The sequence below is a fragment of the Pinus tabuliformis genome, chromosome 2_2 (assembly GCF_031772625.1).
Source record: "Pinus tabuliformis cultivar Carrire ecotype Pingquan chromosome 2_2, CPIR1, whole genome shotgun sequence".
Lineage (NCBI taxonomy): Eukaryota > Viridiplantae > Streptophyta > Pinopsida > Pinales > Pinaceae > Pinus > Pinus tabuliformis.
The window spans coordinates 243,373,280-243,517,458 of record NC_142300.1 but is presented as its reverse complement, the minus strand read 5'-3'; the positions used below and the strand labels follow the sequence as shown (position 1 = coordinate 243,517,458).

Below are 144,179 nucleotides of genomic sequence, written 5' to 3'. Positions count from 1 at the left end.
AACTCTTTGTTGCATCCAGATCCTTTGGTACCTTGGATTTCCCTTTCTGTGGAGGGACATACATGAGCAATTTCACTACAGAGCGCAATGGTTGGATGTCCTCCTCCACATCTTCTTCTTCTTCTATGGCAGCAATCAGGGTCTGCAAATATTCTTCCTCCTCATTTCTTTCAATCATGACTGCTTTTCCTTTTTCTTCCATTTATAGCTTTCTGTGCCGTGGATTCCTCACGGACATGTGTACTGGTCCCATTGCCTACTTATCCTTCTTTAGCCTCAACATCCATGGTGATTTGATGATTTCTGTCACCACCACAGCACCTTCAGGAACATCTTGTACCATGGGGTTTTGCACGACCTCGTCGGTGGTTCCTTCATCAATTCCCAACCCATCCTTAGTGGTCGTCATCATCTCTACACAGTATTTTTTTCGCTCGCATACTTAGGGGCTTAGTGATTGCTCGGCTTTCAACACTCTATGCTATGCTCAAGGGCTCAATTCTCAAATGACTAAGTGTTTTCCACTAGCCAACCCTTTAAGTTTTATAGCACCTTTTGAATTCAAATTTGATCATTCCCCCCAATTCTAAGCCATTAATGCTTCCTTGGCAGTAGATTCTCCCAAATCTTGCCCATAAATCTCATCTTAAATTCCCTCTGCCCGCTCCATTTGGCGTCAACTCGTACATTTTGTCATGAATAGTGACACCAACGGTCACTTCCCAGCCAACCCGCACGACAACGTAGTCCTCCATGCGCGGTCGGGAACCCTGTGACATTCTTCTCCTACACACACCTCTCAGAGCATGTAGCTTCTAGGTAGAACAATTTATAGTCTCGTGCTCCCTTTCAACAGCCTGGAGCACTAAGACTATCCTTCTTACAGCTAGTCAGGTGGTTGCACCACCTGTGCGGGGCCCCATTCTGTCCCTTTTCATGGTTTGCGGAGAGTCCTTGTTTTCCATTGTGGTGATCGGCACCATGCACTCTACTATTTGCAATGCGCAACCCTGGTTACTAGGTTTGCTGATATGCGGCCCTAGCCATGGTAGCAGACTAACCAATTCTCATCGATAGTCCTCTAATTCATTAGTATGATCGTCTGTATGTTGCCTTTCCATTCTTGTTTTAATGAGGAGACATGCTCCCTTTATTTCATTCTCTAGCCTCTTGATCTTTGTGTCCATTAAAGCGCCTTTCTTCCTTAGCTATACCCGATCCTTTTCAAGTTAGCGAAGTCTAAATTTTCCCTATCGAATTACTTCTTGAAGTCTTATATGTTCTGCTTCGCATAGTTGTGTGATTTCTTCGTCCCGGGCTTCGTGCATTGTCGAATCTACGGGCGCTATTACGTGCGGATTCATCTTTGCATGCTCCTAAGAGATTATGGTCCCTACTTCATTCCGCAACCTTGGAATTTCTCTCATGGTCAGGGTTTTTCACATGGTCCTATAGGCCCATCGAACTGCTGGTACGCACAGGTCCCAGTCAGTGCATCTCACATGGTGGACCCTGAATAGCACTTCACACACCCTATTAAATGCTTCTCTGTGGATAATCTTTGGTGCACTTCGTCTTTCCTGCCACTACTTTTTGTTCCTCTTTTCTATTCTGGGAGTGGTGTGCGTTTGTGTGGGCTACGTTCCATACGTCTAGATGCATCGGGAAAGGTGGGCACACAAGCTGTTTTTCCTCTCATAACCAGTTCTCATGCATAGCTAGGGTTTTCCAAATTGTATAAGCACCCCCCTTCTATATTCGTGCAAATCCCAGAAACTTTGTTGGTGCGTGGCCCACCATCTTGCAAGCGTAGCACGCAGTGCCCATTTCAGAGCGTCAAAACGCTACTGTTCCGACACTTCGTTCTCAAATTTGTTCAGAAATTCATCCGCCACTATCAACCCATCATACATAGTCAGATCCCTTATCTCCGTTGTCATGCAGTGTAGTGATCTTACCATCATGTTGCAATTGAGCGTTGTTACTTCGTGTAGCTGGTTCTACCATCGTTCTATTTCTTCGACCAAATCCAAAGTGTAGGAGCTTTCACACTCCCACGAAATCCTACCATCTACTGTTGGATTCATCCATTCATGTTCTCGTAAATACAATCAAGATCATCATCATTATCATCGTCACACACCTGTTCAGTGTATCACTCTCCTTTGGCAGGATCTAACGGTACTACTACACGTAGTGACTTTTTCACAAAAATCATTTTGTGCTTCTTCATATTTATGACTCTATTCATATCAGTGGCTCAATCTATGCCCAGTAGCATGGGATAGGGATTGCTATTGTTGACAATTTCTATCACTTCGAAATCCTCCAACATGCTCGCACCTTCAATATCCACCGTTACTCCTTGTAATCTTCCCATGGGTAAGATCTTCTGTTGGTTCACCATTCGCAATTGAATAGGAGACCATTGTAGTGTGGGTCTACCCATGCATTCCATGTTTGTTTCGGCAGTACATTCATGTCTAATCCAAGATCTAGAATTACTTAATCCATTTCATACTCTTTGATTTGCGCAGTCAATCTCATTTCCCTTCCTGTTCACAATGCATGCTTTCGTAGTTTCTGGACTACGCGCGATTATCCTAACCCTGTGCACCTAGTGATAAGTTCCTGCAATCCTTTTACAGCCTTGTTGTCATGCAGCAGTTTCATGCATGTCTCTAGAAATGTAGTGAGCATTAAAGGATCCATCCTGGTTCTAGTTGATCCTTACTACCTGAAGTGGAGGCCTCCGTGAAGCTCTTCTTAGCTTCAATGAATGTCTCCTTCGTGCGCTCCAAATAAAATTCAGGTTCCTTTGTAGGAACCTTGTGAACCCACGCACTTTCTTCTAGCTGCTTACCTTTGTCATCTCCGGTTATGATACCACTTCAAAGCACTATGCTTACATTTGGGTCCTCTTCGTGTGACTCAGACCTCATCATTTGTAGGTTCTGAGTTAGGGGAGTCTGGAGTACTCCTTTATTGTGCAACCTCACTATCAATGTAGGGTAGTCATCCATCTCATGATCAAATTGGGTACAGTATAAACATGATGCTCTCATCGGATTCATACAATCGCGGGCACAGTGCCATAGCCCTCCGCAATTGTAACAAATTAGTTGTCTGTGACCCATTCTTGGTCCCATTCCACCTTGACCTCGTCCGCGCCCCTGAAATCCAACACGGGCCATCCCTGCATTTGGATCGACGACTCGCGTTTTGGTCTGCACTCTATAGATAGGGGTTCGATCCATCATCAGCTCATAACTTCTGCAGGTGCGTTCATCATGGCCTAACAACCTAGAGAAATTACAAAACAATTGTTGGGACTTCTATGTATACTTCTGCAATAGGTGACAGTTATCCGTATTGTGTTTTCCTCCTATCTGACAAATCGTGCACCATAATGTAGGTGCCGCACTCAGTCCTGCTTGTGCCTTTGGTCTTAATGGCTTCGCCCCTCCTCCTGCCAAATAATTCGCGAAATCTAGACAGTGGTCGTTTTCATGCCCCAGCCTTTGCATTTTATGCACCATACTTCCTTGTGTGTCTCTGGCGGAGATGTCCTGTCCTATTTCAAAGTCTGCATTTCTAGACACAAATTTTGCAGTTGCACATGGATTTGTTGGACTACCAGACTAGAATCTTGTATAGAGGCCTCGTGCATCTCATTGCAATCTCCAAAGCTTCGGCCTGGGTGGATAGCTTTTGTTGTGATAGCACCATCCTTAAATGCAGTGTTAGTGATGCTACAAACCATGCGTGGTGTTATCCATCCGTCAAGGTCATGTTGGCTTCATGAATCATACTCTTTAGTCTTTGGTCCAGATCCCATGGGGTCTTGCTTAGAAGCATCACAACTTCCTTAAACCCAACAATTAATTGTGTCTCCATTTTGGCCTACTAAACTCCCTCTTCAGTGTGGCCTGGATATCTGCAATCCCTGTGTTTGGATTGTCATTAAAATGCTTAATGTACCATGTTAGTGCGCGATCTTGCAACATGCTTACCAGCGTAGCCTTATTTATATTTTCATCCATGACTCCTTGTGCTTCCCATACCGCCCTTACTATGAACCAAAATTGGTTCGAATCTTCGTTCCCTACTCCTCTGAATACCAGTAGTTTGATCGCGCTCACCATATTGAACTGTGGTGGTGGCAGAGGTGGTGTGGGTGGAGATGGGAGTGATGATGGTGAAACTGGTGGTGGTATAGGTGGGGGTGATATGCATGGAATTCGTTGCCTTATCAGACTGATCATGCTTCTCGGAGAAACTTTTGTGAGCTCCTCCTCGCTCTCCCACGAGGGTGAAATTAAGGGACTAGTTTCTAATTCTTCACTACTTCTGTTTCTGTAGATCTTCCCACTTGTGGTCCCTTGAGGAAGTGATGTTCCGCCTTGTTGTAGCTGACAGTTGTATCTACTGTGAAATCAGTGATAAATCCCCCTATAATTCAATCGAGCCAATGGTCCACAATGCGTGCAATCTTATCTTCTAACGCTTTTAGTCTATGTACTAATTCTGGAATCCACACAATCAGTTTGTCAGGCCTACACCTTCCCTGACTGTCTTCTAGCTTTGTGATCCACTTGTACAGCTTAGCGGGGAAGGATGTAAAGAAAATTTCATGGTTTTCGTATATAAGTAGTGCTCTAACCAGTGCTCCTTTGATACTCACAGATTCCTATTTTCCTGAACCGCGAACTCGTGAATCTTCTTGTCCAACCACCCTTCAATTTCTTTATTTATTGGATTCTAGTGACATGACATCAGATATCCCTTATGCAGATCCCGGTCCCGGAAATGGAACTATTTGTTGGCTTGTTGGGGCCTGGCCTAGGTTTAGAGATGATTTAGCCAAACAAATCCCGGTACTACTGGCCCTTTTGGCAACAGTCCGTCGAACGTGGATTGAGGTCTTACCCGAAGTAGTATGGGAGGGTGATAGAACTAGGTTTCCACACCCTGGAGATGTTTGATGATTTCAAGTGGTTTACAGTTCAACCCTGCGCACATGTTGCTACGCGTGCTTACACGTACCTCGCAGCCTGAGATGCTGTCTTTGCGCAGCCCTACCCAGGGCTCGAACAATGTTATTACCCAAGTCCCTCCTCACAGCCGATATTAGGTGATTAACTGAACTTATTTATATACGTTTAGTTATTCTTAACAATATTCACAATTCAAGGAAGTGTGCGTAGTAAATAAATAGTATAATTGCAAGTAACTTCAAACATGTAATAACTCAGAACAGATACACAGTATTTTGATAAAACTTCTCTTTATTATTTTCTTCCTTCTATTACAGACTTGACGCTACCCTGCGCACTCAGTTGCAGGGGTCCGCGCACTCAGTTGCAGACTCTACTAGGCCTCTGCACACTTGGCTGCAGAGCCTCTTCCTACTACTATGATCCAAGACACTTAGACTCTTGCTCTATGATTCGTTATTGTCTAGACTCCATCCATTATTTCACTTCCTTCGTTACTTTACAACTTAGAGCCTCTCTCTATTTATACAATCCCATGATCCGCGGATCATGGGTAGGATGACACTACATTCAAAACTTAGGGTAGACAACACTATGAATCTAACATACAATTCACGCTCCGTGCCCACAATTCACGGAGTTTTTACAATAATAACAACTCAAAAATTCAGATTTAAGCACCAAAACATGTTGTGGGGGTATTACATGCCCAACATACCCCCTATCATTCACAAGCAAATGGTCAAGTTGAATCTACAAATAAGGTGATTGAAGGAATTCTCACTAAGACTGTGCATCTACATAGAAGAGATTGGGCATAAAGGCTTCAAGCCTTATGGGCTTGTAGAACTACATCGAGGAACACAATGGGGCATGCACCATATGAACTTGTTTATGGGAAAGAAGTCCTATTACCTATAGAGTTTCAAATCAAAACCTTCAAGATGGCAGTCCAATTGGGACTGGATTTATCAGAGGCACAGAAACATAGATTGGAGCAACTCAATGAGCTTGATGAAATCAAGCTAGATGCAGTTCAAAGAACCAGTATAGTCCAATAGCCAAGGGCTAAATGGCATGATAAATATATCAAGGAGAATAAGTTTCAAGCAGGAGATTGGGCACTTTTGTTTGATTCAAAATTCAAATATTTTCAGGGGAAGTTTCAGACTCATTGTCTTGGGCCATATGAGAATAAGTATTTAATAATGAAGCAGTAAGGATAAGGACAGTAGATGAAAGAAAAATAACTCTTCTTATGAATGGTCATTGGTTGAAGATATATCAGAAGCCAACTTCAAGAGAGGAGTTCATTAAGATTTTCCAGAATAACTCTAAAATGAAGCTAGTGAAGAAGAATTCTTCTTCTCCACTAACTTAGCCTTTATTTTTCCATATATATATATATATATATATATATATATATATATATATATATATATATCAATGAGTTTTAAAACCAATCATTGATTGGCATACTTATACAGAAAATATAGGGTGAAAATCAGAGATTTCTGACATCCTATATTTTCCATTTCCTTTATGTAATAAGTAGTGACAAAAAACTACATTCATTTGCAGTTCAGAGTCTACAAATTCATAGTCTCATTCCATCTCAATGTCATAACCCATTTCCATTTCATTTTTACACTCATATTCCATAGGCATACTTCACTTTTCCTTCTTTTCACATTCTGCAGCTACAACTTACTTATCAGCTCCGGCACAATTGTATAGCTCACAAATAAATCATGAATGCAGAAAATTGAAGAATCCAGTTTTGGAGAACAAACATGCTAAAAGGTACCTACGGATCTAGTGTTGTCAAGCAAAAAGGTTAATTTCTAAAGGTAAAATGCAAAATTTATTTCAAACAGCAAGTTAAAAACATAAGGCATGTATAATATGGATACTTGTATGTCTCCTTAACAAGTCATCATTTGATTTGACTGCCACTTCATCATACCACATCTCTGCTACACTCTCCGTACTCTGTACCTAAACAGTCCCTAATAACTCCATCTGTTAACGGTCATGGCTATGATGTGACCAACTTGTCCACATCTCTCCAAACCCTCGCCATCTACTTATTCCACGCAAACCCGTACCTCTTTTTCACCATACTCGTAGTTAGTCCATTTAATAGACTAGGAGAGTAATTCTGAAGGTTAAGAAATTTTTCGAAATAGAAGCCATGGGACTCATTATTAGGACAGAGCTAGTAAGAGAAAAATATATGGAAGGATACCCACAACTCAAGGAAATGTTATAGAAGGCTGGATGGCTCAACTTCATTGAAAAATTTGATAGTTTTCACAAAAAGATCACAAAATATTTTGCTAGATCATTTGATGGTACAGAAGTAGAAATTGGAGACATTAAGTTTGCAGTAACAAAATCCTTCATAACAGAGGCTAGAAAACTTCCAAGACATGGTGAAAGATGGTTCAAAAACAAAGAATTCCACAGTGAATCATGGAAGGTAATCCTTAGGAACCTAGGTATGGATGTCTCAGTGTTTAGAAAAGGAATTCCTATTTCAACACTTAAAAGTAAATGGAGAAGCATGCTTTTGATATTACAGAAATTTATTACCTGTGAGGGGAGATTCAGGTGCATGTATGTCTACCATATACATTTATTGATGAACTTTCTAGAAAATGAAGAAATCAATATTCCTTCTTCCTGCTAAACAATTTAAGAAGGATGGCTTCAAATGTACAAAAGAAAATAGAATTCATAGACACAACCATGTACCATCATGGGTTGGTAAAGATACTAGTTGAGTTTCATTTGAAAAGAATAGGAGATACTTGGGAAAATTTCATGATAAGAAACTATTTCCAAGAGGCACCAGAGTCGCCTGAAGAAGGTAATGTCAGAAGGAGCAAGAGAAAGAAGACTGGTATTACCATTATGTTGTGCTCCTATACCAATAGGTGTTATATTTCATGATTGACTGGTAAAATGCCAAATATGTTCATCCTTTCCATGCTGCAAAGGTTCCATATGTTGAAAAAATAAAAAAATAAAAAAAATGAAAAGAGGGTATGCCCTAAAAGAAAGATCAAAGGGAAAAAAGAATGAATTGGTCAAAAAGAAAGAAAATTAACCCCAAAGAAAAGACCAGGAAAGTGTGCTAGTCCAAAATGCCACTACTATTTTATTTTTGTAAAGAAGTTCATTGTGTGGAATTAGTTAACTCTTGCCACAGTTGATGGATGACCAAACAGCTCAATCTTGGCCAAGTCCATATTTAAATTTCTTGTCTTAGAAATAGAGAATAAAATCTGTCCAAACAGTTCAAGCTTGGCAGATAAGTACTTAGGTAGAGAAGCAAAGGTGCTCAATAGCTAAATCTGAGCCCCTGGAAGAAATAACGACAGACTTAGATAGGATGGAAATTAAAAGAAAAGAAGAGAGTAAGGGTTTTCTCATTTAAATGCACCCAAGGAATAAGGAAGAAAAAAAGTTAGATACAGTAGGTTGGGTAGGCAGTTTTGATGTTGTAGAAGCAGGCTTATGAATAATTTTGTCTTTCAAGAGGTGATTCATCCTATCGCTATCCTAAATACCATGGAAACTATGTGGTGACAGATCAAATGATGCATGTCTAACTTCCCCTTACATTTCTCCCAAATCACTTACTAACCTCCTCCCAAGGATATTGAGATCCGCTCAGTGCTCCTAAAACACTCCATTTCATCAAAAAGACCAAGTGAAACTCTGTTTTTACTTAGGCAAAAGAAGCCACATTTCTTGTGTAAAAATACTTTTCTCCTTTCAGCCTAAGCATCTCGAACATTAGACTTAGTGCTAATTCCTACCTCATTTTCATATTAACACTTTAACTTTATTATGTAAATCCCTATGCTCTTTCCCTTTTCCCCTACTATATTAATATATAAAAACCCCCGAAATATTTAAATATTCCTCGCCTTGGTTGTAATATCAAACATATTATTATATTTTTATGAATTAAAGGTTTATTGTAAACCTTGTAATAACCCTCGCGCGCGACCATGATATTTATTTTAACCTTCGGTTAAATAAATAACCAAATCCACGATCCCAATAACCAAAGGTCATAACCCGCCCAAATTAAAAAATGTTGATTTAATTGATGCGCCCCGCGCCATAGCCTCCGCCATATTCCGTTGACTGCCCACCATCAAATCTGGGCCTGCCCATCCAACGGCCCAGATCAATATCACAACGCCTTCGTGTCCGATGATTAGCACCCAGGGAATTGTGGTTTTCCCGCTGTACCTTGGGACAGGTGGCTGCCTCCCGCATTGCTCGCTGCCCTCCGACCCGATACCACCTTTGCCCAAAAGTAGTGCGGGGTCCAAACCGCTTACCACCCCCCGCTGCTTCCCCACTGACGTCACAACCATGTCAGCATCACGTCACCCCACTACACGACAAAATACTCCGTCATGCTGACATCACTCAACTAAAAAGCGCCAAAAGCCCGCCAAAGTCAATTTTTTGTCAAAAACCCGTGAATGTGTCATTTACGTTTATTTCTATTGGTTGTGTTCATGAGACTGGTCCATGCAAATTATTTCCAAGGCAACACTCGACCATACAGTCCGCCACCAAGCCAAACAGAGTCCACAGTTCGGTCTTCCAGCTCGTCCTGCAACCTGCAATCTGCACAGTGTGCTATAAAACACAGGTATTTACCCGTTTCACCTCCCAAAACCGTGGTTTTTTTAGCTTTCCTCTGCAAAATTTTCTAAAGAAGCCAAATTTGATTTAAATTCACCATACTTACTTTAATAAGTGCACCAAAACCACTGCTCTTTTGCCCATTTTTGCCAAAAAACCCTGCAAATTTCGTTTTCCTCTACAAATTTCACCCAGTGAGCTAAATTCGAATCAACTTTGGTTTTCAATTCCCTGAGAAAAGCCCTAGAACTGTTATTTTACCTATTTTTCTACAAAAACCCAAATTCCAAGTTGAAAAATCACAAAAAATTGAGCAATGGAAGCTCCGATGGCCCTGAACATTGCTCCCCTCAATGCACCTCATAAGGACTTGGAGTGGTTGGCCTTGGCTGATAGGGATTTTCAAATACAAGACTTAACTGGTTACAAAACCCACCTCCAAGCATTCTGTGAAATTAGGAACATTCACATAAGCAAAACTGATCTCTATGGGATATGGGAATCCAATCTGCCTAGGTACTACCTCCCCTTAGTAAATGTATTCCAAGATGTAATCCGCCTGTGTTGTGTCAATTATGAACCTATCAAAAGAGCAATTATGACTCCAACTAGCTTTCATTTTTCATATAACTCCTGAGTCCATAAATGAGATGTTGCACTTCAAACCTACTCAGCCTCTGGCTCCTCTTTCCATGCGATATTTGCTGGAGCAAGGCTCTAAACTATCCACTGCAGAAATAGGCCAGATTCCCAAGTTATTTATGAGACCAGATTGCCAGCCCAGAGAGCCACCTCCTTTTCACCATGTCTGGTTCAATGAAGATGGAAGATTCATTATTGATATGATATCCTATGTCCTGGGATTTAAAACAAGTGAATATGTTGATGAGACTATTTTAGGTTTGTTGTCCGTGTTTATTCCAGGACATCCTCCTATTGTAAAATATGACTTTGCTACTTTCATTGTCAACAAGATCCATGACCAATTCATAAATCTAGACAGAGAAGTAGTCTTTAAGTACACGTCATATATATATCATTTGTTCTTGTACTATCAAACAAACAGTTTTCAGTTTCCCATCAGAAAATTGGATTCTCAAGGAGAAAGAAGGTCTGTGATCTTTTGGACCTCAGTCTTCCATGAAGTCCATAGCTCCCCTTACACTTACTGTGAATTCATTGATTTGTTTATACGTCTGGCCTCCTCTCTGTTGATGAGAACTTCACCTCCCAGACTCTCTGGTGATATGCAGAAAACTTTACAACTCTCCAAAAGCTATAAAATAGGTGACTGGTACTTCTACCAGAATCACACTGAGATCAGGATATATGGTTGTGAGTTGTGCCCTTACAAACTTCCAAAATATTTTCCTATGAGACTATTTTCGCTAGAATATTTTAGGCAATTTATCAATTCAGATTTTACTCATTTTTATGGTGCCAAGAAAAAGCTCAGTTAAAATTAAGAAACCAGTTAGGCCCTTTCATCATTAACAAAAAGGAAGCATGGCAAGATGCTGACAAAATATTGGGTGAACAACTCAAATTAAAGAGGAGCTTTTGGTGGGTTCCCTATGACCCAAATGGCTTTATCACTGAAAGAAAAGTGAAAAACAGGCTATCAGCTTACAAACATTGTAGGATCCCTGAAATAGAGCAATTTGCTAATCAAGATGAGTGGGTAGAGGGCATATTAATTGAAGAACTCATTGAGGAAGAAAATATGGAACAAGAAATGAAAAATCTTGAAAAGACTCTTCACCTAGAATCGTTTGGACAGGTGTCTTTCAAACTGCCTCAACAAACCAAAGTTGACACATTTGCTGCTGGAACTTCTAGACAGCCTACAAAAGAAACCAATACACCAGTTGTAGGGACATCTAAGGGCAAAGAACTGCTGGAGGCAGAGCAGCGCATAATGACAGATCAGCCAACATCATCAAAGGAACGGGGCCAAGGGAAAATTTCTCCTGCCCAGTCCAAGGCACCAGAGATACCAGCATTACAGACTCCTCTAAATGAGGAAAAGGGTAGGAAAAGGGATATAGAAGAGACCACGCTTGTAAGTGGACCAGCAGTGCAACTAGGGGCAAAAAGGCAAAGAATAAATCCTCTACCTGAAGAGGAAATTACTGAGAAAATCATAGAAAGTCCAAGAGGCGAGAGGGCAACCAGCCCACAGACATCCCCTGTGGTAGGAACATCCACCAGCTCTCATAGGCAGGAATTGGAGAAACAGCATAGTGTGGAAATTTCCTCTGCAAGGCCACAAAGCAAGCAAGGTTATGATATCAAAAGAACATTCACAGACATCAAGGCCCAAAATGAGCCAATAAGACTGCAACTTTATGATTAGTTTCTCAAGATGACCCCCACCAAACAACAAAGGTTAGTGTCTGCATATGACATTAAAGAAGGAAAAATGATCTTAAGCCACTTTAAGCCTAAAGTGCAGCAGCCACAGTCAGCAGCTGACTACATAAGAAAAAATCGGGAGGTCCTTGCCAAAGACATTCATCCTATGGACTAGATTGAGTTGCACAAGAAAACTGGAGAGATGGTCTACTCTACATTGGCAGATAAGGCAATGTTAGCTCACAAATTGCAGAACTCATTGAACAACACATCTGCCCAACTAGATTTGGAAAAGGCATCTTCTTTAGCCAAGGACAACAGGATAAAGTCCTTGGAAGAGATTATCATTGATATGGGACATGATCCCAAGGATGCTAAAGGAATAAAAGCATTGATTAATAAGAAGGAAGAGGACATTACTGCCCTCAGGAAACAGTTGAAGCTGCCTATTACCATGCATCCACAAACTATAGAGGTTGTGCAGGAAAAAGTAGAGGAGGACATGATGGATTTGCTGATGAGAATGAATCAAAGACTAAGTGAGACAGAGCAGGAATTGGACAAAGCATTACAGGAAAAGCAGGGAGTGTCAAACTCCCAGCCATCTGAAGTAACTCCAGCGGTTACAACTGCTCCTCCCACAGTTACAACAACAGTGCCTCCCACTGTCCCAGCATCAACAACAGCAGGTACTTCAGCGACAACAACAGCAGCAGGCAGTAGCACTACCATGACCACAGAGGAGTTAATAAAAGCTATGGAGGATTTAAAACTCCAAGTATCATAATTAAAAGAGGCCAAAGAGAAATTGGAAAAGTTAGAAATAAGCTATGACAAATCTAAAATGACTGTGGCAGAAAAGACAAGAGAGGTAAAGGAATTAGAGAATAGGGTAAAAGCATTGGAAAAAGACCTCTCTTTAGATAAGCCTCTGGGAGAAATCAAGGGAATTTTGTGGGCTAACATCAGTGAATCCATTAGTAATGTTTGGAGATCTATTCAAATTATATATGAGCAGATTGACTTGATAGCAGCAGCCCAAGTGGAAATTCAAAGGGCCAGAAATTTATTGGGACATATGCCCGAACAGGCCAACAGGTTAATACAATTTTTGAACACTCAGACCAGTGAAAAATTAGCAGCACTGGACATCAGAGACCGGAAAACCACCATTCTAACAATCAAAAGAGTTTTGACCATGAGAACCCTGATGTAGAATTTGGAGAGGAAGAGCCAAGATATGCAGGTGGAGATAGACTCTTTTATAGAAATATCTGCAGTTTTGCATGAAAGGGGCTTTCCAAGTCTGGTGGGAAACAATGAGAGCCTGTTGAGACAAGCTGAGTACCAGCTCAGGTTGAATAAACATGCTGCTGATCAACTAAATGCATCATCAAGTACTCCACCAGAGAAGACCCTTCCATCTGGCCAGACTCTTTACAACAATTTGGAAAATCTATTTTATATAGAACATGAAGTAAAACATCTTTTTTCAGTCCAGCCTAACTTCTATAGGTACACAGACACATATGAGACTTTGAGAAATCTGCTAAGACATCAGTTACCAGAAGAGTAGTGGTGGCAAAGCATGTTGGAAGTCCTACAGGCGGGTTTCAAACTTTTGTTTTTTCCTAGAATACAACAGATATCATAAAGCAGAGAAAAGGAATGGGTGAGAATCTCACGGGGCTGCAGTCTATCAAATCAAAATTAAATACGCCTGAGGAATGCCAGCCAATAGCGTGGAATATCGGTGGAAACATCCACTGGCCGACTCACTGAGCTCACAGTCAACGCATCTCACCAACTGAGCAACCAACACAACAACATTTAATTCTACATTTATTTCTTTCTGTTCCCAAGATCATTTACTTCTCTTGTAAAGTAGGTAGAAGAAGTTATTAGTAGATATTATCTCTTTGAGATATTTTGTAAACATTTTTGTACAAATACCTCCCCAAGCGAAGTATTATGGGTTGGTGATACATCTCTCAGACTGTGCTGTAACTCTAAAAACTTCTGAATACAAAAGCTGTTGGAATCCATTGTCATTGGACTGTCTGGATGTGGAATTGATAGCAGAGGACTATGTTACAGAATTCCTAAATCATTTTGTGGATCAATAAGTCTCTCTTACTTGTGTTTCCAGTTTCTTTGTTTACTATATCATATATGTTTCATGATCTAAATAACAGGGAAAAAGAATAACCCAGAACTTGCTTAACAGTACTCTGTGTACAATCTCTGCTATTATTTATGTTTTCTTCAGAATTAGCATAAGCAGGAATTATTAATTGCTCATGTTTCCCCTAGTTCTTACGTCTTGAAAATTAGCTAAAGAATTCTTAACTGCTCGCTGGCAATATTCATCCACTTTCCCTCTATCAACATGATGAAGGATTCTTAATTTCCCTTCACCGCCTGACTCCATTCCACCTGATTCCAGCTTAAAAATTGTCCCATGGTTGATTACCTTGCTCTGTAGTACCACCCTCTGTCAAAAAAACCATATCCAGCAGTTCATCCTCATAGACTCCAATAGCCCAATGGACTGAACTTCTCAGATTTACACCCCTGTTCTATTGAATGTCACCATCCAAAAATCAAACAAACCCTTGTACTTCATAACTAGCCTAATATACTCCAAAACAAAGCTAAATCATAAAGAGAGAGCCCTCTTTGGATGCAGATTGGCTAGAAGCTGCTTCTAAAAGATTGGTCTGTGGTTTCCTCGGTCGTATTCCCTTTTCTACAATTTTTGGGGAACAATCTGAGTGATAACATCATTGGCGACTCCACTAGGGACCTGAATGATTGTTTATTATTGCTATCCATTTTCTAAAGCTCTAGATGGAGCCTGAAGTTAGCCAGGTAGCCTTTGAAACTGTTTTTTTTTAATGCAATTACAGGAGTAAATAAAAGCTGCTTCAGTCTATCTCCAGCCTAGTTTTAACCTTTGAACAACTGTCTCAAAGACTTGATTAGTTTTTTTTTTTAATAGATCTTTAGGAAAATTCAAGACCCTCATAGTTGAAAACTTCCTAGAAAGCATATTGTTAAAAGTTGTATTCTTCAAAATATTTCAAGAAAAAACCAAAAATATAGTCAGAAGCTGGCTCCAAAGAAGAAAATATGTTAAACTAGATCAAAGCCAGACCCAAATCCTCAATGTATCTTTGAAAATCCTAATTTGATCCCTAGGAACCTTAGAAGCCGAGATAGTCAAGAAAATTCTGTTGATTTAAACCTTGACACACCTCAGCAGAACCCTATCCAAACTGGGCTTACTGCTGGAAAATCACAAGTCCTTTCTGCCATTACTGCTGCTTCTCCTAGTTCATCGTCAACACTTCAAACTATCTTTTCCACTCCTCCATCCACTGCACATATTTCCACTGTTATCCCTGCTCTTTCAACTGTTACATTTATCTCTGTAAATATGGCAAACCGATATGCTCCCCTGCAGTTGCCTGCAAACCCAAGGGCTATGCCCCAAGATTATTAAAGAAAAATCACCTATTTTGATGGTATTGGCACTTACACAGCTCAACAACACACCAAGAAAATGATGGATTTTTTGAAAACTATGAGATTGATGCTGATGATGTGAGAATGAAGATCATTTTTCAGAGTTTAACTGGTGATGTAAGGACCTGGTTTAGGGCACTCCCTGTAAACACTATTGCTGACCCAGATGCCCTTTACCAAACTTTCTTGAATAGATGGAAAAATAAGAAAGACCCATTACACATCCTATTAGAATATGAAATCTTGAAAAGAGGCCCACAAGAAACTGTTCAAGATTACCGTGCCAGATTTAATAATGTGTACAATGCTATCCCTCAGAATCTTAGACCTCCACCAGACTTGGCCTTGATCAAATTCCTTGATGGATTTGATTTTGACATGGCATATCAGCTTAGGGAGAGAGCTCCTCCAAGCTTAGAAGACATGCAGAGTATAGCTGTCAGTGTAGAGGCCAATCTGATTTCTAAACGAGCTCGAGCTAGAGCTGAAAGGAGAACACCTTTCAAAGAAGAACCTTCTGCATTTGAACAAAAGTTAGATGCAATTATTAAAGGAATGGATAGACTGGGTGATAGAGTAGAAACAATTGAGAGGAAATCTTCTTGGGATGGTCAACCAAGTAACACCAGAAGAAATCCAAACTTCAAGAAAAATCAGAATCCTAATACTGGAAAGGCTGGTCCTGACCAAAACATTAGACCTCCATTCCAGGAGAACTATGTTGAAGCTTCAACTTCTAGTGAGCCAACAGAGGACACTCAAATTAACTTAATGGGTCTAAACAGTGAACAACAAATCTTTTTGACCCAGGATGATCAAGAAGCTCACACTTTAAATCAATTCCAAACCAAATCGGTGGAATCATTTGATTTTAGAGAGGGATATGATGCAACTATCTATGAGGTTCACAAGCAGTACAAGTTGAGGAGTATAACAACAGATGTTCCTGAGCCCAATAAGCATAAAGATGCCAAGAAGCTTAAAAAAGCAAAGGTTAATACCCCCCCCCCCCCCATACAACTCCTTGCTAGAACAGACTTCAACCCAAAAGAACCAACGGTTGAGGACATATTAGATAGCCAACCATCAAACATTCAGCGCTCCACTTCCTTTCCTCCCAAAGAAAATGCAAAGTAACCTCCTGAAATTGAGTTTGACATAAATTCAGCTCATAATAGCACTCTTGATAAAGAAAAAAGCATTGAAAACACAATAGAAAAAGAAAATCTTGCTACCCGAAATGCAAAAGTCCAAATAGAAAAACCTTTCAACCTTGAAACTGAAATAGGCAAGTTAAAAATACCCATTCCACTATTTGAATTTGCTAAACATGATGTCTATAGAGAAAAAATCAGCAGATCACTTCAAATTTCAGAAAACGAAGATGCAGTAAATGTCCTAGATGACCAGCCAGAATTAATTTTTGGCCCTGAAGTAAATGGAAAATCAGTAGATGGAGGAGTTCCTCCCTTTTATGTAAGTCTGAACATTCATGACAAAGTACTTCATAATGCAATGTTTGACTCTGGAGCTTCCCATAATCTAATGCCCAAGTCTGTGATGGAAACGTTGGACCTAGATATCACTAGGCCATACAAAGACTTGTTCTCTTTTGATTCTAGCCAGTTCAGATGTCTAGGCCTAATTAAAGATTTATGTGTATCACTTGTTCAATACGCTACCAAGACAACTTTAATGGATGTAGTGGTAGCTGATATCCCACCAAAATATGGCATGTTATTATCCAGATCTTGGGGTGCAAAGCTCCAGGGATATTTACAGTTGGGCATGTCCTATGCTACCATCTCAGTCTTTAGCCAGCCAAAGAGATTGTACAGGGAAAATTTGATGAAATATGTGGTCAGCAGCCAAGAAAAACCCCAAAACTTTCCTATCTATTCCATGCATTCTGATATGACTCTTTCATTCTATATAATGCTGAAATTTGCCCCCCAACTGATGACAAGGTTTTAGCATCAGCACAAGAAAAAAGCATAAATGAAAAATCTGGTGTTCAGATTCTAGAAATTGCTGAAATAATTGATACTATAGACACACAAGGGAAATCACATGAAACTGAAAATACAAATCTGCCTATTAAGCGAATTTTTAAAACCCCTGATACTAGTTGTAATCAAGAAATCCTATATATTTAGAATTTGATGGATCTGTCAAAAAACTAGGAGCAGGGGCAGGGATTTGGATACATAACATGGAAAATGATCATGCTAAAGGACATGCATACAGGCTGAATTTTAGATGCACAAATAACATGGCTGAATATGAAGCCCTCTTGCTAGGACTCAAATTGATCAAAAGTCTAGGATCAGTTAGGATATCAATTTTAGGAGACTCTCATTTAGTTATTCAACAAATGAATGGAAATTTCCTCACAAATGACCTCAGGTTAAGAGCTTATAGAGGGGTATCAATCGAAATACTCAACACTTTTCTAGAATCACAGCTTACCAAAATTTCAAGGAACCACAATTTGCATGCTCACAGTTCGGCAACATTTGCCAGCACTTGTAAACTGCCATTTGAGCCTAATCATCATTTTACTGCTGAAATTAAACACAGGCCAACTACACCTGACAATGTAAAAAATTGGCAAGTGTTTGGCAATGACACTCAGATCAATAATTTCTTGACTTTAAAGGAAGAATTTTCCAGCACAAATATAGACACAAGCAACATTTGTGAAGATGATCAAATAGACAAAATTGAAACTCACATTTCAGTTGAAACAGCAACTCAAATACTACATCCAACAACATTTACCAGCAAGGAATTACAAGAGTTGAAAGAAATAGACTTTGATGAAACTGTTGAAGGAGAGTCTGAAGTGATTGATTTTAAGGAAAACAATTTACCCACAGGCTTGAATCCCCTAGAAGATATTTTTGACTCTAATGACATCCCAAGGAAACCCAAAATGCAACCTTTAAATGCAGAAATTGAGGACTATAATATAGGAACTGCAAAAAATCCTAAAATGATAAAACTGTCCAAAACTTTGCCTCATGACCAAAAGTTGAAATATATTGAATTATTTAAAGAATTCTAGGATGTTTTTGCATGGAGTTATGGAGATCTCAAGTCCTATAATACTTATATAATTCAGCATACAATACCCCTAAAAGAAAATCAAAAACCTTTCAAACAAAAACTCAGAAGGGTCAATCCTGTGCTCCTTCCTCTCATTGAAAAAGAAGTCAAAAGAATGTACGAATCTGGAATAATTGCACCCATCAGATTTTCGGAATTGGTATCCAATCTAGTGCCCACTAGGAAGAAAACAGGAGAAATTAGACTGTGTGTTGATTTGAGAAATCTGAATAAAGTCTCTTTAAAAGATCACTACCCCTTACCTAAGATGGATCACATTTTACAAAGGGTAGTGGGAGCTTCTAGAATTTCACTGCTAGATGGATTTTCAGGCTTCAACCAGATTTTAGTTCACCCTGATGATCAAGATAAGATTGCTTTTACAACACCTTGGGGAACCTTCAAGTATGTAAAAATGTCATTTGGACTCAAGAATGCAGGGGAAACATTTCAATGAGAAATGGACATAGCCTTTGCAAAAGAGATTCACGATTTCCTGGTCATATATCTAGATGACCTTACTGCATTTTCCAAATCAGATCAGCAGCATTTAGAACATTTAAGACAGGTGTTTTTAATCTACAGAAAATATGGTATATCACTGAATCCAAAGAAATCATTATTTGGCCTAGAAGAGGGCAAACTGTTAGGTCACATAATCTCAAAAGATGGCATTAGAATTGATCCAGATAGAATACAAGCCATTCTGCAAGTTCCTCACCCTAGAAATATTAAAGAACTTCAAGCTTTCCTAGCGAAAATCAATTTTCTAAGATTCATACCCAACTTGGCTGAACTGATAAGATTTCTTAATAACATGCTGAAAAAAGATTCCAAAGTCAAATGGACAATAGAGGCGAAACAAGCCTTTGAAGAAATCAAAATAGCTTTAACCAAAACACCAGTCCTCACAGGCCCGAAATTTGACAGAGAATTTATAATCTTTTCCTTTGCATCAAACATACTATTGCCACTGTTTTGCTACAGAAAGATGATCAAGGATGTGAGAAACCCATAGCTTTTTTCAGCAAAGTGCTTAGAGATGCACCACTAAAATATCAAATCATGGAAAAATAGGCCTATGCACATGTAAAGGCTATTAAGGACTTCAGATTTTATATCTTATACTCTCATGTGACAGCTTATGTACCGAATACTGTGGTCAAAGATATTCTAACTCAAGATGGAATCGAAGGCAAAAGAGGCAAATGGATAGCTAACATTTTGGAATATGACATTGAAATCAAACCAACAAAGCTGATAAAAGGACAAGGATTAGCTAAACTTGTGACTGAAACCAATTTTCAAGCCCTTGACATCAATGAACTGGATAACAAACAGGAGATGGCGTCTCCACAGATCAATCAAGCCTTTTTACAATCACCTTGGTATGTTGATATAATTTATGTATTGTTAAACCTGCAGGCTCCTCCAGGGTTATCTAGAACTAAAAAGAGATTTATGAAAATGAAAGCTTCAAAATTCTGTATTGTAGATAATGTTTTATTTTGGAAAAATCATGAAGGCATTTTGCTGAGTTGCTTAACAAAGGATGAAACTGACAAAGTGCTGAAAGAATTTCATGCAGGGGACTGTGGTGGACATTTGTACTGGAAATCAACTGCTGATAAAATCATAAGTGCTGGATTTCATTGGCCCACCCTATTTTCTGATGTAAAGAAATTTGTAACTTCTTGCCATAAATGTCAAATCTTTGAAGGCAAGAGAGAGCTTGTACCTCTACCCCTCAAACCAATTTCAACTGAAAGACCATTTCAACAATGGGGTTTAGACTTCATTGGGGAAATTCACCCTCCCTCTTCTGGCCAGCATAAATGGATTTTGATTGCCACAGACTACTTCACCAAATGGATAGAAGCCATCCCTTGTAGACAGGTTAATGATGCAATGATCATGCAATTCCTAGAAACCAATATCTTGTCTAGGTTTGGTTGTCCTGAAAAGATTATAATTGACAATGCTGCTGCTTTTAAATCCAAAAGAATGATTAATTTTTGTCACAAATACCATATTACCCTAGGCCACTCCACAACCTATTACCCTAAAGGTAATGGTCTAGCTGAATCATCCAATAAAAGCCTGATCAATATCATTAAGAAAATATTGGAGAAAAACAAGAAGAACTGGCATAAGAAGCTTATCAATGCACTTTGGGTAGACAGATTGACTACAAAGAGATCTATTGGCACAAGCCCCTATGAATTGGTTTATGGCATGGAGGCTATATTCCTTTCATCTTTGGGAAGCCCTGTGATAAAAATTGTTGCAAGAAGTGCAGGCAGAACCCAATGACATTCAAAGAAGAATAAATCAGACTATTCATTTACAGCAAACTAGAGAGGAAGATATCAAAGATCTCAAATTTTACAAGAAAAACTTAAGAAGATATTTGATAAGAGGACAAACGCATAAGATTTCTTCATAGGAGACAAAGTATTGAAATGGGATTCCAGAAGGGAAGATAAAGGAAAACATGGGAAGTTTGACTTTCTATGGAAAGGACCTTTTGATATTCAAGCTGCACAAGGAAACAACACCTACTTTTTGAAAAGCCTGGATGGCACTGAAGCAGAAGATGGGCTAGTCAATGGTCGGATGCTGAAGCATTATTTTGATCCAGTTTGTTGAGATGTTAGGACTTTGACTTGTACATAAGAATTTTTACTTTCTATAGTTTATTATACCGATAATATAGGAAGGAAGATGTAGGAAATTTTGAGAAAAAGTCAAGGAACTGTGCCACCCTTTTGTGTTACCTTTTTGCTTCAAACAAAAGCTGAAGAAGAAGACTTGAGAGCTGTAAATATGAGAAAAAAACATTCAGACAAACTATCCCACAACAGAGCTGCAATTGTTTGAATGAGCTAATGAGAAATGTATATAGGTTGCAAAGGTACAGTTTTGTTTACTTGCAGCAAACAGGAAATTTCATAATGCAACAAGAATTGAATATAAGGCCATCTGACATGATGTTCTTGGCTTTTCAGCAGGAAAAGTCATCCCCAAGTGGAGCCAGTGTTGTGCTCCTATACCAATAGGTGTCATATTTCATGATTGACTAGTAAAATGCCAAATATGTTCATCCTTTCCATGCTGCAAAGGTTCCATATGTTGAAAAAATAAAAAAATAAAAAAATGAAAAGAGGGTATGCCCTAAAAGAAAGATCAAAGGGAAAAAAGAATGAATTGGTCAAAAAGAAAGAAAATGAACCCCAAAGAAAAGACCAGGAAAGTGTGCTAGTCCAAAATGCCACTACTATTCTATTTTTGTAAAGAAGTTCACTGTGTGCAATTAGTTAACTCTTGCCACAGTTGATGGATGACCAAACAGCTCAATCTTGGCCAAGTCCATATTTAAATGTCTTGTCTTAGAAATAAAGAATAAAATTTGTCCAAACAGTTCAAGCTTGGCAGATAAGTAGTTAGGTAGAGAAGCAAAGGTGCTCAACAGCTAAATCTGAGCCCTTGGAAGAAATAAGGACAAACTTAAATAGGATGGCAGTTAAAAGAAAAGAAGAGAGTAAGAGTTTGCTAGTTTAAATGCACCCAAGGAAAAAGGAAGAAAAAATGTTAGATACAGTAGGCTGGGTAGGCAGTTTTGATGTTGCAGAAGCAGGCTTATGAATAATTTTGTCCTTCAAGAGGTGATTCATCCTATCACTATCCTAAATACCATGGAAACTATGTGGTGAGAGATCAAATGATGCATGTCTAGCTTCCCCTCACATTTCTCCCAAATCACTTACTAACCTCCCCCCAAGGATATTGAGATCTACTCAGTGCTCCTAAAACACTCCATTTCATCGAAAAGACTAAGTGAAACTCTGTTTTTACTTAGGCAAAAGAAGCCACATTTCTTGTGTAAAAATAATTTTCTCCTTTCAGCCTAAGCATCTCAAACATTAGACTTAGTGCTAATTCCTACCTCATTTTCATATTAACACTTTAACTTTATTATGTAAATCCCTATGCTCTTTCCCTTTTCCCCTACTATATTAATATATAAAAACCCCCGAAATATTTAAATATTCCCCGCCTTGGTTGTAATATCAACCATATTATTATATTTTTGGGAATTAAAGGTTTATCATAAACCTTGTAATAACCCTCACGCACGACCATGGGATTTATTTTAACGCTCGGTTAAATAAATAACCAAATCCGTGATCCCGATAACCAAAGGTCATAACCCGCCCACATTAAAAAATGTTGATTTAATTGATGAGCCCCACACCGTAGCCTCTCCCATATTCCGTTGACTGCCCGCCATCAGATTTGGGCCCACCCATCCAACGGCCCAGATCAATATCACAACCCCTTCGCGTCCAATGATTAGCGCCCGAGAAATGGTGGTTTTCCCACCGTACCTTGGGACAGGTGGCAGCCTCTCGCATTGCTTGCTGCCCTCCGACCCGATACCACCTTTTCCCAAAAGCGGTGCGGGGCCCAAACCGCTTACCGCCCCCCACTGCTTCCTCGCTGATGTCACAACCACGTCAGCACTACAGCAATGCCACGTCACCCCGCTACATGACAAAATACTCCATCATGCTGACATCACCCAACTAAAAAGCGCCAAAAGCCCGCCAAAGTCAATTTTTTGTCAAAAACCCATGAATGTGTTGTTTTCATTCATTTCTATTGGTTGTTTTCACGAGACTGGTCCATGCAAATTATGTCCAAGGAAATGCTCGACCATACAGTTCGCCACCAAGCCAAGCAGATTCCACAGTTCGGTCTTCCAGCTCATCCCGCAACCTGCAATCTGCACAGTGTGCTGTAAAACACAAGTATTTACCCGTTTCACCTCCCAAAACCGTGTTTTGTTTAGCTTTCCTTTGCAAAATTTTTTGAAGAAGCCAAATTTGAGTTAAATTCACCATACTGCCTTCAATAAGTGCACCAGAACCACTGCTCTTTTGCCCATTTTTGACAAAAAACCCTACAAATTTCTTTTTCCTCCACAAATTTCACCCAGTGAGCTAAATTCGAATCGACTTCGGTCTGCAATTCCCTGAGAAAAGCCCCAGAACTGTTATTTTACCTATTTTTCTACAAAAACCCAAATTCCAAGTTGAAAAATCACAGAAAATTGAGCAATGGAAGCTCCGGTGGCCCTGAACATTGCTCCCATCAATGCACCTCATAAGGACCTGGAGTGGTTGCCCTTGGCTGATAGGGATTTTCAAATACAAGACCTAACTGGTTACAAAAACCACCTCCAAGCATTTTGTGAAATTAGGAACCGTCACCTAAGCAAAATTGATCCCTATGGGATATGGGAATCCAATCTGCCCAGGTACTACCTCCCCTCAGTAAATGTATTCCAAGATGTAATCCGCCTGTGCTGTGCCAATTATGAACCTATCAAAAGAGCAGTTATGACTCCAACTAGAACTGTCCTTTTTCATATAACTCCTAAGTCCATAAATGAGATGTTGCACTTCAAACCTACTCAGCCTCTGGCTCCTCTTTCCATGGGATATTTGCTGGAGCAAGGCTCTAAACTATCCACTGCAGAAATAGGCCGGATTGCCAAGTTATTTATGAGACCAGATTGCCAGCCCAAAGAGCCACCTCCTTTTCACCATGTCTGGTTCAATGAAGATGGAAGATTCATTATTGATATGATATCCTATGTCTTGGGATTTAAAACAAGTGAATACATTGATGAGACCATTTTAGGTTTGTTGTCCATGTTTATTCCAGGACATCCTCCTGTTGTCAAATATGACTTTGCTACTTTCATTGTCAACAAGATCCATGACCAATTCATAAATCTAGACAGAGAAGGAGTCTTTAAGTACACATCATATATATATCATCTATTCTTATACTATCAAACAGACAGTTTTCAGTTTCCCATCAGAAAATTGGATTCTAAAGGAGAAAGGAGGTTTGTGATCTTTTGGACCTCAGTCTTCCATGAAGTCCATAGCTCTCCTTACAATTACTGTGAATTCATTGATTTGTTTATAAATCCGGTCTCCTCTCTGCTGATGAGAACTCCTCCTCCCAGACTCTCTGGTGATATACAGAAAATTTTACAGCTCTCCCAAAGCTATAAAATAGGTGACTGGTACTTCTACCAGAATCACACTGAGATCACGATATATGGTTGTGAGTTGTGCCCTTACAAACTGCCAAAATATGTGCCTATGAGACTGTTTGATCTAGAATATTTCAGGCAATTTATCAATTCAGATTTGACTCATTTTTATGGTGCTAAGAAAAAAGCTCAGCTAAAATTAAGAAACCAGTTAGGCCCTTTCATCATTAACAAAAAGGAAGCATGGCAAGATGCTGACAAAATATTGGGTGAACAACTCAAATTAAAGAGGAGCTTTTGGTGGGTTCCCTATGACCCAAATGGCTTTATCACTGAAAGAAAAGTGAAAAATAGGCTATCAGCTTACAAATATTGTAGGATCCCTGAAATAGAGCAATTTGCTAATCAAGATGAGTGGGTAGATGGCACATTAATTGAAGAACTCACTGAGGAAGAAAAGATGGAACAAGTAATGAAAAATCTTGAAAAGACTCTTCACCTAGACTCTTTTGGACAGGTGTCTTTCAAACTGCCTCAGCAAACCAAAGTTGACACATTTGCTGCTGGAACTTCTAGACAGCCTACAAAAGAAAGCACTACATCAGCTGTAGGGACATCTAAGGGCAAAGAAGTGTTGGATGCAAAGCAGCACATAATGACAGATCAGCCAGCATCATCAAAGGAATAGGGCCAAAAGAAAATTCCTCCTGCCCAGACCAAGGCACCAAAGATACCAGCATTACAGACTCCTCTAAATGAGGAAAAGGGCAGGAAAAGGGTTAGAGAAGAGACCACACTTGTAAGTGGACCAGCAGAGCAACCAGGGGAAAAAAGGAAAAGAATAAGTCCTCTACCTGAAGAGGAAATTATTGAGGAAATCATAGAAAGTCCAAGAGGCGAGAGGGCAACTAGCCCACAAACATCCCCAGTGGTAGGAACATCCACCAGATCTCATAGGCAGGAATTGGAGAAACAACATAGTGTGGAAATTTCCTCCACAAGGCCACAAAGAAAGCAAGGTTATGATATCAAAAGAACATTCATGGACATCAATTCCCAGAATGAGCCAATAAGACTGTAACTTTATGATCAGTTTCTCAAGATGACCCCCACCAAACAGCAAAGGTTAATGTCTGCATATGACATTAAAGAAGGAAAAATGATCTTAAGCCAATTTAGGCCTAAAGTGCAGCAGCCACAGTCAACTGCTGACTACATAAGAACAAATCTGGAGGTCCTTGCCAAAGACATTCATCCTATGGACCAGATTGAGTTGCACAAGAAAACTGGAGAGATGGTCTACTCTACATTGGCAGATAAGGCAATGTTAGCTCACAAATTGCAGAACTCATTGAACAACACATCTGCCCAACTAGATTTGGAAAAGGCATCTTCTTTAGCCAAGGAAAACAGGATAAAGTCCTTGGAAGAGATTATCATTAAGCTAGGACATGATCCCAAGGATTCTAAAGGAATAAAAGCATTGATTAAGAAGAAGGAATATGCCATTGCTGCCCTCAGGAAACAGTTGAAGCTGCCTATTACCATGCATCCACAAACTACAGAGGTTGTGCAGGAAAAAGTAGAGGAGGACATGATGGATTTGCTGATGAGAATGAATCAAAGACTAAGTGAGATAGAGCAGGAATTGGAGAAAACATTATAGGAAAAGCAGGGAGTGTCAACCTCCCAGCCATCTGAAGTAACTCCAGTGGTTACAACTGCTCCTCCCACAGTTGCAACAGCAGTGCCTCCCATTGTCCGAGCATCAACAGCAGCAGGTACTTCAGCGACAACAATAGCAGCAGGCAACAACACTACCATGACCACAGAGGAGTTAATAAAAGCTATGGAGGATCTAAAACTCCAAGTATCAGAATTAAAAGAGGCCAAAGAGAAATTGGCAAATTTAGAAATAATTTATAACAAATCTAAAATGACTGTGGCAGAAAATATAAGAGAGGTAAAGGCATTAGAGAATAGGGTAAAAGCATTGGAAAAATACCTCTCTTTAGATAAGCCTCTGGGAGAAATCAAGGGCATTTTGTGGGCTAACATTAGTGAATCCATTAGTAATGTATAAAGATCTATTCAAATTATATATGAGCAGATTGACTTGATAGTAGCAGCCCAGGTGGAAATTCAAAGGGTTAGAAATTTATTGGGACATATGCCCAAACAGGCCAACATGTTAATACAATTTTTGAACACTAAGACCAGTGAAGAATTAGCAGCACTGGACATCAAAGACCGGATAGCCACCATTCTAACAATCAAAAGAGTTTTGACCATGAGAACCCTGATGCAGAATTTGGAGAGGAAGAGCCAAGATATGCAAGTGGAGATAGACTCTTTTATGGAAAAATTTGCAGTTTTGCATGAAAGGGGCTTGCCAAGTCTAGTGGGAAACAATGAATGCCTGTTGAGACAAGCTGAGTACCAGCTTAGGTTGAATAAACATGTTGCTGATCAACTAAATGCATCATCAAGTACTCCAGCAGAGAAGACCCTTCCATCTGGCCAGACTCTTTACAACAACTTGGAAAATCTATTTTATATAGAACATGAAGTGGAACATCTTTTTTCAGTCTAGCCTAACTTCTACAGGTACACGGATGCAGATGAGACTTTGAGAAAGCTGCTAAGACATCAGTTATCAGAAGAGTAGTGGTGGCAAAGTATGTTGGAAATCCTGTAGGTGGGTTTCAAACTTTTGTTTTTTCCTAGAATACAACAGATATCATAAAGCGGAGAAAAGGAACGGGTGAGAATCTCACGGGGCTATAGTCTATCAAATCAAAATTAAATACACTTGAGGAAGCCCAACCAGTAGCGTGGAATATCAGTGGAAACATCCACTGGCCAACTCACCGAACTCATAGTCAACACATCTCACCAATTGAGCGGCCAGCACAACAGCATTTACTTCTACATTTATTTCTTCATGTTCCCAAGATCATTTACTTCTCCTGTAAAGTAGGTAGAAGAATTTATTACTAGATATTATCTCTTTGAGATATTTTGTAAACATTTTTGTACAAATACCTCCCTAAGCGAAGTATTAGGGGTTGCTGATACATCTCTCAGACTGCACTGTAACTCTAAAAACTTTTGAATAAAAAAGTTGTTGGAATCCATTATCGTTGGACTGTCTGGATGTGGAATTGATAGCAGAGAACTATGTTACAGAATTCTTGAATCAATTTGTGGATCAATAAGTCTCTCTTACTTGTGTTTCCAGTTTCTTTGTTTACTATATCATATATGTTTCGTGATCTGAATAAGAGGGAACAAGAATAACCCAGAACTTGCTTAACAGTACTCTTTGTTCAGTCTCTACTATTATTTATGCTTTCTTCAGAATTAGCATAAGCAGGAATTCTTAATTGCTCCTGTTTCCCCTGGTTCTTACATCTTGAAAATTAGCTAAGGAATTATTGACTGCTCCCTCGCAATATTCATCCACTTTCCTTCTGTCAACATGATGAAGGATTCTTAATTTCCCTTCACCCCCTAACTCCATCCCACCTGATTCCAGCTTACAAATTGTCCCATGGTTGATTACCTTGCTCTGTAGTACCACCCTCTGTCAAAGAAACCATATCCAGCAGTTCATCCTCACAGACTCCAATATCCCAATGGACTGAACTTCTCAGATTTACACCTCTGTTCTATTGAATGTCACCATCCAAAAATCAAACAAACCCTTGTACTTCATAACTAGCCTAATATACCCCAAAAAAAAGCTAAATCATAAAGAGATAGCCCTCTCTGGATGCATATTGGCTAGAAGCTACTTCTAAAAGATTGGTCTGTGGTTACCTCAGTTGTATTCCCTTTTCTACAACTTTTGGGGAGCAACCTGAGTGATAACACATTCAAAGCAAACCTGAGTCCTCAACATAGAAAAATTATGAAGAGCTAGTCTCTGAAAAATTGACAGAGATTAGGAAGCAAATCAAGCAAAAAGGGAAGATGAAAAAGAAAGCTGGTGAAACTACTAGAAACAAACTTGAATCTTCATTACAGAAAGATGATGAAAAATTAATCTATGAAGAATTGAAATATATTAGGAAACAAATCAAGAGAAAAGAAAATATAAGAAAGGAGAAAAAGGGTACAAAGGAGGAGAATGTATGTCCTCTACAACTTAGAAGGAGCTCTAGGCTCCGAGGTATGGTAAATAATATATCATCAAAGGGGACAGAATTCATAAATTTAGAAAAATAAACCCCAGCACCATCTTCTGATAATGTTCCATCTACACACAATCCTCAAAATTCTCCTGAACGGTATTTCGAAGGAAACCCTAGTAGAAGATCTCTAGGCATAGACCCAGTGCAGAAAAAATATATGACTATATAGAATCACTAGAAAGAAAAAGTGCGTCAATGGATCCAGAATACTCTGTCAATCCATAACCCTCTGTCAATCCACAAGAACCTCTAATTTACTCTCTCAAACAAGAAATCTATGAGTTAGAGATATTGAACAGACATATCAAGAAAGAAAATGAAACCTTGAGGGAACAAAGTAAATTTTACAAGGCTATTCATGATAATACAATTCTGCATCTAGGGTTGTGGTATAAGAAGAATAGGAAGTTGAAGAGGAAGAATAGAATCTTGAACAAAACAGTCATCAACCTTAAATACAGGCTTCTTATGAAGAAACCTAGAATGGCAGACACTTCTAAGAAGAGCAAAAAAAGAAAATTGAATGTACTAGTAGAAGTGTCTGAGCAAATGAAATAGGAAAGATGAATTCAAATTTTTGGCAAATTTCACGAGGACATGCAATGATTTTGCAGTGGGGGTATGTTGAACCTCAAAATTACTCTCTCCTTGACAACATTTGTCACCTCTTTCCCTTTCTTTTCCATAAGATTACAGATCCCAATCGATGATAAATGATAGGTTTTGTCTTAAGGAAGGCATTAAATGATTGACATGTTATATTTTTATGTTTTTTCTATTTGAATAAATTTTTTCAAATTAGCTACGGAACCCAGCCTATTCTGCATCTAACTATGTATTCTGTAGCTACTTCCATGGTCTGGAAGGTTCTAGATTTCAAATGAAGAATCCGGCCACATGGGTGTCAAGCAGTAAAAAAGGTTTTTTTACCTCTATTTACCCTACATTAATTGTCAATCTAGGAATGATTTGTTATTTCAAAGAGTGTACTCAGTTTGAGGCGGTCATTTGTCAGAGTAATGCTAGTAGTATAGTGCTCTCAATACAAGAGTAAACAGATGCTTGGAATGAAATCTATTTGCAAAAAGAAACCTGGGACTCAAATCATTCATTCAGAAAATTCATCAGTTAAGGGTACAGTAATAGTAACTCTTCCCTCTCTAAATTGATGCAATAAAAAAGGCACTCAAAGGAAGGATCATCAAACTGGGAACTAGACAACATATGTCGATGTTCACTATAGTCTCAGACCTTCTGCACACCAAACCAATGATAATCTTCAATTGAGAGGAAATAGAACAACAACTATCTCTATTTAACAGGATTGAACAGTAAACCCTTAATCTATAGAAATGAATGCAGCAATAATTATAATTTACAACAATTAAGTAACATCTTTTGGATTGAACAACGAACAGAAATGGAACAAAAAACTATTAGAAATAAAGTATAGAACAACAACTCAGATCTGAATGTACAACAACCCAAGTTAAACACGCGGCACACTTAACATCAAAAGGAACAGTAATCTAAACTTCAATACAGTACGCATGAATCATAGCTATAAAGTAACAGTAATTATAACAGAATGGTAGTTGTAACGGAACAACAATTCCGAATGAACAACAATCACAATTTAAGAATAAATCATACGGTAGTACCGATTTAGGAACATACAGCGCAGTTGAACTATAATCGAACAACAATCTATATGGAACAACAGTGTTATATCAATTGTCAAAGGGAACAACAATGCGATACAATGTTAGAATGATAACATAGCATTCTTGTTACAGATAAAAATAGTATTTAACCAAGTATATATAACAGAGCTGATATGTAAAACAATAAAGCACATTAGATTACTGAACAAAGTAAATGAAAGAAATCAAACCACACATGAATCAAAAATATGATACAAGAGCGAGTGATCCACCAGGGCTGGGCTCTTAGCCTCCAGGGACACACCGCTTGAAATTACCCCAAAATCAAAGATAGAACGATAACCAGATTTATATTAAAACATCAAACAAAGTTACAGTGGATCGATCTTCAACGAGAATCGATGATCAAAGTTTCAAATACAAATGAAAATAACATAAAAGCAAAACCAGTCCCCCTAGCTAGTAGCGTTGCCTCTTCTTATAACAGTCGAGCGACGGTACCAACAATATAGAGAATTGTTGAGATAGCGATCCCTTAGGATCGAAGGATCCTGAGGGATTCACCAAGCTGTTATTTTGTAGTTATCCTTATGTTCTATTGTGCCGATTGGAGATTTCGTTTTCCTTTTTCTGGCTGTTACGCTCCAATTTGGATCGCCTTGTTTGAACGTGGTTCCCTACCGAAGGGACAACAGTTAATTTGGTCTCGGTCTTTATTTTGGGATGACGGTCTTCCGTTTTCTCCTTTTTCTGCATAGAAAAGGGTAATTATTAGTTATTCCATATTACATATAAATATTCTAGATTCTATCATATTATTGTGTCATATGCCTACTTCATGATGTGAAAAGGTTGTGAGTTTTGAAGAAAATATAACAAAGTAAATGAAAGTAACATACCTTCTCCAGTGCCCAACACACCCCCCTGCTTACCCTTTTTCATTCCATCATGAAAAAATTGTAGTTGACATGCAAGGCGATGAGAGAGTAGGCTGGAGACAGGATCTCATGAGGTGGTATAAAGCCATGATGCCTAGCTAGGTGTTGAAAAAGATGCGCTGTCTGACCCTCCAACATTTCATACAAGGCTTGGTATCCAGGTGTAGGGTGCCAGATAACCGGACTGCGGAACCTATAACCTAACCAAGATGGCCCTTCCCTCAAAATAAGATCACCATAGAGGCTCAAGCGATCAACAGGTAACTTAAAGTTCTCATAATTAAACGGTTCCCTGAGTTGGATATTTGGATAAGAAGTCTGATATTGAAATTTAGCAACTGCAATGGGAAGGTCTTTGATGGTGAAAAAGTATTCTATCCCTTGTCGATTGATTGTTGTATGAATGGGTCCTAATGCTTCGATCATACCCGGAGTCCTCATGAGGTTCCTATGTTTATTCCATAACTACAATGGATCTCTACGCTTAGCTCTTACCCATAAGTATAATCTGTTTTCTTGTCTTTGGAAGGCATTATAGGCCTTAAGCCATTTTATTTGATTAAATCCAAATGAAATTAATTCCTACAGTTGGATATCCCCAACGAAAGGGCCGGGGTTCTGCTCTATTTCTTGGTCTTAACACAAGGTTGTGCAAATATAACTCGCATAATAATCTATAAACCTTTACCCCATACTGCTTACAAAAATTTATGAAATCGTCAACAGTATTTATTTCTATCGGGGCTCCCGCTTTAACAACTTTAATTTTCAATTGCAAATATTGTTCCATTAAAAAATAGGCATAATTCTTAGCAGGCGTTCTACATGCTAGGACATCAATGTATAAAGAGCATAAGGTATCCATTTGTTTGATAATTACATCTAACCTATGAGTTACCTTTGCGACTCTTTCTTCTTCCTTTCACCATCCTTCAAAAGCCTAACTTTCAGATAAATTGACATTCCTTAGCTGTTGTTGTAATTCTTCATTCTTTTCTCGAGAGAGAGTTTGTTCTGTAAGTTTTTCTGTTGCTTGCTGGCCTTGCATCAAACCTTCTCGTAGGGTTACTGTCCTCGGATCACTGTCCCAGATAGTAGTTGTAAGTGGGAGGTTCACTTGAATCTTCTTATTGCATTGTTCCATAATTATGGTTCGAATTTCCTTAGAGGACTATGCCTCTGTCTAAATTTCTTTGTCACAGGCCGTTATGTCATCTATTTGTACTTCAACATGGGCAATAGCTAAATGTTGTTCCTTTTGGTTTTGAATAGTAAGCTGGACTTGAGTCCTCCTGGTCTTTTTCTTGAGAGGTTTTGCTGGAGTGGTTGCATGCCTTACCACCGAAGTCTTTTTTGCTCTCTTCCCCATCTTCAGAATCCTGATTTGTTGTCGAAGTCATGCAATTACATCAAGCAGTCTTAGCTGTTCCTTCCGTAATTTTTTGATTTCTTCCATTTTATCAGAAGGAGAAATCGTTCATGCACTCGGGCTTGGACTTTCTTCTTGACCAATTTCTTGATTTTTCTCTTGGGTTACTTCCTCATTATTTTGTTGATTGGGCTGTTTGGGGGTAGAAACCCTAGATTGCTCTGCAATTTCTTGGGTAGCCTCTTCTTTCCTCCTCTCTTCTTCATAGAATTCTTCCGGTGTATTCTGAATTGGAAAAAATTGTTCCTCTTCTTCATCTTCATCATTTTTCTCTCCAAATGCACTTTCATCATGGCTGGAGTGATTTTCTTCTTCTTCTTCCTTTCCACATAACTCTTCGGATGCGATCTTATCACGAACATAGTTCTCTTGTGGCTCTTCCTCCATGTGGAGGTTTAGTGGGCTAAGAGGTTGAGTATATTCTCCCATGTTGGCCAAAATCTGGGCCAATTCATCCTCTTGCAATGTATTTTTCAATGGGCTTTCCTCACGTTGCTCTGTTTCTTCTTCAGCCTGACCAGATTGTTCAGTCTCTTGCTCTGTTTCTCCCTCATCGTTCAATTCTATTTTGTTCTCTTCTCCTTCCAATTGTGGGGGTTGCTCATCCCCTGAATCAACTATTTCCACCGGTTGATTGGTGTTCCCTTGGGAATTTTCCAGCCTCCTTCTGATCCACGCCAATCTGATGGATTTCCTCCGCTTCAATGGTCTATTTGATGTGCTTGCAGTATGCTTTCATTTGGGGGCTGGTAAAGCCAGTCCCCCATCTATTGTAAAAATTAGTTCTTCCCAGATGCTCTGTTGCTGAGCAAGACTGTAGCTAACTATCAGTCGTATTAGCCTATGGTGACTTACTACTGATTCTACGTGTCGTGATTTTTTCATGCTTCGGGCAACATCATGTAGTAGAGAATTTAAAAATGTAGGCAAATTCACAAAGCATTTCTATTTTAATACGGCTAAAAGTATAAGGTGTCGTGGTATTTCTTTCCTTCACAGGTGATGTAGCTCTGGATGACTCTTGCCAATTCTGCCCACGGTTCTCCCAAGGCTGCTGGTAGAACTCGTTTTCCACTTCAAGTCAGGTTTTGACCTTCATCTTAGAAGATTTTGATGGCATCTCACAGCCTTACTTTCTTCAGAGTCCACACAGATCCAATGGTTTCCAGTCCCGAAACTTTTGAAATTATGTCATTAGTGAATGCTATCTGTCTCCCCCTTACCATGGAGTGATATTCTTAGAGGTTCTACAAAAACTCAATTGCCATGGTCTCGTTGGATTGTTGCAGATGATCGAGATAAACTATCGATCCTGCCCTTGTTAGAATTTCCCATGCGGCATCAGAGACTATCAACACTTGTGGTTCTCTACGAATTGATCTTCCTCCGATTCTTAGCAAACTGTAAAAACATAGAGACGGTAATGGAACAACAGGCTATTCAAGCTGTTAGCAACCACAAAGAAAATGACAGAATAGCAAGCTCATTTAGAGTTCAAATTATTGCTAATTGTTGCATAGCATGACACAGAAATAATTTTGAAATAGAAAGCCATGCAAATTGGAAAACGATATACTGTTAGGCCTTGCTATTCCCAAGTAAAATTTCTCCAAATGAAAAACTGACACGTATGCCAGTGAATTATGAGGTCACCTTCTCCCCCTTGCAATGTGATAGGCCATCCTCGGCCATCAAATGTGGGAGCGACGTGCTATACTGACATGATGCAGAGTTAGAAAGGAAAAACTTATACCGAGATGCCATGTTTACAAGAATGAGCGGATTACCAAAATCGAGGTATATCATATAATCGCTTAATAGATAAGAGAATACCATGATATGATGTGAGATTTGGAGGATAGGACAGCTGACGTGCACAAAAATTTCAGTGTAGTCACGATCAACTTTTTCCATCATGATTGATTATAATAGATTTCATGTATTAGTGGTTCGAAAGAATTATGTCCATAATCCTTTTTGACCCATTACAAAGGTAGAGGAAGGGATTCATAAGTGCTATTGGTGTATAAAGAATGTGACCTCAATACCATAAACAAAGCTCTGTTGCCCACAGGTGTCCATAACCTTGACAGAGTTCTTTATTTCACCCATGGAACCATGATCCTTTTTGTATGCTTAGGAAAGTGTTGTGGAATGTCAAAATGAAGGCCATTGTGCTGGCTTGGTAACCAGATAAATCATAATGCCATTCACTAGGAAGAAGTGAAAGGTGGGCAGGCCGACTCATGATGAGATCTTCTATTCCAAGGACACTTTTATTTTCCTAATGTGCCTCTTGGTTCATATCCCTGGTGTGGTGGCCATAGTGGGAATGCCACTTCACTTTCTTCCTTATGATCATGGTACACTGGCTCCCAATGAGACCCCCTATCCTTCATTGACAAACCATGTTAACAAATTATATAAACATTTTTCTTTTTATTAATTTTTATTTTTATAGAACTGTACTTTCTCTATTTATATACAAAGGGTGGTTCAGCACTCCTTAAGAGTAGGGATGGTGGAAGAAGTCTTAATATCTCAATAGAAAAATATGCCCTTCATTCTTATTCTTAATAGTGATCAAAGAGGATTATGAGATTTTAGAAAGAACCATCATGACAAAGATAACCAACCATATCGGTATTAGTAGAACAGTGACAACAAGATAATCAATAGTTGTGTCCTTTCCTCTTTTCTCTTATCAATTCAGAGCAAATTCTTGTAAAGTTGGCGACTTTTTATGTAATTTGGTGCTTTTAGCATCTTCTAGTTCTCATATTAATTGCATAAGTGTATAGCTGTGTTTCAGAATTGGTACGAATGATAGAAAAAAGACACAAAAAAAAGAAAAAGATAAAATGAGTGCTATGTACAAAATCGCAAGCAAAAAGGAAGAAAAACTCTTAACCATTGTGCACTAAGAAGAATATCAGCAAAGAAAACAAGCACGAGTGAAATAATGCAAAAATGTTGTGTTTTTCGAAAAAGGAACAGTGGAAATCACAAGTGTTGTTCCTCCGAAAAAAGGAACAGCAGAAAACAAAACACGCCATTCAAAACAAAAATGTTGTTCCTTTGGGAAAAGGAAAAACAGAACATAAGAATGTTGTTCCTTCAGAAAAAGGAACAGCAGAAACCAAAATGTGCTTTTGTTCTTTCGGGAAAAGGAACAGCAGAAAATGAGAATGAGGTTCCTTCGGAAGAAGGAACAACAAAAACGAAAATGTTGTTCCTTCGGAAAAAGGAACAGCAATGACAAAAATGTGTCGTTCCTTCGAGAAAAGGAACAACAGAAACGAAAATGTTGTTCCTTCAGAAAAAGGAACAGTAGAAACAAGAATGTGTCGTTCCTTCGGAAAAAGGAACAACATAAATGAAAATTCTATTCCTTTGGGAATAGGAACAGAAAAAAATGCAAGTGTTGTTCCTTCTGAAGAGGAACAACAAAATAGTGGAAATGTTGTTCCTTTTAAAAGGAATAGCAGTAGTGCGAAAGTGTTGGTCCTTAAAAAAAGGAACAACAAAATGGTGAAAATTTTGTTCCTTTCGGAAGGAATAACAAAGTGCAGAAGTGCCATTCCTTGAAAAAGGAACAGAAAAATTGTGAAAATGTTGTTCCTTCGGAAGGAACAACAAAGTGCAAATGTTATACAACTGCAAGAAAAAAGTATATGCAAAACAAAAGAATTATGTACAGTTTGTAAGAGTATTCGAATTACTTAACCAAAGGTGAGGAAGATTTCTCTTCCTAAACCAGAATCTTCATGTCAGAGTCTTCACGAAGTTGCTGGTAGAATGATTCCCGAGTAAGTGGTTTGCAGTATAATCGAACTCAGTGGCCATTTGCCTTAAAGGTATGTCCGGATCCATCAATGGTGGTTAGAGTAATGGTGCCATTATCATGTACCTTCTAGATTTCGTATGGTCCCAGCCAGCGAGTCTGAAGTTTCCCAGGGAAATCCTGGAACCTAGAGTCATATAGGAGCGCCCAATCTCCTTCGCGGAAGACTTTCTTTTTAATGAGGGTGTTGTGCCATTTGGCTCGTTTTTGTTGTATTAATGCAGTATGTTGAAGGGCAAAGAGCCTGATTTCATCTAGCTCATTGATCTGCTGTAATCTATTAGTCTGAGCCTCGTATAAATCTAGACCAACCTCTTGTGCTGTTCATAATTTTTGTATTTCAAATTCTATCGAAAATATGGGTTCCTTTCCAAATACTAGCTAGTATGGTGAATAACCAGTAGTACTTCTCCATGTTGTTTTGTATACCCACAATGCTTTTGGCAGTCTTGCAGCCCAATCACATTTATGTGATGCGATGGTTTTTGTCAGTATTGCTTCTATTATTTTGTTTATGCTTTCTACTTGACCATTTGCCTGTGGGTGGTATGGAGTAGTAATTTTATGCTAGATATGATAGTTTTTTAGTGTTGCAGCAATCTTGTTACCAGCAAACTGTGGTTCACCATCTGTAACTATATCTCTTGGGAGGCCATATCGCACAAATATGTGGAACAAGAACTGAATGACAGAGTCCTCTATAGCTCTTGGCAATGCCTTTGCTTCAACCCATTTGGTGACATATTCTATTGCTACCAGAATGTATGTTTTCTGATTTGACGATGGGTTGATTGGACCAACAAAATCAAGTGTCCATCATTCAAATGGTTCAATAACTAGTTTTGGGCTTCGGGGCATTTCATCAGCCTGTCCAGTGCGTCCTGCTCTTTGGCAGCTGTCACAAGCTTGAACGAACTTCTTTTCATCTTTGAAGATCATGGGCCAGTAATACCCTGTTTGCAGCACCTTGTGTCCAGTTCTTCGATTGGTGAAATTTCCGCCACACGGTCTGTCATGAAAAGCTTTCAAAATGTCAAAAATTTCATCTTCGCAGTCGCATCTTCTAATGTGCATATCTACCCCTGTATGAAACAGGTAGCCCCCAATCCAAGAAAATCAAGTACTACACTGGACAATCTGCTTTCATTCATTGGGGATTAGATGTTTTGGTAATTTTCCTACTGCTAAATAATTTGCAACATCAGCATACCAAGGTATTTTAATAGTGATAGTGAACAAATTTTCATCTGGGAATTGATCTTTGACCACTGTTGCATCCACTGGTTTTGGCATTCGCGAGAGAAAATCAGCTACAAGATTTTCTCTTCCCGGTTGGTCCTTTATTGTGATATCAAATTCCTGCAATAAAATCAACCATCTGGTTACTCTACCATTTGTGATTGGTTTATTTGTTAAATATTTTATGGCAGAGTGATCTGTATATAAAATGATAGGATATCCATTGATATAATGCCTAAATTTGTTGATGGCATGTATTACAGCTAAAAATTTCTTTTCAGTCACAATATAGTTCAATTCAGCATGCGACAAATTTTTGCTAATATAATAAATTGCATATGGTTTTTTATCTTCTTCCTGCCCAAGGACTGCTCCAATAGATGTGTCTGAAGCATCTAATGAAATTTGAAATGGTAGGTCCCAATTTGGTCGTCAGAGTACTAGGGCTATTGACACGAATTTTTTTAGATTCTTGAAAGCACGGTCACATTTTTCTATCCAAACAAAGTCAACATTCCCTGTCAGTGCATGTAAAGGTGCAACAATATAAGAAAAATGTTCTATAAATCTTCTATAATAACCAGAGAATCCAAGAAAACTACGTACCTCTATTTGAGTGGTAGGAGTGGGTATTAACAAAATTATTTGAATTTTGGCCGGACCTACCTGTATTCAAGCTACTGAAATGTAATGGCCTAGAATAAGTGCTTCAGTTATCATCATATAACATTTTTCATGGCTTAAACAGAGCTTGGTGGCATCGTTGCAACACTTTTTCTAGTGTGTCCAATGCTGGGTTGAAATCATCCCCGTATGGTGTAAAATCATCCCTATATACTTTGAGCCCTTCATTTATTAAATTTGAAAAGATGTTGAGGATAGCCCTTTGAAATGTGGTAGGGTCATTGCATAGGCCAAAAGGTAAAACTCTGTAGGCAAATGTTCCCCAAGGACAAGTAAAAGTGGTTTTGTCTTGGTCTTCAGGGGCAATCTGAATCTGATTGTATCCACTGAAGCCGTCTAAGAAAGAAAAGAATTTCTTTCCTGCCAAAGTGTCTAATACTTGGTCAATGAATGGAAGGGAAAAGTGGTCTTTTTGTGTTGCTTTATTTAGCTCTCTATAATCCACACAAATCCTCCACTTTCCATTCTTCTTTGGCACCACAACAAGTGGAGAGACCCATTTACTATCAGAGATAGGGTAGATGAAGTTCACATCTAAAAATTTTTGAAGTTCAACTTTTACAATATCTTTTAGATGAGGGTTAAGTCTCCTTTGTGGTTGGTGAATGGGTCTTGCATCCTTCTCTATGTAAATGTGGTGTGTACATAACTAGGGATCAATTCCTTTCATGTTGGGGTAGTCCCATGCAAATGCTTCTTTATATTTCCTTAGTAGCTGGATTAGCTTGTATTCTTGTTCAGAAGTCAGGTTGGAATTGATGTTTAAAGTCTTTCCTAGCTCAATTTCTACAATTTTGCTATTTGAGACAGAGGTAGTAGGTATTGTTTGGTCGTGAGTATCTTTAAGAGGATCTTCTTCTAATTCATTCTCAAATTCTGCTTCTATCATGTGACATTGTATGTGGGATCTGGATTTAATCTGGCTAAGAAAGTTGTTAATGACATCATCCTCTGTTTGGTCTTTGAAATCGAGGGCATCTTCTATGGTTAATGGGGATCTAATTTTTTCAGCGAGGTATGATACAAGATGTTTGTTAGTTTTTATTATTGTGACACTTGGCTGGACTAGAGGATATAAAGCTAGATTCTTGACATTAGCTCCTCTAGTTATGGTCATACTTCCTTGTCAGCAGATAATATAAGTGTCAGCGGTTGCAAGCCAAGGTCTGCCTAAAATCAATGGATGTCCATCAAGTCGGGTTTTGGAGTTTATTATCAAAAAGTCTGTAGGATACTCCCAGGAGTCAACGGATACCATGACATCATGTAATATGCCCTCTGGCCTAACCACAGATCGGTCAGCCAGTTCTAATAAAGTGGAAATCGATTCTATTGATGTAATGCCCAGTTTTTGAAAAGTGGTGGTTGTTAAGATATTGATTGCAGCTCCTAGATCAACTAAGGAATTTGAGAAGGTTTTTCCATTGATTTTTACTGTTACTATTGGATTTCCTGGGTCTCCATATTTAACGAGTGTTTCTTTTCCTGAGAATAGATCAAATAGGGTAACAACTACTTGGACTATTGGGTTATTTGGTATTCTCCTCCTTGGCTATTTTATACCTAGCTCTTTAATGGTCTTTGCATATATTGGTATGTCTTGGATGGCTTGGAGGAGTGGAATTTTTATGTACAGATTTTTAAGTTCTCCTAGAATGTCGAAATTAGGATGTTGTAGAGGTCGAGGTATAGTTAATCATTCTAGGAATGGAGGGGAAGATGTGATTACTTGATTATGAGTTTGTTGTCTGATCACATCCTCTTCTTGTAGTGGTTGTTCTATAGGTAACTGATTTTCAGCTTGAATGGTTTTATCTCCCTCTGTTTCAATGATGCGCCCATATCTTAATTGAATATCATTACACTCCCTTAGATTGGTTCTTATCTTTGGTGTTTCAATTATTTGAATAGATTGGACTGTTCTATTATTCAGATTAGGGTTGGGTTGGGCTGGGAGTTGCAGTCTTAAATCAGGCTGGGGGTTTTGTTGTAATACTGGCAGTGTAGGTTGAGGGAGCGGAATGGTTCCTACTAGCTTATTCAACGGTCTTTCCTAGTTTTTCTGCCAGGCTTGACTCTGTGAAGTAGGAGGGGACCATTGTGCAGGATATACATTATTTTGCCAATATGGTGGGGTATAGGGAAAATTTGGTCAATTGGGTTGGCTTGCTTGATTCAGCCATGGTGATGATGAAGTAAATTGTTGTTGTGACCAATTTGAGAATGGAGGTTGATTTTTCCACATTGTATTACATTGTTGAGCATGATATTATTGAGGCTGAAAAGAAGAAGCTGGGTCTGGGAACATACCTATTTGTCGCGGTTGCCATTAATGGCATTGATTGAATAGGTACACCGGTTCTGGCTCTTCTTCTGCTTCCTTGTATACTACTTTCAATCCAGGAAGTGAGGGACAACTCTTTGTAGAATGGTCTTTTGTACAAATGGTGCAAACTTGGACTACATTTAATGGACACTCCTTGTGGCTGTGTTTTTTTCTGCATCTGGGATAGAAGATTGCCAAATTTTGTTTTGCCTCTGCTTGCTTTTGTTTGGCCTGCATAATATCAAGTTGTGTCATCAGTGTCCCCAATATGTCAGTTTTAAAATTTTCTAATAAATTTCCAAATTTTGCGCGAGTTACTCCCTTTGCAGAGATCTTGTTGTCTCTTGTAAACTTGTCATGTTCCGCTGGTTTTAGTCTTGTGCTGCCTCTCGAGCTCCTGATACATAAATCAATAATGTCAGCAACATTTTCCTGATAAATATCTCCTTTTCCCATAATATTTAGTATTTCAATCCATTGTTCCTTCATTCCTCTAATTAATGTTGTTTTTAATACATTATCATGTAAGGGTAATGATGCATAAGGATATCTTTGAAGATTATACTGAAAATGCTCAACATATTCTTCTAATGTTTCATTTGGTCTAGCTACCATCTGAAATATTTCATCTTTTAACTCTCTAGACATGCAATAATCCTAATATTTTTTTAGAAAAGACTCTTTCATTTGATCCCAGTTATTTATAAAACCACCACCCAATCCCATAAACCATCTTAAAGCAACCCATTTTAATGTAGAGGGGAATAGTTTCAGTTTCTAGGGATCGGTGGTATAGTCATATCCTCTACACAGCACATCAAATTCAAATAGGAATGCATCTGGATCTTCTGATGTAAGGCCATGGAATGTAGGGATATGCTGGAGAGGGATTGCTTTCATAGGTGCATTAGTTGTAGTATCCACAATGGGGTATTGCAGTGTAGAGGTTTGGGTGTTTGGCTGGTTCTGAGCCATTTGGTCAAATATATGCCAATAACCTTCTGGGATATCTAGGACAATATTCCTAGGCTGAGAAGGAATGACTTTAACAGGAATGGCCTTAACAACACTTCCTTTATCTAGGATAATGAGAGTGCCTAATGTTTGGGGAGATTCTAGTTCTTGAGGTTCTTCAACTTCATTATAAATGATTTTTGCAGCACTTCCATTATCTGGGCTACTTAATGGTTGAATTATCCCAAGAGGAGATCTTGGTTCTTCAGTTTCTCGTGTTTCTCCTCTTCCTTCACAAATGTTGCTAAGGTTCCCTTGTTGCAATGATTTTGGGCTAGAATTCTCAATTTCTTGAAACTCTTGCTCTTTGGTGTGACTATGCACCTCAACAAAGGTTACAGATGGTGATCCTGTGACCTGAAGGGAACTAGTAGGTTGTTTAGAAGCAACTTTTCTAGGTCCTACTGAAGGTTGAGATTCTGATTTCTTAAGGATTTCATCTATAAAGGTCGATCGGCCAAGGGTCACCAGCCCCTTAGCTTTATCAAGCTTGGGTAGAGGTTTAGGATTCTTTTAAGGCTTTTTCTGCTTAGCAATACACACAAATCAAATGCTAATTTATACCCAAAGAAAACAACAAAAAATATGTAGGAAAGCAGGCAGGGGAGTAGGGCTATTTCATGCTCCGTACGTAGGTTCTTACCTTCTATTTTTAAAACCCGGTTCTCTCCTAGCAGGTTCTTACATTACTCTGGAAAAGAAACAAATGGCTACACTCTTCCCCGGTAATGGCGCGAAAATGTTGAGCGGTAAAAAAAGGTTTTTCTTACCTCTATTTACCCTGCATTAATTGTCAATCCAGGAACGATTTGTTATTTCAAAGAGTGTACTCAGTTTGAGGCGATCATTTGTTAAAGTAATGCTAGTAGTATAGTAATCTCAATACAAGAGTAAACGGATGCTTGGATTGAAATCTATTTGCAAAAAGAAACCGAGGAGTCAAATCATGCATTTAGAAAATTCATCAGTCAAGGGTACAGTAATAGTAACTCTTCCCTCTGTAGACTGATGCAATCAAAAAGGCACTCAAAGGAAGGATCATCAAACTGGGAACTAGATAGCGTATGTCGATTTTCATTATAGTCTCAGACCTTCTGCACACCAAAGGAATGATAATATTCAATTGATAGGAAATAGAATAGAAACTATCTCTATTTAACAGGATTGAACAACAAACCCTTAATCTACGGAAATGAATGCAACAATAATTATAATCTACAGGAATTAAGTAACAACTTTCGAATTGAACAGTAAACAGAAATGGAACAGCAGACTATTAGAAATAAAGTATAGAACAACAACTCAGATATGAATGTACAACAACCCAATTTAAACACGCGACACACTTAACATGAAAAGGAACAATAATCTGAACTTCGATACAGTACGCATGAATCACAGCTATAAAGTAACAGCAATTATAACGGAATGACAGTTGTAACTAAACAACAATTCCAAATGAACAAAAGTCACAATTTAAGAATAAATCATACGGTAGTACCGATTTAGGAACATACAGTGCAGCTGAACTATAATCGAATGAAAATCTATAAGGAATAACAATGTTATATCAATTGTCAAAAGGAACAACAATGCGATACAATGTTAGGATGATAACATAGCATTCCTGTTACAGATAACAATAGTATTTAACCAAGTATATATAACAGAGCTGATATGTAAAATAGTAAAGTACATCAGATTATTGAACAAAGTAAATGAAAGAAATCAAACCACACATGAATCAGAAATATGATACAGGAGCGAGTGATCCACCATGGCTGGACCCTTAGCCTCCAGGGACACACCGCTTGAAATTACTCCAGAATCAAAGATGGAACAGCAACCAGTTTTATATTAAAACATCAAAATAGAGTTACAGTGGATCGATATTCAATAAGAATCAATGATCAAAGTTTCAAATACAAATGAAAATAACATAAAAGAACAACTAGTCCCCCCTGGGCTAGCAGTGCCACCTCTTCTTATAATAGCCGAGCAGCGATACCAACAATACATAGAATTGTTAAGATAGCGATCCCTTAGGATCGAAGGATCCTAAGGGATTTGCCAAGCTGTTAATTTGTAGTTATCCTTATGTTCTATTGTGCCGATTGGAGATTTCCTTTTCCTTTTTCTGGCTGTTATGCTCCAATTTGGATCGCCTTGTTTGAATGTGGTTCCCTGCCGAAGGGACAACAGTTAACTTGGTCTCGTTCTTTCTTTTGGGATGATGGTCTTCCGTTTTCTCCTTTTTCTACATAAAAAAGGGTAATTATTAGTTATTCCATATTACATATAAATCTTCTAGATTCTATCATATTCTTATGTCATACGCCTAGCTCATGATGTGAAAAGGTTGTGAGTTTTGAAGAAAAGATAAAAAAGTAAATGAAAATAACATACCTTCTCCAGTGCCCAACAATGGGCATCTCTAGAATCGTCTCCATATGGATTCTATCATATTCACTCAACCTAGATCAAAAAGAAAGCAAGCTCAAGATCGTAGTCAAAGGTGGAGTCAAACATATGATACCTAGAAGCAATAGGACTCTTCATCTGCTCTTTTGTGGTTAATCAATAAATCTAACAATTCTGTTGCAAACATCTCACTCGAATTTAAATCACCTATAGTTGATAAAACATTTACACAATTCTTTTGTAATACATATGAAACACCTGTAGCTAGTTTTCCTCAAAGATAGTTATGATTATTTCCTTTTAAATACTAGTTGTACAGAACAGAGGGGGGTTTGAAGAATTTTATGTATTAAGTTCAAACTTCCAGCTCTTTATTTTGGGACTTCGTTCTTTTCTATAATATAAGTCGTGTGTTTACCAATTATCATTTAAGAGATCATTTTGAATTAATTAGCAGCTCAACCCATCCAGCTCTTTATTTTGGGACTTCGTTCTTTTCTATAATATAAGTCGTGTGTTTACCAATTATCGTTTAAGAGAGCATTTTCAATTAGTTAGCAGCTCAACCCAGTCAGTTGCAGAGGGCCCCTATACTGAAGGAGGTTTTCTTTCCATTTGTTTTCTATTTAGTTTTAATTTCATTATTTGCTTTTAGTAGTATTTCTAACTTAGGTTGATTTATTTTTGTTTTTATCAATAGCATAATGTTAAAACTCAATTATGCAGTCTTGTTCTTCCAACACATTTCATGAGAGGAAATGATTTTGTTTCTAAACAAAGTAAGGTTGAAGTAATGAGAATGTACTGTTGTCTAGCTTACTCACTGTTTAGTTATTTATTTTCTAGGACAAATTTGTCAATCCATTGCGTTAATGAATGTTTTTTATCACCATTTGAAGTTGATACTCATCCTAAACTAAATGGTTGAAATCAATTAGTTACCTTTTTCATGTTTCATTTAGTTCTCTAGATCATAAAGTACATAAACTTTCTTGTATCCCATATCAAGAAGGCTATATTTCAAAATTAAAGGTTAGAGTAACTAGAAGTACTTCATTTGATTTCATTCTCTATATTTATTTCAACATGCATTACAACTCCACCCTTAATTTTAAGAATTAGATTCATGACTTAGGATTAATGACGAGATAGGACAGATGCTCTGTTTTTCCTTTTTTAAATTAGATTTTGACTATTTTCAGCTCTTGGTTCACCTTTAGGAAGTTTAGATTTAGTTTCTCATAGTTCATATTGTACATCATTAGGAATCAAAGAACAAAAACCCCCAAAACAATATAAAAATACAAAACAACGAAGTAAGAAGGGTTAACTAAGCACATATAGTGCACTACACTTCATCAGCTTACAAACCTCGGTTGATAATCTATGCAAGAAATTTAGGAAATTGACTAAACAGTCTGCTTCCTATGGGAGTGTCATTTCTGATTAGATGCCAAAGCCGAGTTACATCAAGGAGCTTCTAATACACTACAAAATTTTCTTCTTCACTCTGCTATAGAAAAGTGGTTTAAGAATACCACAAAAATCCTCCTTTCATTTCTCTTGAATTTAGGCTCAAACCATTTTGGTTTACAAATCTTGTAGGTAAAAAATAATTACAAAGGAGTTTGGATTCAAATACACATACAACCCAACCAACATAGCACATCAGTCATTATTTTGATCTACGGCCCCAAGGTCGAGCCTACAAGGGTTGTGAATCCTTACAAATCCTTCAAAATCAAATTTATGCATAACATGGTCCATTCAGTGGTAGACACAATGGTGTTTTGGTTGGTGCATGGTTCCAAATTTTCGGTTTGTTATGGTAGTTTGTGGGGTCTAACTCATGGACCTCACCCCTTTGGCATGTCATTGTAACGATGATTTTAAATATAACACTTTTCGTTACTTGTTTAAGATCTGCATTGGTGGCTCATTGGTGAACTGTTGTGCCCACCTTCGTGTAAGTCAGAGGTTTGATTCCCATCCAATAATTTCAAAGAAACTTTTGGAGTTTTATAGAACCCTCTTTGGCCATTCAAAGGCTACCACGTGGAACTCTCTAATTGGGCCACATGATTTCCAAATCATGCCCAATCATATACCAAATCAATGATACAATGCCACTTGTCCATTCCAAATGCTACCATGTGTCCATCCATGTCAAATTGACTAAATAGTCACACCAAATGCCACTTTTCCTAACACAGTGCCATGTGGGTGTCACGTCTTACATGCCATATTAGATCCATGTCATCTTCTAATATCATCACGTGTCTTCCATGCCATCATTATTGCACAGTTAGCACTATCACATCACTTATATGGTCTACCATGTTAGCGTCTGTATAGTGCCACGTGGTGCCTCCTAATGTTGCCATGTGGTAGCCATATCCATTTCATTTTTGTTTCATGAAAACTCTAGAATACGATAACTTTTGCATGCGAAGTCAATTTTTCCCCATTTAAGTTGCATTGGAAAGCTATTATCAATCTCTTTAATATAGTTTCATATTCATCAGGTTTTGAACACTTTGAAGTTTGAGGAATTGTTGAATCCTATGGATCAAATCTTCCTCACTGAGAAGACTTTGGACCTCCAAAAGCATTTCACTCAGATATAAAGTGAGGTTACTTCCTCCTCACTTGTCCAATATTTTTCCACCCTTTTTAGTGCACTTGGTCATCACAACAAACCGCATAACGACTATGATAATTGAAACCATATTGTTAATCATTCTCATTTTCCCACAACTATCTGCATTCATTACTCCAACTACTTCCCAAAAACAACACATTAGCATAAATAATGAATACAAATATTATAATGAAAATAAACTAACAACATTTTTTATCCTCTTCATAGGTTCACACAATAAATTCTCATGTTGCAGTGTTGATGGTTCCTGAAACACAACATAGTTAGGTTCACATGCAACTACTTCATTCACATGCTTAAGATCACATGTTTTAACCATCTTTGCACACATGAGTGGAAATGTTTTTCTCACATTCATGAACCTCTTCAATTGTCCCATTGTAACGAGTGAGATATCATCTTTCATGTGATGAGCTTTGACGATGTACTCAATTCTAGTGATACCTATTCTCCTTTTTGAAGAAAATGGATTTCTTATCAAACAAGGGCTTCAACCTAAGCACAATTCCAAAAATATCCAATGGAACCACATCTAGTTCAATCTAATCAAAAAATTTGGATGTGATAGAAAACCTAAGCTTGCATTGTTTAATTACTTGTAGCTTAGCATTGTTACATACCCATTCGAGAGGATAAGGTTTAGGATGTAGTGTTATTTCATATTTTATCTTATTAACAAATACTTCATATATTATATTGGATTGAGAACCAATATCAAACAAGGTATCAAATTTTCTATGTGTGGTTACAATCCTTATATGGAAAAGTTAATCTATCTTCATATCTGAGCTAGAACTAGAACCATCATGAGAAGATGATGTACCTTTCAACCTTATAGTTGTGACTTGTGTTTCATCATTAGAGTCAGACCCTAAATCTTGTTGGACTATTAAAACCACTTCCTTCTTGCCCTTCCAATGTTAGAACCACTTGGGCCTAAGCTCTGGATGCAACCTCAAACAATTTTCATCATCGTACCCATTTTTTTGTAATGGGAATAAGAAATTTTTTCATCTTCTTCATAGAAGTTGTATTCTTTGGTTTCTCCTTTCCTTTTCCTTTTCCCTCTTTCCAGTGAATGGATTCCATGTAGACACCACCACCTTGTTTACCTGTCTTTATGTAGGTCACTTTCACACATACTTCATCCAAGTCAGATGGCTTGACAAAAAAATAGTATTGTGGATATAACCATGCAAGATACCAATGTATTTAAGGAGAGTCTCTTTTGTATGTAATAAAATTTTTAAGGTGCAGGGAATTTTCCTAAACTCCTCAGTAAAATTTTGCACAATTTTTCCTTTAAGATGGCGTAGAGTTTTCCATTCGATAAGTTGTTTCTAGTTATGTGCTAAGTGGTAGAAATTTGTTTTCAATGTTGAGATGAATTCATAACATGAGGAAATACTCTTACCTTCCTGGATCCTATTTTCCCACCAAATTATCACAATACCTTCCAATCGAAGAGAGGATTGAATTTTTACCTTGTATTGAACAATTTATTACACATGGAAATATACTTCCATTTATCAAATCCAATTATCAAATATTTCAACATTGAGCTCACCATTATACATTGGCAAGTCAAATTTGACATCCAACTTCAATAATCGCTTATTTGAAGCAATATTTCCATCAGGAGAAGGAGGTTGAGAATGAGGAGTATAATAAGAATGAGGACTTGAAGGAGGAGAAAAGGATGAGTCTATTTTGAACCTTCATATTTGAATTTCCTTGACAAACCACCTTCTCCGGGATTCTTCCAATCTTGATACATTTCTTCTACCATGGCCTTCATTACATTAAAATCTTCGAATTTTTTTCCTCGAAATTATATGGATTTCCTTTCACTGGTGAGGCCATGTCCATTCTTTGAGCTCAAATTGAATCAATCTCCATATTAAATGCTTCAATGATTCTTTCTCCCTTAGTTTGAATTTGGTAATCATTTATTCACAAACCATTATCAATCCCACTTTCTTACCACTTGATATATGATCTTTAAAAATGTCTTGGTTTTAAAAATGCTTAAGTGTGAATGATTAAACTTAAATAAATGTAAAGTGTGAAATTAGCTTAACTAAAAAATAAAAAAAATAAAAAATAATAAAAATAAATAAATAAAAAACAATAAATAAATAAATAAATAAGTTAAAATAAATAAATAAATAAATTAAATTAAATAAATAAAAATGTTGCAGAGAAAATGAAAGAGAGACGGGAAACAAAATTATTAACTAAGTTCACCCAAACTATGGGATAAGTCTCTGGGTCCACTTCCTATGGGAGTCGCCTTTTCTATTAGATGCAAAAACCCAATTACATCAAGGAGCCTCTAAATGTTATAGTTGGTTATTCTCTATTTTTCTACAAAAAAATGGTTTAACAATACCAACAAAATCCTCTCTTGGTTGTTATCAAATTTGGGCTCAAACCACTTGGTTTACAAAACTTTCAAGAAAAAAATCATTACAAATGAGTTTGGATTTGAATACATGTAAAACCCAACCAACATAGTGCATCGATCATGATATCACAAAAAAATGATCATCTAGCCATAATTTACTAGATGGGTTGAAGCACACCATGTAGGGATAATTTTACCATGGTAAAATTGCTTTCATTATGAGAAATTACTAAATAAACCACATTTGTTAAGTCATTTATAATTAAACCCATGAAGAAGAATTAAATAAATCACTATTTATTTAATTATCTTCTAGGAATAATTAATTAAACCATTGTTTAATTGATATTCCTTGTCACATTTGACCCAATTATGAGAAATAAATAGATAAATCATTAATTATCTGATTTTTCTCTAGGAATAATTAATTAATCACTAATTAGTTATTATTCCTGTCATGATTGACCAAATCCATTAGGAATAATTAAATTAGTCATTTCTTGTTTATTATTACTTAACCATATTTCTTGAGATGATAAATAAATCATTTATTTATTTATTATTTCTAAATAAAAGTTTAAATACCTTTTCCCTCCAAACCAAATATAATAAAATAGTCAAAATGGTTAATTCTAGAATGGGGTTAATAATATTTTATTTTTTTCATTATGCAAGGATAACCTAATATTTTTTTATAAATAGAAAGGTTTTCAATTCATTCTTCACTTTTGATTATTTTCATTGTTGCACTCACTATTGTAGCTATAATTATTATCATTGTCGCACACCACATTATTTTTCATTTGAGTTCTCATTGAGCTCAAACATTTTGTTTGCTGGGTTTTACAGAAGGCAGCACTGCTAGCGGACTTGGAGATCTCATTCTTAGTGAAGCCACCTAATACTGTACAGTTGTGGGTGTGGGGTAGTCAGTAGGCCCAACTGCTTCACGACCTTTGCTAAAATGAGTTTCTTTTGGCTCCCACTTTCAACAATGAATTGAAGTGGTGAACCCTTCACCCACATCTGTGAGTGGAAAAGACGCTCCCCCTCCTTTGGATCTTCAGGCTCATTCTTCTAGACCTTGGTGGTGGCAATAGTGGCGTTGGGATCCACATCAATGATTTGCTTCGCTTTGTCATTCCCCTTATCGGGTTCTGACTCAAGGTTGGAACATGCATCTGATTCTGAAGCCTTCAACTTGGCCACCAATGACTGCTTGGTCTGACACTCACTTGCATTATGATTAGGTCACTTATGTAACTCACACTACTTTCCTTTGTCCTTCTTTGGCTTCACGTTGTTTTTTTCTTGCGGCTTCAATGGGTTGTCTTGGGTTATCCCATCTTGGCTTTGTCCTTAGTTCTGCACTTTGGGGAAGCCTTTCCCTTGCTTCAGATTCACGGATCCAAAGTATCATTTCTTCTGTTTAAACTTCTTCTCAATTTTGACAGCGTATCGGTACGCTATGCCGAGTGAGGAGATGTTCAGGAACTCCATCCCGTCCTGAATGTACCTGTGTAGGCAATCACGGTATTTGAGTACCAAATGCAGCTCATAATCCTTGATAGTCAACTTTGTGCAAAGGGTATGAAAAATATTTATGAACTCCAGCAGATCTTGGTCCCTTCCCTACCGTAGCATGGCCCACTTTATGTATTTTTCCTCATAGCTTTTGACAGGATAGTACTGATCCTTGATGGCATTCCAGAATGATTTCCAAGTGGGTGCAGCTAAAAATAGTGAGGCCGTACTTTCATCCTTCTGCTCCCAGTAGGTTCCCACCAGTCCTTAACGTGGGGGGCTGCTTTCAGAAGTGAAAAAAGTGATCTTTTGCTGGCTAGAAAAATCATGAACAGAAAAATAACCTTCTAACAGATTCAACCATTTATCTATGACATTTGTATCTGTTAAGAAATTTACTGAGAGAAATAAATATAAAAATAACCAGCAACAACCATAAACACATAAACACAAATGTTTATCCGGGAAAACCCCAAATCCACAGAAAAACCCAACTTAATAAGATCTCATTAGCATTGGCCAATACCTGACCAATCCTACCAAGTGAGCCTTCACCACTCACCTCCAGGTCTTGCCTTACAATGAAGTCCTTCCAGCATTTTATAGGCTCCATTACATATAATACCACAGGCAGAATACTATGGGTGCACAATACCATGTGCCCCAAAACCATCACTGTTTAACCTAGTCAACTTTGACTCTATCCTCAGTCAAGTTTACCTAACAGTATTTATCTGACCCTTGAATATGGGGATTTTAAAATTAACTTGAACCTTAAAGGGTGTGGCATATCTAGAGTAGCTGTTAGAAGCCGATGCATCACCTCTAGGTAGTCGTTGAAGGATCTGGGCAAAGTCTTCCATCATCGCATTCCTCTGTCGCTCGACAGCTTCTTTGAGCAAGATTTTGATATGATCTCCTGCCCTATCATATGTCTTTTCATTTTCCATGTGAGGTCATTGGGATTTACAAGGCTGGTCTTGCAGAGGTTCGACCAGTTCAAGCCCTAACTCTTTATATCCCAACCTTGTTGGGAACATGCAAAGAAAAATAAAGAAAGAGTAGACCACTCTGATACCAATGATCCGAATTTAAACAGGAATGTAACAAATTACAGAGATAACCATAAATACAGAGATATGACAGAAATAAAACTTCATTTCATTAATGTAAAATACTAAAATATGCTTACACACAGAAATTGAAATAAATTAGCTCGGGCAATGGTAGCTTATCTCTGAGAAGAGATGTGGCAGCTACATGCCTTTGAAATATCTTATAATAAGGCTCAAAGGCCTATTTATTGCTGAGAAACAATGGAAAACCGTAAACATCCAAAAACCTAAACCTAGGAGACAAAACACCAAATTGTGGGCCCCGTTTGGGTAAATTGGTGCATCAACTCCATGGGTCGTGACTTTGGCATATGATCTTTGTTTGACACGCACAATACCTTGTTAGAAAGATCTATCCGAGGACTACAACTTTGGGAAGAGAAACAGCAGTCCGTGGACCCATGTTGCTCCCAAGTTTCCCAAAAAACATCGTTTAGGGCCTCAAAACGGCTCTGGAAGTTCACGACCCGAAAAAATACTAAAAATAGTAAATTGTGCTACAATTAAGGAAACTGAAAAATTGAAAGAGACAGATGTGGGGATCGAAGTGGGATAGGTGGGTGGCCACCAACATTCACTTGGATCATTCCTCTCCCCTTAGGAAGCAATGGTCCCCATTGTGTTGAGTTCCTCCATGAGATGAGGAAACTTCTATTGAACTTGGTCCCTGGTGAGCTGTTCTGCAACCTCTGATGTGTCTAGTAATGATGGGAAGCATGGTCGAGGGTAGTCCACAATGAACACTCAATGCAAGCAGAGGAATGGGGGAATTCTGTGCTCCAAAGAATTATTTCCCATAGCCTTGGTAATGGTGTAAGGACCATGTCGGAGTGGTCTGAGCTTCTGATGGGCTTTTGTAAGGCGTTCTTTCTGCAGATGCAACCAGACTTTGTTGTCCGCTTGAAACTTGTGTGGTACCTAATGTTGATCATGTCACTACTTGTATTTGGTATTTCCAAAATGGAGCGACAACATATCGACCCCTTGGGTAGAGGTGCTCTAGGAGTTAGATCGAACGAATGCTTGACCTGACAGTGCAATGGTACCCCTGTGGGTGAGGGGAAGATGTTCTTATATTCTTTCATGACTGTATCCCTCTGATGCTAGTGCTGCGTGGAGGAACCCTTCATGATGGTCATGGATGTGGTGACAATCTTCCCCTTACTTTGGGAGCAAACTAGACAGAAAATCAATTTCCTAGTCTGGGAGATGAGCTTGTTGCATTTCTTAGCAATGATCAAAGAGGTGGCAGTAGGTGGGGCTACCTCTACCATCCTGTATAATGAATTACCCAAAGAAATAATATCAGCACGAGGCCTTGACTCATACACATCATGTCGCCTCCATAAGTATGGTTGGCCTAATAGTACATCACAAACATCAAGAGGTGCAACATCACACAATACCTCATCTGTGAAGGGCTTGATGTTGTAGGGAAGGCGGCACTGCTGGCGGACTCAGAAATATCGTCCTTGGTGAAGCCACCTGATACTGTACGGCTGTGGGTGCGGGGTAGTTGGTAGGCCCAACCACCTCATGACCTCTGCTGAAATGATGTTCTTTTGGCTGCCACTATCAACAATGAATTGCAACAGAGAACCCTTCACCCACATCTGTGAGTGGAAAAGACACCCCCCCTCTTTTGGATCTTTAGGCTCATTCTTTTGGAAATTAGCGGTGACAACATTGGCACTGGGTTCTGCATCAATGATTTGATTCCCTTTTTTATTCCCCTTATCGGGTTTTGACTCAAGGTTAGAACATGCATCTGATTCTGAAGCCTTCAACTCAGCCACCAATGACTGCTTGGTCCGACACATACTTGTGTTATGAGTCATGCTCTTATGGAACTCACACCACTTTCTTGTGTCCTTCTTTGACTTCGTGGTGTTGTTCATTTCTTGCGGTTTCGATGGGTTGTCTTGGTTTGCTCCGTCTTGGCTTTGTCCTTGGTTCTGAAGTTTGGGGAAGCCTTTCCCTTGCTTCGGATTCAAGGATCCAAAGTCTCATTTCTTCTGTTTAAACTTTTGCTCGATTTTGACAACATATTGGTACGTTGTGCCGAGTGAGGAGATGTTCAAGAACTCCATCTTGTCCTGAATGTACCTGTGTGGGAAGTCACGGTATTTGAGTACCAAATGCAGCTCAAAATCCTTCATACCCAACTTTGTGCGTAGGGTATGAAAAATGTTTGTGAAAAATATTCGTCCCTTCCCTGCCGCAGCGTGGTCCACTTTATGTATCTGTCCTCATAACTTTTGACAAGGTAGTACTGCTCCTTGATGGCATCCTGGAATGAACTCCAAGTGGGTGCAGCTGAAAACAGTGAGGTCGTACTTTCATCCTTCTGCTCGCAATAAGTTTCCCACTAGTCCTTGACGTGGGGGGCTACTTTGAGAAATGAAAAAGTGATCTTTTGTTCACTGGAAAAAACATGAACAGAAAAATAATCTTCGAGCATATTTAACCATTTATCTATGACATCTGCGTCTATATAACCCTCAAATATGGAGATTTCAAAATTAACTTGTACCTTAAAGGGTGTGGAATTTCCAGAGTATTTGTTGGAAGCCGATGCGTCACCTCTGGGTAGCCGCTGAAGGATCTGGGTAAATTTTTCCATCATCACATACCTCTATCGCTCAATGGCTTCTTCGAGCAAGACTTTGATAGGATCTCCTTCCCCCTCATCTTTCTTTTCATCTGCCATGGGAGGCCATCGGGATTTACGAGGCTAGTCTTGCAGAGGTTTGACCAGTTCAAGCCCTAACTCCTTATATTTTGACCTCGTTGGGGACATGCAAAGAAAAATGGAGAACGAGCAGGCCACTCTGATATGACTGATCCAGATTTAAACAGGAACGCAACAAATTATAGAGATAACCATAAATACAGAGATACAAGAGAAATAATACTTCATTTCATTAATGTAAAATACTGAAATATGCTTACACACACAAATTGAAATAAACTAGCTTGGGCAATGATAACTTATCTCTGAGAAGAGATGTGGCAGCTACATGCCTTTGAATTGTCTTACAATGAGGCTCGAAGGCCTATTTATTGTTTAGAAATAATGGAAAACCCTAAACATCAAAAAACCTAACCCTAGGAGACGAAACACCAAACTGTTGGCCCCATTCGGGTAAATTGGTACATCAACTTCCCGAGGTCGTAACTTTGGCATACGATCTCCGTTTGATGCACACAATACCTCGTTAGAAGTATCTATCCGAGGACTACAACTTTGGGAAGAGAAACATTTGTCCATGGACCCCTGTTTCTCCCAGGTTTCCCAAAAAAACGTCGTTTAGGGCCTCAAAACGGCTTTGGAAGTTTAGGCCCCAAAAAACTGCTAAAAATAGTAAACTGTGCTACAATTAAGGAAACTGAAAAACTATAAGAGATAGTTGTGGGGGTCCAAATGGGATAGTTAGGTGGCCACCAACATCCACCTGGATCATTCCTCCCCCCTTAGGAAGCAATGGTCCCCATTACGTTGAGTTCCTCCATGAGATGTGGAAACTTCTGCTAAACATGGTCCTTGGTGAGTGATTCTGCAACCTCTGATGTGTCCAGTAATGCTAGGAAGCATGGTCGAGGGTAGTACACATTAAACACTCAGTGCAAGTGGAGTAATGCGAGAATGCTGGGCTCCAAATAATTATTTCCCATTGCCTTGGTAATGGTATAAGGACCATGTCAGAGTGGTCTGAGCTTCTGATGGGTTTCTGTAAGCCGTTCTTTCTATAGATGCAATCAGACTTTGTTACCCGCCTGAAACTTGAGTGGTACCTGATGCTGATCATGTCGCTGCTTGTACTTGGAATTTTCTAGAATGGAGCGATGATATATCGACCCATTGGGTAGAGGGGCTTTAGGAGTCAGATCGAACGAATGCTTTACCTGACATGCAACGATACCCCTGTGGGTGAGGAGAAGATGTTCTTGTATTCTTTCATGACCGTATCCTTCTACTGCTGCTGCTGCATGGAGGAATTGTTCACGAGGGTCATGGATGTGGCAATGATCTTCCCCTTACTTTGGGAGCAAACCAGACAGAAAATGAATTTCCTAGTGTGGGAGATGAGATTGCTACATTTCTTAGCAGTGATCAAAGAGGTGGCGGTTGGTGGGGCTACCTCCAGTATCCAGTATAATGAATTACCCAAAGAAATAATAATAGCACAAGGCCTTGACTCATACACAGCATGTTGCCTCCATAAGTATGGTTGGCCTAATAGTACATCACAAACATCAAGAGGTGCAACATCACACAATACCTCATCTGTGAAGGGCTCGATGCTATAGGGAAGGTGACACTGCTAGCAGACTCGAAGATATCGTCCTTGGTGAAGCCACCTAATACTTTACAGCTGTAGGCATAGGGTAGTCGGTAGGCCCAAATGCTTCATGAACTCTGCTAAAATGAGGTTCTTTTGGCTCCCACTGTCAACAATGAATTGTAGTGGTGAACGCTTCACATACATCTGTGAGTGGAAAAGACACTCCCCCTCCTCTAGATCTTTGAGCTCATTCTTCTGGACCTTCGCTATGGCAACAGTGGTGCTAGGCTCTGCATCAATGATTTTGTTCCCTTTGTCATTCCCCTTATCGGGTTCTGACTGAAGGTCGGAACATGCATCTAATTCTGAAGCCTTCAACTCGGCCACTAGTGACTGCTTGGTTCGACACTCACTTGTATTATGAGTGGGGCTCTTATGGAACTCACACAACTTTCCTATGTCCTTCTTTAACTTCATGGTGTTGTTATTTTCTTGTGGCTTTGACAGGATATCTTGGGTCGCCCCATCTTGGCTTTTTCCTTTGTTTTGCAGTTTGGGGAAGCCTTTCCCTTGCTTCAGATTCGCGGATCCAATGTCTCGTTTCTATGTTTAAACTTCTGCTCAATTTTGAAAGCGTATCAGTATGTTGTGCCAAGCGAGGAGATGCTCAAGAACTCCATCTCTACTTGAATGTACCTATGTAGGCAGCCACAATATTTGAGTACCAAATGCAGCTCAGAATCCTTCATACCCAACTTTGTGTGAAGGGTATGAAAAATATTTGTGAACTCCGGCACATCTTGGTCCCTTCCCTGCCGCAGCATGGTCCACTTTATGTATTTGTCTTCATAGCTTTTGGGAGGGTAGTAATGCTACTTGATGGCATTCCAGAATGAACTCCAAGTGGGTGCGGCTGAAAACAATGAGACCGTACTTCCATCCTTCTGCTCGCAGTAGGTTTACCACCAGTCCTTGATGTGGGGGGATGCTTTGAGAAGTGAAAAAGTGATCTTTTGCTGGCTGGAAAAATCATGAACATAAAAATAACCTTCTAGCTGATTTAACCATTTATCTACGACATCTTCATCTATCTGACCCTAGAATATTGGGATTTCAAAATTAACTTGTACCTTAAAGGGTGTGGCGTTTCCTGAGTAGTTGTTGGAAGCTATTGCGTCACCTCTAGGTAGCTGCTGAAGGATCTGGGCAAAGTTTTCCATCGTCACATTCTTTTGTCACTTGAGGGCTTCTTTGAGCAAGATTTTTATAGGAAATCCTACCCCCTCGTGTTTCTTTTCATCTGCCATGGGAGGTCGTCGGGATTTGTGAGGCTGGTCTTGCAGAGGTTCGACCAGTTCAAGCCCTAACTCCTTATTTCTCAACCTCGTTGGGGACATGCAATGAAAAACAGAGAAAGAGCATATCACTCTAATACCACTGATCTGGATTTAAATTGGAACACAACAAATTACAGAGATAACCATAAATACAGAGATATAATAGAAATAATACTTCATTTCATTAATGTAAAATACTGAAATATGCTTACACAAAAATTGAAATAAACTAGCTCGGGCAATGGTAGCTTATGTTTGAGAAGAGATGTGGTGGCTACATGCCTCTAAATTGTCTTACAATGAGACTTGAAGGCCTATTTATTGTTGAGAAATAATGGGAAACCCTAAACATCCAAAAACCTAACCCTAGGAGATGAAACGCCAAACTGTGGGCCCCGTTTGGGTAAATTGGTACATCAACTTCCCAGGGTCATAACTTTGGCATATGATCTTCATTTGACGCACACAATACCCCATTAGAAAGATCTATTTGATGAATACAAATTTGGGAAGAGAAACATTGATTCATGGACCCATGTTTCCCCCAGGTTTCCCAAAAAACATCGTTTAGGGCCTCAAAACAGCTCCGGAAGTTTAGGACCCGAAAAAACTGCTAAAAATAGTAAATTGTGTACAATTAAGGAAACTAGAAAACTAAAAGAGACAGTTGTGAGGGTCCAAGTGGGATAGGTGGGTGGCCACCAACAACCACCCACATCACTCATGGAACTGGAAATTCATCTACAAGAATTGTTGGATAAAATCTATATATGCCCCAGTGTATCCCCATGGGGGAGCTCTGGTGTTATTTAAAAAAAATAAGGATGGCACCCTAAAATTGTGCATTGATTATCAGCAGCTAAACAATTTGAATTTTAAAAATAAATATCCATTGCCAAAAATTGATGATCTATTTGATCAAGTCAAGGGTGCCAAGGTATTCTCGAAAATTGATCTAAGATCGGAATACCATCAGATCAGAATAAAGGAGGAAGATATATGTAAGACTACATTCAGTACCCACTATGGGCATTACGAGATTGTAGTTCTGCCCTTCAATCTAACTAATGCCTTAGATACATTCACGAGTCTCATGAATAGAACATTTCATTCGTACTGTGACAAATTTGTACTGATTTTTATCAATGACATTTTAATTTATTCTAAAATTTTGGAAGAACATCACAAGCACTTAAAAATTGTGTTATAGACCTTAAGATAAAATGCACTGTATGCAAAATACAATAAATGTGAATTCTATAAGGAAGAGATGTAGTATCTGGGGAATATTATCACACAAGAAGGCATAGCAGTAGACCCAGAGAAAATTAAAGAAATCATCGAGTGGCTTGTCCCCAAGAATGTGGTGGATATCCATTCTTTCCTGGGGTTTTCTGGGTATTACTGTCGCTTTATAAAACAATTTTCTAAGGTGGCCTATCCCCTTACATCTTTGCAAAAAAAATGGAAAGCATTTAAGTGGACTACTGACTTCCAACAAAGCTTTGAGCAACTAAAGCATTTAATAGATACAACACAAATTCTAAGGATAGCAGATCCGAGCAACTAGTTCCTGGTTTGTATCAATGCGTTCCAAACTGGGATTGGGGGTGTATTGATGCAAGTCAGTCGTGTGGTGGCATATGAGACTTGAAAGTTGAAGTAATTACATGAACAACACTACTTAGTCTATGACTTAGATCGCACTGCAATAGTTCATGTATTGAAAATTTCTCAACATTAACTATTGGGAAAGACATTTATTCTTATGACAGACCAAAATATCCTAACAAATGTCTTCCATCAACCAAACCTAAATGCTTATCAAGCACGATGGACCCCTTTTTTAAGCGAATATGACTTTGACATTAAACATATGAAGGGCAAGGAAAATCGAGTGGCTAATGCTTTAAGTCGAAGAATGAATTGTATCTACAAAATTTCATTTAGTATAATAAAATTTGACTATTCAAATAAGATAAAAGAAGTTTCTCTAAAATATCTAAAATACCAATTTTTATGGTAGCAAGAAAAATAGGGAGAAATATCTCAAAGGAAGTTAGGCTATGATGTTAACAATGAAGGGATGTTGATGTATAGGACTCACATTTACGTACCAAATCAACAAGTTGTTAAGTGATTTCTTTTAGATGAATATCATAGAAATCCACATACTATGCACCCGGAAACCAAAAATTGATCACAACATTAAGGAAGGACTATTTTTTCTGGAGCATGGCGACAGAAACAACCCAATATTTGCCACGGTGTTTGGAATGCCAACAAGTGAAAACAGAACATTAGTATCGAGTTGGCTTGCTGCACCCTCTACCCATTCCTAAATGGAAAGGGGAGATTGTGACATTAGACTTTATTACTGGATTGCCAAAATCAAAAAGACAGAATGACTCTATAATGGTGGTAGTAGAGAAGTTGAGAAAATTTTCTCATTTTATTTTGGTCCAATCAACTTATAAGCCCATACAAATCACCAACATATTCAATGAAAGAAATTTTCAGATTACACGAAATCCCCGGGATGTTTATCTCAGACAGAGATATGAAGTTTACCTCTTCTTTTTGGAAGGCCTTATAAACTAGTTTTGGTACCTAGGTACAATTTGGTACTACCTACCATCTGTAGACGGATGGGAAAACTGAGTGAGTAAACTAGGTGTTGGAAGATATGCTTAGGATGTATGTGATGCAACAACCCACGAAATGGGAAGAATACATACACTTGGTGGAATTTTCTTATAACAATGCTTACCATGCATCATTAAAAATGAGTCCATTTGAAGTGTTGTATGGAAGGAAATGTAGAGTGCCGATCAATTGGAATAGCTCAGAGGATAAGCTAATGCTAGGGTACAACATGCTCAAGGACATGGAGGCTACAGTGAAAAGGTACGATCCAATTTAAAATCTGCCCAAGATCGACAGAAGAATTATGTCAACCAATGAAGATTATATCAGTAGTTTCAATTATGAGATCATGTGTATATAAGAGTAAAACCTAGGCGAAGTACCTTGAGGTTGAATGGTTTCTTTAAATTAGCCCCTCGGTTTTGTGGCCCCTTCCAAATTATTTCTTGGGTTGGTCTAGTAGCTTATCAATTAGCTTTACCTAGCCATATACATGTTCATAACATGTTTCATGTCTCCCTATTAAAAAATACATACATGATCCTAGACACATAATTCAATGGCAAGATGTTCAAGTAGTGTAACTAAGAAATCCCTTGTAAAATTCATTTTCAGTGATATATTACAAGTGTAACAATGAATGTGTTTGAATATAGATCAAAATAGATAGGGAATTCCTTGTCAAGCCCCTACATATTCTCAATCGGAGAGAAACAGTGTTGCAGAAATTAGTTATCGCCCAGGTTAAGGTGCAATGACAACACTTCATCCTAGAAGAGGCCACGTGGGAGGATGAAGAAGTTATGCAGGAAGTATATGCAAGCCTATTCTGGAGGAAAATAAACACTGAGGATGGTGTTTCTCTTGAGGGGGAGAAGACGTGATACCCCTCAGTTGTTGGGGTAACTTTTAGTATTACTTTGCTTTAACGTAGTAAAATTAGAATGACGACTTATTTAAAAATTATGAATGTTTTGTATACAAATAAATACATATATTTCTAGTAAAATGTTTTAAGAAGTGGTCAGCTACAAGGATACAAAAGGAAGGATGTGATGCGATATTTCATGTTCAAAAATAGTTAATGAAGTTAAGGGATGATGGTTAGCTTCCAGATTTTTCTCTCTCTGGGAAAATTCATCCCAAGGAGCCCACGAGGGTATAGTGAAGTTGAGGCAAAGAGGCTGAGATATACTTGGTATTGCAAGGTCTAAGAGGACGTGAATAACGAGAAAACCAGATGTGATTTCTCAAGCTGGATGGCTAGTGGAACCCAGTAATTGTCAGTGACTGAAGCTGGTTGGGACTAGGTGGTCAAGAGACAAGTTTGCCTCACTATTTTATAGCATTAAATTGGCTCAGGGGGAGCACCAGGTTCGATTCTGGTTCTTGCAGGTTATGAGGAGCATCCTCCTTTTTGTAACCTTGTGGCAGGTAACGTTTTAGTAACAAATAAGTATTTATAAACTTGGTACCCTCATTAGTAATTCCAAATATGGTTATTATATAAGAGAAGTGAAACTTGTGTGTAAATTTCTATAAATACTGAGAGAATGGTATTGCTAATATGCATTTTAATTATGTGATGTTGTGAGTTTTCTGATAATTTGATAAATGAGTGGTTAAAAGTAAAAGGTGTGATTTTTTTTGTTGAAAAATTCATTTATTTAAAAACTAAAAGCAGTGCCTCTAACGGTTTTGGTAAACTAAGATGTGTTGAGAAGGAATAACCATGTACAATCCTAGAAAGAACTGTATTTGACTAGAGTATGAATGGAAACAAAGATGGTACTGTTACTCTGTGTAATTCAAGTAGGTGTTGTACTTAGGGATTCAAAAATGATATTACATATATATGTTTAAGTCATTGTAGTTGTAGTAAAAACAAACATACTATGGGAAGAGTCCAGAATTTTTTTGCAGGTCGAGGCAACAGAAACCCTTCCAAGTCGAAGTTTGTTATTCAAGATAATGGTGTGGAGTTCTGAGTCTGTCTGAGGGGACATGGCTAGAATAGGGAGAAAATCATTGAACTACATTTGAACCAATATTAGTGGGGGCATGTTCGTTGTATAAGAAAAAGAGAAAAAATAAATTATATAATAGCAAATGAAATGAAGGATGTAGGGTCATTTCCTTGGGCTACGCCATCTTCTAGAAGCCAAGGAACAATCCCTTAGTTCTATTGGCTTTGTATAGTAGGAAGAACCCTAACTATAATACCCAAAAGACCACTGTAAAAATGAAGAAGCAATATTTTATAATGAAACTAAGAATTATTGTCTAGCAATCGTAGGTAGAATAAAATGTGTTAATAGAATTCTAATAAAGGAAACTTCGAGAAAACAAAGATTACATTGCAATGAATGCACACATTTTACAGTAATTTAAAGAAAAAATTCATGCATTACCACCCATTATAAATATGTTCTAGCAAATATGGTTAAACGAGGAATACAATATAACATGTTACAGTGTAACAATAGCATAAACCAACGAACCTGGAACAGAACAAAAACATGATAAGATTACAAGATAGAAGTAATTGTTTAGGGTAGTCACCGTGACCTAGCTTAAGTGACTCTCGAGTTAAAACAAAAACCATCTTCTTCCCTATTGTGGCCAACCAGTGCTTAGTATTTCTAAAATGAGAAGGTACCAGTTATCAGTGGCTATATCCCATTAACTGAAAACCAAACAAAAACACGAAGAAAAAACACTTTTGGGTCACTGGGTAAACGTGAAAACAAGGAACAAAATACACCTTCAACATAAGAAACACTGTGATTTTCATCCAGTGGTATTACGGTCACACCTAGAGGTCATTTGACTAAGGGTCGGGACCCCATTGAGTAACCTTGTGTGCTCGCCATATGACCCTTCGAAATTTAAAGGAAGTACCTCCCATAAACAAACAAAAGCAAGTTAAAGTAAATTAGAAACTTCTGTGGGTAAGCCCTTTCAAATAAATACACATGCACTCAAAATTCTTATTACCTGAGCTGCATATTGAGGGGAGGAGCTGAGCAAGGAATAAAGATGGATTATGGAATTGGAACAAGCACAAATATCCTTTCTTATAACATAAAAACATCAAAATTGATTTGTTGACACGACAAACCCTAAAAAGTGAAAATTTGAGCATCGAAGGACAGATAGGACCTTACCAGTGAAAACAATAGTTAGAAATAAGTCTGTGCGCACCATAAAATGATTCAAAAAGCACCAGAATAATTGAGACCAAAAGAAAACATTAAATATTGAAGGATTTGAACAAGAGGGTTCTGGAGTGAGGAATAAGCAAAATGAGGCGGTAGGTCACTTGCGAGGGGAGGGTAGTTACCCTCTAACCCTCTCCCTGCAATCTCTACCATCAATCCAACCCCAAATTCTGCACATCATAAATCTGTTTGTAATCCCAAAAAATATCTTCGTTGTGGATGATTCAACAATATCGAGGAAGGAGTGGCCACATGGAATTGGCATTCAAGAGGTTTCAGAATATTCTATTGGAGTAACCCTTGGTCAATTTGAAGTCTAAAACTCATGTGCAATAGTTAACTTCAATTTATTATATATCACAGAACTTTAATTATCTATAAAATTAACCATTGATTAATAGGTCAACCTTTGTGTTTACGCATACTTTGGTGTACTAAAAAAAAATTATGTGTGGGAATATTACATAAGCAAAATATAGTGTTGAAATCTCCTAACAACTTGGACAACTGCCAAAGCTAACTTTTTGAGAATACTTGGATTCAATATGGGTCAAATTATGACTCAAGTAGTAAATAAGGTGTTCATCTCCTAAATCATCTTCTTGTAACAATACCATAGCGATAGTGATAACAACCGCAACAAGATACAAGAAATAGTCTTGATGATAATTAGGGGGACACAGTAACGATGCTTGGGCTAATACATCTTTCAAGGCATAAAATCCTCTTGAGTGGAAAGGGAACCCCTTTTTTCAATAAATGAGTAAAAAATTTGGTAAGTTCTTCATAATTAGGAACGAAATGTTGCATAAAGTTAGCCTTCCCTTGCATGCATTGTAACTAAACGAGAGAAGAAGGAGCTGGAAAATCAAGGATTAGTTGAGAAATGGCAACAAGAAATTCCAGTTTAAATTTTTCCTTGAATTAAATTGTGAATTAAAATAAAACCCTATTCTCATGGCAACTTGTAAATAGTTAATTAATTTTAATTAACTTAATTAGCTTATAAATTTCGAATTGGAATTCTTTTTGTATTCATGTATATGTTCTCCCTAAATTTTAGGGGTCCATGATGAGTTTATTTGAGTAGTAATTAGATGAAATCAGTTTACTGAGTTATGGTCAGTGAAATTAGTTCTAACTTTTTTTGGAACTGATAGAGGACTAACATTTAGTTGGTTCACTGGTGCATCCACAAGTGTTACTCCAATCAACTGAAGATTCCCTCGTGAGAAACTCATGCATGTTAGTTCAGAGAAAGACCTAGTTTATACTACAGCGAAGGGACAGTGTAATATTAGTTGTATGATTTGCTGAGTTGTAAATATCATGCATGCAATCAGAGAAGGACCTATGTTTGGATTGTGCAGTTTTGGAAGCATGAATTTCCTTTAAATACAGGCTATTCATCCTAGGAATTGTGCAAGGAAATAGGGGCTTGGCAAGTAGTGGAAATTGTCTAAGTGTTGGCTAAGAGCAGGCTTATGAGGTAGAGAGTTGAGCATACTTGTGTGAAATTTTTCTAGTGAGAACACGATTTGTATATTCACTCATATTTCTGATTAATGCAATACAGAAAGCAGGGGTTTTGAGAATTGGATTTCCCCAGAGAAACTTATCATGTTATGTGCCATTGATTTATCTTCTTCTTGTTCATATTGTTTCATCGATCTATTGGCTTCCACTGGTTGAAAGTAGAAGTAGATTCTTGTCCTGTGCTTTAGTACATTGCATGAGCTTGTGAATCTATAGGAAATTATACATGGTATCAGAGTTGAATTCAATATACTAGAGGAGATTTCAAAGTTTTGAGTTTTGGGTTACAGGTGAAATTCAAATTTGCAATACATATTTCAGGATCGGCAGATGTCGTTATACAGTTTGCGGCTCAAGTATGCCTTGGAAGGAAGCTTGAATTATATAGCTTGGAGGGACATAATGGAGGTTTTGCTGGAGGATAATGGCTTGAAGGAATTCGTTGATAAAGAAAATCCTAAGGAAAAAACATCTTATGCACAGAATCTGGTCGAATGGAAGAAGTGTGTGGCAAAGGCAAAGGCAGATAATCCTTGAGGGAGTTCGAGACCACATTGTCTTGAGTTTCCATGGAAAGGAAACTTCATATGCTATGTGGAAAACATTGATGGAATTGTATCAGAACAACAGTGACCAAAGGAAATTGGAACTGAAGGACAAACTTTGAAAAATCAAAATGGAGAAACGTGAGACTATTCCAAAATAGTTGACCAAGTTCACTCAATCTCATGATGAACTTGGAAGTGTTGGAATCACCATTGTCGAGGATGATATGGTGAGTCTTGCTCTTCTGGGACTCCCAAAGAGTTGGCATAGTTATCAGGACTCTGTCAATGGTCAAGAGAAGAGAACAAATTGCGAATGACTGTGGTCATATTTAATGTAGGAGGAGATAAAGAGGAACACTAGGGATGGATCTTCATCAAATACTAATAATGAAGAGAATTGTGCCTTAGTGATTAAGGAAAATAAGGGGAAAGGTAAAGCTTCCAATTACAAATCAGATTCTTTCCATGGAGGTAAGAAGAAAGACATGAATAAATTTAAGTTCTTTCATTGTCATGAGTTGGGCCATTTTGCTACAAATTGTCCACTCAAGAAGTCCAAGAATAAGTCCTCAGGAGGAGCGGCAGGTGAGGCTTTGGCCTCTCAATTCAAATTAGACTTTTCCTTCATTTCATGCATGATGCGAAGTGTATGGTACTTAGATAGTGGAGCTTCATTCCACATGACTATCAATAAGGAGTTATTTAGTGACCTAGAGAAGAAATATTTAGAGATGCATATTGAGATGGGTGATGACAGGAGGTATAGTGCTACTGGATTGGGCACGGTTACTTTTTAGAGGGAGCATGGGGCTCCACTCACCTTGAAGAATGTTATGTATCTGCCCAGGCTAAAGAAGAACTTGGTATCCATTGTCATGTTTGAGGATAGAGGCTATGATGTGATCTTCTCGAAAGGAAAGGCATTCCTTTAGCACATAGCCACGGGTCAAGTAAAGAAGATAGGGATTCGGGTGAAGAATCTATATATGCTGGAGGTAGAGGATTGTGCTACTTTGAGCACAAAAGAAGAGATGGTGTAGAGAAAATATGTTGGTGAGTTGTGGCACATGCGATTGGGTCACTTGCATCATTGGTCTTTGAAGATCATGCAACAAATCTCCAACGGTTTTCCCAAAGCTACACTAGAGAAAGTTGATACATTGCAAGGGGTGTACTTTGGGTAAATACGCCAAGTCTTGTTTTCATGACAGAGATAGTCGAGCATAGGATATTCCATAGAAAGTCCATTTAGATGTGCGTGGAACATTTTCCACAACATCCACGACCAAACATAGGCATTATGTTATATTTGTTGATCACTTTTCTCGAAAATGTTGGATATTTTTCATAGAGAAAAAGGATCAAACCTTCACAAAGTTTTGTGAGTTTAAAGCATTGGTGGAGAAAGAGTCAGGCAATAAGGTTAAAGCTCTACAAAGTGATAATAGTGGTGAGTATGTATCAAACGAGTTTAAGAACTTCTGTGCAGTGGAAGGGATTAAATGGGAGTTGGCAGCACCCCATAAACCTTAGTAGAATGGGGTGGCTAAGAGGAAGAACAAAAGCATAGTAGGGGCAGTGAGGGAGATGTCACATGATCAGGGTCTCCCACTACACTTGTGAGCTAAGGCATGCAACACAACGGTTTATGTTCAGTACCATAGCCCACATCGGATACTTGGGATGAAGACACCAAAGGAGGATTATTCCGGTAAGAGATCAGATGTTTATCACTTCAAGATTTTTGGGTCATCAGTATATTTCCATGTGACCAAAGATGCACTGAAGAATCTTGAGCCAACAATAGAGTTGGGGATATTTTTGGGGTACACTAATACACATTGCAACTATCGGGTGTACTTTTTGACCAACATGATGACAGTGGTTCGTAAGGATGTCAGATTTGATGAGGAGAAGGCCATGTGAGTTTCCCTTGAGAGGGAGCTTCAACTGCATGTATTTGAGGAGATTTTAGCTCCTAAGGTTGAGAAGCCTCATATTGATGTGGACCAGCCACATGTAGAGGATCCAAGAGTGGAGACATCCACTCAGGGAAAGTCTTCTAGAGATGGGTGTTGAGAATGCAGCAAGATGATGGAGCTTAGTGGAAAGAAGTCACCTTCACTAAGTGGGCCCGCAGGCTATTTTTGGTGCAAAGTCTATTTTTAGACTATGTTTATTTTTAGACATATGGATCATGGTCTATGAGTTGCAGGATGCTATTTGTGGATGATTGGTCATGTTGGTAAAAATAGATGGACTTCTATTTTTAGACATATGGGCGGTTTCTTATTTTAGACTACCAGGCTAAAAGTAGAACAGTCAAATATTATTGTCTCATAATAATATTTAGACTATAAACATTATCTTATCCTCTTGGAGCACTTCAGTTTGAGCTACAGATGTGGCACATACAGCTGTCAGAAGGAAATACGCTTTCTTTGTGAGTCAGTTGAGCTATTGCATGCAAGACTTCAGTTAGAACTCATGTGGTTGAGTTTGTTGGAGTTGATTGTGGAGTTGATGGAGTTGTGTTCAGTTTGACTTGGTTGAACTAGTTGTATTTTAGAGTAACTAAAGAATACACTAGTGATGAGTTGTGTGAATTAATTATTAATTAATTCACTAATTATTAACTCATAAGGCAACTGAAGAATACATCAGTTAACTTAGTGCATGTACAGTTCAGTGGAGACAGGTGTTAGAGGTTGAGATTTCTATCAGTTGTGACTATAGTTGTGCATGAGATTTTCACATGCATGGAGGGAGATTGCCCATGAGGCTTGCGTAGTATAACCAAAGGAATTCGATTTCACAGAGTGATTGATTCTCTTGCAGGATTGCGTAGTGGAGGCAGGCAAACAGTGGAGGAGATTTGAAGCTTCAGATCTGAGCTAGTTTGTGTGTAACAGGTGGAGATAGTACTGAGTACTTGTGAGGAGTATTGTACTATGTATTGTTACATGTTCTCTATCATTATAATATACAAATAGTGTGGGGTTTTCAGCTGTATGCTTTCCCCGGGTTACATACTGTGTTAATGTGCGCATGCGATTGATGTTTCATTGTTTTTAATGCTACAAAATTGATGATCAACGTAGAGGAGGTTATGTATTATGCATGTATTCCGCAATAGTGTATAATCGGGATAATCTCTGTGAATAAGTGTCATATTATTCAAAATTTCTACAATGGGAGAAAGCGCACCAGAGAGGCAAATAGATTATTATCAGATGCTAGAGAGAATGTGGGAGCACCCACATCATAGCACAGAAAGAGAATGTCACCTGACAGTGTTACAGGGAAAAGTGTCTATATAGAATTTCTCTATCCCACTAAGGTGTGACAGCTGCCTTAGAAACAAATAGAGAAAAGCTACTTTCGTTTTTCCTTTATGAATTATAGATAGAGAGGAACAGAAAGACCAACCTCTGTCTTGCGCTAATCTCCTGATTTGATTCCTCTCTTCTTTGATAGTCTAAAGCTAACTGCTCCCTTGCACGCCCAGCTTCACAAAGTACCTGTAAGATCACAGAAGCATAGCACTATACAAAGACATGGATATATAATTATAAAAAATCTAGGATCAGATGTAAATTGACCATACAAATGTAGCAAGCATCAATGACACAAAAGCATGGAGGAAAACTTGAATAGCTTTTATTGATAAACAAGAAAAGAGCCAAGAGGAGTTACAACCGGTTGTTCTGACCCAGCATCAACCTCCCAGCAAAGAAGCCCCTCTTCACCTCAAACAAAGCTTAGATAACCCAACAATCTAATGTTTGTCTCAAGAAACCAACAACAATTACTTACAATATGCAAAATTCCATCCTCTGGATCTCGGGGATGAGGGATCCATATATAGATATCTGTAAGGGGGATGAGTCATCTTGTGATTTGATTATTGTCCTCCCTCTGATAGTTCTTGCTTCCACTTGGAGATTGATGGCCTCTTACTCATCCTTGGTCGAATTCAGTGAGGCAAGTGTCACAAGAGAAGATTCTGGAAGCTTCCATTGCCTCTCCACCTCGCGGAATGACACTGCCATTTGTCATTTCTCACCCATCGCACCCCACAGAAGGGATTTTTGAAATGCAACACACCCACACAGTGTATTTAGGTGAGATGCAACGCACTTAGCCAGTGGAGGAGCTGAAATGATCCTGTTTTGACCAATTCTGAGCAGTTTTTCATGGAGAACTTCTGGGAGAAGCTGTAATCTGTTGACCTTGTTCCTTTAGGGGTTAGAACAACACTTTTAGGGACTTAGGAGCCCTTGATTTATGGACATTTCATGCTTGGGGTTGTAGGGCCCAAAAATGTCTATAACAATTTCCCCCTAAAGCATGAGGTCGTTAATCTTTTGATGTCAGGTGAAATGCTTTATTGTGAGGATCCGAAGTTCTTTCAATGCTGGGAGGAGACCTGTAATAAGATACAATACAATACATTATCTTCATAATATTTTCATGATCTAGCTGAGGCGGGCATTCCCATGCTCAACTTTATAAATTCATTTTCATGTACATATGACAGACAATCGTCTGAGTGTAGACTGATGATTCTGATAGAGCCATCATCCTTTTGATTGGATGATTATCTGTGCAGCAATGATGTACATTTGATGTCTTTATTTCCCTGAACATATATCGCAGCCCGGATGGATGAAACTAGATCCGGGGTCTTCAATATCGTTCGATCTTCACTCGAAGTACAAGTCGATCCATGTGAGAAGTGTTCTGAAGTCGAACATGGAAAGACATCGCTTGATTACTAGCCAATGATGTAAATTGTTAACAAGCGCGAGAGGAATCACCGATAATGATAATGACCCTCGAGGTACTGCAGTACAATTTACGTGGTGTGAATAAAGGACTTGGTGTCGAACACCACGCAAAATCTTTCGGTCAAAGGCCATTGATGTAAACCTATCACCGGAAGTGAGAAACTTGCCATTGAGGCATGCAAGCTTCAAAGTACTGAATGGGGTGTTCCTAGATCAACTTCTTGGGTAATGAGCTGATGTCGACAAGAAGTGATCCGTCACAGGAGGGCCTTAATGAATCCCACATCAATGACACGGAATGGAGCAAATTATTTTAATGGAGATGAAAACGATCTGGTGATATAAGGTTCAGGGTGGCAGTCATGAAAGAATGTAGTATAAATGTATGGTAGTGGGTGAGACACAAGTGAATTCTCTGAATGACTTCTCTTGAACATATTAGCGAAACTGATGTGATGGATTGGTAGCATTAACCCCAAATGTGGATGGTATGATGTGACCATGGCGATGTGATCGATGAATGAAACAACCCAACCCGACTCGTACACGGAGTGGAAGTGTCATGTTCAAGAGCTACTTGATACCAACAAAGTTTCTTCAAGTTTTCTTCCCAATTTTTCCCCAGTCATTGCTGACCAGTACCTCTTTATTTTTTTCAAGCTTGAGGAGGATAACATATGCTTGTTCTATAATTTACCCTTCGGGCAAACCCATCGCTATGTTTTAACGAGCCTAGCAATAGTGAAACTCGTTCTCGTCTATAGACAAGTTTGTCGCTATTAATCTTTTTAACGAGTTTAACGACAAAGATAACTCGGTCCTTTTCAATTTTAGAGAGTCTGAAAAGGAACGTAAAGGTAACTCCAAAATTCCTTTTTCGTCATCTAATCCCTTAAGTTCGAAAAAGTATAAAACAATACAGAAGGGATGAATTTTCGATACTTTTAACGAGCCGAACAAAACAAGCACTTGATATTTTTGTGTAATAATCCCTCAGGTCCAAAAAGATTAAAATCTAGAAGAGGGATAGCACTTCCTGTCCCTTTAACGAGCTAGAGAGGCCAATGGCTCGGCAATCTTTTCATATTTTACGAGTCAGTTGAAAAGAGATTAAAGGAGACTCGTATTTTGAGGAACGAGTGATAAAATGGGTAGCAGCTGATTCCAGGTAAGGTTTGGAATTTTCCAATCACGACAGTGTTACAAGGATGGCTAGTGAGATCACTCTTCGCAGCTGTTCCTCAAAATGGGTAAACAATCAAATGTGTTGGCATTATGATTCAAGTGTTGTCCTTGATGGCAACTCTCTCAGAGGTTGGTACAGGTGCTCAGAGGTTGGTACAGGTGATGGCAACTTAATCAGAAGACAGATCTTAGTACAGCATGCCAAGGAAGTTCATATACGCAGGTTCGTTAAGCCCAAGTCGCGTTTACACGCTAGTTGGATTCAGAAAAAGCGCGTGTATGTGGAAAAGTACCTTTGGTCCATGGTGGTTAGTCCTTGGAAGTTGTGCCTATGGTTTCGGACCATTGTGTCTCGACGGGCGTGTCGATCTCTAGTTTTGAAGTTGATGGTATTGTATTACTATGGTTTTGGCTCTTGGTATTGAGCAAGGCCTAAGGCTATATAAGGAGAAGAAGATCATTAGGCAAAATCATCTTTCGACAAGGCTTGAATATCTAAGAGAGAAAGAGATCTGATATGCAGGTTCTGAGTTGCTTGATCTAAGCCAAGGAGAGATCACATCGGTTGATGGAAGACTAGATCTAAGGATAGATCGGGATCTAATGGTTTGAAATGCACTATCATGATATGGTTGATTATGCGTATTTCTAGATCTGCATATTGTCGCAATGTTATGTTCTGACTAATGTCTGGTACAGCTGCAAATTGAGAAAGTTTATTTTTAGATCTGTACGCAGGTTGGCTTCGGTAAAAGCGCGTGTATACGCGGGTTTTGCTCATTGAAGTAGCGTATATCTTTTGAAGCTTGATTTTGGGTTTACAGTGGGGTCTGACTGTTATTGCAGAGTTCTGTAGTCTGCTCTGTGTTCTGGTAACTGGTGATTGACAGGGTTCAGTGGTTCAGTGATTCAAAGTTTGGTTGTTTTATGCTTCAATGATCTGTTGTGGAAATTGAATGAATTATGGTCTTCAGATTGTAATGTTGTGCTTCAGGAATATCCAAGTCTGAAAATGTATGAATAGTGATACCTGAAAGAAAGAAGATTGTAGGTCAGCACCTACGTACTAGTATCTTGGCTAGTACAAGAGCAAAGGGGGTTGGAGCTCCCTTCCAAGGAAGTTTGGAGAACGAGAGAAGGTTGTAGCCTTCTGCAGGTTGTAGCCTGCGTACTGGTATAAGGTTGCACCAGTACAAAAGATTGTAAACTGAAGTTTCATATTAAAGAAAGATAGAGACAACTTGCAGCAGGTGGTTTTCACCCACATTGGGTTTCCACCTTATATCTTGGTGTTCATGTGTGTGGCTTTTGATCTGTTCTGTTATACTGCACATGTTTACTGTTAATGTGGTGAATAATGTCCTGATGCACTTAACTGAAGAATAAGCTAACTAAATTGTGATTTTTCTTCTTATACGTTGTTTTACTTAGTCACAGTAGCGTGTACACGCTGGTTCACTTAACTGAAGTAGCGTATATGTTTCTGAGCATTGAAAAGTTTGATTGATCTGATAATACTGATTCAGCCCCCCTCTCAGTATTATTTCCAACAATTGGTATCAGAGCCAGGTTCTTCAGAGAAGCTTGATCGCTTGAAGGTAGATCATTCATCATGAGCAACTACGAGAAAGAAGCATCAATCAGGCCACCGGTTTTTGATGGAACAAATTTCAATTATTGGAAGGTAAGAGTTACTGCATATCTTCAATCTCTTGGTACAGAAGTTTGGGACATTGTAGAAACAGGCTATGCTTTTCCTTCAGCTACTCCTACAGATCCAGCTGAGAAAAAGACATATGAAACAAATGCAAAAGCAGTCAGTACTCTATTAGGAAGTATATCCCAAACAGAATTCATGAAGGTCATGCACTTCAAATCAACAAAAGAGATATGGGACAAAATGATCACTAGCTATGAAGGAGATGAACAGGTAAAGCAAGCTAAACTTCAAACTCTCAGGATTCAATATGAGACTCTCAAGATGTATAATGATGAAAGTGTGGCTAATTATTTTCTTCGGGTAGATGAGATTGTTAATTGTATGAAAAATTTGGGTGAAGAAATAAAAGAGACTATAGTAGTTCAAAAGATTCTAAGATCATTATCCCCCAAGTTTGAATCTAAAGTATCTGCAATAGAAGAAAAGGAAAATCTCAAAGTTCTCACTATGTCTCAGCTACATGGAATTCTAACTGCTTATGAAATGAGAAAGGGAGGTCCATCAGACAGAAGGGAAGCTGCTTTTAAGGCATCAGGAAAAGAAGATTACTATGAAGCAAGCCATGTTCCAGAAGAAGAGGAAGAAGAATCAAATTTTGTCAGAAATCTTCAAAGGGGTGCTGGAAGGTTCAGAGGTAAGCTACCTTTCAAATGCTTTTCTTGTGGAAGAGTAGGTCATTATGCTGCAAAATGTCCTTATAAGGATAAAGGAAAAGAACCTGCTAGATGGAACAAGAAACAAAGTGCAAATAAGAAAAGCTACTACACCCATGAAGATAGTGATGGCTTATCAAACAGTGATGAAGATGAACAAGGTAATAAATATAAGCTGTTAATGGCATTTGAAGATGATGATTATGAGGATGCTGTAGATGTGGATAATCTCTATAATGAAATTACTAGACTCAAGAGATGCATAGAAGAAAAGAGTGTGATCATTGATACTTTGCAATTTCAAATTGATGAAAAGGAAAAACATCTTGAAAAACTAGAAGGTGAAATTGTTGGTCTCAGAAAAGAAATTGAGAAAACAAAAGCTATTAATCTTAAGTTTGTCAAAGGATCTGAAACTTTGGATGAGATTATCAATGTGCAGCGGTCTCCTCTAAACAAGACAGGTTTGGGCTATAATGGAGAAACCTCTCAAGCATCCACCTCAAAAAGTTATCTTGATGCAGCAAGAAGAAATGAGCAGAAGAACAATGAAGATAATCAGGTAAAGCAGGGACGAATTACAAACAGAAACTATCAGGGACAATCCTTCTTAAGGGTGGACAAAAGCTACAACCAACCACAGGTAAAATCTTCTCAGTTTGGCACAAGAATAGATGAAAATAGAAATTACAATCAGTTGGCTGGTAGATTCAATAACCGCAGAAGCTTCTTCAATGGACAATGCTTTTCTTGCCATAACTTTGGTCACAAAGCAGCTCAATGTGTTGCATATAAAACAATCATGACTAGGGAAGCTCAAAAACAAAGAAGTATGACAGGGATTACAAAGAGGACCTATAACAACTTTTCGGTTCTTGAAAATGAAGTTGAATGTTCTATTTGCAATAATTTTGGTCATAAAGAATCTGAATGCAGGAGCAGGTTTCAGGAGAAAAAGGAACAAGCCACGAGCACCAAAAAATGGAGAATAAAGGAACCTCAGACAGAAAGATGTGGGATAGCTTTTTATGCAGAAGGACAGGAAAATCTATGGTACATTGACAGTGGATGTTCGAAACATATGACAGGTGATAAAGAAAAACTTGAATCTTATTCTACTTTAGAAAAGGGAAAGAAAGTTTCTTTTGGAAATGATACTCCTGCAACTATAAAAGGAAAAGGTATTGCTCCTTTGAAGGAAAAGGTCAAGGCTGGAAATGTTTTGTATGTTGATGGATTGAAGCATAATCTACTAAGTGTCATCCAGATGTGTGATCAAAAAACCGAGGTTATTTTCAGATCGAATGGATGTCTTGTTCGTGATCTTGATACAGGTAAAACAGTTCTCAAAGGAAAAAGAACTCCAAATAATCTGTACATATTTGAAGAAGGACAACAACAATGCTATCTTAGCAAGGATGAAGAGCACTGGTTATGGCATCGAAGGTTGGGACATCTAAGCTTCTCACAAATAAGGAAAGCATGCAAATATCAGGCAGTTCGCGATCTTCCAGATATCAAAATTCCAGACAACACCATATGCAAATCTTGTCAGTTTGGAAAGCAAACCAGAACTAACTTTCCAGAGAAGGAAGGATCAGCTAGCTTGCCTCTTGAGCTAGTCCATACAGATGTATGTGGTCCATTTAGGAAAAGGACACCTCGAGGAGAAGAATATCTGATATTATTCATTGATGATTTCTCAAGGTTTGTTTGGTTAGGGCTTATGAAGCACAAAGATGAAGCATTCGAAAAATTCAAATCCTTCAAAGCATTGGCTGAAAATGAATCAGGACACAAAATTAAGTGCCTCAGATCTGACAGAGGTGGGGAGTTCACATCAAATGAATTTTTCGATTTCTGTGATGAACATGGGATAAGAAGAGAATTCTCTACAGCTAGAACTCCTCAGCAAAATGGGGTTGTGGAAAGAATGAACAGAACTATCCAACAAATGGCTCGTGCTATGCTCGATGAATCAGGTACTCCTGCAACCTTCTGGGGTGAAGCTGCACATGCTGCTGTTATCATTCTTAACAAAACAAATGTCCGAGTAAACAGCACTCAAACACCTCATGAGCTTTGGAGTGGTAAAACTCCTTCCGTGAAGCATTTCAAAATCTTTGGGAGCAAATGTTATATTAAGAATACTGATGAGCAACTTGGCAAACTTGAACCTAGAGCAGATGAGGGCATTCTTCTTGGTTATTCTCCACATAGCAAAGCATACAAGTGCTACAATAAAAGACTTGGCAGAATTGTTGACAGTATTGATATAGTGGTTGATGAGAAGGGATATATTCCTAGGCAAGTTCATCATGAAGACATTGAAGAAGATGAAGGTTACTCTCAAAGGCGAAATGATGAAGAAGAAGAACCTCAAGAAGAAGAAGAATCTCAAGAAGAACCAGAGGAGCAGACAAGAATAGAAGAGAAGACTCCATCCAGATATGTCCAAAAGAATCATCCAGAAACTCAGATTGTGGGGCAGAAAGAAGCAGGAGTACAAACAAGAAGGACACTTGCAGAAGCTTCAAGCTACTTGGCTCTACTCTCCTCCATTGAACCACAAAATGTGAAAGAAGCATGCAAAGATGAATGTTGGGTCAAAGCAATGGATGAAGAACTTGAGCAAATCGAAAAGAACAACACTTGGGAATTAGTTCCTAGACCAAAAGATAAGAATGTAATAGGAACAAAATGGGTCTTCAAGAATAAATTAAATGAAAATGGAGAAGTAATTAGAAACAAGGCCAGACTTGTTTGTAAAGGGTATGCACAGCAAGAAGGAATAGATTTTGAAGAGACCTTTGCTCCTGTGGCAAGACTAGAGGCCATCCGAATGTTCCTTGCTCTCTCAAGCTTTCAAAACTTCAAGGTATTTCAAATGGACGTGAAATCAGCCTTCCTGAATGGAGACTTAGAAGAAGAAGTATATATTGAGCAGCCAGATGGTTTCATTCTTGGGAATGATCCAAACCTTGTATGCAGATTGAAAAAGGCACTCTATGGGCTCAAACAAGCTCCAAGGGCTTGGTACTATCGGTTGGACAAATATCTTCACCAACAAGGCTTTTCAAAAGGATCAACAGATAGCAATCTCTATATAAAAGTTGAAAATAACAAATTGCTAATTCTTGTTGTTTATGTAGATGATATTATTTTTGGCAGCAATGAAGAGACTATGAGTCAAAACTTTGCCTTGGTTATGCAGAAAGAATTCGAAATGTCACTTCTTGGAGAATTGACATATTTTCTTGGATTGCAAATCCAACAAAATGAAGGAGGTATCTTCTTGTCTCAAACCAAATACCTCAAGCAGATCTTGAAGAAGTATGGCATGGAAGAGTCAAAGCCAGTATGTACACCCATGGTTACAGGATGCAGCCTCAGTGCAAATGATGAATCAGCAGCAGTTCACCAACCCACTTATAGATCCATGATTGGGAGTTTGCTTTATTTGACAGGTACTCGACCAGATATTACACATGCAGTAGGAATGGTTGGAAGATTTCAAGCCAACCCAAAGGAAACTCATCTTCAGGCAGTCAAAAGAATCTTCAAATATCTTCAAGGGACCCAAAACTATGGCTTATGGTATCCTAGAAATACAGATCTCACTCTTCATGCTTACACAGATGCAGATTGGGCTGGAAGTGTGGATGATAGGAAAAGCACAAGTGGTGGTGCTTTCTTCATGGGTTCCAGATTAGTATCTTGGTTCAGCAAGAAACAGAGTTCGATTGCCTTATCTACAGCTGAAGCAGAATATGTGGCTGCGGCATCTTGTTGCACACAACTTCTTTGGATGATGCAGACCTTGCAGGACTTTCAAATCACTTGCACTCCACCAGTGTCTATCTTATGTGATAATACAAGTGCAATCAGCATTTCAAAGAATCCAGTCATGCACTCAAAGACCAAGCACATACCAATCAAGTACCATTTTCTTCGGGAACAAGTGCTTGAGCAGAAGGTCAAGTTGGAGTATGTTCCTTCTAAGGAACAAGTTGCTGATATTCTCACAAAACCACTGCCCAGGGAAACTTTTGAATATCTCAGACAAAAGCTGGGAGTAGTTGATGCTTCATCCTGCTGTTGAAGCTTGTCTGTTCTACAGAAAAGTTGGTATACGCAAGTTACGAAAGGTATATACGCGTATACACGCGGATTTATGCTGGGAAAGTCGCGTGTAAGGTGTACGCTTGTTGCAGAGATTATATCCGCGTACATACGCTGTTTTAGGCAGAAGAACTCGCGTATATGAAGTTCTGAACAGCAAGGGAAAACTCTGGAGTTCTGAACAGCAATGGGAATGTCAGAATTCTTCAGGCACAGTTTCAGGGGGTGCAACAGGCACAGGTTTAGGGGGAGCAGCTTAAAGTCTCATAAAGCATTGTTGGCATTCAGATGTTTTGGTTGTTGGTTTCAGGAGAAGGAGCTCAGAAAGAAATCCTGGTTGCTGATCTAACAAGATGTTTATCAGATGCTGCTGGTGCCTTTCCTAAGTCTTGGTCTAGATCTGTTGTCTCTATGTCATGTATCTCTCTTGTCATATCTCTTTTATGGTGTCAAGGTCATGTAACGGCCTATGTTGGTTTCCCCTCTATGCCTGGGATGAATGCTGTAATATAATTGGTTGTTTCTGATATGTCCCCTCTTGGTAGGGAGTATGGATGTATGTATTGAGTCTTTTGGTGATAGGAAGGTCTCTTATGGTGTATAAGTCTTGGTTCTTGTTGAAGAACATCTTTTGCAGATCTGGCCTACTGTCAGGGGGAGCACGAGTCAGCACAGCCAAGCAGAGGTATCAGCATGTCCTCAGGGGGAGCACAGCCCTTTGCCCTTGATGTCAAAGGGGGAGAGTGACTTGGTGTGGTGGTTGCCATCAAGTCCAAAGGGGGAGATTGTTGGCATTATGATTCAAGTGTTGTCCTTGATGGCAACTCTCTCAGAGGTTGGTACAGGTGCTCAGAGGTTGGTACAGGTGATGGCAACTTAATCAGAAGACAGATCTTAGTACATCATGCCAAGGAAGTTCATATACGCAGGTTCGTTAAGCCCAAGTCGCGTGTACACGCTAGTTGGATTCAGAAAATGCGCGTGTATGTGGAAAAGTACCTTTGGTCCATGGTGGTTAGTCCTTGGAAGTTGTGCCTATGGTTTCGGACCATTGTGTCTCGACGGGCATGTCGATCTCTAGTTTTGAAGTTGATGGTATTGTATTACTATGGTTTTGGCTCTTGGTATTGAGCAAGGCCTAAGGCTATATAAGGAGAAGAAGATCATTAAGCAAAATCATCTTTCGACAAGGCTTGAATATCTAAGAGAGAAAGAGATCTGATATGCAGGTTCTGAGTTGCTTGATCTAAGCCAAGGAGAGATCACATCGGTTGATGGAAGACTAGATCTAAGGATAGATCGGGATCTAATGGTTTGAAATGCACTATCATGATATGGTTGATTATGCGTATTTCTAGATCTGCATATTGTCGCAATGTTATGTTCTGACTAATGTCTGGTACAGCTGCAAATTGAGAAAGTTTATTTTTAGATCTGTACGCAGGTTGGCTTCGGTAAAAGCGCGTGTATACGCGGGTTTTGCTCATTGAAGTAGCGTATATCTTTTGAAGCTTGATTTTGGGTTTACAGTGGGGTCTGACTATTATTGCAGAGTTCTGTAGTCTGCTCTGTGTTCTGGTAACTGGTGATTGACAGGGTTCAGTGGTTCAGTGATTCAAAGTTTGGTTGTTTTATGCTTCAATGATCTGTTGTGGAAATTGAATGAATTATGGTCTTCAGATTGTAATGTTGTGCTTCAGGAATATCCAAGTCTGAAAATGTATGAATAGTGATACCTGAAAGAAAGAAGATTGTAGGTCAGCACCTACGTACTAGTATCTTGGCTAGTACAAGAGCAAAGGGGGTTGGAGCTCCCTTCCAAGGAAGTTTGGAGAACGAGAGAAGGTTGTAGCCTTCTGCAGGTTGTAGCCTGCGTACTGGTATAAGGCTGCACCAGTACAAAAGATTGTAAACTGAAGTTTCATATTAAAGAAAGATAGAGACAACTTGCAGCAGGTGGTTTTCACCCACATTGGGTTTCCACCTTATATCTTGGTGTTCATGTGTGTGGCTTTTGATCTGTTCTGTTATACTGCACATGTTTACTGTTAATGTGGTGAATAATGTCCTGATGCACTTAACTGAAGAATAAGCTAACTAAATTGTGAGTTTTCTTCTTATACGCTGTTTTACTTAGTCACAGTAGCGTGTACACGCTGGTTCACTTAACTGAAGTAGCGTATATGTTTCTGAGCATTGAAAAGTTTGATTGATCTGATAATACTGATTCACCCCCCCTCTCAGTATTATTTCCAACAAAATGGAGGTGAATGATCAGCCAATGCAAAAGTGGAGGTGATGGTGCAAACACGACCAAGGCTTTAATGGCTGAAGTACTACATTCACGATGGTTATTTACCAGGAGGGAATAGTTCATTTTTTAACGAGCTTAAACGTGGGAGGAAACATTTGCTCATGGCTTATGTTTATTTTTTAACGAGCTTGAACTATGTGCTAAAATTGCTCGATTAATCCAGTTGTGTGATAAGAATGTCTCATATAAAAACGACAACTTTTAGATTTTTACCCCACATCCTTTCTTTATGCAAGTTAGGAAACGACCAATCCTAAAAACAGATAAATGATCACTCTTTTCTTGCACTCCAAAAGGTTTGCATGCCCCCAAGTATAAAACAGAGTTTCAAGGTTACCCCTTCTTTATTCCGTTAAAGCATTTGTTTTACTAAGAGAGGCCTACCTCTTACAGGTTACCCAAACATTGTTCTATTCACAGCGCAAATAGAACACTTCTTCGGTGATGTCTACCGAGATAAACAAAGGTGAGCGGCGATGCCCGCCAACTCACATAACTTTGACAAGAGAATCTTGTTCTAGAATAACCCCCTCTTCCAATCACGGATGGGAGTACAGACTAGTCATATTTTCTCGCGAAAACCTACCCTATACCCGAAGTTTTCCTGTCGAAGCAGACCAGGGTGCATGCCCCCTGGGTTTCAGTCATGTCCCCTCGAATCACTCGCGCTCATCGGGTGGACAGACTGGAGATTGAGACATTTCTTGCGTGAAAAGACCATTTAGGGATGGTATATGACTATTTGCTATGCTTGATCTGGGAAATGAAAGCTGGTCTACGATCTTGACCACTCTTCCTTCGTGCGGAAAACACATCACTCTAAACAGTGATGAGACAATGGCTCTCATGCAATAAATATAGTCTCGTCCAAGGAGTAGATTGTAATCCAGGGGTCCTTGAACTACCATCACGTTCATGTGAATGGTTTTCCCTCTCAATGTTATGGGCACATTGGGAAGGATCCCTAACGGTCGACTGGTTCCTTTATCAAAACCTATTAGATTTATCATATCAGGCAAAAGCGGTGGTGAACCAAGCACTTTCCAAGCAGTTGAGGAAAGGATACTCACGGAAGCCCCCTCATCTATGATGGTACCAGCCATAACCATTCTACATATTTGGACAATGATTCAGAATGGTACACTAGCTGGTAAACGGGGTCTGCCTAGTTGGTTCCAGTCGAAGGAGACAACTAGGTTGCTTGGAGGTGGGACCGAATAGACGGCCGAGTACGAATCTGACGAACTTCCTTCCTGTGGTAAAGGAACGGGTAAATTGCCCCCATGTTCGTTGGAGTCTGTGCTTATGAAAAGAATTTGGACGGTGTCATCCTTGTTCTCTTCAGTGACTGTATCATCTGAAGATGGAACCTCTGAAGGCAAGACTGGGTCAACTGCCACCTCGACCTTTTGATTTTCATCTGGTATGGGTTCAGATGGTTTATCTTCAATGATAGATGCTTCGGCCAACCACCTGAGCGGGCCAGCCGGATTTTCAACTAGTGACGGACTCGGCAAGAGTTTTTTATATCCAGGAGGAATTCGTAACGGTGAAACCGGACGATCATTTAAAACTCTTTTATCCTTGTCTAAGAAGGGACAACGGTGGACGGCATGATCACCTTCACACAGTTTACAAGGAAATCTATATTTTCCTTTTTGTCCTGGGGCTTCACTTTCACTAGTTGACGGTGTGTTTTCAACATGATCATCAGAGGTTGACGACACCGGGTTGTGCAAACGAGGAGACCAGTCCCTTAAGATCTGAGGGATGCAAGAACAATCTCTGTGATAGTGGTCTCCTTTGCAAATGACACATGGCGATTTAGGCCTGGTCGGTGCAGTGTGTGGATTTTCGCTAGACAACACTCGTTTGCCCCCAGTCGCTTTTGGCTCCTTCTTCTTCTTCTCTTTCTTCTTCTTTTCCTTCTTCTCCTTAGGTACTTGACTTTTGGCTTTACTAGCCCCATCAAGAGAAGAGGAAGGAGGAGAGGAAGAGTTAGAGGAAGTAGAAGGTTGGTGGGTAACTCAGGACTCGTCTAGTTGTTGGTTTGATTGTTTAGGAATTGTGGTGTTCTGAACGACAGAGGTTGAGAAGAGCCATACAGGCAAACCAATTGTCAGCCTTGGAAGCGACAATGTGGCCATATGGGGTGCACCAACATCTCCCCAAGAGGAGAAGGGACTAGGATTTCCTCCAAGGGGAATTTCTTGGTTGGTGGACTCCATTTTTTTAACCCAAGATCAACATAGGAAAGGGTGATGAATATTCCGTTTAAAATAAATTTTAGACGCTTTGACACAACTTGTTTTTTTAGTTTTTAAGAGTCGAGAAAAAACAAAAGATGACTCTAGTCGCCTTCGATTTTTAATGAGCCTGAAGTGACAAGTGCTTAGATGAACCTTTTCTGTTAAAGAGTCTGAAAAGGAACGAAAGGGACTGCTCTGGAAATCTAGGTAGAGGGGTTACCAAACCAATCGCAAAACTACAGAATACTTTTTATGATACAACAGTCAATCTTCCCGAATGTTGTGTTCAGTGCATTGCGATCGATAGGGCGGCAGACACGGCCTCCTATGGATAAAGGATTAAGCCTATTGGGGTCTCCCAAAATATACTCGACGGTACGTGGGAGCACAAGTCCGTACTGTCACTTATCGTCTCAAAGTGGAGGAATCAACCAACCATCAGTGAGAACAACGGTTACCAGGCTTTACGATGCCGAAATACGTCTCTAGCCTAGACTTCTAAATGTTTTGCGTTAAGTTCCAAAGCATTGTTAGATTCATTGAATTTATTTTAAGTTGATCTTGTTTATGAAGTTTTCCTTTCAGGTTCACCACGAGATGTAGATGTAATTCCTAAAATGCAATCTAAGATGATAAACAAACTTTTTATCTTCTTTGTGTAATGAAAATCCTAGCTACTAGGGAAAAGAAAGACAAAATCTTTTCACAAAGAGCAAAAAGCACACTCTAAATGCACTTTCCTAAATCAAGCCAATCAGACTGTCTATATGCAAATGCACATGCATGTATTTGTTTTCGACTTTCTTAGTATATGAATGCTAAAAAGAGAGTTGATGCACAAATCTGAATTTCTTTTCAAGCGACAGATATCAACAAGTTTCTTTTCGAAATCAAAAAATGGAGACAATCACAACACCTTACGATTTTGAAATGAATACTTGTTCTAGACACTAGAAAATTGCAAATTCAGACCAAAAGCAATAGCAACAGGATAATCAACCATCAACAGCAATCAAACTTTTTCCTACGATTGAAATTGACACTTGCGACAGTTTCAAATCAAAGGAAGACAGTACGATTATGCTACTTTTGCAAAGGAGAACTGTAAATGACTCAAAAAACACACAAAAACATCTACAGTTCTTTTGTACAAAGGAGGCGGAATAACAGCAAGGAAAAGGGGTTTCAAACAGACATATACTGATCACAGGCAGCAAAATTCAGGAATAGAACTGGAAATAATGAATCACAGAATCCAAAACTGCACAGAGCTAGTCTGATTAGCGCACCTGTAACATAGAGAATCTGAAATGTAGCGTAGCTTGTCCACTCGGGAAGTGCGCTGAAATTCAGAATCTCTGAACAGTACCTGCGCTGGGCCAGAAACGAGACTCTGTTCGAGTTCCGGGTCATAGTTTGTAGTTCAGTTCTTGGGTTTTGGCCGAGCAAAAAGCAATCAGTAATGCAACAATCAGGGGTAGATCTAAGGAGGATCTAAGAGCTATCACAAGGGCAATCAGATAGTTTGTGAATCAGTTGTTTAAATCATAAATAGATCCAGTGGATGGATTGAAGCAGCAGTTATCTACTTTGCATTTGTTATGGCAAATGCAGTTCGAATGCTACTTGTAAGTTTATGAAATAGACAACAAAGAATGATAAACAAACAAACTAATTATCATCCCCAGCGGAGTCGCCATTTTGTTACAGGGAAAAGTGTCTATATAGAACTGCTCTATCCCACTAAGGTGTGACAGCTGCCTTAGAAACAAACAGAGAAAAGCTACTTTAACTTTTCCTTTATGAATTATAGATAGAGAGGAAAAGAAAGACCAACCTCTATCTTGCGCTAATCTCCTGATTTGATTCCTCTCTTCTTTGATAGTCTTCAACTAACTTCTCCCTTGCATGCCCAGCTTCACAAAGTACCTGTAAGATCACAGAATAATAGCACTATACAAAGACATGGATCTATAATTATAAACAATCTAGGATCAGATGTAAATTGACCATAAAAATGTAGCAAGCATCAATGACACAAAAGCATGGAGGAAAACTTGAATAGCTTTTATTGATAAACAAGAAAAGAGCCAAGAGGAGTTACAACTGGTTGTTCTGACCCAGCATCAATCTCCCAGGCAAAGAAGCCCCTCTTCACCTCAAACAAAGCTTAGATCACCCAACAATCTGATGTTTGTCTCAAGAAACCAACAACAATTCCTTACAATATGAAAAATTCCGGCCTCTGGATCTCTGGGATGAGGGATCCATATATAGATATCTGTAAGGGGGATGAGTCAGCTTGTGATTTGATTAGTGTCCTCCCTCTGATAGTTCTTGCTTCCACTTGTAGATTGATGGCCTCTTACTCATCCTTGGTCGAATTCAGTGAGGCAAGTGTCACAGGAGAAGATTCTGGAAGCTTCCATTGCCTCTCCACCTCGCGGAATGACACTGCCATTTGTCATTTCTCGCCCATCTCACCCCACAGAAGGGATTTTTGAAATGCAACGCACCCACACAGTGTATTTAGGTGAGATGCAACGCACTTAGCCAGTGGAGGAGCTGAAATGATCCTGTTTGGACCAATTCTGAGCAGTTTTTCATGGAGAAATTCTGGGAGAAGCTGTAATCTATTGACCTTGTTCCTTTAGGGGTTAGAACAACACTTTTAGGGACTTAGGAGCCCTTGATTTATGGACATTTCATGCTTGGGGTTGTAGGGCCCAAAAATGTCTATAATAGACAGGTACACTGGATACATGGCTCTTATGAGTGGATGCGTTGTGACAGAGACATATTCCTTTGAGGGAGCAGTGCAACAACCGATTTGGGTTAATGCCATGGTGGAGGAGTATGACTCCCTAGTTCGTAATAGTGTTTTGGATGCGGTCCTGAGATCGTAGGATAAGTCCATGGTGAGCTCCTGTTGGATTTACAATGTAAAGAAAGTTGCATATGGTAGTGTGGAGAAGCATAAGGCTAGATTTGTGGCCCTTGGATTTTCACAGGTAGAGGGGATTGACTATGATGAGATCTTTTCTCCTGTTGCAAGGTATTCATCGATCAGATTGATATTGGCAATATGAGCGCAGATGGGTTGCAAGATACATTAGATGGATGTAAAGACAACCTTCCTTAATGGTAGGATTGAGGAAGAGGTGTACATAGAGTAGCTTGAAGGTTTTGAAACGTTCGATCATGTGTCGCATGTGTGTCGTCTTAAGAGAGCATTGTATGGGTTGAAGCAAGAAACTCGTGCTCGGTACACCAAGATAAATAGCTACTTCACCGGGTTGGTCTTCACAAAGAGTGAAGTGGATGCGAACCTATACTGCATAGTGGTGGAATGTAAATTGTTGATCATTGTACTTTATGTTGATGATCTCATACTGAGAGGTGATGATAAGCTGATCAAATATTACAAGGAGGACCTTGCAAGAGAGTTTGAGATGGACTTGGGGCTCATGCATTATTTTATGGGCATGGAGGTATGAGACGGTGATGGGGAGTTGTTTGTATCTCAAGGCAAGTATGCCAATGAGATACTCCGGAGGTTCCACATGGAGAGCTGCAAGCCTATGGAGACTCATCTAGCTAGTAACTGGAGGAAGAAGGATGCTACTTTGGGAGAGGTAGTGGAAGCTACTATTTATAGGTAGCTTGTGGGTTCACTCATGTACTTGGTGAACACATGACTGGGTTTATGCTATGTAGTTAACCAATTGAGTCAAGTGATGGTTAGGCCTACCAAGTTGTATTGGAAGGGGACAAAGCATGTATTGAGATACCTTATGGGCACTACTCAGTCTAGATTATGGTATAGACAGACAAAGGGAGTGAAGATTCAAGGATTCATCGATATAGACTGGGTAGGGAGTCCATCTGACCAGAAAATAACATCGGGAGGGATTTTCAATATTGGGTCAATGACAGTTTCTTGTTACAATAGGAAATAGAGATCTATTGCACTCAATTCGGCAGAGGCAGAGTACATGGCTGCAAGTTAGGCAACATGTGAGGCCATTTGGATGAGGAAGATCTTGGTTGGTCTATTTGGTCAGTAGATGGATCTGACAGTGACTTACTGTGATAATGATAGTTGTATCAAACTCTCTGAAAATCCAAATTTTCATGATAGGACCAAGCACATTGATATCTGATATCATCATCTTAGAGATTTTGTATTGAGGCAGATCATGTTCTTAGAGTACATTCCCACGTTGGAGAAAGATGCTGACATTTTGACAAAGGCATTGTCAAGGTGTAAATTTGAGTTTCACAGAGACTAGATCGGGGTATCAGATAATCCATTTCTTGTTTAGAGGGAGTGTTGAGAAATGGCAACAAGAAATTCCATTTTAAAGTTATCCTTGAATTAAACTATGAATTAAAATCAAATTCTATTCTCATAGAAACTTGAAAATAGTTAATTATGTTTAATTAACTTAATTAGCTTATAAATTCTAGTTGGATGTCTTTCTGTAGTCATGTATATTTTCTCCCTAAATTTTAGGGGTCCAGGATGAGTTTATTTGAGTTGTAATTAGATTAAATCAGTTTACTGAGTTATGGGCAGTTAAATTAGTTCTATCTATTTGTGGAACTGATAGAGGACTAACGGTCAGTTGGTGCATTGGTGCATCCACAAGTATTACTCCAGTTAACTGAAGATTCCCTCATGAGAAACTCATGCATGTCAGTTAAGAGAAATACCTAGTTGAGACTAGAGTGTAGGGATAGTGTATTATCAGTTGTATGATTTACTGAGTTGTAAATATCATGCATGCAATCAGATAAATACCTATGTTTGGATTACACAATTTTGGAAGCATGAATTCCATTTAAATATGGGTTATTCATCCTAGGGATTGTGCAAGGAAATAGGGGCTTGGTAGTGTAATAGACATTTTTGTGCCTTACAGCATTGAGCATGAAATTTCCATAATCTAAGGGATCCAAAGTCCCTAAACATACCCCTAGAGGAACAAGGCTAACAAACCACAGCAATTCACAGAAGTTCTCCACCAGAAACTTCTCAAAAACAAGTCAATTCAGGATCATTTCAGTGGCTCCACTAGCTGTTTGCGTTGAATGTCAAAGCCAACACTGGCTACCTGCGCTGAATGTCAAAGGCAAAACTGGCTACCTGCGCTGAGCGAGATTGGACATGTGGCAAGTTCATTTCTCAAGGTGTCAAAACCCAGGAAGCTTCCAAAATGACACTTGCCTCAGGGAATTCGACTTGTGATGAGTAAGAGGTTCCAAATCTCCAAGTGGAAGCAAGAACCTCCAAGTGGAATCAAGAACTGACAGAGGAAGAGGACACTAGTCAGATCTCAAGCTGACTCATCCTCTCTCCAAACATCTATATATGGATCTCTCCTCCATGAGATCTAGAGGCTGGAATTTTGTTATTGCAAAGAATTGTTGTTGGTTTGAGATTGGAATCATTGGGTGCTTAATGCTTTGAAGGGGGTGAAGATAGGAATTCCATTTGCTGGGAAGGAGATGCTGGATTGGAGCCCTCTGGGTTGTATCTCTTCCTGAACCTTGTTATTCATCAATAAAGCTATCTTGGTTTCTCCTATATACTGATGTATTTTTGATGTATGATTGCATTAGTATGTTTAGTTTATTTCTAATCCTGAACTAGTTATGAATATGAATCCATGTCTTGTGTAGTGTTCTCTTCTTGTGATCTTGCAGAAACCTCTTGAAGATGGGCGAGCGAGAAGGCAAGTAGCTGGGAACTCTCCAAGAGAAGAGAAGCCGGAGCGAGGGAAAAACGAAAGACACCGGTTAGTCCATCCATCTCTCTCTTCATTCTTAATTCATAAAGGAAGAATACTAGAATAGTTGTCTCTGTTTGTTGCTAAGGCACTGTCACACCTTAGGTGGATAGGATCGTCCTGCATAGGCATTTTTCCCCACAACAAATTGGCGACTCCGCTGGGGAAAATCTGTTTAGTCATTTTATTTGTGTTTCTATCATTGTTTGTTTCATAGACTTGACAGCAACAATCGAACTGCATCTGCTATTCCCAGATGCAAAGTAGACAGTTGCTGCTTTGATCCAATCACTGGACTTGTCTATGATCTGAACAATGGATTCACAAATGATTTGATGATCCTTTGTGATAGATCTTAGTACCCCTCAAAGCATCCCTTTGATTGTACCTTGCTTGTTGCTTTTATTTGGCCTGAAACAGTAGATTAAATAGCAATCTGTGACCCAGAACCCAGTGAGAAACTCTCGTTTCTCCTTCAGCGCGATAGCTGTGAAGAGGTTCTGCATTTCAACGCAGGTCCCGTGAAGGCTACCTGCGCTGAATGTCAAAACCCTTGTGTTGAGGTTGCGCTGAACCAGTTTGGCCTTGTGCAGCTGGGGTTCTCTTCTCTGTTTTGCCTTGTTTTGATCTCTGATTTTTGCAGCCTGTAACCAGCATAGGTACCAGTCTGATAACTCCTTTTCTCTGCTTAAATTCCGCCTCCTTTTGTACAAAAAGACTGTGAGTGTTTTTATGTGTTTGTGGCGTCATTTGCAGTTTTCCTTTGCATGAGTGAAATAATCATCCTGTAGCCCTTGATTCAGATCTGTTGATTGGGATCTTAGGAGAGAGTTCATTGGCTGTTTGCAGTTGATTATACAGTTGCTTTTTCTTATTGGTTTGAGTTTGTCTCTTTTAAGTGTCGAAACAAGTATTAATTTCGAAAATCGTTAAGTGTTGTAATCTCTTCTACCCTCTCTGATTTCGAAAAAGTAAACTTGTTTGTACTTGTCATTTAAAAGCGAATTCAAAGTTGTACAAAAAGATTTCTTTTATAGGCATCAATACTAAGAAAGCGGAAAACAAACACCTGCATTGTGCATTTGCATCTTGATGGTTTGCATGTTTGATTTAGGAAAAGTGCATTAGAGTGTGCTGATTGCTCTTTGAGAAAAGATGGTGTCTTTCTTTTCCCTTAGTAGCTAGGGTTTTCAAAGTTGAAAAGATATAAAGCTTGCTTATCATCTTTAGACTGCATTTAGGAATTGTATCATACATCTCGTGGTGAACCTTGAAAGGCAAACTTCTAAAAATATCAACCTAAAATAAATTGAATGAACTTAACAATGCTTTGCAACATAACGCACAACATAGAGGTCTAGGCTAGAGATGTGTTCCGGCGTCGTAAAGCCTGGTGACTGTCGATCTCGTGGATGGTGGGTGATTCCTCCTGAGGGACGATAGCGCCAGTACGGATTGTGCTCCCACGTACCGTCACATATATATTGGGAGACCCCTATAGGCATAAAACCTTTATCCTTAGGAAGCCGTGTCGGTCGCCCTACTGATCGCAATGCACTGAACACAGCATTCAGGAAGATCAACCACCCGTACCCTAAAATGTATTCTGCGGTTTTGCGAAAAGTTTGGCACACCCTCTGCCTAGAACTCCAGAGCAGTTTCTTTTGGCCTTTTTCAGACTCTATAACAGAAAATGTCCATCCGAGCATTTGTCACTTCGGGCTCGTTAAAACATCGAAGGAGACTAGAGTCATCTTTAGCTTTTTCTCGACTCTTTAAAACTGAAAAAGCAAGTTGTGTCTAAGCGTCGTTAAAAAATTTATTTTAAACGGAACAATCACCATTTATTCCTGCGTTGATCTTTAGGTTGAAAAAGTGGAGCACACCAACCAAGGAATTCCCCTTGGTGGAAATCCTAGTCCCTTATCCTCTTGGGGAGATGTTGGTGCGCCCCACATGGCCACGTTGTCGCTTCCAGGACTGACGATTGGCCTGCCGGTCTGGCTCTTTTCAACCAATGTCGTTCAGAACACCACTATCCTTGAACAGTCGAGTCAACAGTTAGACCAGACCAGAGTTACCCACCAGCCTTCTACTTCATCTAATTCTCCCTCTCCTCCTTCCTCTTCGCTTGACGGAACTGGTAAAACAAAAAAAAAAGTTCCTAAGGAGAAGAAGGAAAAGAAGAAGAAAGAGAAGAAGAAGAAGAAGCCAAAAGCGACTGGGGGCAAACAAGTGTCGTCTGAAAAAAATCCACACACAGCACTGACTAGGCCTAAATCGCCATGTGTCATATGCAAGGGAGACCACTTCCACAGAGATTGTCCCTGCATCCCTCGGATACTAAGGGACTGGTCTCCCCGTTTGCACAATTCGGTAGCGTTAACCTCTGATAGCCATGTTGACTGCTCACCGTTAACTAGAGTGAAGCCACAGGACAGAGAGGGAAAGCTAGATTTCCCTGCAAACTGTGTGAAGGCGACCATGCCATCCACCGTTGTCCCTTCTTAGACGAGGCTAAAAGAGTTTTGGAAGATCGCCCGATCTTATGAGCGCAACTTCCTCCTGGATATCAAAAACTCCTGCCAAGTCCTTCACTAGTTGAGAACCCGGCTGGCCCGCCCAGGTGGTCAGCCGAAGCACCTATCATTGAAGATGAATCGTCTGGATCCATGCCTGACGAAAGTCAAAAGGTTTAGGCGGCAGTTGACCCGGTTTTGCCTTCAGAGGCTCTATCTTCGAATGATATCATCACAGAGGAGAATAAAGACGACACCGTCCAAGTTCTCTTCATCAACACAGACTCCGACGAACAAGGGGGAAATTTGCCCATTCCTTTATCGCAGGAAGGAACTTCGTCAGAGCCATACCCGGCCGTCTACTCGGTCCCACCACCAAGCAACCTAGTTGTCTCGTTCGACTGGAACCAACTAGGCAGAACCCGGTTGCCAGCAAGCATACCATTTCGAATTATCGTTCAAATATACAGAATGGTAATGGCTGGCACTATCATTGATGAGGGGGCATCTGTGAGTATCCTTTCCTCTATTGCTTAGAAAGCGCTTGGTTCGCCAGCGCTTTTTCCTGAAATGAGAAATCTATCAGGCTTTGATAAAGGAACCAATCGACATTTAGGGATCCTCCCCAATGTGCCCATAACATTGAAAGGGAAGACTGTTCAAATGAACGTGATGGTCGTTCAAGGACCCTTGGATTATAACCTACTCCTTGGACGAGACTATATATATTGCATGGGGGCCTTCGTCTCCTCACTCTTTAGAGTAATGTGTTTTCCGCACGAAGGAAGAGTGGTCAAGCTCGTGGACCAACTTTCATTTCCCGGATCACGCATCGCAAATAGTCATGTACCATCCCTAAATGGTCTATTCACACAAGAAGTGTCTCAACCCACGGTCTGTCCTCCTGATGAGCGCGAGTAATCCGGGAGGATATGACTGGAACCCAGGGGGCATGCGTCCTGGTCTACTTCGGTAGGGAAACTTTGGGTATAGAGTAGGTTTCCACGGGAGAATATGACTAATCTGTACCCCGTCCGTCTAGGAAGAGGGGTTATTCTAGAATAAGATTCTTTTGTCAAAGTTATGTGAGTTGGCAGGCTACGTCACTCACCTTTATCTATTTCGGTAGACATTGCCGAGGAAGTGTTTTGTTTGAAAGATTAACGAGACAATCTTTGGGTAACCTAAAAGAGGTAGGCCTCTCTCGGTGAAATGAATGTTTTGACGGAAATGAAGTAGAGGTAACCTTGAAATCGTACTTTATACCTGGGGGCATGCAAACCTTTTGGAGTGCAAGCAAGGGGCGGCTATTTATTTTTTAAATTTTTAGGTCCTCCCTTTAAACCTGTAGGTCTAACCCTTTAAACTCTTAGGATTAGTCGTTTCCGAACTTGCATAACGAAATGATGCGGGGCAAAGCTTCGTGAGATGAAGCTCCATAAAAAATAGAATCTCAATGAGACACCCTTATCATATGACTGGCATATTCGAGCAGTTTTAGCACACAGTTCATGCTCGTTAAAAAATAAACGCAAGATCCGAGCAGTTTTAACGCGGACTTCATGCTCGTTAAAAAATAAACATAAGCAATGAGCAAGTGTTTCCACCAGCGTTTAAGCTCATTTTAAAATAAAAAATGAACCTACCCGGTAAATAACCACTGTGAATGTAACCTTATCAACCATTAAAGCCTTGGTCGTGTTTGCACCGTCACCTCCACTTTTCATTTGGCCGATCGTTCACCTCCATATGATTGTTTACCCATTTTGAGGAACAGCTGCGAAGAGTGATTTCACCTAGCCATCCTTGTGACACTGCTATGATTGGAAAATTCCAACCTGTACCTGGAATCAGCTGCTGACCCTGTTTATCACTCGTTCCTCAAAAGACGAGTCTTCTTTAAGCTCTTTTCAACTGACTCGTAAAATATGAAAAGATTGCCGAGTCCTTGGCCTTCCAGCTCGTTAAAGGGACAGGAAGTGCTATCCCTCCTCTAGATTTTAATCTTTTTGTACCTAAGGGATTATTGCACAAAATGATCGAGCACTTGTTTTATTCGGCTCGTTAAAACTATCGAAAACTCATCCCTTCTGTATTGTTTTATACTTTTTCGGACGAAAGGGATTAGATGATGAAAAAGGAATTTTGGAGTTAACTTTATGTACCTTTTCAGACTCTCTAAAAATGAAAAGGACCGAGTTATCCTTGTCGTTAGACTCGTTAAAATCATTAAATAGCGACAAACTTGTCTTTAGACGAGAACGAGTTTCACTATCGCTAGGCTCATTAAAACATAGCGATGGGCTTGCCCGAAGGGCAGGTTATAGAAAAAACATATGTTATCCTCCTCAAGCTTTACAAAAATAAAGAGGTACTGGTCAACAATGACTGGGGAAAAATTGGGAGAAACTCAAGAAAACTTTGATGGTAGCAAGTCGCTCCTGAACATGACACTTTTCCTCCGTACCACAATCGGGTTGGGTTGTTTCATTCACCGGTCACATCCATGGTATCGCCATACCATCCATATTTGGGGTAATGCTACCGATCCATCACATCAGTGTCGCCATATGTTCAAGAGAAGTCGTTCAGAAAAGTCAACCGTGTCCCATCCACTGCCATACATTATCCTTCATCCTTTCATGACCGCCACCCTGAATCATATGTCACAGATCATTTTCACCTCCATCAAAATCATTAGCTCCGTTCCGTGTCATTGATGTGGGATTCATTAAGGCCCTCCTTTGACGGATCGCTTCTTGTCGACATCAGCTCATTATCCAAGAAGTTGATCTAGGAACAACCCCTTCAGTACTTTGAAGCTTGCATGCCTCAATGGCAAGTTTCTCACTTCCGGCAACAGGTATACATCAATGACCTTCGACCGAAAGATTTTGCGTGGTGTTCGACGCCAAGTCCTTTATTCACACCACGTGAATTGTACTGCAGTACCTTGAGGGTCATTATCATTATCGGTGATTCCTCTCGCGCTTGTTAACGGTTTACATCATTGACCGGTAATCAAGCGATGTCTTTCCATGTTCGACTTCAGAACATTTCTCACATGGATCGACTTGTACTTAGAGTGAAGATCGAACGAGTTTGAAGACCCCGGATCTAGTTTCATCCATCCGAGCTGCGATATATATTCAGGAAAGATAAAGACATTGACATGTACATCATTGCAGCAGATAATCATCCTACTCAAAGGATGATAATTTCATCAAAATTATCAGTCTACCACCAGACGATTGTCTGTTCTATGTACAGAAAAATGAATTTATAAAGCTGAGCATGGGAATGCCCGCCTCAGCTAGATCATGAAAGCAGTATGAAAAATAATGTATTGTATTGTATCTTATTACAGGTCTCCTCCCAGCATTGGATGAACTTCGGATCGCCCTGATAAAGCATTTCACCTGATAAACAGCCTCATACTTTAGGGGGCAACTGTTATAGACATTTTTGTGCCTTACAGCATTGAGCATGAAATGTCCATAATCTAAGGGATCCAAAGTCCCTAAACATGTTGTTCCTACCCCTAGAGGAACAAGGCTAACAAACCACAGCAATTCACAGAAGTTCTCCACCAGAAACTGCTCAAAAACAAGTCAATTCAGGATCATTTTAGTGGCTCCACTAGCTGTTTGCGCTGAATGTCAAAGCCAACACTAGCTACCTGCGCTGAATGTCAAAGGCAACACTGGCTACCTACGCTAAGCGAGATTGGACATGTGGCAAGTTCATTTCTCAAGGTGTCAAAACCCAGGAAGCTTCCAAAATGACACTTGCCTCAGGGAATTCGACTTGTGATGAGTAAGAGGTTCCAAATCTCCAAGTGGAAGCAAGAACCTCCAAGTGGAATCAAGAACTGACAGAGGGAGAGGACACTAGTCAGATCTCAAGCTAACTCATCCTCTCTCCAAACATCTATATATGGATCTCTCCTCCATGAGATCTAGAGGCTGGAATTTTGTTATTGCAAAGAATTGCTGTTGGTTTGAGATTGGAATCATTGGGTGCTTAATGCTTTGAAGGGGGTGAAGATAGGAATTCCATTTGCTAGGAAGGAGATGCTGGATTGGAGCCCTCTGGGTTGTATCTCTTCCTGAACCTTTTTATTCATCAATAAAGCTATCTTGGTTTCTCCTATATACTGATGTATTTTTGATGTATGATTGCATTAGTATGTTTAGTTTATTTCTAATCCTGAACTAGTTATGAATATGAATCCATGTCTTGTGTAGTGTTCTCTTCTTGTGATCTTGCAGAAACCTCTTGAAGCTGGGCGAGCGAGAAGGCAAGTAGCTGGGAACTCTCCAAGAGAAGAGAAGCCGGATCAAGGGACAAACGGAAGACACCAGTTAGTCCATCCATCTCTCTCTTCATTATTAATTCATAAAGGAAGAATACTAGAATAGCTGTCTTTGTTTGTTGCTAAGGCACTGTCACACCTTAGGTGGATAGGATCGTCCTGCATAGGCATTTTTCCCCACAACAGGTAGGCAGCGGAAATTGGCTAAGTGTTGGCTAAGAGTGGGCTTCTGAGGTAGAGAGTTGAGCATACTTGTGTGGAATTTTTCTAGTGAGAACAAGCTTTGTATCTTCACTCATATTTTTTATTAATGTAATATAGATAGTAGGGCTTTTGAGCAGTGGCTTTGCCCAGAGAAACTTATTGTGTTATGTGCCATTGATTTATCTTCTTCTTGTTCATATTTTTTTCATCGGTCCATTGGCTTCTATTTGTTGAAAGTAGAAGTAGATTATTTTTCTATGCTTTAGTACATTGCATGAGCTTGTGAATCTACAGTTAATTCTACATCATTTCCTCGAGTTTCAGGGGATCAATGCGGATTCCTTTTTTAGATACAACGAATCCTAGAATTTGACTACATTGAACAAAGAAGACACATTTATATGGGTTTAGTGGGATATTATAATGTTGAAATCACAAGAATATTGCTCTAAGATGCATTGGATGGTCTTAAAAACTCTTAAAGTGGGCAGGAAAATCATCAAGGTAAGGTTAAACAATATGCTTAATATCATGAAAAGAATAATTCTTTGCCCGTTAGAAAGTTACCCCTGAATTTTTAAGACCAAAAGGAAGTTTGCGATAAGAAAACATACCCTTTGGAAAAATGAATGCAATATTATGTTGGTCATATGGGAGTATGTTGCTTTTATTGTAGCCATAGAAGTCATTCATAAATGAGAAAATTTCACTCCCAACATAATCATCATCAATTTGGTTGATGAAAGGGTTTAGGTAGTTGTCTTTGGGATAAGCTCTATTAATATCCTGATAATCGACACATACTTAGATCGTAGCATGTTTCTTCATTATGGGAAAAATGTTTGACATCCAAAGAGTTAAAGGAACATGACAAATGAAACCATCGCACAAAATATTTTCAAGTTCTGACTTAATCACAACAACTTTCTTACTGTTAACTAGACACAAACATTTTCTAACTAGATTGGCATTCAGATATGTTTTAACTATATGCACCAGAATATTTGGATCAATGCCTAGTATCTCTTTTTATTTCCAAGAAAACACGTCAAGAAATTCTTGAAAAAGGGCCTTGTAAATCTTAATCTCATTTGGATAGAAAAAGGCACATATATGGACATTTTCAATAATCCCAGGCTTAACTAAAATGTCGAGGGGAATAGTGTCCTCAATATTTTCTAGTTTTTTCTCAGAATTCACCTCATAAATGGAGATGGGGTTATGAGGTTCCTTAGTAAACTTGGGGGAGAAATAGTCTTCAAAATTACTCTCAAGAGTGTCGAGCTAAGGCAAGAAAGATGAACGATGATGACTATCATCCTAGGGCTTCTCAACTGACATCATGATATCCTTGATGCTTTCATTTATGGGAAAGATGTCATCAAAAGGTTCAAGTTTTAAAACTAGGCCTAAATCTTGAGAGGAATAATCAACCAAGTTTACTAAGTTATCATTTTCATAATTTTCCGAACAGACCAAGTGAATAGCCTCATAATCTAACTCAATGGGGCTGAGTGGCATACAGTCTCCAAAAAATTGAATATTGGAATTGTCATGCACTATCCAAGGATCATATGGAATATTACTAGATGAAATCATGTTGATCAGAGAAACCATAGAGGGAATGTCAGGAGGAGGAAGTGCGAAAGTTCCCATTAAGGATGAGTCTTTTAATAATCCTACTCCAACATTTTCAAAAGGTAGTGGGGTCTTTCCCACAAGAGGTATGTTTCCAATAGTTTGGGAATTAATTGAAAAAAAAGGAAAGTTGATCAATGGCCACAATGCCCCCTGGTGGGGGAAAGAAATCATCCAAAAATAGGATGAGACTACAATTGCCATAGCATAAATCCAAGTACGTCCCAATAAGAGGTTGTAATCTAACTATCCATCAATGACATTGACTTCTACTGAGACTGTTTTACCAACTAATTCTACTAGAAAGGAATTGCTAATTCCAAAAGTCTTAAATCTTCTTCCATCAAAAGCTTTGAGTGTCATTGATGACTGAGTAAGGGAAGGAGAACCTAAAGCTTTCCAACACAACATAAACATTATGTAGGAGGCACCTTCATTCACAATGGTGCAGAATACATTTTTTCCTCTAACCACAATTTGAATCATAAATAAAATTTGGGGTGGAATTTTAGGTGTATCTCTATGAAAGAAAATATTTTGGGTTCGATCCCCACTGGAATAGCCAAATCGTTTGATGGATAATTTCCTTCTACGGACAAAATAAAAATCCCTAGATCCAGTGTCTTGATCTAGAAACAACAAAGATAAAAAGACAATGCTTTCCCTATAGAAGTTTAGAATATGGAAGAAATATTTACCTGGAATGCAACACAAGCTCTCCTCTTCTCCTTGCTTGTAAGATCCCGTTCCAACTCCAAATTCTAAAAGTGGAACGTGTAAAAAAACTAAAATAAACAAGAGAACCAAAATATACAAATAACATATGCTAAAGTTTATAAAAAATGAGTCAAGGAGGCATTGTTCTACATATGCATAGATGAGACATAAATATAGGAAAACAAAGCACTTTTTGTATTAATGAATGTAGGAGAAGATACAACCCTTGTAGATATTGACCTTGTAGATGTCTCCCAACTATCTTGTATTTTTCCACAAATCAAGCCTTCAATCACAACTCAAGTGCATGGATGGACAATGGATCGCTAGGCACAAAGAAACAACAGGAGGGAATAACTAAGAGTCTTCAAAATCCAACCCAAACTCTATGGGTGGTAGTGAATTTATAGGGTAAAAGAGTTGGTTTGTGATTTACCATTCTAGGACTTAGATCCACATTAGAGGGAGGATAAGTTCTAGGGATAATAGATAAGCCATCAAGAGTAGGAGTTAAATATCTAATCTAATAGTAAATAGTTAAAACCACTCGAGAGCATCTTAATATTTCCCTCTTATTAAATCCCATGGCCATATTAATAAATGCTTCAGCTTCTTTATGGATGCACATATCATAAAAAAAAAATGACACATTGATTGTTATGCGAGATCTTATTTCATCAAATACTAAAAAGAGACATTGGCTAAGAAAAGAAAGTATAGAAGTGTTTGTTCCCTAATGGTCTTTTAAAGAATGTGATGTCCCTTGAACTTTGAAGAAAGATTATATTTCTATAGAAAACAATGTTCTATTGGCTATGAAGGCACCTTCTTTATATGGGGCAACTCTATGAAATTGTTTCGCCATAGAAGGAGATTTGTCAGGGTTGAAATTACATGACCATGTGTACAATATAAGAGTATGTATGTCAAATGCATGATTTGTTTTCTATAGTATATGTTAAAATATACTATGTGCTAACAATTTAATGGCAAACAACTATGCATGTGCATATTTTTTAGTGTCATTATCCTTTGCTCATGTGTGGTTGTGTGGTTGTGAATTGTGGCTTCCCCTAGTACATGCAACATGCCATATCAAAATTATATACATTTGTATGGTGGGTCACATCATATTAGATTCATATGGATAACATTCCACACTTGTGTCAATAGATAGTTGAGATTGATTGTATGTTTTTGAAGGAATTGCCAATAAGTTGTACGAATTTGTAGTTCCATCTTCTAATTCACCTACTTTATGAGGTTGAATTAGTTGGTGTGCTCTCGAGCAGTTGGACATTATTCTTAGAGAGGCACATGAAAAAATTCAAGGGGTTTTTTGGTCAAAGAGTAAAAACTAGAGGGCTTCGTGTTGAAGGGATATATAGTATACTCATCATTCTATCATGCTAGTGAGTACATCAAGAAAATTGATGACACACTAGGGGTAGTGGTTTGGGATGATAATTTTTATGATGAAAAAGGGAAGGGGGTCTACTCCAAATGAACAAAGAAAGGTGTGCATAAATACTAAGGCACTTATATTTTTTAAAATTTGTACATATAAACTTTTTACATTGAAGTTGATATATATATTTGATCTCATGTTATTCATCTTGAATTTTTGTATATGTCAACAAATTTAGAAATTAACGCCATCAATAAATTCATTCTTTACAATGTTGAGGAAATATAACCTTAAGTCACAGTGTAGAAGAGAAAAGAAGGAAATGGGATAGTTATAGGAAAACATTTGGATAGTTGAATGGTGGAAGCATGCCGTATACTTATCATTTAAAATAAAATATGCCAAACATTTACCTCAAAAATTCGGTGGCTATCTAGATTAGACAGAAATATAGCACATTCAATCTTTACCACACTATAGAAGAGGATGCACTAAACATAGGGATTTGCTGAAACATCTTTGTAATAATCTCTATGAGTATCATGTTCAATTTATAAGCCATATTTGAATTGTAACATATTACATTTTCATTAATACTTGGGTTACTAGATGTATGACACCATCCTTTTTTCGCATTTTCTATAGGTACATTTGTTCCCATCTATGTGGGCATATGGACATTATTTTCACTCTTAGAATGTCAATGATGGGCACCTATCACAAGACTATGGAGTGGAGGTCAATTTCAACTAACCTAGTCATGTTAGCCACCACAATAGAAACCTATCATAGGGGAAGTTTGGTTATATTGGAAAGATGCAAGAGATCGTTTAAGTGGATTTCTCATATTTTCACTATTTTATTTTTAGTTTCATGTAGTGGGATACCTTCGACTGGAGTAATGTAAAGGAATATCCTGATAGTGGAATAATCTGATAGTGGAATAATATTTAATTCCAAAAATATGTTGGTTGAAACCAAGAAGCCTTATGTTTTCATAGACACTACAACCAATATTTTTTTTACCCATGTGTGTTAGATACATATTGGTGGTTCCTACTGCACCATAATTTGAGATCAAAACATCTCTTTGAGAATAATAATGTTATAATTCCAAGTAATAAATATAATCAATGTGATGGAAGTAAAGGGTGATATGTAATTTTTTTTTCCAACATTTATATTGTGGATGTATCATTTTACTATGGTTATCTATAGTTGCCCAATTATATTTTGTTTCTTCATCTTACAATATTGGATGTAAATAGTTGCCCATGGGGCTTTGGATTGACGGTGAATGGGTGCGCTGTTAAGGCACTCCTTGCGATAGGTCACCGGTTCAAATCCCCGTGGGTACGTAGGTTAGTCTTAACAAGCAAAAAAAAAAAAGTATTGGATGTAAATAGTTAACAACCTAGATTTACAAACAACATATTAATTATGTTTTAAATAATACATGCATAAAATCATGTTTATTTCAATTATATAACAAATTTTAACTTTTAAATATTTATCTATCTAAATCATGGGTAAACTTTTAGAATATTAATATTAATTTATTTTAGTTTATCCTGAGATCTTCCATGAGAATTAGGTCAATTATACTTATAAAAAGAAATAAATATTTCAGCAAAACTCTTCCAAATAAATCACATGGATAATTTAGGGTTCGTGCCTTTAGAACCCCTAGTGAGGCTCATCATCGTAGATGCACAACAAGATCAAAAGATCAAATAATTATACTAAAGATACAATGGTAAAATCCTAAAAGTCACTAAGATAAATAATAAAAAATGCTATGTTATAGTGAGTCTAAAAAATAATTAAAATAAATAATTTATTATAACTTAAAAATCTATTTATTTACTTTTTTTATTTTAAGAAAACATCTAGAAACAATTACTATTATTATTATCATCTTAGTAAGATGAAAAATTAATTTAATTAATAAATTAGACATTGCGAAAAACAAAAAATTGAAGAAAAAGAGAAATAAATTAACCAAAATAACAAAGAAGGGAATTAAAAAATACTATAAAAACTTATATATAAATTTACATTAATACTCTTATACATATTATTTTATTAAAATAGGAATATTGAGCTATAATCATTCTTAAAATAATAAATATTATAAAAGAAATTAAAAAGAGAAGTTTTGGAAATATTTAATAAATAATAATATACGAAAGAGAAAGCTAAAGGATTGGTAAACTGAATTATAAACAAAAAACATAAAACAAAAATTATAATAAAATACAAAAAAAATAAGACCAAGAAGGAAGCCAAGAAGGGGAGAAAGAAAAAGGAAGGGGCCTATGAATAAGAGGATGGGACCCATGAAATGTTGATCTTCTATCCATCATACCTATTTAGAGTGTTAGAATTTTTCTATATCTCGATGGCTTCCCTTTATTTATGGTGATGGAAATGATCAATACAAGCAAGGACATTGGAATCCTCTAAACATATGTGGAATCCTTCCAGGATTGATCATTTCCATCACCGTAAATTAAGGCAAGCCATTGCGATAGAGAAAATGTCTAAAACTCTAAATAGAGACCATAGATGGAAGATCGACAAATAGAGATAAGGTCTAACACTCTACATAGGGATCATAGATGGAAGATCAATAGTTCGTGGGTCCCATCCATTTATATTCCTAGGCCCGCCCTTTTTATTTTTCTTCCCTCCTTGGTTTCCTTCTGGAATCCTAGTTTTTTTTTTTTGCACTCATTGTATTTTATTTATTTATTTACTATAGCTTTTGTATTATGTTATTGTTTATAATTTAATTTACCAATCTTTTAACTTTCTCTTGTATATTATTATTTATTAAGTATTTTCAAAACTTCTCTTTTTAATTTCTTTTATAATATTTATTATAATAATATTTATAAGATTATTAATGTGAATTTAGATATAAGTTTTTATAGTATTTTTTAATTCCCTTCTTTGTTATTTTGGTTTTTTTTTTTTTTTTTTTTGACCATTTCTAATTTATTAATCAAAATAATTTTTTAAATTATTAAGATGATAATAATAGTAGTAATTATTTCTAGTTGTTTCCCTAAAATAAAAAATAAAAAATAAATAAATAAACAAATAAAAAAATAGGATTTTAAGTTATAATCAATGATTTATTTTAATTATTTTTAATTGTAACATACCTTTTTTTTATTATTATTTATCTTAGTGACTGTTAGGATTTCATTGTTGCAGCTCTAGTATAAGTATTTGATTTGTTGATCTTGCTCTCCATCTTTGTCCTCATGATGAACCTTCGTAGGGGTTCTAAAAGAGTCCACCCTAAATTATCTATGTGATTTATCCGGAAGAGTTTTTCTGAAATGATGAATCACAAAAACCTCCAATATGAATAAAATGTTTACAAATAACTTTATATATATATATATATATATATATATATATATATATATATATAATTTTGTAATCTATCTCAATTATATGTAGTTACAAATTTATCTCAATTAATGAAAACTTCAAATTTTTAATAATGATGCATTTCAATTATGTACAAACTTTTTAATATTAATATTTGTTATGAAAATTAATTTTTAAATAAACAAGTGCTACATAGTACCTAGTTCGCATTTCTTATATTAAATATAGTTAAATTCGAGAAGAACCATGACATATAAAGAATCATTGAAGATAAAATATTCTATGGAGATTAAATATTTACCATTCACTTAATAATTATTAATAATTAAATTAAAATTGTAAAATTTTGTTAAAAAAATGTGCCTATCTAAATAGTTTGTTGTCAATGTTAACATGACCATGAGGGCAGATCCTACCACAGGTTACCCTGACAGGACTTGGTAGGACTTACAGATTCTATACAGGACAAATTGTCTTCACCTTCGGAGATGGAATGAGCTACACAAGCTTCAACATCACTGTAGTCCATGCACCCAAACTCATCTTTGTTCCTCTAGATGGAAAATACAAATGTTCTCCCACAGAACTAGAATCTTCTGAGACTATTGGTGTGACTAACACTAAATGTGAGAACATGTCCCTGCAAGTTGATGTTGATGTAATAACATTGGTAACAGAGATGGAAGCCATGTATTGTTTCTCTTCTCTATAACCCATGCCCCAAAGAAGCAACTGATTGATTTCAAAAAGGTCTATGTCCAAGTAAGAGTCAGGAGAAGCCAGACTCACTAAAACCAAGAAAATCGATGAAATGATCCAATGCCATGAAGAGAAAGAGCTCTATGAACATGTATCCCCTCAAGTTGCTCCAATGCTCTAAGAAACCAGCTAAACATCTCCATTAGTGTGATAAAAATCAATGTGAAAATCCATACAATATGAGGTGTAACATACATAATCTCCAGCCTATAGCCTTGTCCTTGAGAAACAAGCTACTCAAGATAACAACCTTCAACAAAGTTGTAGAACACCTCCATTGGTTTAACTAAACAATGACTTCCACCCAACTTCAAGCTACAACATGAAAAGAAGAAACAAGAACATGGTGATTCAGAAATGAGGGCATTCACATTAAATAAGAACATGGCAATCATCATCTATAGTTAGGTTTCTTCATGTTTAATATTGTATAATACCTCTTCCATAACTTTTATAACGAAATTCTAGCCATCGAGATTCACCAAAAATAAGCATTGCTTCATACTCCTTAAGATGGCAAGAGTCTAATAGTGAATCAAATAGATTTGAGTAGTTACATCTTCAACATTCTTCAAAGTTGGAGCATGAATGGGAATAGACACAAGACCAACCCCTAATTTCTTTCCTGATTCATTATCTGAAATTTATTGCTCTTTATTTCCAATTGAAACTTCTAGTCTAAGATCATTAAGACAATTTGGTTTACCATATTCCAGTAATATAACTTCATCATTATGTTTCTTTGAAGCATCAACTAATGTATTTCCCTTTGACTTGGAATTTCCAACACCAACAGTCAGTTTATTTCCTTTCCCTCTCTGAACAACATGAACATGAGTATTCTTTGCTACCTTTGGAAGGCTAGTATCTGAATCTAAGGAACCTTTGGATGAATTCTCCTTTGATTTACTTATCACAGTAACACCTTTCCTTGTTGCAGGTAAATATCATTTCTTAGTATCAGAGTTCTCTGAAGAAAATGCAGTTGAGTTTGATGTTGCACCATTAGGTTTTGAGCTACCAACTTTCCTATTCTTAGAGGAAACAACATGGTCATTGCTCTTCCTAGTAGCATATGATCTTTTACTGGTGATGAATGTTTCATCAATTTCTTTCTTCGGCTTAGACAACGAGGGTAAATATTTACTCAAAATATTTTTAGCTGGTTTTGTATGGGTTGATGTGTTTAGCTTGTGGGACCTCAATCTATTGGTTACTTCATTGGTTGATGTAGACATTGACCTTGTACCAGAAAAAGAACCACCAGGGCTCAATTTTCCAGACATCTGCCCTTTTGGACGACTTGGAGATAATAATTTACTTCCTTGTCCAAGCTTCGCTTGATTTTGAATGTTGGAGAATAATTTTCTTGCATGTCTAGGCTTAGCTTGATTTTTCTTGATCGATCGAGAAGTTGATGAAGATGAAGTTGGACTTGAACTTCATCTTGTTGCACTTCCTTTTTGTCTTTGTATCTTTAATTATTCAAGTCGTTTTCTTTCCTCCTCTTCCTGGAATCATACATTGCCAATCATTATCTGAAATAACATTTTATGTCTCTTTATTTCCAACTGAAACTTCTTGTCTAAGAGATTTAAGATTATTTGGTTTACCAGATTCTAGTAATACAACTTCATCATTATGTTTCTTTGAAGCATCAACTAATGTATTTCCCTTTGACTTGGAATTTCCAACACTAGTAGTCAGGTTATTTCCTTTCCCTCTTTGAACAACATGAACATCAGTAGTCTTTGCTACATTTGGAAGGCTAGTATCTGAATCTAAGGAAACTTTGGATGACTTTTCCTTTGATTGACTTATCACAGTAACACCTTTCGTTGTTGCAGGTAAATGATGTTTCTTAGTATCTAAGTTGTCTGAAGAAAATGTAGCTGAGTTTGATGTTGCACCATTAGGTTTTGAGCTACCAAATTCTTTCGTATTCTTAGAGGAAACAACATGGTCACTGATCTTCCTAGTAGAAGATGATCTTTTATCGGTGTTTAATGTTTCATCAATTTCTTTATTCAGCTCAAACAAAGAGGGTATAGATCTACTAAAAACATTTTCAGCTGGTTTTGTATGGGTTGATGTGTTTAGCTTGTGGGACCTCAATCTATTTGTTACTTCATTGGTTGATGTAGACATTGAAGTTGTACCAGAAAAAGAACCACCAGGGAAGGAGAGCTATAATGATATCTCTAAGCACATTCTAGGCCCTTCCTGGTCTTCATGGGAGAAGGCAAGCATGTCTCCTATACTTGGGTAGCTACCAGGCCGTCATGGAGAAGGGAAGGTGGGGCTGAGAAGTTTCAGTTAAGTTTGAGCTACAAGCCAAGAAACCAACCTGATTCATGGAAATATCTTGATAAATATTGGTAGTGGCCCTTTCTTCCACAAAGCTCTCTGAGATAGACATCTCCTATCAACTCCTCTATTTCTCTAGATTGAGTAGCTATATGAAAAGATTATATTAAAAAAGTAATAGTCATTCATTGACATCAATATATTCTTCTAATCTTAAATCATTTTATTTGGTTTGTTCAACTAGGTAGTTGTCTTCTTTATTTGGGCTCTAGCGTACTGGGATTTTTTAGTGTTTGGGTGATTACGCATCATCCAAAAGTGCATACAAGGTGAGGTATATGTTAGTGCAATGGCATTTACATGTGTGCATATAAGCGAGGGGGATAAATATGATGGTGATTAATATGACAGAGAGACCCATGGTTTGCAGATAAGGGAAAGACCTTGGAGTGCAGAAAGATATACACGTCATATGCTCATTTATGAAGTGATGGCATTGATACTATCTACTATGATGAGAGTTTCCAGCCATACTTTTGGATCCACATTCCCAATGACTTCACCAAGATGGTGAAACAATAGTATATTAGCTTTGAGGATTTAAGAGACTACTTTGAGATCAAGATTTACAAAGAGATAGGGAGAGGCAGTTTTCTGTATACAAGAATCCTAGGTTAGATTTGTGTTGAGGATAAACAAATGGTTTACATCATCTTCTTGTATGGATAGTGATGCATATCAATGTGTTTTGCTTTGTTATATCCACTAGCTAAAGAGGCAGATTATGTGTTTAGAACACAAGGGACACCTCCCCAGGATGTAGGGTTGAGGTTTTTCAATGCATTATGGAATGTCTCTGCACCTATGACATTTTATGTCACAAATGGGAATGCATATTTTTTCTTTTAAATCATATGTATTTCATATTTGGATGTTCTTGCTACAGTTTAGATATATAAAGTTTTGTTTTTGTGCATAAAATTGTCCAAATATTTTTGTGATTGAGGTTATGTGCTTCTCCATGTTTCTATTCATGATTTCCATGCCAAATTTCATTCTCCCAATAATTATGTAGAAGTATTTGAATATGATGCTACACAAGATCTTCCATCTATGATGGATGTAGAAGTCTTCGACTTTAAAGGGGATTTTGCGAAGGCTATATCTCTAGGGTATGCCAAGATCAATTTTCTAAAAGCTACTTCACAGTAATTGACTGGTTTGTGGATTTCACTTCAGGGAAGACTCGACAAAGCTTTCTAATCAAAGGTATACCTTACGATATTTTTGACAAATTAAGAGGGTATTGATGTGGCTACTTGATACATAACAAAGATTGAAAATGAAGTTGGAAAAAATGTATTCATCATGTGACATTAAAATCTCAAGTAGATATCTATTTTTCCTTGGCATAATATAGCTCAATAGATTGCTCTATTTGTCTGGACATCATGAGAATGAGAAATAATTGTATACAGATTTCTCGACACTCACCTTAGATAAATTCAACATTCCAGAAGCTATTTTGACTTCCAAGCGATGAATTTTTGGTTAATGATTTTTCAAGCTACTTGAAATGAAAAATGCCTCTTAAGGTATGTATTCCCTAGATATGTTTTCATGATTTACGGAAATTAATAGGCTAGAACATAGAGGTCTCAAGTGAGTTTATGTTTTACAGGGTAACTTATTCTTATCTTCAAGGATGTTAGGTTTCTATGCAAATATTTTTGGACATAATACTAAATTCTCCTTCCCATTGAAAGATATAGAGGAAATAGTGGAGTCACCTCCTTCCTTAGCATCAATGGGTAGTCCATATCGGGCCATGTTCCTTTGAAGAGGAAGAAGCATTGATGCTAGCCATGGTGCTAATTACATAGATGACAAAGGAAGACTCAAGTTCCATTTTCAATCCTTTGTTTCCTACAATGCTCCATGCAGGTACACGTTGAGTTCTTTTCTCATCAGAATTGTCATACATTATCTTATGTCACTTCTAAAAATGGTAGAAGTAATATCAGATCACCAAAGGAGGATTGACCTGCATAGTGAAACAAATTGAAAAGAAAGAGTGGATTTGCATGGATTTGAGACAAGCTAGTTTCACATTTGAACAAAAAGTTGAAATATATTTCTTGCCCATTTGTTAGAAACTATGATTTATATGTCAAATAGGAAAATCATGGAACTATGGAGGAATAGGGCACTTAGTATTGCACAAAAGATGAAAATAGTAGAGGATGAAGAAACAACATATTCAGAGTATCTTCAAAACAATGGTTCTGGATGACTTTTTAGTTGCCAAGGATTCATGAATCCAACGTGAACAAGGTCCATTCAAAAACATTACCTTTCAGTGTAGGTATCTCAATTCTAAGGTATTTCCCTATTTTGCATTCCTGCCAAGTTATTGTTATGATCCTTACACTGTTTTGGACAAACTGTAGCGTCGATAATTTTTTGGTAAGAGTGTGCTACAAAAATAATATAAAAATAAATGAAACTCAACAGCCTGTGGGAAGTGGCTCTTACTAATTTAGTCATTACTTGTGGCTCAGAAATACATCCCTACAAAACTTATTTTTGCAATTCCTAATAAAAGGTAGAGTCACTCATGGAGTTATATGATGGGGATCGCTTAGACAAAAATAATGGAGAAATTTGGTTGTCTAAACTATGGAACCATGACATGGAAAATTTAAAAATAAAAAGTATACGAGAGACAGATCTAGTAGAAGTTTAATGGAAGTATTTCTAGGATTTGTGTTGAGATCACAAGTATCCACCAAAAGTTAAAGCTTGATAATGGAAATGGTTGAATTATTAACGAAGTTCTTATCCTTCATGATGTGCCTATTGGAGACCATTTTCAGGTGCTTCTTCATCTCTTTGATTATACCCATTACAATTTATTGTACATGGATATTTTGAATAGAAAGCGGATTTGTTGTTTCATTTTCTTTATTTTACCAATTTGCATAGCAGCTTCAGTTTGCAAGGAAATGTGACTTATTTTTTGAATGTGTATAGCTCTAGGTTAGTGAAATTAAGAATTGAGTCTTTACATCAGAAGCATGTAAATTCAGAGTATTTGTGGACATTTCATGGCTTAAGAGCACCACATCTCAAAAGAGGATCAGAAAAAACATCGTTGAAAAGTTCACTGATCATTTGAAAGAGACCCAACCTTTAGTGGAGGAGGAGATTCTTACCCAAGAAAAAATAAATCAGTAGCCACATGTTAAACAATGATTTTTTTTTTTTTTTGAGTATTTGTTATTAGTCTTACTAGTGCAAAACATGGAACATGGATGACTTCAAACATGACACAAAGATATGGGTTTGCACTATAGAATTTTCTTACCTTTTGATTGGGTTAGATTTCCATGGCACACAATTTCCATGGTTTAATATCTGTTCATACAATAGATTCTTTAAAAGTTTGGAGGAAAAAATCCCTTTGCCCTAGTGGACAATGGAAATGTAGAAATTCAAATTCAATTTATTCATTCTTTTTGTTACGTAATTGATCAACCGGCATATTTTGATGTGACGAGAAACCTGTCAACATCAATATAACACTACATTCTACACTCAATTCATAATCATATTGCATGTTCAGTGAGGACATTGAACATTCTATGGTAAACTACCAAGAAAATATCAACGCGCTCAATTTTAATAAACAATATTGCAACATTTTAAAAGCAAGATTAAATTGTAGAGGAATCCATATCATGTGGAGCCAAACAAAGGGATAATGATTCAAAAGAAAATTCATGATAACTGCATTAACAAAATCTAGCATTTCAGGACACCAGCTTTCATGCCCAAATTAGTATCTAACAACTTATTTATATTTTGTAAGTGTTGTGCATCTTAGGGTGGAGATAAGACACCTAATTCATGACTTTTATTTTTTCAAAATACAATTTAAAACGGGGCAGTGTCAAAGTTGCACTACTCAGAAAACCTGCAACTAGATAGTTGGTCTGCAATCCATTTCTCAACCATCTTCTGAGAATGAAGTCCTTGATCAACTAAAACCTCATGACCAACTCCTAATAAAACAACAAGTGTCAATTTTTTATAAGACCTCCAATGCTCAGCAACCTTATCGTTCACAACCCATATACTCCTTCCTGTGTTAAAAAACTCATCAGTTCCATACCAATTTGTTGTTCTCATCCATTCTATATTGATGACAACCCCATCTTGGATATCATAATGTCCCTCATACATCAAAATAAGAACCTCTTCTAGTACCTTCTCCACCTTCCATTTCATACTCTTCATTATATCATTTGTCATAATTCTACGAACCTAGGGATTACAGGGTACCCACTCCACATGCTTTTCGGCATTCAGTGCCCCCTTCAGTGATCTTTGGTTCAAGAAAGGTGCAAGGAAGTCCTTTCCATTAGGAGAGAAGTGGTAAGGAACACTCCTCCTCACATCCAAAGGAGTTTCAATGCCACTCACATTCTGAATCCAGTCCAACAAATATTTCCTAGCCTTGTAGGCCTCAAACCACTCTTGTTTATGCATGAATTCCAAAATCCATTCTTCCATTTCCTCCACATGGGTTTTCTAGTTTCTATCAATCAGCCCAAAATGGTATGCAATGCTGGCATAGGTTTTCACCTGAATTTATTGTCTGTACCTAAATTTCTGGCTCTGTCAGCCCATTTCCAATCAGAATCCCACCAAGGTGGAATGGAAGTTTTGAGCCACCATAACCGAATGAACCCAATTCTAAATTCTCCATTGAATTCTATTTATATTTCATTAAAAAAAAATGACCCGAAGCAGGAACATACTTACTTGCATACAGGGAAAATTTTAAGAACCACCCTAAATTTATATGTATAATAAATGGGCTAATCCCCATGATACATAGGAAAAATGGGAGGCGATTTTATCAATAATATAATATGTATATATAATTTTTTTGGCGAATCTCTCACCAGATTATATTACCTTGTACAGTGATGGGGAATCTTTCACTGAATTATAAAATCTTGTAAGATCTTGGCAAATCTTTTACTGAATAATAAAATATTGTGAAGTCTTGGTGAATGTTTTGTTAACATATGAAACCATATATGATAATAAGAAAACATGTTCATTAAACTGTAATATACTAACATACATGTTTGGAAAAAAGAAACATAATTTTCTCTTCCTACAAACAATGTTCCAAGTTTCAGTGGCCGTGTTTGTCAAGGTTCTTACAATACACTCTTTCATATCCTTCTATTAATTTTGATAATATTCCACAACAAAGTTCTTGTAGGTGTTGATATTGACAACGAGTTTTGTCAAGGTAGGAGAGATTAATCTTTTCTCTACAACTTTTCTCAAGCTACCACTTTTTTCAAGTTATCAAATTTCTTTCTTATTCCATAGACTCGAACTGCAAGATAAAAAAAAACACATCAAGTTTGTTTACCCCAATATGCCAACAAGTAGCAAGCCTCAACTATATTATATAAAAAAGTATTAGGTATCCCAAAGGCTTGAAGAGGATCTAATTGAAAGAAGTGACCATTGTGAGAATCCTTCCAATCAATATATGAATATATAATTGTAGATTTATTATTATTTTAATTGGAAATCTTCAATTAAATGATAAAATTTAATTACATCTCTCCCAATCTAAATTGCTTATTAGCATAATTCACTACCCTCATAGCTCATAGGTCTCACATTTTGTAACAATGTTGTAACATGTACATTAATTTCCTTTTTGGTGAACAATCTCCACCTTTTAGGAAAATATGGTGTAGTGGCTCCAACCCCTATAGATCATTAGGACAAACTAAGAATAGCATAGAAGATGAAAGGTTGTACAATCAGATTATTTTTCAAACAACTAATCCAACATCAGTACCTAAACTTTTTCATGAAGATATCATATTGAGAATGTTTGAAAAATGGTGAGAAACCTTCTGTGAGGGTGATGCGGAAAGAGTGATAAGGTTTCATTGTTTTGAATTTTTTTTGTTAAATCAGAAAAAGTTAAAAACCAATATTAATGGAGATATTGGTATTTTTTACTAAATAATGTGAAGTGACTAAATGTAGCTTTAACCATTCACCTTAAGATGTTTTTACAATATAATTTCCTAAGTCTATTTAATATCTTCATTATCATAAAATCCAACCTATATCCATTTAACTCCACATCTACCACTCTTAGGGGGATGAAATCTATTTATCCCTCTCAGCACTTGGTAGACCCAGAATTAAGATGGATCTAAGATGACAGAATTTCCCCTTTAAATAGTCTATGCTCACATGAATACATGGTATTACCATGGATCAATACCATGGGTTATCATAAACCTGGAGCTTAAAAATTACTATTAATAATTTATAAAAATTAATAAATTAATAATTTATTTTTATTTTATTTTTTATTTTAACCAAGTTAAAATGTTTAACATACATTAAATTACAACATCCATTTTTACTCTCGATCCACCAAGCCCCGAGAGGGATCAAATATTTTTTCACTCTATGCTATATTTGATCCCTCTTGGGGCTTAGTAGATCCAGAGTAAAGATGGATCTATGCTAGTTTAATTCCCCCATTTAAATAGGCTACATTCCACGTGAATACCATGGGTCAATACCATGTGCCATTTTTATTTTTATTAATACTAATATTAGGGTTAATAATGTTTTTTTTTGCATGGTATTAATAATAATCTAGCACATGGTATTTGGCCCATATTATTTTTCCCATAGGTTTCACCTAAATATAACACATTTTTTGAGTGTTCGTAAATATAAGGTGACTTATGGAGTAAATATAAAAAAATATTTTGTTTGTTTACCATACTTCTCGTTTATTTATATTTTTATTAATTTACCATACCTCTTTTTTGAGCCTTCATAAATAGAAATAGGGTTATGGACTAAATATAAAAGAGGTTTTATTTATTTACCATACCTATAGTTTATTTATATTTTTATTTATTTACCATACATTTTGAGTAAGTATAAAAAGATGTTTTATTTATTTACTATACCTCCACTTTATTTATATTATTATTTGTTTACACCCTTGCATGTATATAAGGTGACTTATGGAGTAAATATAAAAAATGTTTTATTATTTACCATACCTCTCATTTATTTATATTTTTATTAATTTACCATACCTATTTTATAAACATGGTATTTGGCCCATAGGATTCACTTAAATAAAACCTATTCTTCAAAATTGGGGTGAATGGAAGGTTGTAACTCCTAATTTCAAGGGCTAAATTTACCCTTTTTACCCTCTCCCTTAAAATAAGGTGGGTTATTTGAGGCAATTTGTAAAAATTTACTATGATACAAAATATTTGCCCAATAAAAATTTAAAACCCCTTAATTTCGCCTAAGGGCGAACATTCACCCCTAAAATTTTCGATGCTTGCATAGCTCTCACCTGCCACAAACAAAAGGCGGGTACTGAATTCTGGAATTAAGCTGTAAAACTCCTCCAAAATAGTATAGAGATGATCTGCAACCTGGTTATGGTCGATAGGGATGTCCTCTTCCTTCTCTTCTATGTTGTAGCATGAACCCACTAGACTATCAATGATTAAAACACTGAATTTATGATTCCATGGTGAGAACTAAGTTGTAAAACTCCTCCAAAGTGGTATAGAGATGATAGGGATGTCCTCTTCCTTCTCTGCTATGTTGTAGCATGAACCCACTAGACTATCAATGATTAAAACACTGAATTTACGATTCCATGGTGAGAACTAAGTTGTAAAACTCCTCCAAAGTGGTATAGAGATGCTCTGCAACTTGGTTATGGTCGGCAATGATTTCTACGTCCTTCTCTATTATGTTGTAGCTTGAACCCACTGGACTATCAATGAATAAAACACTGAATTTACAGTTCCAAGGTGAGTCATTTTGATAGAGTTTGAGGTTTAATGAGATTCTTTAGGTCCCCAATTCATAGAAATTATCATTCATGCTTGAGTAGCATGGGCCCCTTTCAACCATAGAATTATGGGTGTCTTTGAAATGGGCATATTGGGCCCTATTGCCTCATAAAATTCATAGAAAAATCTTGCTTCGGAGGATGCCTTCACATTTAAATATCTAGATCTCCATGTAAATTCTTCCTCTGGCTTCTGTCATCTCCAAATACTCAACCACACAATGAAGATTGCATATCTGTAAATTCTTTACATTTGGCAACGGAAGGAAATCGGCCCCGCAACGCAATAAAGACTACTTCTCAGGAGGAGGATGTATGCATTTTTGCAGTAGTCACGTAACTATTTCCCTAACGATAACTATGACTATTAATCCAGGGGCACAATTTTTTTTAATCATCTAACATATGATCGGATGCTCTAGACAGGGACACCGTGGCAATTTGGGGAACTGGTTTCAAAGAGGAACGCCTTACGGCATAATTATAAAAATTTATTTTTAATCTAAAAACAAAATTAAATAGTTATGAAAATATTATAGTTAAAGAAAATAATTTTTTATTAAAAAAATACAATAAATTGTAATTTGATGGGATAGAAATGAGTAATATAATGATCAATAAGTCATAGCACCATGTAAGTACATGAATTTATATTTTACCACAAAGAATATTTACTTAACTAAAGTATTATCCCTCTGTGATTTGCAGAAAAAATAGTTTCACCTATGATGAATTTAAATAATCAATAGCTAACCATACTAGGTAAGCATGCTCTTTACTAAAAATTGATGTAATTGATAGGAGGTGTAAATTCTCTATGAAATATAAACAAGATTGATAAGTTTTATAAAATATATAATATTTTAGGATTTGGAGACAAAATTTATTGAAAATTTGATCTTTAACAAACTCGTACTTTTTCTAATAGAATGTAAATTTGATTGGTTGGATTTATCATAAATTTAGTTGGTTGAATTTATCATCAGTGGTTGTGGTCTCATATAATCACATTACTTGTAACACATGATTTGGTATCATTGATGTAATCAAGATTTATATGAAGCTTTGGGTATTTCACTTAATATGATGGTATGTTAGTTTTTTAGGGTTATGAGATCAAATAGCCTTGCATGTTTTGGCAGTGGATAATAAAATATTTCAAAATATGGAATTTACCATATTAGAAGACACCTCAAACCAAACATAAAATCCTTTTATTTAAAAATAATTAGAATTAAAATTTTGTGAGGTGCAAAGCATTTTTGTGCATTTTTTGTGATTTTAAGCATGTGCAAGAGAAATATCCTTCTATTTTTGAAAGATCCTATGGTCTATGTCTGATCAAATAAGGGAGACTTTCATTTCATTTAGAAAAAAGGTAAGCATATTCAAGATTTAGAGAGAAAAAAGTAGAGCTTCTCTTATCTCCAGTATAAAAAATTGACGAAGATGTGGGACCATGCTTGAGGACTATGAAAATCAAGGAGAAAATTCTTTTAATGTTTCATATACAAAGATAAATTTCATATTATAAATTTTAATTACTTGAAATATATGTTAATTATAAATTTGATTATATAATAGTCATAGATTAATGATCATGGATTAAGTTTAATAATAATTTTTATTTCATATTACTTTATAGTTATTATTACTATATTGAAACTTACATTTTACTTATATACTTATATATATATATATATATATATATATATATATATATATATATATATACTTGAATAAAGAAAATTAATGAATTTTAAGAAAAAATAATATTGATATTATTAAAATTAATAATAAATTTTATTATTATTATGATTATATTTATTCATCTTTTTATATATAAACATGTGGTATAAAGAAAGCTACACTGATTAATTTGAAGAAATAATAATATTAATATTATTTATGCTTACTATATTAATAAATCTAACTTATGCACAAAATTGTTCGGCTAGTGCATAATGTATGCTTTATTTCTAATTAAAATGAATTAAATGTTTAAGCAGTATATCACTATATACTATATTAGCGACCATCTATTTTTTCGAAAATAAAAATATTGGTTTAGTAAAGTGTACGTTCATGTTTTGAAGCAATGTGGAGCATTTAGTATTTTCCCAAAATGTGGTCATGCTCGTCACAAAACTAACGTAGCAACCAACAGTGTAGGTTGACAACTCAGTGTAAATGGATTAAATGTCTAGCACAGATTCCAAAGAAATGAACAATAACATGTTTAATTTGGTAATAAATTAAATTGAACATAAATAAATTAAATTATTTTTAAAAAATAGACCATTTTAATTTCCAATTTTAATTTATTGAAATATTACATTGAGATTTTGATCAAATCCAAACTAATATAGTTTGACCAAACCCAATACAATATCTACTCCATGCGAAAAATATAATAAATATGGTTTGACCAAACCCAATACAATATCTACTCCATGCGAAAAATATAATAAATATGGTTTGACCAAACCCAATACAATATCTACTCCATGTGGAAATTTGACAAGTCTCCATAATGCACTACTATTATGGTTATTTTTCACATTCATATATTCTTATTGGTTATTTTAACAATAACAATTTAAAAGGCTATGCTGCATTGGACTATGCCAAGCTCATGTTCATCTAGAATGACTCATGTTCATATTATTTAGTAATTTAATAAGTAAGGTGTTATGAATATTGGTAGTATAATTATTTTTATGAGTTAACAACATTATTTAATAAAACAAATGGATTTAAAAATAAATCAAATATGTAATATGCAATTTGTATCATATTAACATATGTTTAATATGTTAACTTTTGAATTTTTAAGTGTAGAAAATCTGATAGATTTACAAGCTCATGCAATGTACTAAAGCACAAGACAAGAATTTACTCTACTTTCAATCACTGGAAGCCAATACATCGATGAAAACAATATGAACAAGAAGAAGATAAATTAATGGCACATAAAACAATATGTATCTGGGGAAAGCCATTGCTCAAAACCCCGATATTTGTATTGCATATATCAGAAATATGAGTGAAGATACAAAGTTTGTTCTCACTAGAACAATTCTGCACAAGTATGCTCAACTCTTTCATCTCCCAAGCTAGCTCTTGGCCAACACTTAACCATTTCTGCAGCTCTCCAAGCCCCTAATCTCTTGCGTAATTCCTAGGATGAATAGCCCATATTTAAAGGGAATTCATGCTTCCAAAAATACGCAATCCAAACATAGGATCAATCTCTGATGCGTGCATGATATTTACACTCCAGTAAATAATACAATTGATAGTACATCGTCCCCGCACTCTAGTCTCAACTCGGCCTTTATCATAATCAACATACATGAGTTTCTAATGAAGGAATCTTTAGTTAACTAGAGTAGCACTTGTGGATGCACTAGTGCACCAACTGACTATTAACTCTCTATTAGTTCCTCAAACAGTTTGGAACTAATTTAACTGAACTTAACTCAATACACTGAGTGATCTAATTTCCAACTCAATTTAAACTTGAACTGGACCCCTAAAACTTAGGGAGAACATATACATGACTACATAAAGACTTCCAGCTTGAAATTCATAAGTTAATTAAGTTAATTAAATTGAATTAACTATTTACAAGTTGTTATGAGAATAGAATTTGATTTTAGTTCTCAGTTTAATTCAAGGAAAAATTAAAATGGAATTTCTTGTTGCCATTTCTCAACACTCCCTCTCAACAAGAAAGAGATTATCAACTACCCAGATCCTATCTCTATGAAACTCAAGTTTACACCTTGAAAATGCCTTTTTCAAAATGTTAGCATCTTGCTCCTCTATGCGAATGTATTCTAACAACATAATCTGCCTCAATACACAATATCTGATATGATGGTATTAGATATCAATATGCTTGGACCTATCATGAAAAACTGGATTTTCAAATAATTTGATACAACTCTGATTATCGCAGTAAATCACAGTTGGATACATTTGCTGACCAAACAAACCAACCAGGATCTTCCTCATCCAGATGGCCTCACATGTTTCCTGACTTACTGTCAGGCCAGGGTAACTCCAGAATGAGCGGGAGAGAAAATTGATGATATTATTCATTAGCTAACTTATATTTATATACATAAATACAACGGATCAGTTCATCTTCTAGATGACTGTCTAGTTCACCCATCCGTTTCGGATTAGGTGTCAACATTCCCCCCCTTAATCTGAAGGGATGTTGGTGAGTCCAAGCATCGTTCTGAATCTTTCAAGCTTTTCTCTTCCAAGCGCTTTGGTGAAGATGTCTGCAATTTGCTCGTTTGTGGAACAATGACGGAGATGGATTGTTTTGGCCTCAACATGATGTCGGATCAGATGATATTTAGTATTGATGTGCTTAGTACGATCATGGAACTTTGGGTTCTTGGCCAACTTTATTGCAGATGTGTTATCAATCATGAGTGGAGTTGATTGTATTTGTTTTACCTGCAAATCTTCAAGAATTTTCCTGAGCCACACAATTTCTTTCGTTGCTTCAGCTGCTACCACATATTCTGCTTCTATTGTGGAATCTGCTGGTACTGATTGTTTGCGTGATCTCCAGGAGACAACTCCCGATCCAAGACTCATAGCATATCCTGAAGTAGATACCCCAGTTTATTTGTCTCCATCGAAGTTTGAATCAGAGTATCCAATCAAGTTGAAGTCGTCCACCTGTGTATACTTGATTCCAAGGTCTTGAGTTCCCTTCAAGTACCTTAGAACTCTTTTTGCAGCAGACCAATGTCCCTCACAAGGCTTTTGCATAAACCTGGAGAGGATTCCAACAGCAAATGAAATGTCTGGTCTGGTAGTAGTGAGGTAGATGAGACTTCCTACAAGCTGTCTATACTTTGTTGCATCCTCAAATTCCTTTCCTTCAATAGATGTGAGCTTCAAGTTTTGTTCCATTGGAGTAGAAAGGGGATTTCACTCTGTCATGCCAAATCTGTTTAACAAATCTCCAATGTATTTCTTTTGAGAAAGAAATATGGACTTTGGATGTTGGGTTACTTCAATGCCAAGATAGTAATGAACATAGCCCAAATCAGTCATTTCAAAATTTTTTCCTAATTCTTTCTTTATGGATGCAATATAGCTTTCATTTTTCCCTGTCATTAAAAGATCATCTACATATACCACAAGATATACAACTGTTTTGCCAACTTTCTTGACAAATAAAGTTGCATCATCAAGATCAAAATGATTGAAGTTGAGTTTCAGAAGATGCTCAGTTAGTTTTTCATACCAGGCTCGTGGTGCTTGTTTGAGGCCATACAAGGACTTCACAAGTTTGCATATTTTGTGTTCATGTCCTTTCACAGCAAATCCTTCAGGCTGGGACACAAAAACATTCTCTTTTAGATCTCCATTCAAGAATGCAGTTTTTACATCCATTTGATGGACTTTCCAACCGTTCTGAGCAGCTAGTGCAAAGAGTGTCCGAATGGTGGCCCATTTTGCTGTGGGAGCAAAAGTTTCCTCATAATCGACCCCTTCCTTCTGTGCAAAACCTTTTGCCACAAGCCTAGCTTTGTGCTTGTCAAGTGAGCCATCAGCTTTGTACTTGTTCTTGTAGACCCACTTGCAGCCAATTGGTTTTGTTCCAAATGGAGGATCAACCAGCTTCCAAGTGCCATTCTTTATGAGGGCATCATACTCCTTCTGCATCACTTCTTTCCATTCATCATGAGAAGCAGCTTCTTTGAAGGAAGTTGGTTCAAAATTTGTAGACAAGTTCAATTCAAAATCATAAGTAACATCCATATCAACAGGTGAATTAGAGTTATATACATCACCTCCATTTTGTCGGTTTGTATTTCTGGTTCCTGTTTTTCCAATTTCATCAGGATGAACACTTTCAAGTGTCTTTGTCAGCCATTTTGGGGGACCTTTCTGAGATGGTCCAGGCTGCTCTGTTGATTGAGTTGGGTCTGAATCAAGATTGAGTCTCCCAATTCTATCAATTACATCACTTGAAGCATCATCCGTTGTTGGAGTGTCATGCAGGGGAGATTGTTCTTCAGAAGAAGATTCCACATGTTGATCTAGTATAGGAATCCCCCCTTCAAGATGTGGAATCTGATTATCAAACTCTTGAAATTATTTCGGTTTTGTGAATTTATCCAAGCGATCAAGTTGCCGCTCAACAACACTGTCAGATTTGGATGATTCAAGAAAAATGACATCTCTAGATAAAACAAACTTTTTATTTACTTCATCATAGAGGCGGTATGCTTTAGATGTGTTTGAATACCCCAGGAAGATACACTTACGACTTCTAGCACCAAGTTTGTTTCTATGTACCTTTGGTATTAAAGCATAACAGGTGGAACCAAAAATCCTGAGATGTTTTACCGAAGGAACATGTCCATACCATAATTCATAAGGAGTCTTGTTTCTTATAGCACTAGATGGACATCTATTCTTTATATATGCAGCACATAGAACAGCATCAGCCCAAAACATTGTCTTTACATTTTTGAAGAAAAGCATGGATCGTACCATATTCAAAATTGTTTTGTTCATTCTTTCAGCTACACCATTTTGTTGAGGATTATAAGGCACAGTTGTTTGATGTTTAATCCCATGTTGGCGAAGATAGTGTTCAAATTCATTTGATGTATATTCTTTTCCATTATCAGTGCGAATAGACCCAATATGAGATTGTGCATCATTTTCAATCCACTTATGAAAATTCTTGAATGTTTGAAAAGCATCAGATTTGTTCCTCAATAAGTAAACCCAACACATTCTGGTGTAATCATCAATAAATGTCATGATATATTTATTTCCATTTGCAGAAGGAACAGGCATTGGACCACATAAATCTGAATGAATAAGTTCAAGCTTCCTATGTGCTCTTGAATGTGAATCATGGAAATACTGTTTGCTATGCTTTCCTAGAATGCAAGCATCACATTGTTTATGTTTTCTAGGAATTGTAGGCAAACCAGCAACACCATTTTTCTTCAACAAGCGGAGACTATCATAGTTTAAATGTCCAAATCTAGCATGCCATAATAAACTTGATGGAAGTGTACCTTCTTCATGATGAGAAATATATGAAAAATGTTGTGCATGAGCAGAGGTTCCTTGCAGTTTAAGAAGTATTTCTTCTTCTATACCCCTCATGACAAGTGAATGGTCAGATGCCTTTCTTACCTCAAGCTTTCCATCAAACATATGAATGGAGTGACCTTGCTGGCGGATGTGGACCAGGGACAACAAGTTTCTGTTGAGCTGTGGGAGATATAGAACATGATCCAGAAGAAAGTCTGGAAGACCAGGCAGTTTAAGCCTGATTGTGCCAAGCCCTGATGGCTTGATTTTTGACTGATCTGCAAAGTATACTGCTCCATCAACATTATCAGTGAAATCTTCAAAAAAATCTTTCCTATGAGTCATATGACAGGTTGCTCCTGAATCAAGCAACCAGTCATTTTTCGAAGAAGCAAGTGAAGCATTAAACAAATCTTCATTTACTCCAATGTTACATTGTGCCTCAATATAGTGAGCGGATTCAGGTGCTTTACCTTTGTCTGTGTCATCAGTTTTACCTTTCTGCTGATTTATTCTTTGCTCAATCTTTTCCCATGGTAGCTTGCATGTAGAAGCATCATGTGATCCATTTCATTTGCAGCGAATGCAATGTAAGTCTGCCTTTTCTTCTTGAGAATGTCTGCCCCCCCTACCTCTGAAGTATCTTCTTCTTTCTCTTGAATGCATACTGTAACAAAAAATATTTCTGCTGATAGAAAAAATACTTCTGCTAAAAAACTTCTGCTGATAAGAAATTTTTTTTGCTGATAAAAAAACTTCTACTGATGTACAGTGAAATTGTACTCAAAAGGGCAACAGATTCTTTATGCACTAAGTTTCCTTCAAATGTCTCCACAATTTTATAAAATATCCTCCACAAAATATTCAAACAGTGTCCAAAAAACCATTCAAAACTTATTTAAATGGCGTCCATAACTCAAACCCTGGTCAATGTAACCACAACGTTAGTGCACATATACATATTCAGCACCGCCCAGCGTATATGAAATCAATTCTCCATAATACTTTTCATACCAGGACCTACTACGATGTACTCACAGCTACCCCATCGTATTTAAATGAATGGTATGGGATTTAAATGAATATATGTTGCTACATAAACACAACACTTCATCGTTTCGAGTCAAAACCGGGGCTCCTCTGAATGTAAATTTAAGCAGAGATTGTTGACGTTTCTTAAGCGTTTTCAAACCGCATGCAACACAATACACATGCCACTGCTCTAGAGCACGACTTTCTTCAAACCGCATGCAACACAATACCATGACAATGCAACAACAAATTTATCTGTTCATCAATTCAGTTTCAATAAAACGAAGTATGTGATTCAATTTCGTTTGGTAGCTCGACAGAAAGACGCCTGCGATCTGGTAGTTGAACAACTTTAGGTGCTACTGCTTCTGCTGCAGCGGGGAAATATCCTATTGTTGGTAATGGCTATGCAACCCAATATAGCAACGATGACTTGTTTTAACTTCAACGTTCAACACACTTGTCATTCCAACACATACAAAGAATTAATGCCAAACAAACACATATAAACCTTGAATTTTGACGCCACACAAGGTATCCCACATTATAATTGATGTAGAAAACAGCCAAGACCAAGGCACATTTAAACTCCGATCAATGGTCATTAAAGCAGAGGAACGAGGTCTTCAAAGCAGATAATTAACGATTGCAAGAGCTCGGCTTCGAACGAACGTATGAGCAACGTCCAACGACCAAATCTCAAATTCATCTCTTTGAAATAGGAATTTGGACTGAGAGGATTCCAAATTCCTCTTCCAGTAAGGTCACTGAGGTCACTGCTCTTCTGGATACACAGAGCACGACTCTCTTGGAGGCACAGACTTTCGACTCAACATATCACAATATGCAATTAGTGTTTCGAAAAAGAGACCAGCGGAAAGGGAGTTGTCACGGAATGTTGATTCAGATGCTGAGAATGAAGATGTTTGTGGGCAAGAGGTGGCAGACGGAGAGGGAGGAGAGCCAGAACAGGCCGCAGAACAATCAATGATATTTTTTAACCGATGTGCAAAGACCCAATGACACACAGGACAGAGGTAGAAACGCTGAGGTATTCAGCGCAGAGAATAAAACGCATGAGAGAGGCAACGCTCAGGTATGAGCAGCTCTCAGAACAACAGGAGTTACAACTATTTCTGGGACCTGTGCTCTGATACCATGTCAGGCCAGGGTAACTCCAGAATGAGCGGGAGAGAAAATTGATGATATTATTCATTAGCTAACTTATATTTATATACATAAATACAACGGATCAGTTCATCTTCTAGATGACTGTCCAGTTCACCCATCCGTTTCGGATTAGGTGTCAACACTTACAACCATGTACTTTGCCTTTGCCGAACTGAGCGCAACTGATCTCTATTTCCTATTGTACCAAGAAATTGTCACTAACCCAATACTAAATATCCCTCCTGATCTGTTTTTCCTGTCGGCTGGACTCCCTACCCAATCTACATTGGTGAAGCCTTGAAGATTCACTTCCTCTGTCTGTTTGTACCATAATCCATACTGAGAATTTCCCCTGAGGTATCTCAACACATGCTTTACCTCCTTCCAATACATCTTGGTAGGCCTAACCATCACATGACTAAGTTGGTTAACTGCATAGCACATATCTGGCCATGTGTTCACCAAGTATATGACTGAACCCACAAGCTACCTGTAAGCAGTAGCTTCCACTACTTCCCCTGAAGTAGCTTCCTCCTTCCTCCATTTAACTGCTAGAGGAGTCTCCATGGGTTTGTTGTTGTCCATGCAGAATCTCCTAAGTATCTCATTGGCATACTTTCCCTGAGACACAAACAACTCCCCAAGAAAGTAACGCATGAGCCCCATGTCCTTCATCTCAAACTCTCTTGCAAGGTCCTCCTTACAAGAGTTGATCAACTGATCATCACTTGTGAGTATGAGATCATCAGTATAAAGTACAATGATCAACATTTTATGTTCCACCACTATGTGGTACAGGTTCACATCCGCTTCACTCTTCGTGAAGTCCAACCTGGTGAAGTAGCTATCTATCATGGCGTAGCAAGCACGACGTGCTTGCTTCAGCCCATACAGTGCTCTCTTGAGCCTGCACACATGCAACTCACGGTCGAAGGTCCCAAAACCTTCAGGCTTCTCTATGTACACCTCTTCCTCAATCATGCCATTAAGGAAGGTTGTCTTCACATCCATCTAATGTATCTTCCGACGCATTTGTGCTGATAGTGCCAATATAGATCTGATTGACCAATAGCTTACAACAGGAGAAAAGGTCTCATTATAGTCAATCCCCTCTACCTATGAAAAGCCATAGACCATAAATATAGCCTTATGCTTCTCCACACCGCCATCTACATCTTGATTTACCATGTAAATCCAATGGGGGCTCACCACTAACTTGTCCTACAGTCTCAGAACAACATCCCAAACACTGTTACGAACTATGGATTCATACTCCTCCGCCATGGCATCAACCCAAACCAGCTACTGCACTACTTCCTTAAGGGAAGATGGCTCTGTCACAACACATTTTCCCATAAGATCCATGTATCCAGTGTACCTATCAGGTGACCTCCTCTGCCTGCACTGAGAAGTGGGTGCCCACATTCTCCTGTGCATCATCCAACAATATTTCAGCCTCTCCGGTGCGCTTTTTTCCTTCTCTAGAAGACTCTGCCTGAGTGGATGTCTCCACTCTTGGATCCTTTATATGTGGCTTCCCAACATCAATTTGAGGCTCCTCAACCTTAGTAGCTAAAATATCCTCATCTTCATGTAGCTCAAGCTCCCTCTCAAGGGAAACTCGCATGGATATCTCGTCATCGAATCTCACATCCCTGCGAACCACTGTCATCCTGTTGGTCAGAAAGTACACTCGATAGTTGTGAGGTGTATCAGTGTACCCCACAAATATCCCTAACTCTATTGTCATCTCAAGCTTCTTCCATGCATCATTGGTCACATGGCAATATATCGATGACCCAAAAATACTGAAGTGACCAACATCTGGGCTCTTACTAGAATACGCCTTCTCTAGTGTCTACATCTCAAGTATCCGATGTGGGCTACGGTTATGAAAATAAACTGTTGTGTTGCATGCCTTAGTCCACAAGTGTAGTGGTAGGCCCTAATAATGCAACATCGCCCTTGTTTCCCCTACTATGCTTTTGTTCTTTCTCTCAGCCACCCCATTTTGGTGAGGGTTATGGGGTGTCATCAACTCTCGTTTAATCCCTTCCGTTGCATATAAGTTATTAAACTCGTTTGAGATATACTCACCATCATTATTACTTTGTAGAGCTTTAACCTTCTTGCCCAACTCTTTCTTCACCAATGCTTTAAACTCACAAAACTTTTTGAAAGTTTGATCCCTTTTATGCATGAAAAATATCCAGCATTTTCGAGAATAGTCATCAACAAATATAACATAATACCTATGTTTGGCCATGTATGCTATCGACAATGGTCCACACACATCTAAATGGAATTTCTCTAGAATAGCCTCTGCTCGACTGTCTCTGTCATGAAAGGAATACTTGGTGTATTTTCCCAAAGTACACCCCTTACATGTATCAACTTGCTCAACCGTACCTTTGGAAAGACTGGTAGAGATATGCTGCAATATATTCAAAGCCCCATGATGGAAGTGGCCCAATCACTTATTCCACAACTCATTAATGTCTCAGATTTTCACACTTTCTACTTTTGTTCTCAAAGAAGCACACTCCTCTACCTCCATCTTATAGAGATTCTTCACCCGAATCCCTATATTCTTTATTTTGACCCATGGCTATGTGTCGAAGGAACACCTTTCCTTTCGAGAAGATAACATCATAGCCTTTATCCTCAACCATGGAAACAAATAACGTGTTCTTCTTCAACCTGGACACATACATAACATTCTTCAAGGTGAGTGGAGCACCATGCTCCCTCTAAAACATAATCATTCCTAATCTAGCTATACTTCCCATCATCACCCATCTCAGTATGCATCTGGAGATATTTCTCCTCCAGGTCACTAAATAACTCTTTGTCACCAATCATGTGGAATGAAGCTCCATTGTCTAAGTACCATACACTTCCCTATTGGGTTGTGTTATACTTTTTTCACGACTAGCCCACGTAGTTAACCAAGGGGTTAGAAGGGGCAAAGCCCCCCCTTCATTGTGTTGATTGCGTAGAGAGGGGGATTCATAGGAGGTTTGACGGGTGCAAGTAACCCCACTCTATGGGTTCAGGGGTAGCGCCCCAAAATTTTTTGGTTTTGGACCCTATGTTAGGTTGGGCGGACCTACCTATGGTTTTGTGCATGATTTTTGCACATCGTTTTTGAAGCGATGGTTTTCAGTCCATGGTATTGGATACTTCGGCATGTGTAAATATGTATTGTAAAATTGAAAGGAATAATAATGAAAATCATGCTGGCAATCCTGGTTTTGGGATCCAGGGGAAAATCTCTATGTATATGTGTTTTATGTTTTATGCTCTTGCATTGTTTATTTTCTTTGTTTTAGAATTCGTATGCAGGTAATTTCTATACGGGGTTAAAACTTACATTTGGTATCAGAGTTGTTTTGGCTTCAAGGGGGTGCCTTTGTTGTTGAGTGGTTTCACTCGGGCTTGTGGTAGACCCTGTTCCATGGGAGATCTACAGGATCGATTCTGGTGGTGAAAGAGGATGGAGAGTAGTGGAAAGATAGAGATCGAGAAATTTAATGGTAAAAGTTTTAAGTTATGGAAACTCAAGATGGAGGATTTGTTGGTGGAAAAAGATTAGTGGGTCGCGGTAGATCTAGGTACTAAATCAATGGGAGTGCCCGATGAAGAATGGAAGAAGTTGGATTGGAAGGCTAAGAGCACAATACGATTGTGTGTATCAGATTTAGTATTGTTGAATGTATCAGAGGAAGCTACGACGAAGGCTTTGTGGGACAAGTTAGGGACTTTGTACCAATCTAAGTCTCTGGTGAATAAACTATTTCTATGGAAAAAGCTGTATAGCCTGAAGATGAAAGAAGAAGACTCGGTGACATAACATCTGAATGCATTTAATACTATGGTAAGTCAGTTATTATCTGTTGATATTAAAATTTCAGATGAAGATAAGTGCATCAGTTTGTTGTGTTCTCTACCAGATTCGTAGGATAGTCTGGTTATTGCAATAGGTAGCAATGCAACTGCCTTACAGTTCGATGAAATAGTCTCATCCTTGCTGACGGAGGAGATGAGACGGAAAAATATGGAGAGCCAGAATGGTGATGCCTTGTCTGTACAAGGACGGTCCCAGAACAGAAACAAAAATAAGTCATCGAGTGGGAGATCTAAATCTAGAGAGAGATCTTAATCTCTAGGAAAACCTGTAAAGGTGGTGTGCTGGAAATGTGGAAAGGAAGGGCACTACAAAAGGGATTGTAAATCTAAATCTCCTAACGAGGGAAAGGGATCTGATGATGCTCCTTCTACAGAGGCGAAAACCACCTTAGATGAAGGTGGGGATGTGTACTTGGCTTCTTCAAGTACACATGTAGATCATGAGGCATGGTTGATTGACTCAAGTGCATCCTTTCACTTCACTCCCCATAGAGAGTGGTTTTGCAAGTATGAGAAATATGATGGTGGTGATGTCTTCTTGGGGGATGTTAGGAAGGATAGAATCATTGGTCATGAAAAAGTAAAGTTGAAGTTCCAAGGTGGAAGGGTTAGAACACTTCCAAGTGTTCTACATATTCCTGCATTAGCCAGAAATATGATTTCCATAAGCAAGTGGGATGATGCAGGTGTAAAAACATTGTTCGAGAAGGATACCTGCAAAATGGTTCGGGGAGCACTAGTATTGATGCGGGGAGTTTGGATTGGAACTTTGTATAAGCTGCAAGGTAGCACTGTTATTGATGGGTGCAACAATTCTATGGTTCCTGAAAGTGGAGCAGAAAATCTAGTGGTCTCTGGAGAGAAGACCCTGTTGTGGCATCAAAGGCTTGGACATATTGGAGAGAAAGGCCATCGAATACTTCATGGTAAGGTATGGAAGAAGTTATGAGTAATAGCTCTCTGGATTTTGATTTCTGTGAAAATTGTGTATATGGGAAGCAGAATCGAGTGAGTTTCCCCTCTGGTGGTAAGGGGGCGAAACATATATTAGAGCTTGTGCACAGTGATGTGTTTGGACATATGAAGGTTCCATCACTGGGTAAGTCTGTGTACTATGTATAATTTATAGATGACTTCTCAAGGAATACATGGATATATTTCCTCAAGAAGAAATCTGAAGTCTTTGATAGGATTAAAGAATTTAAGGCTCTGGTGGAAATCTAGATAGAGAAGAAGATAAAGGTGTTGATGATAGATAACGGTGGAGAGTTTTGCAGTAAGGAATTTGAATAATTCTGTAAGAAGTGTGATATAGCACAACAGAAGACTACTCCATATACACCTCAGCAAAATGGAGTTGCAGAAAGAATGAACAAGATGTTGATGGAAAGGGAAAGAAGCATGCTTAGTGGTGCCAAGTTAGGACAAGAATTCTAGGCAGAGGTGGTGGAGACTGCATGTTACCTGGTCAACAGATCACCTTCATCAACATTGGAAGATAAGACTCCACAAGAGATATGGACTGGTAAGAAATATTCTCTTTCACATCTGAGAGTATTTGGATGTGATGCATATGTACATGGTCCAAAGGAGAAAAGAACCAAGTTGGATAGTAAATCTGCAAAGTGCATCTTTATTAGGTATAAGGATGGTTTAAAGGGTTATAAGTTTAGGAACCCAGTAACAAGGAAGGTTGTGTACAGTCAAGATGTGGTGTTCAGAGAGGTGTAAGATGTTATTAAACATGAAGTCCAACCAAAGGAACGTAAGAAGATAGAGTTTGAGCTAAAGGAGGAAGAATTAGACTCTACAACAGAGGAGGAATTAGAAGATGAAGAGCCACAAACTCCAGGTGTGATAAGATCGGTTCGAGAAAGAAGGCAGCCAGAAAGGTATAGTCCATCTACTTTCTATTCAAATTTTGCTTTATCTATTACTGATGATGATCCTAGAAATGTGAAGGAAGCAATAGATTCAGAGGATGGAAAACTCTGGAAAGAGGCCATGGTTGATGAAATGGCATCTTTGCACAAAAATGAGGCTTGGGATCTAGTGGAGTTTCCGGCTGGAAGGAAACCCATTGGCAGCAAATGGGTGTTCAAGAAGAAGACAAATGCAGAAGGAAAGGTGGAGAAATACAAAGCTCGGTTGGTAGCAAAAGGTTATTCCCAGGTGTCGGGAATTGATTTTGGTGATATTTTTTCTCATGTTGCCAAGGTAACTTCTATTATATTACTTTTATCTGTTTTTGCTGCTTTTGATTTTGAGGTAGAACAGATGGATGTGAAGAAAACATTTCTTCACGGGGATTTGGAAGAGGAAATCTACATGAGGAAACCTGAAGGCTTTGCGGTGAAGGGTAAGAAAGAACTGGTATCAAAGTTAAGGAAGTCTCTGTATGGGTTAAAACAGTCACCAAGGATGTGGTATCATAAATTTGACACATTTATACATGACTTGGCTTCACTAGAAGCAAAGAAGGTCACTGTGTGTATTTTAAATTAATTGGTGACCGTGTTATTTATCTGGTCTTGTATGTGGATGATATGTTGCTGGTTGGAAATGAAAAAGAAATTATCTAGGATTTGAAGACCCAATTGTCCTCCAAATTCGACATGAAATATCTTGGTTCTGCAAACTATATTTTGGGCATGGAAATTAAAAGAGATCAGGCAAAGAGGAAGCTTTGGTTAAACCAGAGGAAGTATGTCAAGACAATACTGCAGAGGTTTAATATGCAGGATAGTAAATTGGTGAAGCTTCCTACTCCTGTAGGTGTGAAGTTATCTGCTAAACAATGTCCCAAGACACAGGAAGAGGAAGAGGACATGTCCCATGTTCCATATGCAAGTGCAGTCGGTAGCCTGACGCATGAAATGGTTTGTACTTGACCAAACATTGCACATGCAGTGGGAGTATTGAGCAGGTTTATGTCAAAACTAGGGAAGGAGCACTAGACAACAGTGAAGCGGGTTTTTAGGTATTTGTGTGGCACTACTGATTATGGTTTGTGCTACCAAGGAAGACCAAGTTAGACAGAGTGTTGGATATTCGTGGCTTTGTTGATGTAGACTGGGCTGGAGATCTAGATCAGAGAATATCTACATGTGGGTATGTGTTTAACCTATTTACAGGTGCAGTCAGTTGGATGAGTAAGAAATGATCTGTAGTGGCACTATCAACTACAGAGGCAGAATACATGGCAGCCACTCATGCAAGCAAGGAAGCGGTTTGGTTGTAGAGATTGTGTTCAAGTATGGGGTTAGTACAGGGAGCTATAAGGATAGAATGTGACAGCCAAAGTGCAATTTTCTTGGCAAAGAACCCTGCATATCATTCAAAGACAAAGCTCATTGATGTTCAATATCACTTTGTGAGGGATATGATAGAAGACAAAAAGGTGTTTCTGGTAAAGGTGGACACTTTGAAGAATACTGCAGATGCATTGATCAAATTTGTGAGCTCTGAGAGGTTCTCTTGGTGTAGAGAAACAATGGGTGTTGTAAGGCTAGATAAATGACTAAACTCTCTTGTGGCCCCCTATGGAAAGAAAACAACAAGTGGGAGAATGTTGGGTTGTGTTATATTCCTTCCACGACTAGCCCGCACAGTTAAATGGGGGTTAGAAGGGGGGTGGAGGCCCCCCTTCGTTGCGTCGATTGCGTAGTGGGGGGAGTCACAAGGGGTTTGAGGGGTGCAGGTAACCCCACTCTACAGAACTACCTATGGTTTTGTGCATGATTTTCGCACATGGTTTTGGATGCAATGGTTTTCAGTCCATGGTATTGGATGCTTTGGAATGTATAAATATGTATTGTAACATTGAAAGGAATAATAATGAAAAATCAAGCTAGTAGCTCCGGTTTTGGGATCCAGGGGAAAATATCTGTGTATATGTGTTTTATGTGTTATGCTTTCACATTGTTTACTTTCTATGTTTTAGAATTCGTATGCAGGTAATTTCTGTACGGGGTTAAAACCTACATTCCCATCATTGACGACACCATGCATGAAATGAGGGAAAAGTCCAATTTGAATTCAGATGCCAAAGCCTCACCCGTTGCTCCTCTTGAGGACTTCTTCCTCGACTTCTTGAGTGGACAATTTGTAGCAAAATGGCCCAGCTCATGACAATGAAAGAACCTAACTTTTTTGTCATGTCTTTCTTCTTACCTCCATGATAAGAATCTGATTTGGAATGGGAGGCTTTCCCTTTCCCCTTCTTTTCCTTAATCACGAAGGCACAGTTCTCTTCATCATCAGTCTTTGATGAAGAGTCATCCCTGGTGTTCCTCCTGATCTCCTCCTACATCAAATCTGACCACAATCGTTCTCAATATGAAAAATTCTCTCGACCATTGACAGAGTCATAATAACTATGCCAAGTATTTGGGAGTCTTAGAAGAGAAAGACTTACCATATCATCCTCTCTAATCATGATTCCAATACTTCCATGTTCATCACAACATTGAGTGAACTTGGTCAAGTATTTTGGAATCGTCTCTCCTTTCTCCATTTTTTTTTTCAAAATTTGTCCTTCAGTGCCAATTTCCCTTAGTCACTTTTTTTCTAATATAAGTCCGTCAATTTTTTCCACATAGCATACGGAGTTTCCATACCATGGAGACTCGAGATAATGTGTTCTCAAACTCCCTCAAGGATCACTAGCCTCGCCTTCACCACACACTTCTTCCATTCAGCCAAATTCTATGCATTCAATTTTGCTGGCTTAGGAATTTCTTGATCAAAAAATTTCTTCAAGCCATTATCCTCTAGCACAACCTCCATTCTATCCCTCTAGGCTATAAAATTCGAGTTTTCTTCCAAGGCATACTCGAGCCGTAAACCGTAGAACACCATCTGTTGATCTTGGAGTATGTATTGCAAATTCAAATTTCACCTATTAGACAAAACTCAAAACTTCGAAATCTCCTATAGTATACTATTCTCATCTCTAATATCATGTATAAAATCTTGTAGATTCACAAGCTCATGCAATGTACTAAAGCACAGGACAAGAATCTTCTTCTACTTTCAACCAATAGAAGCCAATACATCAATAAAAACAATATGAAAAGGAAGAAGATAAATCAATGGAACATAACACAAGATGTATCTGGGGAAATCCACTACTCAAAACCATGTTATTTGTATTGTATATATCAGAAATATGAGTGAAGATACAAAGCTCTTTCTCAATAAAAAATTCCGCACAAGTATGCTCAACTCTCTTAGCTCACAAGCTAACTCTTGGCCAACACTTAGTCAATTCTGCATCTCTCTGAGCCCCTAATCTCTTGTGTAATTCCTAGGATGAATAACTCGTATTTAAAAGGAATTCATACTTCCAAAACTACGCAATCAAAACATAGGATCAATCTTTGATTCATGCATGATATTTACACTCTAGTAAATAATACAACTGATAGTACATTGTCCTTGCACTTTAGTCTCAGTTGGGTATTTCTCATAATCGACATGCATGAGTTTCTAATTAGGGAATCTTTAGTTAACTAGAGTAGCACTTGTGGATGCACTAGTGCACTAATTGACTGCTAACTCTCTATTAGCTCCTCAAATAGATTGGAACTAATTTAAATCAACTTTACTCAGTAAACTAAGTGATCTAATTTCCAATTCAATTTAATCTCATACTGGACCCCTAAAACTTAGGGAGAATGTATACATGACTATAGAAAGACTTCCAACTCGAAATTCCTAAGATAATTAAGTTAATTAAACTTAATTAACTATTTATAAGTTGTTATGAGAATATAATTCGATTTTAGTTCTCAGTTTAATTCAAGGATAAATTAAACTGGAATTTCTTATTTTCATTTCTCAACATTAAGCATTAAATAAGATATCACAAAATTGTTGATGTACTCATAGAACACCATCACAAAGAGCTATTTTTAAGTAAATTTTATTTAAAAAACAATGATGGTATTTAAAAATCAAATTTTAAATTTTTATTATTTGAAAATTTGAAATAAGTATATAATTATTTTGATGGAACTTTTATTAACTACATTGATTTTCAATCATATCAAACAAAGAAATTCAAAATTAATATTTAATTATAGACTACAACATTCTACAATTGTTGAATTAATAACCTGAATAATTTTTCCTTAGATTTAATTATTATACAATTTAATTATATCAATATTAATAAAAACATCAATAAAAAAAAAACTAAGAACAAATTTATGAAACAATATTTAATAAAAGAAATTGATTTAAGAAAAACAATCAAATTGGAAATCATTGATTGAATCATTGGCTCAATTTTGTGAATTTGTTTAATTAACATATTCTATGGAAACAAACCATTTAGAATGGGGAAGAGTTAAACATTATATGGCATTAATGTTTATGCATTTTTCCAATCACCATCCAAATTATTAAAGGGTTTAATAAAAATAAAGTTAAACATTATATGACAACCCTAAATTTAAATTAATGATGCATCTCAAAATTTAAATAAAAAATATAGAATTCATTAGTAATACATTTTATAAATCAATTAATAAAAATATCAACATAATATGAAAAACATAATATACATGAATGATATACATATCGAATATACATCTCATCAAAATTAATAAACATGTCAAATAAATGTTTCATGATAATTAGTTAACATGTCATGTATACATCTTGATTCAATATACATCAAACAATATATATGTAGAGTACCAATATTAGTTATGTCCACCACCAAAGCTAGAGACATCAATGCATTTTCTACTAAAAATTGAGAGGACCTTTCAATGCCCATGTCAACAGGAAGAGGTGGATCGATGGATGGCGCCACTATTGATTCATGAAGGGGAAGTGGAGAAGGATGAATAAGTGACATAGATGGTAATACATGTGGAGGAGTAGGAGGAGGAAGAAGTGGATTGGTGGATAGTTCCACTAGTGGAACATATAGAGGAGGATAAATGGATGTTGTATCATATCAACATATGTTTAATATGTTAACATTTTACTTTCTAAACATTATTTGAGATATCACAAAATTGTTGGTGTATTCATATAATAATGTAGTAAAGAGTTATTTTTAAGTAAATTTTATTTAAAAACAATGACGATATTTAAAAATCAAATCTTAAATTTTTATTGTTTGAAAGTTTGAAATAAATATATAATTATTTTGATGGAACTTTTATTACTATCATATATTTTTAATCGTATTAAATAAAGAAGTTCAAAATTAATATTTATTGTGGATTAGAGCATTCTATCGTTGCTGAATTAATAGCATGGATGATTTTTTTCTTAGATATAATTATTATACAATTTAATTATATTAATATTAATACAAATTTCAATAAAAAAAACTAAAAACAAATTTTTGAAACAATATTTAATAAAATAATTTGATTTAAGAAAAACAATCAAATTGGCAACCATTGATTAAATCATTGACTCATGTTTGTAAATTTGTTTAATTAACATATTCTATTGACAACAAACAATTTACACTGATATGACATTAATATTTATGCATTTTTTCAATCACAATACAAATTATTAAAGGATTTAATAAAATCAAAGTTAAACATTATATGCCAACTCTAAATTTAAATTAGTGATGCATCTGAAAATCTAAATTAAAAATAGAGAATTCATTGTTAATGTTAGCCAATAGCATTCTTAGAATACATTTTATAAATCAAGTAACAACAACATCAATATGATATGAAAAACATAATATAAATGAATAATATACATATCAAATATACATCAAAATCAAAATCAATAAAATTGTCAAATAAATGTTTCATCATAATTAATTAACATGTCATATATACATCTTGATTCAATATACATCAAACAATATATATGTAGAGTATGAGTATTAGCTATGTCTGCCACCAAAGCTAGAGGCATCAATTCCTTTTTTACTAAATATAGAGAGGACCTATCGATCCCCATGTCAAGAGAAGGAGGTGGATCGATGGATGGTGCCACTAGTGATTCATGTAGGGGAAATGGAGGAGGATCGTTGGAGGAATATATGGTGACACATGTGGAGGAGGGGGAGAGGAAGAAGTGGATTGGTGGATGATTCCACTAGTGGCACATATGGAGGATCAATGGATGGTGAAACTAGTGACATATGTGGAGGAGAAGGAGAAGGAGGAGGAGGATTGATGGATGGTAAAATTATTGATGCAAGTAGATAAAGAGCAGGAGGAAGAGTAAGAAGAGGTGGTTGGATGTTGTAGTTGGTGATGCATGTGAGGAGAATGAGGGGATGTCAAAGGGTCTTTTGATGGACCCGATAATGTAGAATTATGATGTGGAGGAATTGGAGCATCATCCTTAGAAGATAATGTAGATTGAGTATGATCCGTCAACCTTTAGATGAGGTTAATGACACCAAAAATATGATGCATTAGCAACATCATATCACAATGAACTGTGTGCCATATATTTGACAACTCCAGAACTTGTAAGATATCTCTAACATGTCAAAGTGCCACATTCTATCAAACAAATAGATCACATATGGGATCTATCACTATGGTGTGGAAACTTTGATCCAACCTATGTGGCATGGTAGGTCTATGTGCTAGAGGATGTTGGACTGCCTCATCCCACCTTCTTATCTTATTGGGGGGGATTTCCCTAATGCATGGATACATCTATAAAATAGTAAAAAATAACAAATGATATAATTAAAACATAATGTTGCAATAAATTACATGTGCATTAAATAAGATAAAAAAAATTATGCAACCAGTTTTATCAAAACATAAGGATACTATTACCTTTATCACCTAGTGGCTCATCCCAATTAAATATGTTTTAATGATACCCTCTTCCATCCATTCATGCATATGGGTATTATACAAGATTGAGAATGACATCATAATCTACAAACAAGAAATCACAAGTCTCTCTATTGACTAGAGTACACAACAACTTTAACTTTCTTGCCTTGGGGAAAAACTACCCCATGTGTGAATACATAAATTAGTCATAGGTATATGAGGGAGCCAGGGAACTATTGGTTAATTCACATCAAACCTCAAAAAAAAAGTAAATAGCTATGATGCAAGTAATAAGAATAACCTCCCCTCAAAAATTGAGTGAAGACAATGCATAGAAAATAAAATTGGCAAAAATACCACCAACCACTGAGTTACTTGATACCTTTAAACTAAAATATCTACACAATACATCAAATGGAAACAATATGTGCTATCCATCAAACATAAATATTGCAAGTGAAATGTTAATAAGGGATAAAAACCTAACCTTGTTTGCACAAAATGAATGTATACACAACTAACCAAGTGTCATTCTTGACATATCATTGAACATATGCCTAATTACTCTCTACAACAATGTTAAGTAGTAGCTTCAGGGGCTCTCTGCTACAATGACAAGTAGTAGCTCGGGGAATTGAGGTCAATCTATCCCCCTCCTAGAAACTCTATGATGAAATAAGTATCCTCCTTTGTGGGTTGACACCAAAAATTGGTACCAAATCTAAATGTCTTCCAACCATGACCCCAATGATGGATTAAGTACTGTAAAAATGAGGAGTTTCCCTTGAGGGATGTAGCCTCCTCATAAAACTTGAGGATGACAAAATTCTTCAAAAGGGCCTGAGTCTCAAGTGTAATAGGATTAGTAAACTTCTCCCTCTACCTCTCCCTTGCCCCCCCCCCCCAACTCATGTACAATGTTATATGGTTTTACATGTAGTTGTTGTTCATTCTCCTACTCATGTTACCATTGCCTTTAATTCAAATACAATTCTTTTGACACATATATACAAAGATAAAAATAAAATTTGAATTATAAAACACACATACACATAACCATTTTGTAATATAAAATAATGAAATTACTTTATGTTTGCAAACATATTGTTGAAAAGTCATTTTTGTGCCTATAATATGTAAGGTGCACTACTTATAGGTTGTTAAACTAGTACATAAACACTACCATGGTAGCAATGCTTTCTATTCTATAATGCATTGATGTACACATAGTCATTAGTGGTATATTAGTGAATTAGAATCATGATGGTAGAGTGTCACACATGTTCTTGTATTGGAATGCATCAATAATAGGATTTTGCTAAGTAAAATAGAAACTTAAGTCAAATAGAAACATCCTAGTGTGTGTACATATAGATCACACAGTGATCAATGGAAGTAACAAATATGCACCACTAGGGATTTTTTGATTATCTATATAATTCTAGGTTATATATTTGTTAAACATACAACTCATGTCTATTGGCACACCAAACATATATAGACACTGATGCCATAAGGTTCTCATTATACATCGATAAAAAATTTTAGTTTTTAAATTAAATATTTTTTGATAGATAATCAACATATAAAATAAATTGGTGTGTCCTATGTGACCAATGAAGTGTGTGTCAATTACAATCACAAGGGCTTCACTAGGAGAGCAATACCATACCACGTGGGTTCATATTAGGGGATATATATTGAGAAAAAAATAACATAATATATTGGGGTATATATAGGGGGTAAAGGGTTTTTATATTTGTAGGAATAAAAAATAGAGCTCAAAGTTAATGAAAAAATATAAAGGGGTATAATAAACGTTAAGGAAAAATGGACACCTACAATATTTAGTGAAAGGAAGTGTTTTTGTAAATTGGGAAGGTGTATTCGGATTGTATTGGTAGGGGTTTAAATAATGTGATTTTCAGAGGTATTTTCCTATATCCATTCAAATTAAGGGTATGGGTTAATATGCCACGAACAAACATGATATGTCAGAAGTTCATTGAGTGAAACCCCCATGATTAGTATGGAGTACTAACACACATTTAATAGAGAACACAATTTTTTATATTATATTAATTTAGTGCATCCTCTACATGTATCTGAGTGCACTAGTGTTATTAAGGAGCACCTAATATCCTATTTTATTTTTTAAAATTAAATTTGATATTTTTTTATTATGAATCATGAGTAGCAATACATCCTATATATGCATTGGTGTGGTGTGCTAGTAATAATGAGGAGCATCAAATATTTTTTTTTTTAAAACAAAACTTGAGATTTTTTTACTATTAGTGCGTCCTCCATATGTGCACTAATGCAACTATGTGATTGAAGAGGGATAGCTTATTTTATTTTTAAAACAAAATTTAGTATTTTTTATTTTGTATCTCAACTATCAGCATGTCATATATTCATGCATTGGCATGTCGAGGTTAGTGAGGAGCATTGAATAACGTTTTTTTAAATGAAATATGGGTTATTTTTTATTAAGAATAATAGCTACTAGTATTACATGTCTGTTAAGCATCTAGTGTGGAATGAACTAAATGGTTTAATAACACTATATTGTCTATTTATTAAAAAAAGAAGAAGCTGAATTTGACCCCAATTGAAAATTTAATCTGATAAAAAAATTGCAAAGAAATAAAGGATTTACCTAGTGTCTTGTTGTTCAAAGAAGCATGGTTTCTCTATAGATTAAAATAAAAAAATAAAAAAGAAAATTTGAACTATTTTCTCAATTTCAAAGAGAAATCCAACTAATCAAATTAAAGCTACCAAAAACTATGGAGCACTAAAAGAAGGGCAAATGCACAAGGAGGGTAAGCACAAGTGCTTGTGTGAGAAAGGTAACAATTAAATTTGGTTTTCAAATTTTATTTTTCACCCTAGAGTGGTGTGCCTGATAGTTATACACATCTGTGCATGGTTTTTGAATGCACCAATAATCAAAATTTTAAAAAATGAAATAGAAATTCCTCAAAGTGTGTACATAGATATAGCACCCCAATGTGTGCTTTACCCCGACATTATAGTTTTAACCCTTATAGCACCGCACATATAGTATAATTCATTACCCTTAGTTTTGATAGAGCCCAGGCCCGCAGCTTTACATGTCACATCGCCTGTCACATCACTCCAAAACGCATGTTAATTCTGTGTCGTCCGATCGTGCCCATATCATCATCTGACAATAGTCACTTTCCTCGCTCCGCAGACCTGCACACCTGTTAGTTCCCAGGGAAAGTGGTTTCCCCGCCATTGCATCTGCCACACGGCGCCATATTATTGCATCGCTCCTCCATGTACTATTACCGCCTTCCCCATAAAGCAGTGCGATAAAACCGCTTCCCGCCTCCATACCTGGCTCCCCGCGCATTAACTGTCACCCTCCTTTGCTGCCCATTGACCATCCGATCATCAAACTTGCGATCGGATGGCCCTTGTCCCTCCATTCCTGTTTTCCCTCGATGGCTTCCATATGCCGATCTCCGCCGTCCGATTCGTTGCATCCACGGCTAATATTTAATCGCGCCCCTGTTTGCTCCCAAAGCTGCTCGCCAAGTGATCCAGGCCATCCATCTCAATTATCCAACGACCATCATTTATTCCCAGGTTATCGTCCAATTTTGGGTATTTTTCATGATTTGAGCTTGTTTTGCGTGCGTAAAGGAGGAAGAGATCAATCTAGCAACCTGCGTATTCAAACCTTCAGCTACCTGCATTCAAGAACATCATTATCAAGGACGAGAAAATACTGCCTCGAGCAGTAGAATTCATGTAGCAGTATGAACATTTTGCAAGAAACATTCCACCTGTTCAAGCAGTGCACCAAAGTACCAGAGATTGTCAAATTAGTTAATTAAAATAGTGAGAATGTATCACAAGCCCATAATAGTTTGTAAATGCGGTTGGTGGTCAATTAAGACACCTCCACACATACCCTAGCAGATATTTTTGTAAACAGATTCTATATATACTGAGAAAAACGATACAATCAGGTTGATGAATGTGAGATGAGTGTTACTTTGTTGTAGGCTTCAACTTCTGGAGACTGTAACTATTGTGTACCCTGCAGCTTTTGGTCTTCATTTCCAACTAATACAAGCTTCTTTTGTTTTTGATTCCTCGCTTTCACTTCTTCTTCTTGTTCCAGGTTGTTCCTATTTTACATTTATTCATGTGCTGTTAATGTTTAGCATCAGAGGGGCTGTCATCCAACCTCTGTGTTAGGATTTAGCATGCATCATTGAAATTGTTTGCAGGTTTCTGTTGTTTTAATGCATAGAGAGCTATCATCCTGTCTGTGTGTTAGATAACAGATTTACAGACCTGTAACTGGTTGCATCTGGCCATCACAGGGTCCTGTGCATCAGCTGGTGTGGTCAGTCTTCTCCATTATCACCTTATTCTCAAACTGTAAGTAATTGGTAGTCTAAAGCCTTGTAGTATGGGGGTGTTCACCCATATTTGGGGTTAAGCATAGTAGGAGTGGTTATCTGGCTTGAATATGCAGCATTTCTTTCATTTATCCACCATTTATCCAACATTTTGTTGAGTTTGTAATGTTGTCGAGCATCACTGATATACAACCTAGGTGAGTTTCTTGGGGTGATAACATTAATTGGCGCCGTTGCTGGGGAGAGGAGAATTGTAGCTCAGCTTCCCTGGGAGAATGACACAGCTTGAAGCTTGGATGACAGACAATGTTTGAACACATATTTTGGTTGTAATCATTTGTCTAGCGACTCCATTGGATGAAGACCATCATTTGGCAACTCCACTAGGGAGTTCTGGCTCAGTTTATGATACACACTCGAAGAAATCCTCAGAAATCTCCAGCTGAACCAGTGTCTGAAACTGAGAGGACTACTAAATCGAAGAAAGCTTCACAAAAAGGGGCATCAGGATCAGGTAAGCCTAAGAAATCTAATTCATCTCTGAAAGATAGAGTTGTAGCTGAAGATTTACAGTTTGAAGATTTAGAAATCAACCCTGTTAATAAGGAAAACCTTCAGAGATTAGTTCAGCCCCTTACTCAGTTAGTTTTCCTATGAATCTCAGTCCAAAGAAAGCTTCCCATTTAGTCCAAAATATCCCTTTATCTCTGCCATCCATCACATTACTCCCTACCATTCAATCTGCTAGTATTCTTCCAAATATTCTAATCATGGTAGGACAGCAGGCACCTACAAGAATAGAAAGAATTGTTGTTGCTAGATATGGACCATTGGTGTTGCTTGTGCCTTTAAATCCTATGCCTGTGGAAGAATATAAAAAATATATGCCTAAATTTACTGGTATAAAGAGAGTAATAGTAGAAGAACACTTAGAAGCCTTTACCACTTGTGATGATAATTTAGATATAAGTGAGAATGATGTGTGGATGAGAGTCTTTGTCCAGAACCTTGATGGAGAGGCTAGGAAGTGGTTTAGAGAATTTCCCCAGAGATCTATAATAGATATTGAAGCATTAGATGATGCATTTTTGAAGCAATGGCGAGATAAGAAGGACCTGTTGTACTACCATACTGAGTTTGGTAATCTGAAAAGGGAAAATGGGGAATCAATACCTGATTTTAATAAAAGATTCAATAGAATGTATAGTAATATACTAGCTGAGGTAAAGCCTACTCCTACCTTTGCCAAACTCACCTATGCCAATGCTTTTGACTCTGATTTCTACCTGTTATTGAGAGAAAGGAGATGTGCCACTTTAGCAGACATGCAGGATGCAACCCTGGAGGTGGAATCCAATATTATGGCTATAGAGAAACTAAAAAGTCAAGATGACAGAAGACAAAGAAGTCAGGCTTCTACTTCCTCTAGTTCATCTTCAGAGCCTAAATTAGATAAAATGACTAAGATGATTGAGTCATTGGCTGCTGAAATTTCCAAGCTAAAAGTGGAACAGAACTTAGGGAAAACAAGGCAGCAAAACACATTTGCTCCAAGAAATTAGAATCCATTCAGAAGAGCAAATGACCAGTTACAGATTATGTGGAGGGTTGAAGAATCAAAAGAAGATCAGAAAGTTAAAACTCCCTTCCAAAATATAGTCATGGAGGAAGAACAATTTGAAGAAGATGAGGATGAAATTCACTCCATGGAAGATAAAGGCAGCGTTGCATTTTTGACATTCGCTGAATATGAATAGTCACTACTGCAAGAACAAAATAGTCAGGAGTGGGACAGAGGAGCTGTTCTACAAACTGGTGAGCAGCAGAAAAGATATAACCTGAGGTCGAATGCAAAGGATATCAGAGGAAATTCTGCCCATGGAGCTGCTGTCTAAACAGAACCACAGAATGTGAAACAAAAAATACCAACAGCTGGTCCAGTCATTCTCAAAGCTCTATTTCAAGAGGTAAAAAGTTCCGATAAGTCACCTTCTTCTTTCAGCTTTGAGTCAGAAGTTTAGAAATTGAAAATATCTATGCCTCTGATTGAGTTGGTGAAGAGTGAAGTATTCAGAAAGCTTAGCCTTGAAGCCCTTGAGCTAGAAACCAAACAAACCTCCACTAACTCTATCAATTTGCAAGATGACAAGCCTGCCATTGCGCTCAGCCCTATGATTGAGCCTGCTGATAACAATTCTCCATCTTTTTATGTCTCATTGACCATTCATGAAAAAATCCTCCACAATTGCCTGCTAGACACAGGGGCTAGCCACAATTTAATGCCTAAAGCTGTCATGGAAGAGTTGGGCCTTGATATCACTAGACATTATCATGATTTATTTTCTTTTGATTCAAGGAAGGTGAAATATCTTGGATTGATTAAAGATATGGCCATTACCTTAACTCAGGTACCCATGAAGAGTATGGTGATGGATATCGTGGTGGCAGATGTCCCTCCTAAGTTTGGCATGCTGCTGTCCAGAGGGTGGATTAAGAGATTGGGTGGGACATTACAGAATGATTTATCTTATGCAACTGTCCCAGTTTTCGGAGGAGAAAGCAGGAGGTTTTATAGAGAAGCACAGCTGGCATATATCATTAGTGATGAGAAGAATCCTACAAATCATCCTACATATGCAGTGGACACTGATTTTGGAGCATGAATTCTCCAAATAGAAGAATCTGAGAAGGCTGAAATTCAGATCAGAAACCAACAGTTCAGGCTGAGAAAGAGCAAGGAAGTCAGATTTGGGAGATGTTCTTTGATGGAGCGTGTTCCAAGGATAATGCAGGAGTAGGGGTGGTACTGTTTTCTCCACAACAAGAAAGCATTGAGTTGTCTTTTAAGCTGGTTTTTCAAGTAACAAACAACATAGAAAAATATGAAGCACTGTTATTGGGCCTTAATGCAGCAAAATACAGAGGAATCAAGAATCTAAAGGTATTTGGAGATGCTGATCTGGTTATTCAGCAAGTAAATAAAAATTTTCAAACAAAGCACCCAAGGCTTAAAGCATAGAGAAATGAGGTATGGAGAATCAGAGACTCTTTTGATTTTTTTCTGTATCTCATATATTCCTAGAGCCCAAAAGCAGCTTGCTGATTCCCTTGCTGTTCCTGCTAGCCTATTTATACCTCCCATGCCTCCCAGATTAGTTTATGAGGTACAAATGATGTATAGACCATCCTTTCCCGATAATGTCCACCATTGGAAAGTTTTTGAAGATGATAATGAGTTAAATAGGTTCCTTCAAGTCATTGATGAATTTGCTGAGATGCAAATTGACCAAGAAAATGATGTCTTGTTAGAAAATCCCCAGTCCCAGCTTATAAATAAGATTGGCAAGGACAACATTGTCCAGCTTCCTAGTAACCATATTCCTAAAGGTCTAATTCCTCTTGAAAGACTGTTTGACCAAAATGATGTGCCTTACAAGGTTGCCCAAAAAGAAGACCAGTCTGGAGTCTGTAAGCATGATATAGGAAGTCTAGGTCAGCCTAAATATGTAAATTTGTCCACTCATTTGTCTGCTGATCAAAGTGCTAAATACTACAATTTAATGAGGCAATTTACTGATGTGTTTTCCTGGGAATACAGTGACATGAAAACTTATGATAGGAATATAATTTAGCATAAAATCTCTCTGGAAAAAGACACTATCCCTTTCAAACAGAAGCTGAGACCAATAAATCCCATGCTTCTTCCATTGATTGAAAAAGAAATTAAAAAGTTGATGGCTGCCAAGATCATTGTCCCTCTTAGATATTCAAAATGGGTAGCCAATTTGGTGGTGGTGAGGAAGAAGAGTGGAGAAATCAGACTGTGCATTGATTTCTGAAATTTAAATAAATGCTCCAAGAAAGACAACTATCCTCTGCCAAAGATGGAGCAGTTGCTACAAAACGTCTCAGGAGCTAAAGTGATGTCATTTTTGGATGGATTTTCAGGTTTTAATTA

General features: G+C 37.7%; 1 pseudogene; it reads right to left on the bottom strand.

Moving 5' to 3' along the window:
- Nucleotides 1-33,007: 33,007 nt before the first annotated feature.
- On the bottom strand, nt 33,008-139,182 carry LOC149192189 (serine carboxypeptidase-like 50; annotated as a pseudogene).
- Nucleotides 139,183-144,179: the final 4,997 nt, after the last annotated feature.